This window comes from Photinus pyralis, unplaced genomic scaffold (assembly GCF_008802855.1).
Source record: "Photinus pyralis isolate 1611_PpyrPB1 unplaced genomic scaffold, Ppyr1.3 Ppyr1.4_LG7, whole genome shotgun sequence".
NCBI lineage: Eukaryota > Metazoa > Arthropoda > Insecta > Coleoptera > Lampyridae > Photinus > Photinus pyralis.
Window position 1 is genome coordinate 42,294,609 of NW_022170738.1, and position 141,522 is coordinate 42,436,130.

The 141,522-nt window shown below is 35.2% G+C and overlaps 3 protein-coding genes across 4 annotated transcripts; 1 reads left to right on the forward strand and 2 right to left on the reverse strand.

Annotated features, from left to right (window-relative positions):
- Positions 1–18,487: 18,487 nt before the first annotated feature.
- Positions 18,488–25,662, forward strand: LOC116176423 (hexosaminidase D-like). Its single transcript, XM_031494976.1, has 4 exons — positions 18,488–19,034; positions 19,119–19,654; positions 19,700–19,965; positions 22,058–25,662. Exons 2-4 carry the CDS (start codon positions 19,183–19,185, stop codon positions 23,171–23,173), a joined length of 1,854 nt encoding a protein of 617 aa, XP_031350836.1. The 5' UTR covers positions 18,488–19,034; positions 19,119–19,182; the 3' UTR covers positions 23,174–25,662.
- A 2,368-nt stretch (positions 25,663–28,030) lies between these two features.
- LOC116177064 (zinc finger protein 501-like) lies at positions 28,031–30,418 on the reverse strand. 2 transcript variants are annotated; one of them, XM_031495925.1, is made up of 7 exons: positions 30,180–30,418; positions 29,934–30,131; positions 29,626–29,887; positions 29,253–29,573; positions 28,896–29,201; positions 28,799–28,849; positions 28,568–28,743 (listed from the first exon to the last, which is right to left on the reverse strand). In XM_031495925.1, exons 1-7 carry the CDS (start codon positions 30,321–30,323, stop codon positions 28,706–28,708), a joined length of 1,320 nt encoding a protein of 439 aa, XP_031351785.1. In that variant the 5' UTR covers positions 30,324–30,418; the 3' UTR covers positions 28,568–28,705. The 2 variants fall into 2 exon arrangements, with proteins under 2 accessions (XP_031351784.1, XP_031351785.1); XM_031495924.1 differs by having other exon boundaries at positions 28,031–28,849.
- A 2,697-nt stretch (positions 30,419–33,115) lies between these two features.
- On the reverse strand, positions 33,116–74,828 carry LOC116176257 (growth hormone secretagogue receptor type 1-like). The gene is made up of 5 exons (XM_031494742.1): positions 74,825–74,828; positions 73,170–73,201; positions 73,021–73,096; positions 63,863–64,043; positions 33,116–37,868 (listed from the first exon to the last, which is right to left on the reverse strand). Exons 1-5 carry the CDS (start codon positions 74,826–74,828, stop codon positions 37,058–37,060), a joined length of 1,104 nt encoding a protein of 367 aa, XP_031350602.1. The 3' UTR covers positions 33,116–37,057.
- Positions 74,829–141,522: the final 66,694 nt, after the last annotated feature.

The following is a 141,522-nucleotide window of genomic DNA, read 5'->3' on the forward strand; positions in this document are numbered from 1 at the left end:
CAAAATTATAAATGATCTCTAGGATGGTTAATAAACGGCAAAAGTGTAAAATTATGGAACATGTTAAAAACGGTTTTTTGTTTTTTTTTCAATAACTTTTTTTGTAAGCGGTACAGAAAAAAATCCTTCCTTGGTACAAGACTCGACACCATAACGAACCAAATAGCGAAAAAAGTAGAACAATAGCTCTTAAGATAAAAAACTAGTAGCGTCGCAAAGTTAGCGGACGGACGGACGGACGGACGGACAAAGTGGCCACAATAGCGCATTTTTTTTTTATTTTTGTGGAAATGCGCTAAAAATAAAACACTCTGGATAGAAATATTCCCGTGTATGAATCGTCCTGGATGTGACATCAAGGGTATGAATAGTCACTTGGGAATCAACTGATACAATTTTCAAATTCTATCTTGGTGCACAGTATCTACGTACCTAATGTATTTCGAGAAACTACACTAAATTTGAAATTCATCAAATTATCACAGTAGCAGTCACAACATGACAATACGTCAAATGTATTGTTCGCTGAAAAAGGCGGAGGCTTATTTGAATACAATGTGAATACCCGCATTTCTTTTTCACGACATTCACTCTTTTCGTTCGTGCACAGTTCAATTCTTAAACAATTATGTGATGAAATTAATACTTAGTTATTGGATGTTGAGAAAATTAATATTACAAAAAAAAAGAATATTTGACAGAAATCAAAAAAGGATTAAACATTGTGTCAGTTCATTTTGAGGTAATGCAGGACTTATTTCGCAACATAAAGACAAAATTTTTCTTCCTCTTGCCCATACAATGCGGGAACAACACGTCGTAACTGTAGAAACAAAAGAGCAGTAACTTCGAAATGAGCACTAATTAATCACTAATTCCCTTTTTTCTACCACTTTTAGGAGTGCTATTTTAGTTTGCTAAGAAAACATACTGGATATTTTTTGAATTTCTAAGGATACTTTGCTTCTTTCGACAGGAAAAATTATAGGTACAAATTCGAGGCGATTAAAAAAAACGCAGCCACTTTTTCTCTCTGAATATATGGTAAATTGCTTTAGATACAAACCATAATTTGAACTTTGAGTATCTAATCAGGAAATTGCAAATCTCTTTGCAAAAAACTCGAGCACATGCACCGCTCGCACATGACATAAAAGTTATATCGTTAAAATAACGATTTAATTGCCGATTCCTTTTGTTATGGCACTCGCCGTTTTATTGCCGCATTCGTGCTTTTATATTTTTTTATAATGCACTTCTGTTAAATACGGTCGCAAATGTCAAAATTTGCATAAAATCTTACAGTGGAGGAATCGTTGCGTATCGCATTGAACGGATGTTATGTGCATAATTTCAGCCTATACCTGAACTTAAATCAACGTGAAAATTGAGTGCAATCAAACAATGATTAATATAACGCTACATTAGCAAAAAGCACCACAAAAGGTAAACACTTCCTTTCTAGATAAAGTTATAAGGAAACAAAAGCGGTGTTTACCTAATTTCAAAATTACCTCGACATGTATGTTTTACGTAAAAAGTGCGCACAACACTTTCTCTTGCCGTAGTCAACGTTCCCAATTACCCAGGAGGATAATCCGCTCAGTTCGTCTCGAAAGTTGATGTACAACATAAAAGGATTATGATTAGAAATAGAACATTAATAATTTAAACGGACAGTCGAGTTAATTGAACCCGAAACGTTAGTAAAAGTAACAACTTTCACCTGACGGCGTATTTCGCGTTTTCAAAATCATTTGACGGTAGCTAAAATCAATTTCCAGTTTTTCGAAGCGTGTAATTAAATTGTTGTAACGAAAGTTAAAATTCTATTTCGAAATACGCGGAAAGGAGTCCGCGTTCGATTCGGGGCACTAAAATTTAGTGGCTTATTTGTTATAAAATCCGGTACTAATTTGAAGTTGCAATAACACATCGTGGGCAGACGGTAGGTACACTACCGGACGGTAATAAAGTACAGTTCTCAATTTATTTGTGCGGGTGATTTGTTTCGTTTGAAAAAAAACCACTCTATTTTTAATGGAATAAGGTAATATGACTTTTTGGGCCTTGCATGGTTCTGCGAGATAACCGTCGGTAGGTTCTCAAACTGCAGTTCTCTTTTACGAACATTTGGATTTTTGAAGAACATATTTAGCTACCAATCGGAATGTAAATCGGTTTGGTCCCTAATAAAGTCTCACGCACTCCATTTCAAAAATGTTCTCCTTTAATTTTTCCTCATTAATCAATTAAACATAGATGCATACATTACATTCTTTTCTGATTTTAAGTAATATAGTAATAAGTTGCTGAACAATAATCCGAAAAGACATTTTAAATATCTTCAAAAGAATTATGAAAATATCACAAGAAAACGAACATTTCTGATTTTTTCCATAATAAACTAAGCGTAGGAACAAATTGGAAGCAGGATCATCTAATCCTCATTCTGTCTGTATTGCTGGGTGTCTATGTAAATCCTCTATTAAGTTTTAGGTCAGCAGCACCCTCAGTTTAAGCGACACGAAGGTGGCAACGAGGCGAAATCGACCAAGCCTTCCTCTGATTATATATACATTGTACTCAGCCAGACATCTGAATTTTCCAAATAGCTATCATACGGAAACCCCCCATTTAAAGAAAACGCTTTTTCGAAAATATCTGTTTGAAAACTACACCACATTCGATTTTACCTTTAAGACAACAACGTTTCGAGTTAAGTAAAGTGCGTTGAATCATTTTATTATCGTGACAATTTTCATGCTAAACCAACCACTTCGTAATTAATTGCTTACTACTAAAATTTGGAATTAATTACTCTGTGGTGCACTCACCATCGGGCTTTTTTAGGACGTAAAAATGTTTGGTGACGTTGGAGGAGGCTGACAACCTTTTAAATCGTTCTTTATAGCCTAAAAATGTATCCTTTTGGTCTGTTCGTCGTTGAATGATTCATATACTATTTAAATCCTGGAAAAGTCAAAAGATGTTAAAACGTTGTGTTAGCGAAGGAGTACAGAAATTTTCATGTAGGTATATGGGCGTTTTGTTTCGTTATTTTACATACAAATGTTCACACACTTCTCCCAACCGCGTTAAAATACAGCAAAGATTACAGTTAAGTAATGCAATGACGTCCTATGTATGTAAACCTACCTTCTCATGATTACTTTTTTTTAATTCTTACGTACATACATGATACCGCGTAAATAACATTATTATTACCATTTTCATTTTCCTTCAATTAGGTTAAAAATCTTTATACGATTAGTTTCCCAAATTTGCAAAGCAAATTATTTCAACATCAGACTAATTTCAAAACCATTCTTTCTGCGTAGGTACTTTCAATCAAATAAGACACATAAATTCACGCTTGTGAATCCCACATGTTTTTGCACTTTAATTACCTTTGATCTGTTTCAATTTCGTGGGTTTGTCTAAATGTTTCTACCGTTTCAGCTTGTAAGTATTACATTTCCATTACAAGACCCCAAGATTATGATTAATTTTGATTACACGTTTAGATTAGAATTTCAAGCAAACAAGTACAAGTATACAATGTTAAGTAGTGGTGACTGGTGATGTAATATGAATAACTGAAATCTGATATTATAATGTTTACTTCTAGAGCACGGGTACAGCAGAAGGTAATTTTTTCTGATGCTTAGCACCTTGATTTTGAAAACTCTTAGAAAAGTCCATGATAATGTTTTAATTCACAGTTCTACACCTACAAGAAAAACGTACCTACCTTACTTCTAAAAGCGCGATTTTGTCGTGTTTTGTGGCTTAGCATTAAAAAAACCATGTTCTCATTCTAGAATCCTTTGAATGACACGCGATTCATTTCACATTTCAAATCCTTTATTTCCACCTTATTACCTCACTAATAGATCTCAATCAGGGATAGTTACAAAATGAAACGTCAACATTCTTGCATACAATTACCAACACAATCGTGATCATAATAAAAATAGAACGTTTTTAAGTAATAAGGATAATATACTTAACGATAAAATAATAACACGTCCTTACGTAAACATAACTTACACAAGAAATAAGTAATGCAACTATATGTCTAGTGATGGAAACTGAAATAACAAAATAAATGCAATTTATAAGATTATACCTTAATTTTCGGTATAATAAATGGCCAATTTACACCTAGCAAATGTGATTGTTGCAAAAATGTTAACCTTGTAGCTTAATTAAACTTAAAGGTATAATGACTGCAGTTACTCATACAAGGCGACGTGCCTTATTTCAGATTGTGGGAAAAAGGTAGTTTAGTCACCCTGCTCGTTTCGTCATTTGTAAAATTCTGCATCGGTAATTCGCATTTATCAAATCTATGACGATTCAACGTGCTACCACCTCTTTGATGGCAGCATCACGAAAGCCACAATCTAGTACCTGCCTAATGGAAATTGGTACATGATCGTTCAGAATATTAATTGCTGAAGAAACTCCGAAAAAGTTATGTCACCTAATTGGAAGATATACGTTGTGTTCGTATAGCGAACGAACTTCGCAATTTTACGTTTGAGCTAAATTATAAAATTTACAACTAAAATTAAGATAACATGTTATTCAATTGTTTGACTAGAGACTAATCAACTATAAAGAAGATAATAAGTGGTTTAGTTCAAGGTAATACCTCGTATATATGAATGTTTGGCAAAAGATAGAAGCCCCATAGCAAAAAAAACTGAAAAAATTAAATTTAGTGAAATCACGTTTGCCTTAAATGGTGACCAATACAATAATCTGCAAGTTTAGGTCCACCAAAACAATACTCTTGGTCTAGTTCAATAAATGCCAAATCTACAAAAATTATGTATATGTTTCTCAAACATTTCAATCCGATGGGTGGAGATTTGTTTGGAAATCGATTACCTGCATAGAAGGGAATGAGTCTTGGATGAGATCATAAATAATAGATAAAAATTGAATCACTTTAAATGTAAGTTGCAATAAAAAAGATTTGAATTTACTTACTGACCGGTTCATAATTTCAATAGTCACAAAAGACATTTTGACAAAATTTTATTAAGTGCTGCGCCCCAAGAATATTGCCTGATGTTCTCGTTTTGTTAATTTACTCTGACGTCTTCCTTCACCAAATTGTCAAAACCCTTATCAGCTGATTACGTTTTAGCAGGTATCAGCATTTTTATCAGTTGCACAAATATGACTGTTGAAACATGCGATTTAGTTTTAGATTTACTCGGCTAGATAAAAAACATTGTACGTAGGTATAGCAATTCTCGGTTGCGGGAGTAGGTACTACTTTTACGCTTCAACAAATATTTTTGTTTCTTTGTTAGTTTACATGGCGATTTATAAACACAAATAAGATACCATCCTGTAGTTACGTAATTTTTTAGAAAAGTAACATGTGCAGGGTGTTTCAAATTCTTGGCTCACCATTGTGATCTCGGTAACGGCGAGAGATACTGTGTAGGTTAAATGGGGGCCAAGTTGCCCCATTTTGTAACTAAAAAAACGCATTTGAAATTTTTAAAAAATCTTTGAAAATCACCGAGATATCACCGATAAACCGAAAATATCAAATTTCGTTTTTATTTTCCCTAGCTGAAACAGTCAGAAATGGCCGGCACTTTTTTCGGAGATACCGAATCTGATATCAGAATTTCCATAGCACGACCTAAAGACTATACGGAAAGAACGGCGTGTACCGAACAGCAACGAATATCAACCGAGTCTTTTGGGCCAGATTTTAATAATAAAAATAATATAGGTATTGGCTTTGTAGGCTGTTTTAGCTTGTATGCCATTTTATATTGCCCAATAAGTGCTCACATCTTTTTCATCGACTGTGCCCGTTTTATTCCGGTCTAAGGAGTGAACGCATAAATGACAGTACTCACGACCTATTAACTACGAGAACGCGGACTGGTATTAGGGGTTGAAATGGACTGTGGTTCCTCTGCTATTTAAAATAATTTACTTCACTTTGCAACTTTCCTCGCACCATCTACCCACTTAACAAATTGTTAAATCGTCGAAAAAACTCTCACCTATCTGCTTCGGCGACATCACGTGCTTATCGTCAACTTAATTAGCCCACCCAGCAATACGGAAACCTAATCGCACTGACCAGATATGACATTTTTACGTTCCACGTTTAACACATAATTTCTTTACAATACATAAATAAAATACAAGCGATTATTTAAACAAAATTAACAGCATTAAATACTTCTGAAACAAAATCGCATTGACCTCGAATTCAAATGGTATTATTAACATTATGTTCAATCCCAAATAACAAGAAACATTTAAAGTTAAAAGTAATTGAAATAAAACGTCCGCAATATGGAACGATAACGTTCTTTTTAATTGACCTGTAAATTAACTGTTCAAATTTTAGGCTCAACAGTTGAGAATCGTGTGGATTATATTTAGCTCGGATTAAAGGCTCAAAAACGGTTCAAAATATTGAGACCTCCTATTACTTGGCCTAGTCCTCGTATGAATTGCTAAATTGCTTCTTTAAATGTGTATAATTCTTTGCCAATATTCCAGTTTGCCATTTCTTCGTCTATATACAATAATTAGTGATCATAAAAGGAATTATGCAACTCAGCACAGGTTGAGGATGTTTAACTAATTGCAAAGAATTGGGAAATATCGGCACACCATAAGCGAAACTGATGAAGTGTAATTTTCAGTCCGCTAGCATTATGCAATGGAAAAGGAAACACCTTTTCGTTCCACATTTCGTACAACTGCATCAGCCAACACTTTCAAACGAGCCTCGTCAATTACGCCAAAGTAATTCATCACGGCATTGACAAATGAAGGTGTTTAACCTTGTTGACATTTAACCTTATTCGGTTGAAAATAAAATGAACGCGTGCGGATTGAAGTGTAGTTAACGTATCCTTTTAAATTTCGTATTTTTCCCAATTTAAATTTATTAACCCCCAGACGCTCCTCTGTGCAGCTTTTTTATTGAATAAAATTGTGCTCATTAGCCTCTCTCGGTTCACAGCTGAAAACCTTTTCACTTTGCTGATTGAATTTAATCAATCATAGGCTTGTATACCGTTAATTGTCTATTCTGGTATGTAGAAGGATTAAACAAGGACAAGGTCGTGATTCATTTCCCATTTAAAAAACCGTTTAATTATTGGTATAAGGTGGCTATTTGAAGTGCGATTAGCTTATACTTATTCAAATTATCCTACCTCAAGTTCACAACATTGTTATGTAAATTTCTACCTATACCCCACCTTTAACGTGGTTTTCTAATAAAGGACACATAATTAAAACCTAATCAGTCGAGGAGATATTTCCCAGTAATTATTCTGCAACAACCGGCAATTACACAGACGATTGTAGATCAATTAAGATTTAGACCAATTTTCATTAATCCTTTCAGCCTTAATTGAACGAATCAACAGGTGGATCTAAATTAGATGCATTTGCAGCAATTATTGTGGCAAAAAAGCCGGATGCATGAGACGTGTCGTAAAACGCATAAATTGCAGCGTTCGAAATAAGGGTTGCTTCGACAAACTATAATACCGCTTTTAAGCGGAAGTTACGGTTACATTTTACAATTGTGTCAACAGCACACCCAATAAATTAACCTCAGACGTACTTGAGATGTAACGACATTATTGCGGTATCGGTTTTTTCCTTCTTTGCGTCCCGCGATGACCAATAACTCATCAACACAAAAAATCGGCACTACTAGTTATTAACAATAAGGTTGATAGTACGATTTATGGCTTCTAACTGTTAGATATATTGCGTTTGAAAGTGTCCGAGAAATCTAAATAGCCTAAAATTCGCAAATGTTTCCCTGAAGAGCAATACATTTTCCAAGGCGTTCGAATAATAGGTTCCCTTTTTTTATATAGGTATACGCTTTTCCCTTTTCCAAACATCTTCACATTGTAAATAATTCCGCAACGAATAACTGTAATTCTAAATTTTCCACACGGCTGGGAATAATTAAGCAAGAAAAATGCTTTTTCCTTCTCTGCTCTGCATGTTATGGTTACAGAATTGTATATGTATAATTGCTTGGTAAACCTTAATCATAGGCCTGTGTGGCTATTAATATGAAAATTACTTTCATTTGCATTTTTCCAGCACTTGTTAGGTGCAGGTTTATTGTAAAATTGTCTATCGCGATATATACACGCGTACTTTTTTTCACGATTATATCTCTAAATTAAGTGAGCTGTGAATAACAACAAATAATTAACCATTTAAATGTGCATATCCTTAATTAGAATCTAGTGCTCGGTTTTTTTTGATGTGGGATGTCAGTATGTGAACTTTAGCCATAAAAATGTTTATTGCAGTAATGGTGCTAGCATTTTAATTTCCAAAACTTAACGGGGGTACATGACGCTAATAACCCCCCCAGGCATGACCATGAAATTAATGAAAATTGATAGAGGACACCTTAAAAACACGTTTTGAATAAAAAAAATTGCGGAAGAAGCCCTAAAGTTTCCACAATCTTAATTAAAAGTTCACTTCTTGTAATTCTTAAGTTGGCGAAACTGAAAAATATTATGTGACAGCTTTCTTTATTCGAAGAAGAATGTCGTAGAGAGGGTTACATGTTGCATGTAGCAAAAATCGGCGTCTTTGTATCGATCACCAAGAGGGGAAACCCGGGCAATTCCTGCATATTTCATATACCAATTCGTTCGTATTGACTGCCGATTAATTTTGAACACTTTTACGTATAAATCGCTGCTTAGCATCCCCCGCCTTATACAGTCGAGAGGGGGTCACGTAAACCTTTGGTTCCCCATCTTAGTCTCTTGCCATTAAATGTCTAGAAGCCATACTCATAAGCTTCTAGACTTTTTGTTTTTAAAATTTACTTAAACAAGGGGGGAGCTGTTCAAAAGAAGTTTTTCCACTATTCTGTGCTCTGCAGACGAGTTATTAAAACTATAGGGTCACTAATTCCCAAATTCGGAAGGTATTGGCATGAGCTCGTGTCTTCCTTTGTTGATAGTGCTACTACTAGCTACAACTACCAGATTTGTTTATTCATTAAGCAATCATTCCAGGCTTTGGTTTGAACGCCGCGTGAAAAACGAGGGCTGTTAGAGGAAAATGAACCAGTTGCGGTGGGTGCCAAATTCGCGAAACGTAAACGCGGGCGGTAAGATATGGCTGAAGAGGTAATGACCGTTTCGTGGAGTAGAACGGTTCATCGGAAGGAGAATGAAGAAGGCGCAGACACCAAAAGTGACGGATGAACGTTATCCACAGCACTTAATTGAAGTTTTTCAACGAGTCGACAAATTGTTTCATTTAAATTGAATGAAGTTAGTGGAGAAAGTTTACAGTTATTTATCTCCAAATAATCGACGATGGATAGAAAAAATGTGCCCATTACACCCATTTTCCTTAGGCTGAATACGATATTTTCAAAAAAGTTTGCCTCTAAAATTTATATAAAATCGACTTGTCTTAGATCGTCTGAATTATAAATATTGCTGAAGGGTTATTGCCAGAAGGGTTGGCAGAAGTGAGAAAAATTACGCCATTATACGTACATTTCTGAAATTTTCCGAAATGTGGCGTCTACTAATCAAAAACCGAAATCTGTTTTTACGCTATTTTCAAAAATATTGAAGATATTTTAAATTCCCTTTCAAATTATTATTCAGCACTTTCTCAAAGATTTTTTACAGTCACATAAGAAAGCAGAAATTGAAAATAGGTACTAAAACAACCCAAATTGATATGTAATGCGAAAACGCCGTGATAAGTCTGAAAAGGTCCTTTAGTCAAACCTCCAACCCTCTACAAGAAAATTTCTTATACGTCTCAGGTGCAAAAGCAAAACTTTCCATACAGTTTTCTTATTATAAGTGTTTTTATTAGAGACCTAGTAGCTCAGGGGTTCGGAAACATTTTCCCGGAATATTATATGTTTTGTTACCACATGCAATATAAAGCGCCATGTTACAGTTACATTATCGGAGGATCTAAGATTGACCTAACAAAAACGCTTTTTCATGTTTAATAGAATTTTTAGCAGATGGAAATATAACTTTGTAAATTAAAAAACATAAATACATAACGTAGCTGGTTGAATGACCACTGGTTCAAGCCAAAAAAAAAAGGATTGACTAGGCGAAAGAAGTACAAAACGGAAATTATCCATAAAGGTTTTTTTAAATCGTGATTTTCGGTAGAATTGGCCACAATTTGTAAAATGCGAAAGTCGAGGCGAAAGTACTCTCAACGAACCATCATCAGCTGGATCTCTTACCAACATGGATAAGAGGAATTCTGTATAGCGAAGTAACGTTTCGTTTGGCACAGCATATATACCGAAGAGCCAAACAATTGCATAAGCCCATATGTGATTTCACGTTTAATTGAACCATTCGCAACCACTGCTCGTATAATAAAAAGAGAACATCAAATACAAAGCTCGTAAACGTTACTATGTCGTTATAATTGAACCTAATCGAAAATGAGCGAACTGAAATTAGTAAATGTAATACAATTTTCCCAAAAAGCGCCAGTTCCCATATTGGCCGTAATTTAAAATTTTCACGGATAAAAACACTTTAATTTAAAATCGGGGTCTAGACCGAATACTGCAGTTTCGGTGCCTTTGGCGTATAATTTTTTTCTCTCGCCTAATGATTAGAACACAGACAATTGACTATACCTGATTGATGAATGCGGGTTTGAGAATTTCTCGTCTTCCATAAGAAAAGAATGCTTATCGAATTAGTTTTGTAAGGATGCGAGAACAATACAGATGATCTAATTTGAAAAAAGAAGGTTAACGCGAATTGTCATCACAAAGGACTAATTTATATTAATTTAGGACACGCGGCTTTCATGCGAGTTATTAGACTACGAGATTTTGATTAAATTCTATTGCAATTTGCTACGGTTACTTCAAGTCTAGGCTTTAGAGGGTATGTGTTATGTAAAGTCGATATTCACGTCAAAGGGTATTTTACGTTAGTGCACATATCTCACGAGTATAATTCAATTTAGCTATATGTACTCGGTTATCCATCATGACTACGTTTTGACATTTTCAGATTAAACTGGTTTAAACTTGCGAAAGAGGTTTCGTCAAGTGTTCCTTAGTCAAAATAAAATATGAAGTGGAACCACTGCAACCCTGAACTCTCACCGAAACCCACTGTGTAATCCTATTCGTGTTCTCCATCCTAACTAATCTCCAAAGTTTAGAAACTTGTTAAAGTGTCTTGTGCTTCTTGCTACTACGACGTCAACGCCCAATTTGAGAAAAATACCAATAATTTCGAGACGCTGTACTCTTTTCAGCAAAACACAATTTTTGAACCCTATCCGTTGTTGCCTCTGCCTTACTCATGGTTTCAGAAGACTATGACGTCGACATCCTGAGTGAACATCTTCAAGGTTTAGCGATTCATTTGGGTTTATTAAAGTTTCTTGCCCTTTATGTTGAGGCGTCGACCCACCAGTGCCGTATTAAAAATTCATGAAGCCGGGGCCTACAGTAACTCCTGTTCTCGCTCACCAATAAAAAACAAGATAGTAATAAATGAAGACATTGACGTTGTATTGGTCCCCTATTTGAGGCTGTTCATCTAAAATATTTCCTATTTACTATCACTCACAACCAAAGTAACAACTTTAAATCGAATTGATTCATTGTTTTATTTGAGATTTTTCAACATTTTTGGTAAATATACTCCTTCACTAAGAAACTGTCTTCTATAAAACAAACCAGACATTATTTTTAGGATTTGCTTACCTAATACGTAAAAATACAAAAACTTTTTTAATGGACACTTTTTTTCCGTTCACCGATACATTCTACACTGAAAAATAAGCGTAATCTCTTATTACATCCCAATTTGTGGGGATTTATAGAAAGAAGACCGAAACCAAAATTTGTGGTATCTTTTTGGGCGCATTTTCCAACGAAGTGGAGTGCGGTATTGCAACCACTGTCTCTGTCTGTCCGTCCGAGGTCTAGTCCTAGAGGTTTCAATATACAGTGTGTAAAGCGATGGGGTATACAAGAGGGAATTTTTTTTTAAATATTGATTTATGAAAATAATTTGTTCTTCATGATATTTTTTGCTTGCTTTGAAAGTACCAATAAAGTTTCGATTGTTTGTGGTTTGATAGCAATACGCTATTTTGATTATAATGTAGAATAACTTTTAATAAAAAAAATTAATTTTATTATTTTTCCAGATTTCTATAAATAAATTTTAGATTATGGAAACGTTATAGGTACTTTCAAAACAAGCAAAAAATATCATGAAGAATAATTTTTTTTCATAAATCAACATTTAAAAAAAATCCCCTCTTGTATACCCCATCGCTTTACACACTGTATATAGTTCGTTCTTTTTGAATTCGCTAACTTATAGCTCTGGCATCTGGGTCAAGAAAATCTTGATTAATGTGCGGTTGCTCACGGTGCGCAATATCAACTTTCTTATTTATTAATATATTTTGTTCAAATTTTAACCACAGATGCTTCTAGTAAAAATACACATATCTCATATAGACAAAATCAGATGTGCACATGCGCAGACTGCGCAATGCGGACTTTGTTATTCATGGAGATATTTCTTTGAAATTTTAACCAAAGATGCTTAAAGGCTTAAAAGCGAACCTAGGCAAATAAAGGTCTGATGGAGTAAGTAAGATCTCCTCTCTGCTTGTGGCTCGCTCGGCACTGGTTTCAGAACTATCATTTTTGCATGGTTTCGACTCGTTCAGCATTAAAACAGGCCTTAACTTCCACGCAAAAGTAACAGTTTTAAAAGTAGTACCGAGCGAACCGCATGGTTTATTATCGTTTTATTATTAACAAAATTATGGAACCAACACGTGGGTGCAACCTACTCGGGCGAGTTGCAGTATTTTTATGGAAAATTTATTTTATTATGCACCCCTCGAATACGTAAACTACTACATGGCAAAAACACGAATTGGATAAAATAATCCATAGTTATATTGCGCAGGAGCAGAGGGACAGAAACACGAGACCATACTCGCTTTCATTTCATGGGTTGTTCCAGAAAGTAAATGTGGCCTTGTGTAGTTTTAGTAACATTGTCAACAGGAAACAATAAAAGTTATGAGTAACACAGATTACTTCAGTCAGATAGCGATCTACATAATATAAGTAACCTTTCCTACACATGGATGTTTTGTTATCTTTTTGATCATGGTTAATCATCAAATTTATTGTTTTTATGACAGAATAGCATTGGTTTCTGGATTAATCTGTTAAATCATACTTAAATAATCATTTGAAATGCTACACTAGCTTCACAAGTCTTTGTTTCTTTTCGATCCCTGCAAAAACATTTTAGTTACAGAGATTTAATTACAAACTCCCCCTGTTTACCCACTATACAATTCATTAGTGAACAGAAAAAAAGGAGGGGTCCATTAAAGCTGTTTTATAAGGCTTATGGAAAAATATCTACCGGTGGGATGCTGGGATCGTAGCAAGTGGCATTTTTGCAGACTACGACTACGAACAACTAGAAAAAATTATCAAAGTGCTCGTGTGATATTGAAGGGACTTTATCGCATTTTAGTGAGGCAGATCAGTAGGTATTCTACTAGCCAATTTTTCGCCCATCAGTAAGATCTTGTCCGGGGCTACCACATTCCCTTTGTCGGTATCCACTTCCGACGTCCAGTTTATCCGCAATTCGCGTTTAAAGTTTTGTTTGCCAATAGAGGTGCCACAACTTGTTGTTACATATGCCACATGTAACAACTCTATTGAAAATGGATCAAATCCAATGACCCCGTAGCTGTGTTGGTTTTTTAGTTCCCTTTTAGGTTTATTTGTGAACTAAGTCTCAACACATCCCACCCACCCGTTACGTCTGTTCTTTAGCCTTTTCCACAGCAGCCATAGTGCAACATAAAGGAATTAAGCAGTCTATTTGTTAACGTTGTCGAAAAAAAATTAAGGAAGAAACCGAGGAGGAAACGTAAACTTTGGGGTTCTGGAGGCGTCCCATACTAAGACTATCTATCCACTTTTTAATACAGTTCCAAATCAGCAATAATAAATAGAAACATAATTTAAACATCGGAATGATTAAATAAAACGATTTACAAGTTCTGAATCAACCTTAATCCACGACTACTGCAGGTTAAACTTTGCCTTGAATGTACCAACTTTTACTTCATACGATTTCAAGGATCGATTTTTGTTCAAAATCACGTGTTCTCCCAAGTTCAAAAACTGAACATCGTTTGGCTTTAATGGCCACATTAATGAAGGTAGGTATACAATTTTTAATCAAAGGCTACGCCTGTGTGCCAACAATTCCGATCAAGTGTACATGGTGCATTTGTTCTCGTTTTGTGTTGTTTTTTTCCGCTAACTCACATGTTGTGCATCAATATATTAACAGAGACGCGGATTTTTTTTTGGAGTTACAACTCCACCCTAAAAATGAAAGCTTTCCATTGTGACCAAAATGCTCTTCTCATTTTCACCCTTTTTATGCTGTTTGTGCACCAAGTTTCCCGGAATTTCAGTCCGATGAGGAACTAGCGTGCTACATTTATCGATGTTTTCCTTCCTGGTAGTTGATTAAAGGGGAGGAGAGGGAGGGGGTGCTCTTTACAGATAAAAATATAGAGACCGCTTGGAACACATTCAAAATGTACACTATATACTTACTGCAACAAGAATCAAGCCCTTAAATAAATTCTCACAATATTGCATTTTCCTTTTGTAAGTATCTTCCTACTACTCTTCATTTTCGAGGTTCACACTTAAGTATTCACATCGCCGGTAGATACGTGTCGCTCTTTGAGAGTACCCTCCTACTCCCGCTCTTCACATATTTGCACTGAAAGTTTTGACCACCAGTAGATGCGTCTCGTCCAGTCGTTCCACTTACGCTTTATAAGTAGGTATCCTCTTCGACACTTCGTTTTCGAGATATTCGCTCTTAAAGTTTTGACACCATCAATGGATTCGTAGTCGCCGAGGTTGTCGCATGTGTAAGATATGCACGTTTTACTTTCAGACACAGCATTTCGGAAAATAATTCATTGGGAACCCCATAATTTACATTAGAATTTAGAAGGTACAGAAATCTAAATTTGATAAATGTTAAAGCTGCGGAATTAGCGCTAAAGGTGGATGACACTGTGTTAGCGTAGCCGCAGACTAAGTTACAAAATGGATTTGTTTTTTGTATACATTTTACCTTGTAATATGAAAAATTGCTCTCTATTAGAAACTGCAAGACAAACGTTGATATCTACCTCGAGACCTACATCAAGAAGCGGGTCGGCACATTAGGGGTTGTTGCAGATCAGATTTATGATCTTTATCGGGAGCTCAACTGGGGTAAATTAAAGAACCATAATTCTTTTGCGGGTAAAATACTTAGATAAATTGTGCCAATATTTTACAATATTGTTGGCGTATATTTATGGATGCACAACAAAATGCAACTCTATTGCTGAAACGCTATTGCGAACTTCACACCCAGTAATGAACACAAATAGGTACCTACGAGAGAGAGGAACATGATTGACAATGGGGTGGTGGTGTGAAAATAAAAGAAATTAATATGACAATTGGCATATCTTAATATCCATACTTTCTACTTCCCCACAGAAGAGATCTACAAAGGGACATAATGGTGACACTGAAAATAGATGCACCTTGTTCTTGTTGCCAGTGTAAATTAGTTCAAGCATTTTCCAGCTAGGTACATAGAACTTGCGTTTCTCGGAAACCATTGGCGTATTATATTTTAAGCCTCATTAATTGCACTTAAAGCTTGTCTACTGTCGTAATTATATTTAAATTAAGCAACCTTAACCATGGGATTTTCTCGAATTTGCGTATGTTCCTTGACATTCAGTTGCGCCCGGTTGTTGCGTCTACTGAAAATGAAAATCGGGGTATCTTTGCTAGAGCTCATTTTCAATTTCCCATTAAGTTTGCAAGGTGTTCATCACTATTGTCAATTCTTGCGGACGCGCGTTTAAATGTAAAAATGCCTAAATTTGAATGAAAGTTAGTATGGTGTCGAGCTATTAAGCGTATTGAGGACAAAACAGAGCACAGAGCATCATCTGCATTATACGATTTATGCTGAGCACGTCTAAAAATTTGCTGACTATTTCCAGTTATTAAAATTCAGACCCTTTTCATAATAAAGGAGGAAATATCCTAAAAAAGCAACAGTGCGGCATCGTTAAAGTTCAAATGTTTCCAAATTTACTCTTCCAAACTTAGAAAAACTTGTAGTTTTCGATTTTTTTGGGAATAATTACTATTTTCATTTTATGAATTGATCCAACTCTCACAATTTATAGCCTAAACTCTTCTCGAACTTTCACTATTAATTGCAACGCGATTAAAGGGGAAAAAACCGGTAAAACTAAACCAACCAGGTCAAATATCCGTTGTTCAAAAGTACTTACCGTTGTAATTGTCGTATGCAGTTGGTATATATTCATGAGGAAACGTATCATTACTGTAAGAAACTGCCAAAGAAGTTTTTCCAACGGCCTTATCACCGACGAGCACACATTTTATTTTACATTTTTTATTTTCCTTTTCAACTTTTGTTTTTTTCTTTTTAAATAACATCGGAGTCGATTGTTCCTTTAATAAAGGCTGTTTGGTATAATTTAAAGTCGCCTGCGGTGTCATTTCAAAAACTCGTTCACAACTAACGCTCGTATTTGCCCGGCTTAAAAAATTCAAACAATGAAAGGATCAGCTGTTCTATTCGCGATCTGACTGGACGACGAACACCTAACTACTGTAATGGACAGACTCGTACTAAGATGAAAGCAAGGATACGAAAAGAAGATAAGAGAAATCGAGAGTATCTGATATATTACTATTTAAATGCCACGCTTACTGCCGCGACATCTACACTTCAGCAGGGGCAGTTTTGCAGAAATCTGGCATGCTGTATATAGTTGTACAGTATGCCCGGTTCTTGAGGTGATGGTAACTGTTTCTATTCTATTGGTTCGAATCGATTTTTCTCATACCAACTCGAGAAATGCCGCCAAATTTGATTAAGTAATGCATCTCATATATATGGTTATATTCAGTAGTACCTGTGAATTTCTGTAGGTAAATATTAGCGTTATTATTAGAACTTCTTTAAATAAGAAAAGTTACGTTAATTGTTCATTTTAGTCAACTTATTTTATTAGCGACAAGATATAAGTTGACAGTCTTTAAAATAAAAATGTTGCCTACGTTCTCATTTTCTACATAGCAATTCTGTTAAAAAAAATGATGATCTTTACAGAAGAATGTTGTGCTCCACCCTCCACCAGACCACCTTAAAGTAAATTTTAGATTTCTTCTCTCACAATTATTGTTAACCAATGTGCACCTATCTACAACTTGTTTCGTAGAATAAAAAGCTACCAGCCGAAGCTGAATGCAAACTCATATTTTGAGACCAATGCACAAACAAATTGACAACCAAACTGCATATCATTTGTTAATTACGGTACCATGACAGTTAATTTTTCAAGATCTACCACAGAACCCACAGAACTTACTCCGCCATTCGACATTTATTAAGAAATTTTTCCTTTAAGCTAAACTTAAATCCTGCTTACTTTGTTTTCATTTTCGTAATTTTTTGCGTAGTTATTTAATACCTATAGTATACTCGATTTTTATTCACTCCAATAACTTGCTGCACTCGTTATCTCAATATCGCTCGTGTCGCACACGTCAACCTCGTGACTAATAAGCGTCATAACATACTCGTATAATAATATACTATTCAATTCCAGAGATCATGGTGAAATTTTACAATAACCCATCAAACGCCTTTTTTGAGCTCCTTAACTTTTTCTTTTAGAGATTAACTTTCCTGTTTTCTTCTTCTCTTCTTTTTGCTGTTGCACTTGTTTCTCCTACATGTTCAGTGGATTCTTCCACCCCTTCTTACCTTGCATGGCGGCGCTGCAGAATCGAGCCGTGTGAAGGGGTCAATGGTCATGCTACCAGCCGCACGCCTTTGCGTAGCGTAAAAGTCCGCAACAAGTCGCACGTATGAAGCAGGCGTCCATCTCGGCGTCCATATAAAACAATGTTTCGATACCATACTCTGCAACGCTTCAAAAACGTCCTTTGGGTATCCATTTTTCCTTCTCTAACTCGAAATGGGGTGTAATGATAATCCACGTTTAAGAACTTAAAACCTTCCCCATACAATTCAATTGATTCAAAAATTATAATGTTGAAAAATAAGGCTAAGGCGACATGTTTCGGCTAACAAGCCATCATCAGGCCCTAAAAGTTCGGCTTGGTTCTTATAAAATTTGTTAATGCCGAACTTTTAGGGCCAGATGATGTCTTGTTAGCCGAAACATGTCGCCTTAGCCTTATTTTTCAACATTAAATTTTTGAATAAATTGAATTTTATGGGGAAGGTTTTAAGTTCTTAAACGTGAACTTCAAAAACGTGTCGTAAGAAAGGATTTAAAACTCACATATCCAGGTGATGTCCTTGACCATATTTTAGTTACAATTAACAGTCCATGTACTGTATGGTCTAAGGCTGAAATTCATGCCTCACCAAAGAAACGGTGAATAAAAGGCGTGCATCGATAGCAAAAATTCAGTTTACTTCTGTTCCTCATAGAGGAGAAGGCCCTAATACCTATTACTGCCTACTTACTAAACTTCAATATGTTGCCATTCAAAAAGACCACAAAACAATATTTATTCCTTCAGCAATTACATATTAAAACTGCGTTTAGATCCTGAAGATTGAATACCTATGCACCAAAACCGATTTCAGGCCATTTTCATTTCCTTTTGCGAATTCGTATCATGGGCGTCAGCAGAACGTTATCCCTGTTAGCCCTTCACTAGATACGCCCATGATCAGCGTATAATTTTGTTTGACATAACCTCAAAATTGAAAGGTCAATAACCCGTAATGGCGACATAATTGTAAACACTAACCAGTTCAAATTTAAATGGACAATTATCAGGATTACTTTGTGTAAGTTGCATAAATAATTGCTAAAATTCCTTGTTTCTGGGTCAATTAAATGGGTACGAATTCAACTTTCTAATTTGATTACAGGTTATAAAAAGCATCGAGGGGCCTTCAGATTGTGTGCCATAGCATTTTAAAAAATGAGGTGAAAATGAAAAACTATATTTACCATGTAGCATTAACAGTGTGGCGTAAAAAGACATCTATGCTTATAGTGGCTTGTCTACTGGTCTTGTTGATGCTAGGGTTGCAGTTTTCTCAGTCGGAACAGGAGAATGCCAGATTTAAAGATGATAAAGACCAAACGCGCGCAGGAGATTTGGGACAGTTTGCCAATGTGAAGTTCTTGGAGTCTTTGGCAAAGCAAAGAAATGCGGGTAAACTTACGTTCAGTGACTCTTCGAACAAAGAGTCTCGAAAGGGGCTGCCCGAAAACGATAGGTCACAGCAAGAGTTGGAAAAGATGTTGGGTATACCGTTCGTCAACTTAGATGTTAAGAACCCCTATATTCCCAAACAACGTATTATACATCTTGATTTAAAAGGTGCACCTCCGAAAGTCGCTTATTTGAGGAAGATTTTTCCATTACTGAAGACTTTGGGCGCAACCGGGTTACTAATAGGTATACTTTATATCGCTGGCCATTCATTAATCTTGATCCTTGTAGAATATGAAGACATGTTTCCCTACAGTGGCATTCTAAAGGAGGTTAAAGCGGGAAATGCGTATTCTGTTGAGGATATCAATCAACTGCTGACAGCGGCCGAGGAGTCAAAGTTGGAGGTAATTCCTTTGATACAAACATTTGGACATTTGGAATTTGCGCTGAAGCATAATAATTGGAGTAAATTGCGAGAGGTTTCTGATAGTCCTCAAGCGTTGTGTCCCAATCGAAATGGCACTATGGAGTTTATTATGGAGATGTTGAAGCAGGTGAGAAATACCTATGTTTCTGGAGGTTCCTATGGCCCTTTGGGCTATGATTTTTTGAAAAATTAAAAAAATGTTTACTGTGTTTAATGCTTACTGATTATCAAAATAAGTGAATGTGGGCAATTTCGTGAGGGTTCTATGATTATTTGTGTTGATTTTTTTTCAAAAGTGTTTCTTTTCTAGGTGTTTCTTAGTTTCTACTGATTTTCAAACAGATGTTTGAGGTTAAAACAATTTCTTTTCAGGTTACTTGTGTTCTTTATCTTCAAAAATTAAAGGTAAGTATTTCTCTTTGCTGCTATGGCCATTTGCGCTATATTCATTTTCAACAATTTATTAAGATATGTTTCTGGACTGTTTCTACTATCTTTTAAAAAATAGGGTCGTTTCAGAAATAAAAAAAATACTTCTTTAATATTTGTAACGCTTTACTGTTTTAAAAAAAATAAACATTACCACTGTAAACAATTTTTTTATGGTCCTATGATTTTCTTTTGTGCTATATTAAAAAAATTTCCCTGTGTCTTTATGGGTATTTGCGTTACGGTTATTTGTGATTTAATTTAAAAAAAAATTTTTAACTGTAGGTAGGTATCTATTTCGCCCTTGATTTTTTCAACAAGTATTGAACTTACGTATACTGTTAGGCAATTCCTTTGTGGTTCTATGGTTATGTATTTGCGCTACAGTTACTTTCAAAAATTAACAATTTCTTTATGATGTTATTTATGGTATTTTTATTTTCAGAAACGAAAAGAAATTATTTCTTTGTGCTTCAAAGGCTATTTGTGATATGCCCCTTTTTAATAATAAAAAAAAGTTTCAAGGAGAGCAGTTCACCTGTCCTCAACATGTGACATTTCAAGGTGAACCGCTCACCTTGTCCTCAACATGTGACAATCATTTTATTTTTGCTCCACTTCCAATACGAGACTTCTATGTGACAGACCTTAAGCGTCCATAGGTTGGCATAATCTGACTTTTTGCCTGTAATTATGTTTTAATGTAACTGACCACATGTAAACCACATTGACATGGTCTTTCCCTAGTGCGGGCTAGCAGACATTCCCTTCGGCGTCCTAGCTTGGCACCAACGATGTTTAATTTTTAATGATTTTTGTTTTGATAATGGCCTGTTCTTAACCAGACCGAAACATATGTCAGCCAACTGATTCTGCAACATTCGTAATTACTACAGCAGAAATATAAATTAATTGGGGAAGACAGCATCTTGTTTTATTAATATTTCAACCCAATTTGAGAGTACGGAATTCAGAACGTCTTTATAATAGGCTTTGCATTTGGATTTTGCAGGTACCAACTTTTTCTGCTTCTGTAACAAGCCACAGAATGAATGGACGAAGTCATTTTCTTTACAAAGATGGTGATTTTTATAACCAATCGTTAAGTAATATTTTCATGGCAATCATGGAATTACGAATAATCAGCCCAGTTAATTAGAAAAAAACCCATCGTGTCTTGAAACTCGTTGCGCGTGCTTTAAATACTTGATTATACACGTCTTGTTTCTTAATATACTATACTACAAATAAGATGTATGTTATTGTCCATTTTTACATGTAGCATAAACTAGTTCAACAGTATGTCCTAGTTTGAGCAACATCTTCAATTAATATTTACAAATGAGATCCCATTTGTTAAAACGAACTTTTTATACATTTCAATACAATAAAAGTAAACATTTTTTTCTTTTTAAACAAATGCACAATCTTCCTTCGCAATTTGTTTAAAATAAACAGGCACTTATCATTTGAGTGCCAAGCGAAGTTTAGGAACGCTTGCGAGTATCTTGGAAAGTGCTTATTTCAAGGTTCAGGAAAATTGACCAAACTTGGAGCATTTGGAGCTGATAACATTTGCAACGCCCTGAGTATCTTTCAATGCTGGAATATGTGACAAACTGCAAAAAATGATATGGTGGTGCTACTGTTTCTTCTTAGAAGTTGCAGCAATGTCTCAGAACTTTATAAAGTATTTTGTAAATTGTTAAAAACTCAAAAATCGCGAATCGTCGGGCACTTCGGAAAACCGCGCAAACAACCTAAAATGATACTTAATCTTCTTTTTATAGATGCTGGAACTACATCCTAAAATCAGCTACTTGCACATCGGATGCGATGAAGTGTTCCAAATGGGCGAATGCGAGATATGTCGGTTAGAGCTGCACGAGAATCTTTTTCTGAGGCACGTCTCGAATGTGGCGAATCTCGTCCGCAAACATTGGCCACACTTGAGACTGATAATATGGGACGACATGCTTCGTCACCTAAGCCAACAGAGCTTGCAAGATTTCGGGTTGGGGGAACTGGTAGAGCCAATGGTGTGGGTTTACGCTGAGGATATATACAGATTTGTGCAGTCGCCCGTATGGGACAAGTACGCGAGTGTCTTCAAAACCGCATGGACCGCATCAGCCTTCAAAGGTGCTTTCGGTGAAAGTTTATACGTACCTGACGCACGAAGGCATCTCGAAAATAATTTGAGATGGCTGGACGTGATGTCACAGCAAAATCAGCTGTTTAAGCAGGGTCTCTCGGGTATTATTTTGACAGGGTGGCAGAGGTATGATCACTTTGCCATACTTTGTGAGTTATTCCCCGCATCCCTTCCGTCGCTCTCTCTAAATTTGCTAGCAGTTTCCACTGGATACTTTAACTTGTCACTCAAAAATCGTTTACTATCCGCTTTAAGTTGTCCCGAGCACGGATCAGGTCGTCCCACTCCATTTATCGCGTTAGAAGCCGATCCCCATTTATGGGACAAAATGGGCAGGTGCATGTTTCCGGGCAGCCCAGTGTTTAGATTAATGTACCGCTTGCACAATACCGAAAATGAGGTGGTGGAATATTTGAAGGTCACACAGCAGCAGAAAGGTTGGCTAACTGCTTACAATGTAAGACGTAATTATAGCCTTCCTTTGCGCATTGACGAGTTGACCTCAGATTTACCACGAATATATCATAGTTTACTTGCGTTAAATCGAGCCGTCGTCGATAGCATGAATGATATATTTGATCATTATACTATCGGCGAGTGGATAGAGCAGAGAATATATCCTTATATAGTCGAGTTAGAAAAAATACAAAATCAAACTACCATTTTAAAAACTGTTAATTCTTGGCCTTCTAGACCATTACCGCCTTTAAAAGATTTACAGAGATTAGGAGTAACCTTACCCGAGAATTAGTAAGTATTACGTGTTTGAAGTCTGAAATGCTCTCTTTGTTGTTTGTGTGAATCCTTGTTATACATTATTATCGTTTACATCAAGCAAGAGCCAATGGAAATATCAAAATTGCTTATTTAAGTGCGCAGGCAGCTTCCGGTATTAATAACTATAACTTATGTGCCAACTTTTTTGATATTTCTGTGGATTATGTAAAGTATTATATGTGTATTTTCACAACAAAATTTAAAGGCTGATGTGGCTGTTTTTAGTTTTAATTTATTTATTTAGTTACCCTTATAGGGATTGCTCAGAAACCTCCGTAAGATGAGATAATATTATGATCTTGAACACTACTATAGCTTTGTATTTAGATTGTGATGCTTATCCTAGTTTTAGCAATACAATTGTTCCCTTAAATCGGTTTTCGAATTTGTACCCAACTTACTGTATTTTCCATGATTACAGCGAACTTTTGACAAACAAATTGGATTCCTTTCTTTTTTGATATCATAGCCAAAATTCCATTTTCAATACATCCAAAAACCAACCGCATTAACTGTGTGTATTTTTTTGTGATTATTCCTGTGACCCCACGTTGGGCGCCAATTAATACTGCTGGTTGCAATAGAATGCAGTCTAGTACACCACCCACAAAACACCTATCCAGCTAGCCCAAACAAATCAAAATTAAAACATAATTTATCCTTGTACACTTCCTGCATCTGCTACAAAAAATTCCAATATTGACTTAAAATTTCGATCAACTTTCGAAAATTACAAATATTTTATTACAGTAGAAGTATCAACACCTGAAATAAATCTACGCGAGAAGGTAAATCAGACATAAAAACTATCCGGGTCGCACATTGGGTTCGAATAAACAGACAATTAATTGGCAATGACAAAAATTTATTCCAAAACACATGAAATGAAAATTAAACAAAATTTCTGAAATAAAAAGAAGGTTGTTTGGACGAATTACCCCGCACATAGGCGGTCGACAAAAGAAATAAGAAAATCTTACAATTAGTTTTTCTTAATCTGATAATAATCGTAATAATCTGGTCTTTCAACGATTTGCGATAAACAAGACGCACTGTGCCTCTGAACCTCACTTTAATACGCAAACTTGATGGTAAACGAAGTGGCTTGTAGAATAACGATAAAAATTATTATTAAGGGCTGTACGAACGGTGTAACGTTATAACTTTTTAAACAGCAAAAGAACCTCAACAGACTGCCTCACTTAGTGCTGTGGGCTCCATGTTGTGTACTACCATATTTAATAATAATCCTACTTTCAAAACGATTACATATCAAAAGTACAAAATACAGGAATTTTGAGCTCTGAAATCGACTACCTTAATTAATTTTATAGCTTCCGTGACTTGAGGTTTCTGGGCATTCATTGTTGTACAATTGCTTTAAGTGATTACGAAAGATTCAGCGTTACTTCTGTAAACATTTTACGGGTTGGAACATTGCATGGAGCTAAACGAACAAACACTAAGCACTTATGGTTAATTTAGCCATTTCTTTTCCTAAATCTTAAGGTTGTAATAGACAGAAGCAGAGTGTAACGTTTTGCAACCTTATGAATCTTTCTAAAACATTTTTAGCAATACATAAATTTACACAAAATACTCTTCCCAGAAAAAGACAAAAGGACTGATTTTTCTAATACTTTTCTTCTTTTTCTTAAGTATAGTATCCATAGCTACATTATTTTTATGTTAATATTGTCCTATCAGTAATATTATGATGTAAGATAAGTTGTGTGTTAAATTGCAGTTTCTACAATTAGTTGTTACTGTTTTCATGATCTTCCTTCTGAATTGTCCCGCATAATTCTTCCGTAGTTTATATTGATAAGTACAGTACAGTGAGTAAACTTTCACTCGGAACTTACAAATCGCTCATGTTCAATTCTTAAATATACAAGATATGCAACAAATCTTTTCAATTTGTCAATAAACGCAAATATCTGAATTATTTATTAAATTAATAATTATATTCTCTAATTTTTGAGTAAGGTGGGTTGCATAACCGTCATTGACATGTATATTTTGTAATTGAACACTTCTAAGATTGAACATAAGAGTTAATACCTATGTATTCAGGAGATTTGTATGTTCAGAAAAATTTACACACTGTATATTATACTCTTTTGAAAGTGATGATTTTATAGTCATTGCCTTTTGTAAATTACACATAACACTCATCGTTGAGGCTCTGAGTAAATTTCCAGTGTTTTAAGTATTACCAAGTAAATAATACGTTATAGTCTAGTGTTATTTTTAGCCTTGTAAGTATTATTGTACAAGATCTGTGTTAAGATTGGTAGCTACGACTTTATGAAAGAAAAAAATAATAAATTTTAACAAAGAAAATATATAGGTAAATTATAATAATTAGCAATCTGTTTATGTATACTTGACAAAATTCTAATTCATTGCACATTTGTATTTCAACCTCATAGTGAGTAAAGAGTTTTAATAGACATATTGAGTGATTGAAACGTTACAATTTTGTATTAAAATAAACCTAATGACACGCTTCTCTTTTTTATTTCTTCACCTCTACATTTTTCTTAGTTTTAGTAACTTTTCTAATCGGTTTAAATTCTGGAATTAAGTATTTTTAATTTACTTAATTAATAATAATAATTTTATTAGAATACTAATGAGCGTCTCTCTCTCGCTTCCTTTCTTTCTTTCTCTACCTTCTCCTTTTATGTGTTCTGGCACGTGGTTGTGATATTGCAATTAATTGTTGGAAATATGTGCCCACTTCCACGATAAACGGCGGAAATAAATTAAGGTGTCAGTAATTGAAATATTTTTAATTGACATACATTTCCAGTTTAATGACTTTCCTTCCGTCCTTTCGCATGTAAGTTAGATATATGTAACGCTTAAAACTTCTTCTGGGGCATGGTCTGTTGGTGTACCAAATGCTACAATAATGATATGAGATGAGTATGATTTGTTTGATTTCGGTGGCACCGAGCTGGTGTGCCCCAGCACACGTCTAACTTTCGTGCGTAGCGTTGAATTCTTTTGTCTCGTTTTCCGCGCGTATTTATATACGTGACTTTGAATTGGCGCAGCGCCTGCAACACAATATGAAAGGTTCACAGATTTTTAAAGGGGGCATAAAAAACTATCCAAAACGAATTGTTAGATACAGGGTTAGATATAAATAATGTAAATTTATTAGGAAATATTAAAAGAAATTCAATAATAATAACGTCTTTATTAGCATGAACATAAAATAACTACAGTACAAAAAAAGAAACTAAACATCATAATTTAATATCAAATGCACATGCTAAAGGCGCAGTTCACAGGGCGCAATATGCATTCATTGCTTTGTAGGCCCACAGATACCTCTAATCATCAGTAAATGGTTGTTCCTCGATACGTGTTTAATAGACTGTGTCTGATAACAATAAATCGAGCAATAAATATAAGACAAATTATGTATTCGTTGTTACGCGCATCAATCTAATTTAATTATTAAACGAGCGGCGCAGTCGAGGGCGCAGTGCAACAGAAAAGTAAAAATTGTCATTGCAATTTGCAGTCATTTTCAAATTTTTTTTGCTCGGGCGCCAAAACGAACGACAATACTCGAGAAAATAGTTTTACGTTCTGCTTCTAGACCACTGAACGCATTCGCAAACTTGTCCAGTATCCAGAATTTTGACAATAAAGTCAACAACGGCCTTTCAGACTTCAAAAATAGAAGAATGTGTATTATGTACAGGGTGTAAATCGAAAAGTGGAACATAGGCGTTTAACATGGGAAATTACTTTTTCTTTGCGCAAACATTTCCTAATTATTTTACGCAAAAATACTTCAAATAAAAGTTATAGAGATATAAATTCTGCATCTAAATCATGTGAAACGATTATTCTACCTCTTCTTGTACGCGAAAAAATTAATTATAAAGATTCTGTTTTCACGAGTTTTTTGTCTGTAGCCACGGACTATGTTTTTCTTTTATCATAGTCCATGGCTATAGTAGGTAAGATTTTACTTGTGTCCAACCTCTTTCAATTTCAAAGAATAAAATGATTACTACCTGTAAACACTTTTTAAACACAACAAACTCTAGACCCGCCATTCTACTCCAACCGAATCCTGTTAATTGCTCACATTCCCCCCAAATTTCGTTATGAAAAATTCCCTGGTCTACGGCATCTGTTCAGAACGGTCGAATCGAAATAATTTTGATTCAGATTTAAAGGTGTGTTGCCTAACCATAGGGGTAGATTATCACAATATTGTTATGCAAACTACATGGAGGTGCCGTTTCTCTCCAAATTGAAACAATGCCGAAGATGAGAGAGAGGCAGCGAGCCACCTTGTAGAGTAGAAATACGTATTGCTAATGTTCGCCAAAATTATGGAAATGGTAATCGGAAGTCGGAACATCCTGTACATAGTGTATTTCATAGGATCTGGGTATTTTATTTAAAATGGACACAGAATGGGAAAATTTTGTCCTATGGTCATTTTAATGTTAGTTTTTCTTAAAGTAAATTTACTCGGTAATTGTTTGATTTAATTTTGAAGTAATTAATGGAGAAGAATTAATTAGTTTTGCAATGCCACGTAGGAGATAAGCAACGCAGGTGTTGATCAATTCAAGTGACGGAGCGGAGTTTCGAGTAGCGCCTGGGAAAAACGAGGTTGAATATATTAGTGAAAGTCGTTTCACTTTTATAGCTGGAATTAAGTGAATTGATATGTCAGAAATCACTGATACAAGTCCAAAAATTCCAGGGTAGAATACAAGGAAGCTGACATGGGGGGCATGGTAGTGGAAGAGAACTTCTCACCTAATTCAATTAAATTTTTAATTATTTTAATCTATATTTTTATTTCACCAAATAAAAAGATAATATATACAGACATAGTTCAATTTGAACTAGATTTGTTTTTGCACTATGTTCAACAGTATCTACAGTGAACTACAATATCTATTACTTTAATAAGAGCTCACACTTTACCATTAAAGTAAGCAATGCCAGAGAAATGAAAATTTGTCTTGGTAGCAAACCCTAACAGACTCGTGAAATATCCCATACAAAGACCTTAGGAAGTTAGTGTGGTAATCCGGGAACCATCATTACAATTGAATCTCTCTAATCTCATCTTTGCAAACGGACGGATGTGCAGTTAACTGAATTAATTCACTGTGATTGGTTGTTGTATCCAGAATTATGACATGCTGCTGTTTCAAGTCCATGCTAAACTGTTCAGATATTTTTATAGTACCATCAGATCCCAATTCGTTTGTAAATGGAATAAATTGCGTGCTATAAGTCTCCTTGGTCGAATCTGAATGAAGCAAAGGTATGAGCTGTGTGACAGTTGAAATGGTGGCTTGTTCGTCAACAACTTTGTTCCCATCAGGAGTCTGCGCTTGTTGTTTTAAGTGAATTTTGCGGTGTGCTGCCAATTGCCCGGATTGTGAGTAGCACTTATGGCACACTTTGCAAACGTAAGGTTTCTCGCCCGTATGAATTCTGATGTGACCTTTCAAAGTTCGTGCATCACCAAACGCTTTACTGCATATACTACAAATGTGATTTTTTATTCCTAAGTGAGTGCGTTTGTGAGCGGATAGATTACTTGACGTGTGGTAGCGTTTATTACATTGATCACAGCCGTATGGCTTCTCACCTGTGCAAATTTGTCAAAAAAATATCAACAATTGCAATACTAATACCTGTGTGCGATCGCAAATGAATATTTAAATCCGCCGCTCTAGCCACCTTTTTGCTGCAAATGTGACATTCAAATTTCTTTTCCCCTGTGTGTGTCATATTATGTGCAACAAGCGCACATCGACTAATGAAAGCCTTGGGGCAGGATTCGCAACTAAATGGCTTTTCGTGAGTGTGAGTCCTCTTGTGGATTGTCAAGTAGCTGCTTGTTGCATACGAAGCCCCACATATATTGCACTGGTATGGCTTTTCGCCTGTGTGAATGCGAGTGTGCGCAGTCAACACAAAAGAATGAGCAAACCGTTTACCTACAACACTTCAGCTTTGAAAATGAAATAGAATGCATTTGGTTTACAAACCACAAGTTTTACACTCGTATTTACGTTCTCCTGTATGAGTTTTGTTATGTGCAACTAAGCCATGGGGATCAGAAAAACGTTTCCCGCATACGTTACAAACAATTGGCTTTTCACCTGTGTGAATTCTCATGTGCACCTGTAAGTGATTCGGTTCGAAAAATCGGCGACCGCAAGTTGTACAAAGATGTCTCTTTTCGCCACCATGTATCCTCATGTGTTTTGTTAAATTTCCCGGAGCGGTAAATCCTTTGTCACACACTTTGCACACATGCGGCTTATAATCCTTATGTTGCCGTATATGCTCATTCAACTGCTTCATTACTAAAAATGAAAAGGTTTTATCAGGAAAATGGTACCAGACTTTGTGAGGTACGTCGAAATTTTTTTCCACACAGTTCACATTTCAGTTCATGTTTCATGAAATGAATTCGAAGTCCTCTGGAAGACTGAAACGTTCTCCTACACTTTTTACATGCATATTTCGTTTCCTTGTTCTCCTTCAGACCTTTTCCTTCATGCTTTTCTGACCAGTCCTTGTCTAAATTTTCGTCAATAAAAAGTTCGTCATCTGATGAAGGAATAGGAGATGACCAACGATTTCCTTCCTTTCTTTTTCGCCTCGATTTCCTCATTTTCTAAAGAGGATCTGTCTTTGAATCTAACATAAACATAAGAACTTACATAATTGCTCGCCACTACACTTTCAATTTGTCGTTCTTCTTTACTGGGCGCATCAGACTGTGACGGATTCGGATATACAAGAATCTGCCTTAACTTTTGTTCAGATAGCTTACATAATTCGAGAAAGTTGTTCGCATCATTTAGTTTGTCAATACAGCTTCGACATATAAAGTTTGGGAAACCGTCCATTTGCACTAGCTAAATAATAACATCAAAGTGCGTGTGTAAGAAGGTGAAACTGCTTACCTTGGTGTTGATTAAGCTTTCTATTAGGGTGTCGAAGGCATTTTCATATAAGTGACGAAGCTCCGCTGGTGGTTTTTCGTTGAAGCATATTCTACATATACTGTTTACATCTGCGAGAAAGGGAGCAGCATTTTCTTCCGCCATAATTTACAGTGTTATTAATATTTACAGTTCATAATAAGAGGTATATCAATCGCAAAAATAAATGATATAACCTCATTTTTAATTTAATAAATATGGGATCATTGGAACTACCTGTTGGGTACAAATAAACTATTGTCATCTTAGAAGCGGATATACCGGGTGGTGTTTACAGAGGGGCATGTAAAGCTGCGTTCTGACTTAGGACGAACGCAAATGAGGCATCAAGTGTGGACGCTGCACCGAGGCGCAGCCCGTAGCAATATGCTCAAACCATGCACCGAATAACCTCGAACCGATCTAAATGCTGGCGGTTACTCAAAGAATTCGTGCTCATGTATATCCACGAGGTATTCGATGCGGCCTCAGTTTGCCTCATTCGCATTCGTCTTCAAGTCAGTACGCAGCTTAATACCACCGTATAAGCACTGTTTTGAATAAACAATGGTCCTTAAGGTATATTATAATCGCACTGTACCAACAAGTTTGTTTTTATTTTGTACATGGTTTTTATCTATGATATAATGCTTTCTTCCACAATAGTTTCCATGCTGGTCTTGGTTTTCCTCTTCCTTATGCTATTTGTATCTTTGTTTGTTACACGTATTTTCCTGATTCGTTTCGTTTGGATTTCCATGGATTCTAATACTTTCACTCGTCGTAGGTATAAAGTATTTCACAGTCATGACCACATACTTCACTAGGTATCCCTGTTATCAGAAAACATTACCTTGAGATCCAGAAAGGTTCCTAGAGTCGGTAAGCAGCGATTTCAGTACCCAAGTTGAAAATTGACTCTGGACCGGCTCCGATTTGAATACTAGGGGACAGATCTATAGCAGTGTTACTGGCTCCTACACTTCGATGGATCAAACTGCAATGATTGTTTTGATATAAACGTCATCATCGAGTTTTATTTCAACTCGTTAGCCGAACCCATAGCTCGTCTTTTAAATCGTTTGTATTTCTTCAATTAAGTTTGTAGCTAATGGGTAATCCTTTTCAAGCAATTAGGTACACCAAATAATTTTCTTTGGTAATTAATAAGTACCTAGCTTCACTAACCAATTGATGCACGATCGAATTGATTTTGGTGCTGTGTAAATGTGAGCGCGTCTTCTCCTTTAGGGATTGCAACACGTTAATAAGCATCCAAACAGGGAACTTTCTTCTTATGCTCGCTATTTCTTCTTAAAGGTACAGTTAAGATTATTTTATGCTGGGATACTAGTACTCTCATTATCGGCGCCGTCAAGTATGTGATTGAAAAGACATTAAAGAACTAAACGGTCGCATTATACCAAACAAAATAGGGGCCAGAGTGTCCAAAAGAAGAGTTCTGGGGACTCTCCAGCGAACATGGTTACAGTCAGAGCGGGCAAGTGGATGAGCGAGGGGAAATGTATAGAGTGACAGTTAACATGGGGTAAAGGAGAATCATGGACTACTCTACTACCCGGATATGTATCTCAGTGGTAGAGCGTTGGGCTACACCGCCGGAAGGTCGGGTGTTCGAACCTGGGCTGAGGTACGATTTTTTCATTAGCGGCTTAGATCAGTTTCGAGCATTCTGCCGGCTACTCCCAATTAGGTTTTCCTGCAGTTTTCCTAATTGGTAAGGTAAATACCGGAGTAGTATAGAACAACTTAAGACCTGCACCTATAAAAGGCATTTATGCGGGCCATCCTATAACTGGGAACAAGCCAAGCCTGTAGAGGGCTCAAAACAAGAGAGGAAATATAAATAAATAAAAATAATTCCCTCATCCCGGAGACAATGCGGATGGGCCGGGGGCATGGGAATCCGTTTACGCAATTGCTAACGGGCGATGGGGAAAATGGGATGCATCTTCATAAGAGTGGGAAGCGTGAAAATGAAGACTGTGTGGACTACGTGACGACAAGGCACACACATTTTATCAATGCCCCAACGAATCACAGGGAGCGTGAGAAGCTAAACAAGGCCACTTGGTGGAGTAAACACCGCAAAACAGTGGGGCCAACTGAGAGGTTGATGTGCAAGGATAAGAGGACGTGGAATGCAATTGAAAAGTAGTGGTTGTGGGCGTTGTGGCCATCGGGGAAAGAGCTCAAGTGACAGGGTAATTGAAAGGAATCGAGTATCGACTACACAACGGGAAGACGCCATGGGCGATGACTGGTTTGTGGAGTGGAGCGTCATGGGGATTGGGAGAAGGGTTTAGTGGGTGCAATCACCACAATCTCCTTGCACCGGATTTTAACGTCAAGTGGGGGGGGGGGGGCGCGAAAGGCATTTCCCAATTCCCATATAATAAAAAAATAGGCGCGAGGGGGCAAATCTTACGCTGCTTTGGCAAATTCGCCACATTAACGGTTAGTTTTCCAAAGTGCTAGTTACTTACCTGATAGATAACGTACTATATGTGTAACTATCAATGCGATAAATGAAGTTCTCAATTTCTTTATGAGCCCGGACTGAATAATTGTAAATAGTTTCAGCCCGTGTTCATAATTTATTACATATTTACTTACCCCAAAAATTATAACTATCAAATTCAATGCTTCTATAGTTACCTCTATACCTATTCTGGTTAGTAGTTTAGTACCTACCTACCTATTACTTTTGCGTCTCGTACCGCAAAGGAAGTAATTGATCTGCAAAAGATTCAAGTGGAATTGGAGAGATAATTCACACAGATCAACTTAATAAAATTTATTGAAACAAAACATCTTTTAATAACGTATGTACATAATAAATTACATTAACTATGATAATAAATTACATAAACTAATTCATCAACGTTAGACTTATTTAGTAATTCTATACTGGACTAGAATGTTTCTTTTGTCATTAACATAGATCTTATAAGTGGATGGAATTAACTAGCTACTTAAGCAAGTGAATTGCTTATCAAATAAACGACTCTTATTACATAGTTTGATACTGATAAATACGTTAAGTCATCCATTATGCATGTGTTCTTCCGGTTGCTGGAGAAAGTTAGGTGACTATTGCTCTTAAAGAATCACGCGGTCATGACCAAATCTAAGAAAAGTAGTATCTATTTAAGGTTATTGTCGGTAGTCTTAAATCTTACAGTGAACATCTTTACAGTCTTTTTCTTTCTTCGCGATTGTGTATATGTATATATTTGTTACGTAATGCACATAGAGGTTGGAAAGGGTGTTGGGTTGCCATTACTCTTCTATAGGTGAGAAAGGGTCTTTTCGCTGTCATGGATGGAAGGGCCGGGGATCAGAAAGTTGTATATATTAAAGTCAATGGCGATCTACTGAATAGGTATAGAGTAGTGTAAAATACGAGTGGCAATGATACCTAATTGTTTCCAAGGACCAAGACTATTCATAGCTAATTAATCGATTATGTTGCTCGTGTTGCAGACGTACCGAAGTCATTAAACAGTAAAAGCAATTGCCTGCTCAGTCTAGAGTCGTATACATTACGTTAATTTCTAAGATATGTTCAGTGAGACGAACAGAATGGAAAAGCGTAAGGGCTGAATTGTCGACCTTGAACTTTGCGCAATTAAACTAAACTTTTAGCTATGCAACATGAAATGGCAACTCACTGAAACCGCGCCGGAAGTTCGAGGTTAACCGATTTTCCGACCTACGACTTTCATTGTGTACCTACCTACTAACAGAAGCAACAATCGTGAAGACGAGCTCACCCTACAAGGAAAAAGGTGGGCAAATCTGTAATGAACTATGGCGCAACCGAAATGAAAGATGAATGTAAGTTTAATTTATGGTGGAAAGATCAAAGCATAAATCGCGACGATCCGCATTAAATCTGACAAGTTTGTAAAGCTGTAAAGCGGGTCCTAAATTCGTGCAAGAAATAAGGTGGGGTGTAATATGCCAAATATTCTTAATAGGGGTAGATTCGGGTTAAGTAAATCTTTGAGAACATCCGTTTACGTGACATATCGACAACCTTCCATAGATAAATTTGACATCAAAACTTTGGCAATTAAGATTGATCTTTCGTAATATAGTCCACTATATACTGTTTGTCCTACATACAATATGAAAAATATTTACATCATCTCAACTCTCTCGTTTAACTAAAACAGGATAATGTTTCGGTATGGATAGGTACATGAAGAGGAATGGTACAAATAGGAACCTTTGATCCTTATATCTTTTATTGTCCTGACGAGTACTTTTAAAGTTCGTTTCTATAGCAATTTTGAAGTTGGTGCTTCTTCAATTCTTTCAGTATGCCACATTTTATTTAAATGACTGGTGAGCATTTAATTATTTGCCCATTTTTGTTTTTCCACTTCTTACATTGTATATTCAAATTTTATACGTAAATCAACCTGGGGTGAATAATAGACGTCCACAACCTCCGTTCCCCCATAAAAATGAATTATTTATGAATGGAGCAGCACATAGTTATAATAAAAAATATGGATAAACCTTTGGGTGGAACCTAAATCCGATTTTAAAAACGCCAGCAAATGCGGCCAATCCGAAGCCTGGGTAAAGCGTGAAGGAAAGTGAACGATAGTCCATCCTCAGTTCACTTCACAGACAGGACTAAGAAAGTTGATCGAATCATTTTTTTAATATTAACCAATCAAATTTCTTCATTCATTCAATTAACCGAACTGAGGTTAAACTATCGTGGCCCAAGTGGCTCAATAAAAAGAATTTGTATTTCTTTGTCCGTACCCATAATTTTGAACAAATAAAACGAGGTGTTACTGACTTGCCTCTGACGGCCTCTTCCTTAAAACACTTTCTTTACTAATTGAGAAGAAGGTTGACAGTAACGACTTTGTTAGGTCTTTTGGTAAATCCCATACCTAACGTTCTTACTGTAAGATTATGCCTACTGCATATAAATAATTACTACAAAATTTGTTAGCTACCTGGAATAGTTTAGTTTGTTTTAATTTGTCAAAAAAATCATTATATAAAATAAACACGTTCAATTTGCCTTGATCAATTTAATAATTAAAAGGAGCTTAGTTCAATCGTTTGCAACGTATTTGCGCAAAAAGATGATAAAATCAACATGGAAAAAAATCCTAAATTAGGAATTCCGAATACATTCTTCTTGACTAGACAAGGACACTGGTCAAAATTTCACGAAATTTGTCAGTTGAAGTTTTTATTTAAATTGTTGTTGATATTCTTGGCAATACTCACCCCCGTTTAGGGGTTTGCAATCTTGGAGAAAAATTAAAAAAAAACTTATTCGGAAAGATAGATCCTATCCAAAACGTAGGTCACCTAAACTATGTTATGGTTGCAGTTCTTTTGTTTATTATCCAAACAATGAAAAGGGTACCTTTGGTTGATTTTTAGCGTCATTTTCAATTTGTCTTGCGTAAATTCTGTCTGTCAAATTCTATCATTTGTGTTTTTATGTTATTCGCATCTTGTAAATGCTGTCGGGTTCATAAAGCCTTTTAGTTTACGGATTGCTTGTATATGCTTGTCTTTTTTGTACGAGCTACAGGTTTTAAACCACAAACATTTGAAAAATGATATATACCCGAACTACATACTAATATCATTGAATAATTTTTATTCAATGCTAATATAAAACAAAACGTCAATTAAAAAATATACTGAGAAATAAAATCTGATTGAAAGGAAATAAAAAATATCATCAACATCGCTGCTGAAACGCAGAGAGGAAGGATCCAGGAACAGAATAGGAATGCATGGCGAAACGTAGAGCAATAGTAGAAGAAATAGCAGGCGCCAGAAAGAAACCACTTAAAAAAATGAGTGTGGAAAGTAACAAGAAGTAGATACTATATAATGAAGCGAAATCACTAAAATAATAAGACGTGCAAAGCAAGAGTGGATCTAAGGTGGAAAAAATTAAAGCTGGAAACAAAAACTACAACTCAAAGTTTTATCAAAAAATAACAAAAAAAAATTTGGGGGTGACTGAAGTATGGGACCAAAAAATATTTTCTTTTCAAATAAAATGAGGGTCGCAAATACTTCGCTTGTAAGCACCTTTGCACAACCGTGATTTTCGACCGTACTTACCCTATAAGGTAAGAGCAATACTAGTCATCCAGGTATACATGCCGACAAGTGATCATGACGATGAAGAAATAGAAAAACAGTACGAAAAAATTAGTAAGGAAGCACAAGGATCCTGTTAGATTGGTACGGGCGATTGAAATACCAGTGCGGGACAGAGGGCGGTTGGGGGAGCAGTTGGAAAATACGGACGGAGAAAGGAATGAAAAAAGAGATTAGCTCAATGAATTTTACAAAGAAGTTGGTAGCACTTTTAAGTAAAGTTATCACAAATGTCTTGTAAATTCAAAAATCTAATAAAAAGTAGGGTATTCCATTTAAAAGAATTAAGTTGGGTAGCGCCACCTGGCGGTTAGGCATTTAATTAAACAAAATTTTATCAAAAACTATATGGCCCTGGCTTATGTTTATAAAAAGGTATGAGACTACGATTGAACGGAGAGTATCTGTAAAATGCACTAATATTAGCGTTATGTCCTCAGTTTTGCTCGTGCGTCCAGGCTGGATTTTACTCTCGTTAAAAAACAAGATTAGTAACGAATTTGAAGAAGCACCAAGTCAATCGAATTTGTTTTGCGCGCTGCTTGATTTCTGCAAACAATAGCAAACCTTATCAGTTATCACACAAATTTTGCTACTGAACACCATTATCTACAGCTGCATTAATTTACTTAGGCACGATCACATGACACTCACATACAAAAAAAGGATATGAAAAATTACACGTAACTTTCTCCGTTTATAATCTTTTTAACAGAATTATTTAAACTATTATTAGGTTGTAAAGGAATTCGTACATAACTATCCTTCGAGTTTTTGTTATTATTTTTCGAACACTCGGGATCGGTAAGCGTATCTTTGGCATCTTTCGAACTGGTAGAGTTCCTCGAGTAGTTCTTATGACTATATCGGCTCCAAAACGAATCGGATGTGTGCTGTGATGATGTTTGCGTTGAGGACGTAGTATTGAAAGTGTTTTTCCTATTGATGTCGGTTCGATTTATGTATCTTTTGCTAAAAATACGTATTCCGCACAGCCTAAAGAATCCGTTTCGAAATTTCGAGCTCATCAAGTTGTATAATATGGGATTAATTGCCGAATTTATATGGAACATGATTCTGGAGAAGTATAGTAGGTTGTAGTAGCCTTCAATGCCGATGTTCATTATAGATTCGGCGGGTACAACAATTATCCATAATGTTAACGCTCTAAATGGTAATAGACAGATAAAGAATGCTAAAACGACGGTACCTAACATAATAATTACTTGCTTACGATACTTTATGGCACTTTGTGATCCCAGTGCGTTGTTTTTACATGGTGCCATTACGTTTGGGTGGTCGATTAAGGTTTTGGCGATGAGGGCGTACAGAATTAATAATATTGCTAGAGGTAGAAAGAAGAATACAGATATGGAAAGGATGAAGAATAGGGACGGTAGCAACGTTTCCACTTTGCTGAAGCATACCGATACCACTGTGCCATCGTAGTACGTTTCCAATCCATACTGGGTGATTGCTAGGATGGGGCTGAAAATATAAGAAAAGCGGCATTAATATATCTTCAGTGTAATTATAAAGGGGTTGATTTATATTTTGAAAGGGATGACTACTTTCTACATATTTACTTCTAAGTGCAAATTTATTACAAGGCAACAAACATGATAAATAACATGACGGGAAAAATATTGAATGTAAAACTACTTACGTGCGCTGTAATCTGTAAAATATTGTTAAATGCAGAGTGCAATAAAGATGAAGTGGAATGTAACGGAAAAGGTGTTTATGTAAGGATTAACTTTTTTGCAAGAGACCTGTTGCGAAATAAAAGAGATTTATGTCAACATTTAACATGAATTTATTGACTATTCTATTTTAAGAAAAATTCTTTGGTGAACATAGTAACTGCATCGCAAATGCATTTCGAAAAACCTTATATTCTTAAACATCGTAAATACTAAAAGCTATTAAACAATTTCACGTAAAGAAACAACTTTACTTTCGATTAAAAAAAACTTGCTAATGCGCGTGTAAAGAGGTAGTTTGGAAATTTCAATGCCCATTAATTCGGTACCTTTTCACCATTCATTTGCATGCGAAAATTTTTCTGCAAAACACGCTCACAAATTACATTCTCGACTAAATTTCAGGTATTTGGTTACAAGATTCGTATCAGAATAAACTTTAATGAAACAGTTCCATGTAAATTAATAATTTTAGTGTCTCAATCGCATTTTCCCAATTTAATTAAGTTGTTCCAAGAATTGAGACTAATTTCAAATATAAGCGAAGAGGATAGGTACTATTTTTCGTCCCTTTTTAATTCACTGAATATATCGCATTAGGTAATTTTTTATAAACCCATCAGTTAATTTGTGTATGTTTATGACGTCCAGTCAATAGAGCTGCTAGAAGTTTGAACACGCGCAAGTAAATGCAGCAAAGTGACGAAAAGTGAATGTAAAGACAACGTTTGCTGTAAATTAGTGCCTGAAAGTACACCAGAATGGAAAGGCAGCGCTTATACCTATGCAGTGCTGGTGCGCGCTAGAAATAAAAGGATATGCTTTCATTGTAGTGCTTTGCGTAAGTGCTTTCATTTTCCGTCATTTTTAAATCATTTCCGTTGCCAAATTAAATATTTCTTACCAAGAAACACTTCAATCTCTATTATACTTGGGTAACACCATTTGTAATTAAAAATGGTTACTGTATATGTACCCTTCTGTGGAAATTTTACCATTTTCAGGAGACTGTTCCCTTGAGTTCCTTTAGTTACCAAGAGAACATTAGTTATTTTTTAATGCTAATACGTGATACTTCAGCGTCGTAGCACGTTTTCCAGTATAACCAGCATAAGTGATAAAACATCAAATGGCGCCCGTTTTAACCGACAGGTTTGGTAGGGGTTCAAATAGTCATAGGGATGTGCCACAGAAAATTCGCCCTCTTTAGAACCATGTGCATTTCGCCTTCCAAGTTATCGTCTATAGAACGGTCGCCCCCCCTGTCTAGCAGACGGTCAAAGTTCAGGCCCGTAGCCAGAATGAAGTAGCAGGGGTGGCCGATATTTTTCTAGGTGGTGGTGGGGCTTAAGGGGTTTTTGATAGATTTCCCCTGTAATTTTTGTAAAAGAACCATCAACCGTAATTTACAATGGAGGCAACGACCACGTTCTAGATGTGAGTCAGCCCCACCTGGCCACCCCCTGGCTACGGGCCTGGGTGAAACGAAAGATATTTGGGGCGCAAACGATCACAAGAGAAAAGAAAACGTAAAATTGGAAAAATGGAGGGACAGTATGGAATTTTGTATGTGAAATAACTGAAAAACGGGGCGCGCAAACTGAGGTATCGGGGTGCAAACATGCTCAATCCAAGCGTAATCGGTCGCTCTGTGAAAAAATATAGGTTTGTAAAATTGGGGAGCAGTTCAGAATTCCCCCTTTTGTCTTCACTGGAATATGTGCTTCCTACAACCACAGATCTACACATACACAGATTGCTAACCTTATGCATTTTTTGGGAAACAAATTTAGGTATACTTAAAAGCGCCCTCTATGGCGGAGCAGTATAGACATGTAACGTTTAAAACTGTAATATGACGCTTATGGATTTATGCGTTAGATGTCGTTGAAACAAAATTAATTAAACAATAACACACTGAAACATCTAGTCCGAAACAAATCACAAAATAAATTCACCGATTACAAATATCAAATGCTAAAAATAACGAGTAACGAATTCGAATTATGCACACTTTACCGCTTCAAATTTTTTGCAGCGACATCTAATGCATAAATCCATAAGCGTCATATTACAGTTTTAAACGGTACATGTTTATACTGCTCCGCAATAGAGGGCGCTTTTAAGTATACCTAAATTTGTTTCCCAAAAAATGCATAAGGTTAGCAATCTGTGTATGTGTAGATCTGTGCTACAACCTTGGTAAATAACTGTTACGTACTCAATCCTAATCAGATGAATTTTCTTTGGACGTCAGTTTCTCAGAGAGGCAAATTCACTTGGGGGGTTAGCTTTATAAGGGAATGTAACGGAGGCGTGTGATTTACTAGAGCCAATGAACATGCATTAAACTTTCTTGCGGCAACGAATTGTTCCTAGCCTAGGTCGAACTTTACGGTGTCAACTATTTTGAGGAGGAATATTCTGACGGAACCGGAATGGTCTTCCTTGTCGATGAATATTTAAGGATGAGTCGCGCAAAACTGGAAACATGGAAATTGTCTAGACAGCAAAAAAAAAAAAGAAAGAGCAAGATGTAATGTATGTTTGGAGGTTGTCTGTTTCAACATATTTAATGATGAATGATGACACTTAAAATGTAGGAAACGCACCACTCGACAACTTATGGAAGTAAGTGAGAGAAAAATCATCATAGCACATTCGCTTACGGAAATTCAGTATTCGTCTTCAAGAACATTTTTTTTTCAAAAAACCTAGTTCCATAAAAAATTCCCATTGAAAAAAAGCGCTAAATAAAAATTATCTCCGATAAAATCCCTTGGGAAATTTACTTATGAGAGCTCCATTTGCTGTCTTTCTGAAATATTTACCTCCTCCTCTCGCTTCGAAATTGCACCAAGCAAAATTCACGTGCACGAAAATCCGATCCTGGGAAATAAATCTCAAGGAAACTTTCCAATGTGACAGAGAAATGCCGCATTGGATTTGCTTGTGTGCGATTAATTAGCGACCGGATATCTCGCTCGCGGATAATTCGCATCCGAATTTGTTCCATTTCTCCCTTACCTCCTGACATTACAAGCTCTCGTTTGACTCCTATACGGCTTATATTTTTCAATTTTAATTGAAAAACATCAAAAATCTATAATTTCTTTAATTCTTAAAGAACGCGTTGAAACTTGAGGAGTTATATGTATAGGAATAATTTGGATGTTAATTTTCCGAGGGCGGCTTTTTCGGGTGCGATATGTGTCACACGTTGAAAAACGAATAGCTTTTATTTGAACCATTTTTCCATAAAGTGGAAACACTTTATAAAATAGGCGCTTACGAATGCACATATATTTTAAAAGCTTGCAAGGAACGAAACGCCTAGGTACACATTGTCTGGGCTGGGTGCAAAATGTCGGGGTGAGAATTACTCGGGCGCAATTTATCCTACAAGGGTATATTCGCAGTGAATCTTCTTTAAGTGCCGATTTGCCTGAGAGACCCAACGCAGTTCTTTTTTAGAAGTTCGTGGAAAACGTACGATATAATTGTCTTTAACAATTTGCAAGAAAATTCCAAGAAAGAACAGCGGTTCATTTTTTGAAACGTACCAATTGGGGTACAAAGTTATGTACAATAAATATTAGCAACGATTTGTAATAATTTTCAGTGTAGTGTCAAATCGGAATTTATAATAGTAATTAAGGTTCGTAGAAAAAACTTGACTTTAGCTTCCTTGGGGTCATAGAATAATGTGTATTAATTAATAATCTGCATTTAATTATACAGGGTAAGTATACAGTTCCGGAGCATTCGATTATCCCCGTTATTTATAAAGCAACTTTTTAAATAATTATTGGTGTGTTTATATAACAAATATTAATGCATTTAATCATTGTAATGTCTATCGACTTCCGGTTTTCAAAGGCATACGATTCCCTACAAGTGTTTTTTATTTTATGTCTTTATCATTTTTCGAATGAAACAAAAACCCTAGTATGTTATAACATTTCTTATGTGGTTTTTGTTCTGCGTTCGGTAAGAATAGGGTGTTAGAAACAAAAAGTTAAAGTCATTTTCGGCTAAACAGGAAGTTGAAAAAATGAGATATTACGATTATAAAATGCATTAATATTTGATTTACATGGCTGCGATTTAATAAAGGATACATTCAATAAAACATAAATGGAGGCGTGTTCGGAAATACGCTTGGACCCGTCAATATTATTTTTGGATTGCGCATATTTCGATACAAAATGTAGGCATACAAGGTGCCCTAAAACAAACGTGACAGAAAAACTATTTTTTCCTTAAATAGAAATTGACGAATAATATTCGGATTCTCCAGAAAATTCTATATATGTTTCGTGTAATTATCCTATACCTATCTGTACACGGAATATTTACGTGACGTAACTGCAGAGCTGTTAATGGGGGACATTTCCAAGATAAGTTAAAATAATGACACTTCTAATGTCTAGAATTTTCTGGAGAATCCGAAAATCATAATCTCCCTAATTTCTATTTAAGGAAAACATATTTTTTCTGTCACGCTTTAAATAAAAATAATAAAAATAATTTATTTGTGTTAATACATTGAATCAATGCTTACACTCGTCCGAAAATGGTATAAAACATAAACATAAAATACATTAAACATATAGAATAATATTACATAAATAATATGGAAATTCACTAAAAATATAAAACATAAACATAAAATACATTAAACATATAGAATAATATTACATAAATAATATGGAAATTCACTAAAAAACAAATAATTAAAAAATACAAACAACAAAAAATAATTTAAAGAGTTAAGGTCTTGAGGTCGTTATCTAGAAAGTCTTGTATGATTAGATATTAGATTATCGCGTAAAAAAGTTTAAAGTCTTTTTGAAAAAAATTGCTCATTTACCTAGAGCGTGGAAACAAGGAGGTAAACAGTTATACAATACAAGGCCCCAATAATTATGTGCCGCTTGCGACGTTTTTAATTTTAATGTTTATTAAAATTATATATTTGATTTTTGTTCCGAGTATTGTAAGAATGAACATTTTTATGAGTTATATAATTTGAACGAGCAAAACAGAGTCAAAAATGTATTGTGTGGAGCTGTGCTTTTTTGGGGAAACCTTGTATACCTTTTTTTTTTGCAAAAGTATACACAATTCTAAAACAAAATCTACGGGTCCGAGCGTTTTTCCAAACATGCCTTCATTTCATTTTTATTAAATTTATCCGTTATTAAATCACAACCCTGTATAAGCCCACCAATTATTTAAAAAAATACTTCATAAATAACGGAGATAAATAAGTGTTCCGAAACGTTATACTTACCCTGTATAATATTAAATACGAATCTAGTAGAAAAAAGTTGCAATGTCCTCAGATCTTGAGGGCCGAAACTCTTCCTGGGGCGATTATTCAGCTTAGAAATTGAGCGGGTTCCAATGCAACGAACAAATTTTTTTCGGGTTAAGTTTTCTTGGGTACGTATCTGGGGAGGGATGTAGCTCATGCAAGTACAAGGCATATGTCAAAATTAACAATGAAAAAGAGTTATGCAAGCAGGAAGACAAAAAGTGTCATCGGAAACCAAACTGCAAAATACAAACCTGGAATTCGACAAGTTTTTGACTAGCGCATATTTCGTTAATTGCATTAGGATACCCTATAGACAAGGGAAATTATAACGATTTTGCCATTTTTTCAAAATTGCATAAGGGTTGCAAAAAATATATTTTGCAAAATTATAAACTACTGGGGAGGTTTTTCGGTCGTGTTCAGTTCAGATTTGCTCTCAAAATTGTCCGGAGATGCAACAGGGGTGGTGATATGGGGGTGCCGGGAAGTACAGTAGGAGCAAAAATTATCGGTACCCAGAAATTGCTCGGAAATCGGAACTCGGGGTTTTTTGTGTGTATTATTTATTACAATTTACTTAACAGTCACCCCCGTATCGCCATTTCTGCACATTCTCGGGCAATTTTAAGGTCAGATCTCTACTCGGCGATCAAGAAAACCTCGGAGTAACGTATTACGATTTCGGTACGGTTGGTTTTGTAGCTGAAAAGAACTTATTAAATAATTCATATGTATCAATTTTAAAACCTTAGAGTTAATTGATTTAATTTCAAGTATAATAATCGAATCAGCTCGTGGTCGTCGTTTGATACTTGGCATAATGGGTTTGGACTTGGTTAGTTCCACCACAAATGTAGAATTTTACTTTGTGTAGGTACTACTATAATGAAAAAACTTGATTGAGCATAGAAAAATGAAAAATAAGTAAAAGTTGGAGGAATTCAGAGTATAGAAAATTTTAGTTCAAAATCTTCATATTCAAAAATAAAATTCAATCGGAAATACTCAGGGCTGGGCTGAACTAGAAAGCTCTATAACTATCCCATCTGAGTAATATAGGCAATACATTACAGTTTTATTATACCCAAGCATTTGTGATCTTTTTTAATCCCTACTCTCTAATCTCAACTAGTCGATATAATCAATAAAATAATAAAATGATTGATCAAAAGCTGGAATGGTGTTGGTAATTGTTTTTCTCCAAACAAAAAATTGCTAAACAATGTTTGAGGAGTAGGCGTACTATGGAGAACACATCGATCCTCTATTTTAAGAGCACATGTTTATAGGAGATCAAAATCATGCAGAAAATAAGAGTTTCACCATTTCAGAATATTCTCATGCTCATAAGATAATGGAAGATTTAGACTAAAGCTCCATGCAAGAGCTGACTAAACATGTACAGGTGGTGCAGTAATAGCGATTGTTTCTTTTTTGTAAATTTAAAGTTGGCAAAATGCTTGTAATCAACCTTCATGATTTCCGAACGGTACAATGGAAAAACACCCTCCACCCCCCAATGACTACTCTGAGTACACATGGTAGTAATATTATATGGAAGACATTAAGATGCATTTTTAAGTTGAGCAGCACATAGTTCCAGACTACCTCTTTACTACTTTGGATCACGAAGTGTAAACAAAAACAGAGCCATACGTGTCAAAGTTGTTGATAATATTCCAAAAAAGCGTACAATTCATGGTCCAATTTTGTACTTTATGCTTCTAGTAATAAGCTTACCGTTAATGTATACCTGTTAAATATCACAAATTGCTTGGGAAGCATTAACAAGTGCCTCCTGAATAAATCAAAAACGACACATTCAAACGTGGTTTTCTAATATTTTTGGAGGTACCGTAATACATACACATACACTAAACAATTATTACGTACATAAATTACTTAATTGGTTACATGTTGTCTAATGCAATCACAATTACACAAAACTTTCATCATTATTAATATTACTTTGTCTAACAAACCTTTCATGCAGTGAAATTACCTCAACTTCAGTGTTGAAACATATAGGAACATCGTGATCAAATAAGCGTTGTATGTTAGTGGTGTACGTGTTAGGCCCATCGGGTGACGATGAAGAACTATATTTACATTTTCTATCAACTTTATTATTACAGCACTCAGCGTTACCATCAACTGATCTCTTTTTGAAACTCGTCTTTAAACTCGGACTATCACTAAGAATTTTGGAATGGGAATCCCCGCTTCGATTGGAATCGGGCGATTCGCTGCAATTTTTGATGAAAACTGAATTATTTCGAGATCGAAAACAGACTTTGTAATTATCATGACTTCCTCTACTACTTCTACATGACGTGGCAGTCGTGCTTATAGTTCCGTTGCGGGAACGTCTAAAATAAAATTTCCGACGTTTCCTCGAACATCCCAAAAATCCGGTCCGAAATTTAGAACTCATCAAATTATACAGGATGGGATTTACAGCCGAGTTTAGGTAAACCATTATACGACAAAAATACAAAATGTTGTAGTATCTCTCGAAACCTAAACGCTGTATGTTTTCATCCGGTACAACAATTATCCACAAAATAAACACACGAAACGGAATCAGACAAAGAAAAAAACTTAATACTACCGTACCTAACATAAGTATAACTTGTTTCCGTGCGCGTATGGACGAAGTATCTAAATGCTTGTTTAAAACTAAACTTGCAGCGTTGGAGATCAAATTCTTAGCAATAATGAGGTAGAGGGTGATTAGGATTATTAGAGGAATAATGAAGAATAGGAATATACTGCTCAGGAAATAAAGAGCTGACCAAAATGTGTTAGCCAACGTGTGACAAACCGGTACTTCGGACCCGTCTTCCTCATCAACGTGGCGGTACTCGGCAATGCCGAGCATTGGGCTGGAAATTTAAAAATTCGTTACTGTTTTAAAATTGTTAAAAAAGTCTTCTTGTGCAATTTAAATTAGAACAGCAAAAAAAAAACAAAACTCAAACTCATCCAATTCCAACCCAAAACCCAGATCGAGTCAAAAATCTAAAATAAAACAGTGGGGTAAAGGGGATGACACAAAGTTGTTAGATACGATCACAAAACAACACACAAACAGAGGTTAAGGGGTAAATACATACACAGAGGAGTTAAAATGGGAACTTAAAGTTAGTGCCAAGAGGCAATCTACTCAGAATACCTATTCACACACTACCGATGAGTTTCTAAAGCTTCGCACTAATTAAATTTTACTGTGTTATATATGTGATAAGATCGAATACTGTCCCCTTAATATAATTCCTAAAGTTAAAATTCAATTCATCTAATAATCCGTCCGTTCGCAAAAAGCACAATTTGGTGCTGCACTTACACTGACTAATTTTGAGATTCCAAGTAGTGTTGGGAAGAAACTCGTCAAAAATCCTTTTCCTCGTTTTGCGCGACGAGTTTACTCTTGATGGACCGTGCCGTGTCTTCCGTTTTGATCTCTTCTTGATTTTACTATGTATCAGATTACTTCTTTTTTTTTTAACTTATGGCATTATTAACGTTCAGCAAAGTATTTCAGACATGGATCGTTACAACAAGGAATTTTTCGCTGAAGGCCTTGGCTATATTATTCAAGCTTGTCAAATCCAGTATTATACACATTCAAAGGCACCGGTACACTATAGCATAGCATAACGTAATTTGTAAGGGATGTAAAATCTTCATGGGTAATTCAACTGGATTGCAAACAACTTGAAATCTGTCATATAACTAACATTGACGTTGGCAGAAATAATGCTGCAAACTTTGCACAAAGTTGTCGCGGGATACTTAATCATATACCGAATTGGATTTTTGAATATGAGGTATTCATGAATGAAGTCCAAGTTCTTCAAAGGTAATAAATTTCAGATGTCCAACTTGGTAAAGTTAAGATTAATTAGTTAGTTTCTAAGTTCGAGTAACGCCTCAATAGAATGCAAGCTCCTTTAATGGCAATGCAGTCGGTTTAGTGGCAATCAATCTGATTTATTTCTTCATGTTCGAAATGTCCCGACGTTTTACTAGTAGTTGCTATAATTATGTATTTCTGCAAACCGCAGATGAATTACTTTCAATTATTCACAAATGAAAAGACTTAATTTTAGGCACAAGTGCGGAAAGTGTTCCGTGGGCCGTGATAGCCAATCCAAGCTAAAAGTTAAAATTAAATTTAAAGAATTCGCTCTTCTGATCATCCCTTTTATTTTAACGCGGTCGCGCTCGTTTTTTCGCCGACGTTGTCATCAAGGCACCACTCTTCTATAGCATTTAGTCGAAAAGTACAACAATGTACGGTAATACTCCACACGAGATCTTTACTGAAACAGTATGTCCCTCGGAAAACGGGCAATTGCATTACGAAATGAACAAGGTTCAAAAATCAAAAGGCGAATATTTGACTATACATTGTCCAGAGCTAAGTAGCATTCTTTATTTGAAATTTCCCGTTATTTATTACTGAAAAACAAGGGCTGTGGTCTCTTTTAAAACTGGCACTTATAAAAATAGCCAAAAGGCATTATGCCTAACTCAGGAAGATCTGATTTCGATATTTATGTCCAGTTTTGTAAGTGAATATCAAACAGGGGTACGCAATTTGTACTCTGGCACCTTAGTGAAAAAAATGTTTTTTAAATCGCGATTAGAGTTTGTATTTCAATTTTTCATTTTGATTTTCTCACCTCAACCTTTTTTTGCAGAAAATTTTTAGTGTGGGTCACATTCATGCTAAGAATATATTTCAGATTGATTAGCGACTTCAATTCTTTGTGCACGAATCTGCTTTTTTTTAATGTCTTTAACTGTCGCATCCGTACAGAGATAAATGCTGGAGTGTTAAAATTACTTAGCGCATCTCGTAATACAACTTCAGTCTAAGTTACCGTATCCAGGGCCTTCAGATACCTTCTGAACTGTAGAAGGTCCTTCTAATTAACAAAGTACATATTTCATGTACTTTATGTAAAAGACTTCGGAATGATCTTTTTCACAAATGGGACAAGAGTGGAGTTGCTTTTAGATCTATTTGAGATGGCTACTTTTGAGCATATCAGATTTTGATCAAAATTATTCAAATTCTAGAGTTAGATACTTCTCCGGAATGTTAATTTTTGTATATTGTAGATATTCATAGCCCTTCGTAAATAAAAAATTAGTCAGCATTTAATTTGCATTACGCTTTTTTACGAATGTAAAAAATACGTTTAGTAACGCAAAATATGTAAATAATTAATAAAAGCATAATAGTGAAGGAGTTCGAGAAATTTTCAATTTTTTCAGAATTTTTTATACAGCTTTTGTACATTTTTGCCAGGGCCCCTATTAAGGCGAGGCGCGTCCTCATTGCGTACCTTTGAGGCATTATAGTACGCCACCTGGTTGAAATACAGACACAAAGGCATATGGTGATAATTGGTTATATAGGATATATGTCAGGGTTGTTGGCGATATAGCTTCGGTTTTTAGCAATTAGGCACACATTAAAAATTCCCTATATCCCGATACAGGGTGTTACGAAATTCTCGCTCACGTACAACGGGGGCTTGATTCTGGTACAAAACTGAATAGAAATTTTCTTACATTTTTGCGATCCTCGTGTCTTGAAAAACATTGTCTGATCGCAAAAGTTTTTTTAAATCCAATTTTTCCCCAGAATTAAACTCCCATTGTCTGTCCGCGCAAAATTTACAACACCCTGTATATAAATTAAATATTACCTTTGTTAATATAATGCTCACAAAATGTAAAAGTGGATACGTACACAAAACACAATTCAGTTATGAACTTTGATTGCAATTCTACATAACCGTTCCGACCCGAAATTAGACAATGACGTCTTGCCGTTAATTTTGATGCAAATCAGTACAAAACGTTTGTATGCACCTGAAGTTACCGCACAAATCATCACAAAGCGATCATGGTTTTTCATGTGAAATTGGACTCGATTGGAAGTGTTGGATATACAGTGTGTTTCGTTTAAAGTGACAATATTAGCCTTATATCAGTAAATAGAAAAGATACGCTTATAAAAATTTACACACAAAGGTTCGCGACTATGAACTACTTTTTTTAAATACTTGGAGTTTTCTAACACTTCCAGTTATACCGGTTTATTTTTCACATTTTAAGCGAGCCGTTTGTAGGGTGTACAGGGTGTCAAATCACAAATAATTTAAATGGATTGAATTTTTACGTCAATGATTTAAACAAATTAAAAACAAGGTGCAAATGATTTAATCAATAAAAAGTTTTTTAACACCCTTTTTGACTCAATAGTGAATTTTTGTAGTGTTACATGTTTGAAAAGATAATTTAATATGTTATTTTTTTTAGCTTAAAATATACAAGGTATTCCATTTTTTTTAAATGAGGCTAGTCCCAATGACGTTTTTGTCTGACCCCTTATACTTTTTTGAAGTCAGATCATTACAAAAAACCATTTTTCTGTATCTCTCTTAACTAAGCAGATATAGGTTCATTTTGAAATTGGCATTATTTGAATTTTTCCCCCGTATCCCTTACGCCTGCAAAGATTTTCAGATTTTGATTATATCATTTTTTAGTTTGATCCAATAAGATCTACAACTACGGAGATATCCTACAAAAGTATCGAAAATGGGACACCCTGTACGTAGTCGCCAGTTACTACCGCTTCTAAATGCTAATCAAGCTGCTATTGGCGTTATACGAACCATTGAGAAACTAAGAGGAATTCCCTATAAACATCAAATTATAACAAAACGAAAAAAATTCGCTAACATTTTACTTCCACGGACTTAAAAAGGAAATAGAGACGTAAATTCAGCATAAGTTTCAATTTAATTTAAAAGGAACCAAGAAATAACGTAATAACAATGGCCATTCAATAACAGGAGGCGACTTCCCACACAGCTTTCATTTCCCTGAACCCTAAATGGATGACCCACTTGAGAAAACTCTCTCATATTGGTTTGTGTGCTTAGATCAAAGTTTACATTAGAAAATGCACGTATGTGGTTTAAATGCATGTCCGACAGCAGTATCAGTTACATAAGAAAATTTGTGAAATAAATATTAGTTTTCTAAAGTGCATAAGTTCATAGCGGCGTAAGATTAAAACAATGTTAGAATTTTACACTTGAGACGAAGTAATTGTGATATACTTGCTTGGTGGCCTCTGCATTACCTAATTTTCCTACCCAACCTCACCCTTGCAATACAACGTAAGAGGCTGCGAAATGAGCCCCTTAACTTTTTATATCGTGTAAATTGCGGTTCGTTGAAAATCTGTTTACTATGCTGTGGGTCGATATGGCTATAAACTAAGGGAATCAATTAGCTACTTTTTGTAGTACATCCCGCTTGGTCTTTGCCAAACTGTGAAAGGGTAACTTAGTTATATTTTACGAGATTCTCATCCCGCATAGGCTGGCAAATTGATCCTATAAAATTTTATTGGAGAACTATTTGGGATCTTCTAAAGGGTAGCATTTAAAATGTCCCACCACAATGTTTCACAGCTTTGATTGAGTATGCGGTTTTCTTTTAAGTAATTTAAGGGCTGACATGCAGATTTTAAAGGCGCCATTACACCATTCATTTTCTTGCACTAAAAGCGGCACAAAAACATTTCCCAGCGACACATTTCTCGTGCAAGAAATGAACAGATTAAATAGGCATCTCATCAGTCCGAGTTCCACGTTTAGGCATGTTACACCTACACGCGTAAGTGGTGTGAATTGTAAAAATTCTAAAAAATCAAAACGTTCGACGAGATAGAAGAATGCATAAAATTCGAACAATTTCAAGAATCTACTGAAAGATCAGAAAAATTTGATTATACGGAAGGAAGAAGGATTTTTATATATTAAAGTAAATCTCAACGAACCCCAAAAAATGGAGAATTACATTACAAATATCAAGAAACTAGAGTTATGTAGAATACTCCAGCAGCTAAAATACACCAAAAAACAACCAATTGTCAACATGTGCTTTTAAGAACTAAAAAATTTTATAAATTTTATAATTTGCATCCAAATAAGATGTAACCCTAGTCAAGATGTTTCCGATGTACCTATTGTCTTCGTTAATGTAATTTTAATACTTTTTATCCAATTTTATTCAACTCAATGTCGCTGCATTTATATAATTCAAATTGATGCATAGCCTGATGATGGGTGGTTAAACCCGAAATCGATCGCTTTAGAAACAATAAACAATTGTGGTTCATTTTTTTATATATTAAAGCAAATCTCAACGAACCCCAAAAAATGGAGAATTACATTACATATACGGAAGGATCCTAACTATTGAAGGGTCCGTTATCTTTAGAAAGTAACAAAAATTGTGTATATATTTTATGCCATAGGTATACCCGTGTAGGGGCGGGAAAGAATAACCCTACCGCAGGTACACTGCGTGTCGTAAAAGGCGACTAAACAACAGAGGAGCCGTCATTTTTTTGCAGGAATAGCCCTTTCCCCATATTGCACGATGAAGAAAGATGTTATGTAAATTTTGAGCTTTGTGGCTCAAAAACACCAATATAAGTGGTGGAAATGAATATTAGGTTCCCTCGGTAGGCCTTCCAGGTCAACAATCCATGTAACATTCTGGGGGTTTCCACATTCCAGTTTGATACTTTACTTGTGTAAATAGTACCTATAAAGAATGAAAAAAAGGCTTTCCATTCCAATGGTATTGCATTTAATTATTCTTATGTAGTTACGAAATGATAAACATAATCACAGAACAAGAATTAAATTATTTCATTATTTAAACACAAAACAAGAAAAGATAAGTAAGAGGGTTACCGATGGTTCCAAGGATTGGAAATTCGCTGTATATGTCGAAAGAAACAAGAACAAGTAACGTCATTTAAACTTAAGATTTAAGGTCTTACTAAAGTTGAACATCTAATAATGTCCTAGAATATGTCTCCACGTTTATTGCCTACATGAATTTCAATTTTAACATAGAATACGTTTCCATTTGTTGAGTCAAATAGTTCCATGGCGACTGTTGTATGCAATTTAAGGCCATTATTACGCTTCGAATTTTTCATTGTTATACATACGTAATACGACATAAACTGTCAGCACTACTAACCGTTTTATATTCAATTATTGGGAAAAGGGCGATTCGGAATCGCAAAACATGCGTACTTAATACATTTTAGTGCAGATTTAAGGCCATGAATGGCGGATTATTCATGAGACGTATTGTTGCGTGCATGCAACTAACTATTCATCAGACACATGTGCACCTGCCAATCAATGGAGCCCATGCTGTTATTCTCAAGTGGCACGGTAAATTATACACCTCGCCTATTATTCGCTAGTAGACGCAGCAACGTTTTGGAGGAATGGGTAACGTTCTCAATCCAACAATTGCAGCCTACCGAAAGCAACTGTTAAACAAGTATAAATTGTGCACAACTCTTGTGCATTTTTTAAAACCGAAATGGTAAATGGTACCGTTATAAGGTAGTAGCATCCTATATATTTATCGATGTTTTCTTCCTTGTTAGATGATTAATGGGGAGACTTCACGAGTAGACAAGTCTCGTCCAGACAATTCATATTGCCTTGGTTGGCACTTTCCTCCGACAAAGCGTTTTCGAGATATTCGCTCGTAAAGTTTTGACATCACCAATAGATATATTTCTTCCAGACATTCCAATCATCCTTTATGACTACCATCTTCCCACAATCTGTTGTTGAGATATAAGGAATTATTTATATCCGAGCACGATAAGGAGCTATGGTTGCTAGAAATTAATTCCTTTCGTTGAAACCTTTCATTAGAGTACCAAAGGTCCCCCCCCCCTCCTCTTTTGATAAGGAGTTATAAAGTAGGGCGGTAGAAAACAGTTTCTTTTTTTGAGCCCTTTAATTGGAATACCATAAAAAATAAAATTAATTTCTACACCTCTCTCTTCCCCCCCTCGCTCAGAAAAGTTATAGTTTGTACAAACCAATCCATTTCGATGAGATCTTTCATTAGAATATCATGAAGGGTAGAATGTGTGTTCATCCCCCACCCCTCCCCATTTTCAAAAATTTTACTACACCGTTAAAGGCATGCGCATGAACATTCTGAGATCAGTTGGTTGTCGCATGCAATGTGCGGTCGGCTTAAAGGTTATGCCCGTTTTTTACATTCAAAAACAGCATCTTAGGAAACAATTTACGGGAGGGGACTTGAGACAGCGTCTGGCACACCTTCAAAGGCTATATATTGCAAAAAATTCCAGGACTCTAGGAACATTCCCCTAAAAGTAGTTCAAAACCGCAGAAGTGGGTCGGACGGACGTACAAAACGCAAACAATACCACATTGTAACGAAGCACGCGTTTTCCGCCCCGAAGAGTTCAGCGCCGTTAATGAATTACATTTCCATAGTAAGCGAAATCCAGGATAGAAACGAGTTCCAAATCGAGTTGTTTACACGTTATAGTCTTGCAGACATTCCGGTGTGGACATAACAGCGCTAGTGCAATATCGCCGATGTTAATAAAATTCCAATTAACAATAGATATTAATTGGATTAAGGAGTTTTGATGATTGAACGCGACTAATTAGGGTAAGCATGCTTAATGAATAACGTCCTAATGAGTTGTAGAAAAAAACCGGCCCATGGCGTTTAAAGTTCTCTCAAAATGTGCGCGCTTAAAAAAGGAGTATGTTCGATGTCTATGTTATATTTTTCCGATAATATAGGCCGAGTAATTAATTGAAAACCGAATTAATTTGCATGGCTTTCGGAGCGAAGTTTGATCTTTTTTATTTTACTTGCCGTAAGTAAGTCTATTATCTTTTGCATTTTTACCGTCACTAGTATCTTTTGTACCTAAGTACCGCCGTTTTCCGTAACTTTCTTGGCTTTTTTTGAAATTAATTTCACCATATCGCTTTTGCGCTTACCAGTATTCATGGAAATTCGCTTTCAGAAATTTTTAATGAATTAACAAATTTTCAATTAATAGACCTGAAGCCGAGAGAGTTTTTGCATGTAACATAGACCCCACACCAAAGCTTTGGGGGCAGATAGACAACGTGATTTTCCTCTTTGAATTCCCGGTTTGGCACCCCTAAAATTTATTCACTGTGAACATGGATCATGGGCCCCGCGCTGTTTCGTGATCTTTGTTAACAATGCCACGTCTAATAAACCTGCTCCTACTCAAAAATTAAGACAAAACTAAAAGGTGTGGGCTTCCCATTGATTCTTTAGCGATTCTTCAAGTACGCAAGAACTATATCAATTACATTTAAAAGCAACGTCAGAGCTCTCTCTACAGATTCTCCGGAAATTTAAATAGTTTGACATCCGTCAGAGAAGGAACTATTACAGAACTTCTTTATTGAGTCTACAGGTGTACTCCTGAAGTTCTTGAGAGAATTTTCAGAAACTTTTGGGTATAATTAGCCCATTTTGTGATGTCGAAATGAAATTGTGTATCTTTGTAAATAATTAAGTATAAATTTTCAAAAACGGTAGAGGATATGAAGAATATTTCTACGTCACCCATTTCCATGTGATGGAAATGTTTAAAGCTTTTTTCTTTTCAACTTTTATATAATAGAGCTATCAGTTTTTAACGAAAATGGTCGACTTCGAGTTTCCGTATGCTAAATAATCCATTTGGAGAATATTTGCGCCCTTGGAAGGTAAAATCATTCAAGAATTCCTAGATGACATCCAAAAAGGTGGTAAAGCCAGCTAACACGCGCGAATGGCTAATACGTATTATCAATACATAATGTTCGGCACTTGCACCACTTATCTTTAATGTTGGCTATTTACACAAGAAATGTAAATTTTCTTAAATATAATTCGCGAAACACGATATTATAATAGCATGTGCAAACCTAACTCTTCAAAATTATACCTATTTGGATTTACTCTTTTTGGCAGTACCTGCTGTTGGCATTATTTATAAATATAAATAATGTGCCTACACAGAGATAGAGGGTTTTTTCAACAAAATGCATTTTACACGTTTATACTTAAAAAATGAAAAGCACACACGTTCTTCACACCCTCATCTGGACGGAAGGACGAAAGGGTGAAATTCAAAGGTATAACCGGTCTTTTCATGAAAATTCCACTAATCTTTGAGTTATCTCTGAAAAACTTCCGAAAATCCCCCATGAACTTCTGACGTAACAAGAAGCTTTGAAAAAGCTCCGATTTTCTATGAAAAATCTTTCAAGAATCAATAAATACTTAAAAATCTCAATGGTTTTAGTCTAAGAATATCTGAAAAACAGTTGTTTAAAATCTACTGGGATACATGGGAACATATTCTTCGATCTATGACTTTGTTTTTCAGTAGCCCGTGAGGGATTTGTATCATACGGCCAAAAGCAGCACAAAATTTGCCCAAAATCGGGGTGTGCGAACCTTTTTAATCTTACATGAGTCATAAATCATAATGAAAACGCGAATGACTCAAAAATTATGCGAGCGTAAAATTTGTCTCAATATAAAAGTCAAGTTGGAGCTCCATTCTAAGATATTCGCGGTTGAATTCAGTGGTGTAGTGAATTTCGACCAAACTAAAATTTGATAATTAGAGAAACAAAATCTCGTTCTTCTGTTTTATAGTTTCCTAGCGCCATAGTGTATTTCTATTCTTTACACTATGCTAGCGCGGATTATATGAAATTTATAGGATTTTCCCTTGGCTACATTTATATTAAAACTATGTACTATTACTTCACCCCTTTCATTCCATTTACGCGTTTTTAGCGCATTTTTGGAAAAAAATACGCTATTATATTCGTTGTGGCTGGCTGGCTGGCTATCCGGCTGAGATCTCAGCAATTATAATTGCTAGAGCACTAAAAGCTTCCTGTTATAGTGTCGATGTGCAGGCTCTAGTCTATTTTGAGTTAAATTACTGGTGAGATCGATAATTTTTAACTTTGCTAATGAAATACTGATGTGCATTACCAAAAATGAGCTTTCATCATGCATATGCTGATTTACAACTGGTTTAAATGAATAGTCAATATCTCCACTGAACCGGAGTAGATGAGTAGCATAAAATTTATTTTTTCAAGTAATCCAAGAAATTCTATTTTATTAGGCAAGTTTTTGTAACGATATTTTAAGAATTTTTACAATACAGTTGTCAGTGGCGACGACCAAAGCCTAGTTTCATCGAACTTCTACTGTAAGTAAACTAAACTGAAGGGCGGCATACATCAAACTACGAACTTGACTCGTCAAACCACATAAAAAGCACTCGCGGAAATAATTTGAGTCGGCTGCCTAAATGAAACACTTTCGGAAAGGCAAACAAACTAAAGTAAAGACAACCCACCTACATAGAGTTATAATTCCTTTCATACAAATATCAGCACTACTTGTTTTTCAAACGTATTATTCCTGCCGGAAAGAAACAAAGTGGAGTGGAAATAGAATTAGCACATTATGGAAAATTTCATTATATACCGTTATCGTGCTAGAAAAACAAGGCTGCTTTCGAATAAGACGCTAGCTGAGACGTATGGAAGTTTTCATTTTAATGGCATGACGAATTTGCGCTAATTTCGCATTAGTTAAATGAGAAAACTGTCACTGGGAAATATTTATCTTCTCAATCTTAAATGAAAGGTCAAGTACTCCATTTTTTCATGCTTTACCAATCTAAGCGTTTCAAAAATGTTAGGTGCGAATTTATTCTTACATAAATCCCAAAACCAATTTCCAATGCTACTACTGAAGTGTGAATTGGCAGTCTTCCAGCTATAGTAAATTTCACGTATGGATGACCGCTCGTTGATTGTCAATTTAGTGCAATTATCTACTCCAGTTTGTTCCCATCCTGCATTTATCGCAAATTTATTGTATCGTTATTTGCAAAGGCGGAAACGTGTTCAAAAACTGCAGCGTTAAGAAAACGGGAAGGCATGTAACCCTTGGGATTGATAACAGTTAGGGCTTGGAAGACATCGGAAAGAATGCGGCGGGACTAAATTCGGAACTTAGGCGCTGTAAAAAGTATTCTGGGTCAGTTGGTGGATTATACTTTTTACACGATTAGGAATACTAAAAAGTAAGCGTATGAAATACATTCTTAATTCTGCAGAAAACTATTCTCTATTTTTCATATCCAGTCTGCTGTAAAAGAAAATCGACAACCCTCGCAAATTATAAATATTTGAGATGCACGTATGTCCTAGATTTCCTGAAACGAATTTTCACAGTAACGAATCTAATGGAAATACGCTGTCACTTGCTGCAGATGAACTCCATGTACTTAATAAAGATATACGTGCAGAAAAATTGTCAAGTAATGGGAAGATGGGTTACGTGTACTTGTGTGTGATTATTAAATAATTACTTAGATGATCGTGTAAAAGCATTAATTATTTTAGTAATGTTTGTTGTTATAGAGGAGGAGATAAATACTTGTACTAATCATAGTGTTTTACTTTCAAGCCTGCTTAAGCTCTGAACGTGAGTGCAAATTAAATTAATTTTGTTTGTTGATTCGCAGCGTTTCTCTGGAGGTTTAGGTACTCCATATGACTTAATGCGTGTGGGTTTCGACCAAGTGCAATGGAATAAATAAATTATAAAACCAATCTAAAAGGACGAAGGCGACCTATCACCTTCATCGCCGGCTCAGGTCACCCAACAAACACAGGAATAACAAGAGTCAATTCAGATTTTAATTTAACATCACATCTAACAAGTTAATAAATATCTAAGATGAACACGGCCAATCTACAAATCATCCCCAAATGCTACCATAAATCCAGAGCAGAATTATAAAATTGAATAATTTTGTATTCTAAACATCTTTATGTGGAAATATATAACGGAAAGATAATCATTTGCTCCATGGTGAGCGCCTCGGCGAGGACTGTCGCGTCGCTTGATGAATTGCCCTGTCGGCACCTCTATTAAATATACAAATTCGAAAACGTTCTACAGAAATTTGAATTGGTTCGTCATATGGCATTTCGTCGTAAATTTCTTCGTTGTTTTCAAACCTTCTACATTTCGGTTCGGGTGTAATGCCCTCTTGTCTATTAAGTCCTCACTCGCATGATGTTATTGGGTTTATAGAGCCGTATTTAAAAATTTACAGCTGTCTTTTAAAGCTATTTTCGATGCCACAGTGTCTGCGAAGGCCCAGTTTGATGGTTATTTATTATTTTATTAGAAATACAGCTAGATCAAGCACATTTTGATACAGTATATTCTGATGCTCTTGCAGTGCGGTTTGCTATTTTTAAACCGGTTGCTCTAAAATTTAGATTTATCCTTTCGAATTTTTTTCAAACTTTTGAGATTTTAAAGGCTAGAGCCGTTTATGTCAGGATGTACAAATTTGAGGGGTCGAATTTTCCAATATAATTATATTTACTCGAATTGTAAACGCCCGTAAGTAGTTGGTGGAATGAAATGTATTATGAGCGACCTCAAATCGGCGTCGCCCCCGTGTGTCCAGGGTTCGGTTATCTGAATTAAGGGTACGAAATTAAAATTGAGCATTAGGTAATCTCCTGTCGCGGGATTTGTAACAGTTGTAGAAAATTCAGCGAGTGATAGATAGTATAGACTTCAGGGGGTATCATCGCAACTATGATTGGGCCAGAACAAAAAATGATTTATTTGATTACTAGAAAAAACCAGTTAATTAATCACTAATCTATTAAGTGGGGGATATTTCGGTACATTATAGATTCATTCGCATTTGAGTCACCGATGCGTGGTCCATAGTAAGCGCTTGAAATCATTCGGGCCCAGTCCTTTGATCGCGGGAGCATCAATCTGCACTTACAAAAAAAAGTTAAAAATCGTTTGGCTTTGGATAATGGGTTTGTCATCCGTGCAGTTAAAATTAAACAGAGATTCAGGCTCCGGATTAGCAAGAGCGATTACGATAGTTAACGCGAAAAAAACTTCTAGTGCGCATCCTCGAACTTTACCGCTTGGATAAGTTAATACAAAGAAGCGAGTTAATTCAATTTGTCAGTTTATTACACTAGAAGAAAGGATTATTCTATAATCGGACGAAATAAAATCTATCGTGAAATATACGCACGTTTTAGTAGCATAAATGAAACGACCGTATTTTGACCAAGGACAAACTAATTACCCGCGCCAGTGTTGTTAAAAAATTCAGTGTAGTTATTTCACTGCTAGTGAAACAAAATTGTGGACTGATCTGTGTAGTCGTTATACTCAAATTGTTCTACACATCTGTACAACAAAAAACATTCACGAACACGTAGGTACTTAATGTGTAAAATTTGGATTTCGTGAAAATTTCTTCTTTTGGTGGTGAACAGTTCATAGTAATTTATAAAACCCGTTAATAACAACTTTTAACATTCATCGTAAGAATTTTGCTTTGTTACAATCTCAACCAAGAAGTTCATCGTTCAAAGAAGCTACGCCAAGAGAACAATTGATTCGCCTGAGAATGTACTGCAGTCTTTTTCCGACGGAAACCTAGCTTGTTCCTTTGTCATCTATGACGGATTTTTTTTATATGAGGTACTGCCATTTTATTTATGCAGAAAGTTAAGGACTGTATCGTCCTGAGTTAAAATATTGATTGAAGTTTAAAATTGGATCTGTGTTTTCTTAAGTGACCCAGGAGCTCCTTTGCTATATTTGTTATAGACTTACAGACGGACAGGAGCTACTGAGTATATATTATAAATCCGGAGGTCCCTGGGCTGAGGTAAGAAGTTTTTTCATCTGTAACAGAGATGGGATAGAACAACTTAAGATCATCTGTAGAGGCACTTCTAAAAAGCATTCTGCTCTCTAATTGGGTGCAAGCCTGTTGAGGGCCCATAACAACAGAGGGATAATAAATAAATAATAAATTAATTAACTGCGGTTGAAATCTCGGCAATAACAATAGCTAGAGACCAAATTTTCACTAAAAGTTTTCTGCTATAGTGTAAATGTGCAGGCTCTAGTTTTGAGTTATGTAGATTACTCGTGAGATCGATAATTAAAAAAAATTATTTCAATATGGAGAAGTAAACAAATACTGCGCCAAGAAAATTTACTGTCACGGGAAAACAACGTATGACAAATATACTGGCACGAGAATATATTGAGATCTATGATTTGGCTCGAAACTTATTTGAAAAATATGTAGCAATATCATTTACAACAAATTATTATGCTATTATATGTGGCCCGACACTAGAACAACATTGGGAGTATGTATATATTTTACACTTTTTTCGAAATAAAATAACAAATTTTATTTAAATTTTATAAAGAAAGCTTTTAATAAAGGTTTGATTTGTCGTTTTGAACTTTTCTAATAAAATACTAATCTGTAATACCAAAAATGCGCTTAATCATCCATATACTGATTTACATCTGGTTTGTTAATTTGTAAGTTTGCCGGTATAGGGAATTTTAAAAGTACCGCTTCATAAGGAAAGAGAACGGAACTAATATGCTAGAAAATGAAGCGCGTTAAGATAAGAATAGTGTTGTAGTAGTCTTGACAGAGAATGAGAGACGGTGTTTCTGCTATACCTTCGATGTATAAAAGAGAGAGTGAATGCTTGGTTTTCATTGGGGTGTATGTGAGATACTGATGCTGTTCTTCATTTATGTTGATGTTAAATATGTTCAGTTCCAGGATTCCAGGGTTGACAAGTTGTGACAAATAGTGTGCAGTGCATTTTTCTGAGAATTTGGAAAAGTGTTTATTGTGTGTTTAGGTGAAGTGTGGTGGTGGGAATACGTTTCAGTGTGGGCCAAGGGGCATTGAGACAATTATAAAATGCCGGTGAACTATTTAAAGGGAAAACTTCGGTAGAGCTACTTGTTCAATGCCGCACAGTTTACACTAAGCGTCCAAAAACCCCTACTGCACCTGAAGAAGTGCAGGAACCAACTCGCTCATCGACCACGGGCTTCGACTTCAAGCCCCACTGCTTGTTCTGCGATCGATTGGTGGATATGTTTATCACCCAGACCGTATGCCTTTCTGCCAGGTGGGGTTTTTAGAAGTATTCGTGAGTCAAAATACATGATCAGTGAGGTGAGAAGGTCACCACAAAGTTATGCGCGATTTCAGACTTAGTGGCAGCTGAGGGTCGATGCCATAGGGAGTGCTACCATTATTTCAAGCGTGTTGGGTCATCCCTTCCAGACTCATCTAGTGCACAGGGCAGAACATCCGAAGCAGTAAAAAGTGCAGGTTTTGATAAATTGTGGTTGAAGAGGATTGTGATGATTGCCAGTATACTCATCCGACCCACGATCACTTACAGAGAAAAGCACCTTAAGTGACAGCTGGTACAGTAGCAAAAATGCGCACACTCAAAAGTGAGAGGCTGAGGATCACCTTGCAGCAGCTCGCTTTCTTCGTCAGAACATACTGTCTAAATCATATAGACATTTCAAGAGGTGGTCTCTTCAATATTATTTCTAGAGGAACTAAAAAAACTAAAAAACGCAGCAACAAAATTCGAATAGACAGAGAAACTCATTAGCCAGTGATAGTTTCTGCTCTTTGTCCGTGCTCTTTTCTTTCCCCGCTCTTATTTGGATGTTGATGTAGAAGTGTTATCAAAGTAGCTAATTCTGTAATTATTTTACGCTCGTTCCAGGTAAATTCCAGATGTACACCTGGTATCCCGAAACTGAAAATATTTAACATTCTAACATATTAAAAACAATAGAAAGTCGTTTAGTATTTAAAAATGGCATCCTGCCATCGCTTATCTCTTTCAAAAAAGGTGCCACGCGATCCCCCTTTTAATTTATAATGTTCGTGAGGATGCTAGAGGGAGTAATACTTATTGTTATAGTATAATAATGTCAAATTAAGAATATAAATTGAATTGTTCCATTTTTTTCCCAAACTAAGAAAATATGAAACTTCTGAATGATTTCTTTACATTGACAAAAAATACTATAAAAAACCCATTTGAATAAACCATTAAACACCCATTTCACAAGAAAATGTGCAAATACGTAATAAAACTGCGGTAAGTAGTAAATGGCTAAATAAGTCGTTTTTTCTAGGATCTGTTATAAAGGTAGACTTGTATGATACCATTAGTAGAGGTATTTATAGTAAGAAAATGTACGGAATGCTGTTTGCTCCCGGGAAGCACCATTTCCAAATGTGAGATGAGAAAATAATTGTGCGTAGTGTATACGATTTATTAAAGCGCTAGATTTGCAAAATAGGTTGTTTGCATTGAATAATTATTGAAAGACATGTATCCAATTCCAGAACAATTCTGCAGCGGCATTAAGAGACTTGCTGAGGGTAGTGCCAAAAGAAATCTCAATTGACAATTTTCATCAATTCCATACATTACAATGAACCGTTAAAGAACTCGCTCGCTCATCATTTCTCATTAATTCAAAACAGGTCCGTAAAATAGTAGCTTTACTGGCGTTTTTTGGGCAGATTTCGCAAAAATTCTTAAAAAACCCGCAAAAAGGGAAGAGTTGTACATAATCATGCCAGTATATAATTCCGTTGTGATGTCACATTCCGCGAATGTTAATTGACTCTACAAAAGGGTACGACGTCCAAAATTGCCATAGTGGAATTTTAATTCATTACTTTATTATGCTTCCTCTGAAGGTGCCCACATATTTACGAAAATGAAGTAATTTATTGCGCCTATCTCGCGTTACTCATCTAATTTTCCGTTCCCTGTGAGTTTATGCGAACCGCCAAGAAAGGAAGTCCCCGTAGAGCAGTAGAGAGAAGAAAAACTGTATGAATCAATAAATTTCCGAAGAGATAAATTTCAAAGGAAATATTTATACGCGTTATGGCGGTTATATAAAGTTGATTCAGTTTTAATTGGAATCTGGAGTGTTATTGACAACAAACGTAAAGCTCTCCCACAATCCAATAATACAATCTTTGCTTGACATCAACATACAGATACCGCAATATAATACGAAAGTATGGCCGCTACGTTTTAATTGATGTGAGACAATGAAGAGAACAATTTGATTTGTTGGGAATGTTGGTGAAAGACATAAAGTATCTTAGCTAAGGCTCAACAGGTTTAATTGAGCATTCTCATGGCTCTGAAGTTAATGAGAAGGGCGTTTTAAATTTTTTTGCTTTTCGGCTAAGGAAAATTTGTAATATTGTTTAATGTTCAATATACGAACAAAGGAAGATTTGTTCTGTACACAAACAAATATAGAATAATAAATCTTTGAGACGTTGGTTGAATTAAAATGAAATGGTGGAGATAAACATTAAGAAACGGGTAAAGTAATGAAATTGTAAGGGTAACTTTATTATCATTTGTGTATAAAAGCTACAAGACAACTACATATTTAACTGCATACACTACGGCATAAACTTTCCTCTAACACCAAAGCGTGGAATCAAATAAATCGTACAGCAAAATACACCCAAAAAAGGCATGCACGTGCTAGCTTTGTATCTAAACATCTTGGTTTTCTTGATGTGACACACTCACCTTGTGAAGACGGCGGCGATAAACCACGCAAGTAAGCAAATGAACGACGCTCTCGCCTTTGTGCATATGTAACCGGCCTTTAAAGGCTTGCAAATGGCGTAGTAGCGCTCGAAACTTATCGCTAATATGGTCAGTACAGATGCGTGAGCTACTGTCAACTCCACAAAAGGAACTGCTTTACCTGCAAACAAAAAGACATCGTTTAATTGACATGTTGATAAAGCATCGTGCAATTAATCTGCTAATCATCAATCGCCCTTTTGGCACTTTGACCATGATACTAGTCATTTTTGAGCATGCATAGTTGAAGGGGTAGCACTGACAACCAGAATTAGATGTGTTTATCATTTGGGCTACAGTGTCCCAAAATTAAAAGACGTGGAAATAATTAGAATAATTGGTCTATATTGGATTGGAAACCCCTTGCATGCGTATACCTTCCTAAAATGCGCGATCATGTTAGATGAGCAAATTTAAATTCAAATTTTCAAATAGAAAATCTCACCTGCGTGCACCTATGCTTTTTTTTTACAATTCAATCAAAGCAAGTCGCTAGGGGTAGTATCAGATTATAGGAATATAAATTTTGTAGAATTCATTTAATTACAATATACTTAAGGTATCTAATGCTTTTTATAGTGAAATGTCTTAATTTATAGATACGAAGTTCCATGCAAACTTATAGACGCCTGTTATTAAGCTTGACTCCGTAAACTCAATCCACGATTAGTTTAGAGATTGAAAAAAACTCAATTTGCCAATCCTATTTATTTTCTTACGATGGTAAAATTCTATTTTAGATTTTTGCTTAACATTTTTTATGACGTTTTGATTTAAATTTTCTCCTTATAGCCTAAACCAGTGGTTCTCAAAGTGGGTGCCGCGTTTTAAATACACAATTAACTTAAAATTACATAAATTAAAAAAATTATAAAAAATGAATTAAGTAGGTATTTATTTTTTATTACAATTTTATGTTTTAAGTTTCTATTTTGTATATTTCTATGGTTCATAATTCCTTAATCAATCGTACACTAGTATTGCATTCCGTCTCAGTTTCTCACTCTTATAATCTTGTTAAGTACGTTATCAGTGTTATCACCTTACGATTTTATTCCGAAACTATTAAATACGCTTTAAGTGCGTATATTAGTCAATTTCAAAGACACATCGACGATTTTAATGCCATATTTCGTTTCAAATGGACAAATTCGCTTAAAACAATTGTGGGCCAGGCGAGCGGATCGAACTCGCCTTCGGTTGCGGAGTTTTACGCATGAGATGATTTTACTCCCGTCCAAAACAAGTCACCTTAACAAACAAGAGAGAGTGATTGAGAATGAGATCAGGGCACGTCTTTCAAAAACACGACATAATAATTAAGGGAAAACATGCAAACCCCATCAGGAGCATAAGTTCACATTTGAAACAGTAATTTTTGTTTTAAATGTGTTTGTGTTTAGACATAGACATACCTTCAAAAATTATTTTTTAAAGACCTCATCCTTCATATCTGTACTAACTGTAAAAAAAATACTTAGGGGTGTCGAAAATTTTGTTTAATAATTTTAGTATGCCGCCAGGCAAAAAAGTTTGAGTAACACTGGCATAAACCATCAATTCTTTATTTTTATGGTGGGTTTATACAGACACAGTCATTATCATTAGTTCACTAAGCTCAGGATGGTTTCGTTGGTTAGCAACGCGCAATACACCTTTATTTCTATTGGCTATTTCATAATGATTTTTGATAGAGTGAACTAATGATAATGATTGTATCAACCCACCATTATGATAATTAAAAGAGTTAGTCGAAAATGGCTATAAACTTTACCTTGGTCCCAATTTAATTAAGATTGCATTTCATTGCTGTGTGAGAAAAATGGGCTTGCGCTACGTCTAATTCAAGTCAGAATTCAGGTAGTCCATATTTCTAACAAACGGTTTCCGAATAATAATTACCTACTTCATAAACTTTAGTAACTATACTCATATTTAGTTTGGTTGGCAACCATGGCGTTAGAGCTTATTTAGGAAGTCAGAGGTTTCATTTTTTATTCTATCGTTTTATTTCTTTTTAATCCATCGCCTATTTTTTTGTACGTTTGCGGTTTGTTTACCCGTGTAGGGCCGGGAAAGAATAGCCCTACTGCAGAGACACTGCATGTCGTAAAAGGCGACTAATCAACGGAGGATTGCCCAACGACGAATTGTTTAAAGCAGTTGGTGTAAATGTACTGGATGATAACTCATTGAGAGGGATTTGTTAGCTTCTCGATAATCTGTGATAGATTCTGGGGTTGCTGCTCCCAATGTTAAGTTCGACACTTTATTTGTGGTGTAGCGAGGGGTGAACGGCAATTATAAGATCATCTGGGGTTAAACCACAGTAGTGGTATAGTCGCTTGTGCAAGCTCGCTTTATTGTTAAAAAACGTCCCGGGTGGACTTTCGGGATATGTGCGAGTATAGTTTATTTTTGAAATGATTCCGTGATTCCATCTTTGTCGATGTAGATGAACGCTATCTACACCGACAAAGATGGAATTATCGAATTCTTCGATTCGTTTCGATCCATTTAAAAGTTTTTAAAAACCCTTTTTCATGTAACTGTAAAATGTTTCAACATCCCCTTTCGGCTGTTTGTGTTTAAAAATTGGGGAGCATGCAACCACCGCCGCCGGATTACATTCTGCATTGTCGATGTAGATAGCGTTCATCTACATCGACAAAGATCGAATTCTTTGTGTATTATTCTGAATGATACACTGGATGTGACGTACCCATACCCACTACCACAACGTATCAGCTCGCGGGTCAGAGGCTCCACTAGTCTCAAGCCTCCGAGGAACAAAAGGGCATTGCTGGACTGCCGAGTTTGGGAATTTCATTCCGACTATTTGGATACGTATAATTACCTGTATTAGCTGCACGACTAAAACCGTTCGATTGAGCGGAGCCTTCTCTTGAATTTTGACAGCGGTCTCGTATTTTTCCGATGTCGGAGAAAGGCGTAATTAATTAAACGTTGAACGTATCGAAGGTATAAGCGTAAGAGATGGGAAATCCAGTTTCTCCCTACTTGAAATGGCAGAATGTAAGGTAAACGCTTGATTTAGAGGGGAACGTATTTAAATCATTGATTTTTTGCATTTTAGCGTTTAACCGAAACGTAAAATCTTTCTCTTTTGCATCTTTTGCCTTTTGTGTTTCAACCGTATTAAATTTGGATATTTTCAGTAAATTTTGTTTTGCTTCAGATTTTGTTTTAGTTTTTCCGGAGTGACCGCCGCCATTTACTGAGCCTGTACGATTCCTAGAGTTACCGTTCACTCCAACAAGGTGCGAGGCCGTTCGCTTGGTGGCGCTCGAGTCCATCCTTCCGACCGCCCATCCCTTCGTTCCGCCGACAGAAAGAATAATTTGTACCTATATTGATTTATTTTTCTTTTAAACTAAATGGTAATTATTATTCCGGTAATACTTCGAATGCATATTTTGGAAATCACTTTCCTAACTGCATTGTAATTTACTAAACACCATTAGCACCTTTACATAACGGCATTTCACATAACTATTGCAAGGTGTGTTCTTCAAATGCATTTTGGGAAGGAAAAGTAAGGAAAATACGTGCCCCAGGCTATATTTCATCCAAAAGGTATTGGTAATCTCAAAAATATTTGAAAGCTGATGATTTTTAGCTGGAACAAATGATAGGTACGACAAATAGAAAAATCAAAACAATAGCCTGACGTAAAATTATAATCACAGCTTTTAAGGTTCGATGTCGCTGAAACTCGCTTGAGATTTTGATTCGGATTCACATATCTTCTCGCTAATTTATACCAAATTATGATTTTATTTTTTAAAAAGTCAACGGAATGACAATAAAATAGACTGGACACAAGAGCTTACAAAACCATACAAAACAAACAAAATTATTAGCAGTAATACCCATATGCACTGTTTATAAATAACTAGCACTTCTGTAAAGATGCGTTTTGCTATTTCAAAGGCAAAGCGGGGTCAAATTTAGCTACATATCCTTGCAACAGGCTGAACATTCTACAGGTTCTGTAGATTCAGAAGCCAAACCGATGAATCTACTATTTATACCCTCTAAATATGGGTGTACAATTATATATTTTGCCATTATGTTTGAGACTGGTAAAGCTTGCAGCATGTTAATGATAAAAATAACTGTTGCTAGGGTAAATGTTGCAGATTAGCAGTATTACGAAATGGAGAGTATTTTCAGTTTTCCTAGAATAGTCGAAAAATTTTGACTCTTATCTTTGACGCATATCAAAGTATATCAACTATCTAAAGGATTGAGCTTTCTTTGAGTTTATAACACTTCTTTATATATTGTGGCCATACCATTACGTAATCGTTATTGCTTCCTTATAAGTTTTAGAAAAGGTGTAGATGCGAATCAAAACAAATTACTAGCATTGTATTATGCTGACTCAGCAAAATAGGATTTTAAATGGGGCACAATTGAACATGTCCTCGTTTTGGACGCATTACACTGCAAATGAACCCTAAAATCTATAATTAAATTCAAGCGCATACTATTAAATTAATAACTGCAGAGCAATTACATTGATTTAACTTTAACATACAATTCGACGCTTTGATTATCTTTTATGAGCCTACAAATGCCGTTACGACTGAAGTTTAAATTAACCGATCAATGTGTTGCAAACATCGTCAATTTAAATTGAGATATGGCTATTACAGGGTAACACAACTTGGAATAGCGCGGCGGAGTTGTTCAACTGTATTGTAATTTCGTGAGAAAGGTTCTCTTTTACACACATTAGATATGTTAAAGACCGATAAAACGGACTCTCGCAAATTTGTCGCAATGGTCGAACAAGTGTGTGGAATTACAAATAAGAGCATGTACGGTAAAGATTTTACATTTACAGATCAGAAACCTCCTGCGAGCATTTTTAATCCAAAAAGGAGATTGCAAAGATGGCAACAAAGAACCTGCAAGAATAGCCTTAACTGCTTTATTACCCCGAATCGATAAATTCTAAACGCCATCAGCTTTTTAAGTTAACAATGAGACGTACTTCGTGGCCGTTTCTATGGGTATCACTAAAGATTCAATGTAACGTGTAAAAATAAGAATGCAACGCGATATCGTGGCTTATGATGCAGTGCAGCGACATTTGCATAAGTATTTATTCACGTGATTAGAAAGGAAGTCGTTTTATTCAATCGCTATAATATAAAACAACCAGGCGCCACTAGTGCGTACATTATAACGGGTTTAAATTCCATACATATCCCAAGTTTTTCATATGAAAGTTTAATATAAAAATAAAGCAAGAAAATAAAAGATGTCGCTCGGAAGATATAAGGTGGCGCAACTTGGCGCGCCCACGCAACGGCAGCATATGAGAACCCATATCAACAAAAAAGTTTTCGCATTTCGAATTTCGCGAATGTTTAACGTAGCCTGAAAATATTGAGAGGAATATTAAATGGTTTAAGAATTATAACAAGCACTTTAGGATATTTGTGTATTCGACCGCCTTGATTCTTCGAAATTATAGATTCTGGTTTGCGCCGTCCACTTCCGGTTTTATCTGAAATGCTAATTTAAACCCCGAAATTTATCTTTCGCGTTAATTTTAACGTTTCCGCTTTTGTTTGTTTCTGCGAAAACATGGGCGTCCTATGAAAGTCACGTTAATTTTGTACTCATCCTTATTCTATATTTCTACACATATGTGAAAGTAGAACAGAAAAAAGTACACCTTACATGTGAAACAGTTTTATTTATTATCGGGCAATTGTGGAAATGAAACTTTATCTAGTGATTCAAATGGTCAAATTCAAAGATACTAATGACTTTTTTTAATTACCGATGGAAATGTCATTTTAAAGCCCTTCACAATTTACAATTTTCGGTTAATAGGAGAAATTTCTCAACATTTCTCGAATCCCTTCCCATTTCGGATAAAACGCTGTATGATCAAGTCTGTCCAGAAAATTTCGAACGTATAGCAACGATTTTCTGGAGCGAGTACTAATTACTCATCTAATTACCCTAGTAATACATTTGTATTTGTGTCGAGTTGTTATTATTTCTGCTGGTTACTAAGAAAAGTTATTATAGGACTCCCTCGGAAAAGCTCTAAATAAAATATGGTTAAGTCGCTAATACAAAAAATTCACTTTTATGTTTTATGACTTATCCATCGTCACGCAGCTTTCTCACATACTGAAGCAAAAATAGAAACTGCGTGTAAGTACTTAAAAAAATATTTTTATCTGGATCAGGACGCTCGTAAAGATTGGTATAGTCTTCTAATGCCAAGGGCTGGAAGGTTTGGAAGTTCTTTCAAATATTGGTTCCGGTTCTATAGTTTTATTAAAATTTATTTTTATAGGTTCTGGTACCAGTTTCGGTTTGCCGGATACACTAATTTTCGATTCCGGTTCCAATTTTTTTTGGTTCCCAAAGGGCTCTGGGAGTAATAAAAATTAAAGTATTTAATTACTGCTCTGACCATCTTTTTACACACATCTTTTTGTTTCTTTTTTCGTGCTGTTTTTTAACGTCTTCTGTGTTTAGAGTACATGCTTCATCAACCGCCTATGATACACCTAAATTAGTTACCGAGCATTATTAGAGTGTTAGGACACTTGTTCATGTAATTCCCATATTTCTTGCATCGGAAACATTGTGCATTTGCAAATTTGTCTTTAGGCTCATCTCTCAAGGAGCCTTATCTGGACAAATGTGTGTATAAAACTGTTATCGGACAAATTAATTGGCCAGGTATGATAACAGGACCCCTGCATGATAAGCGCTACTTTTATGTGGTAATACATTTTTGTCAATTTGAAGTCCAATTGAAGATCCAGGTTCAATTCCAGAAATTGCAATTGAGACATTTTAAGAGGAGCTTAGGACGCATTTAAAAGGAAATTGTTGAAAGGCTGAGGGAAACATGAAGATCATTAAAAAACTTGAAAGGTACTCAAGCAGAAATTCAAAGGAGCTTGAGATGAACTTTAAGATAATCCAAAAGAAATTGATAGAAACGTACAGAAGCTTGAGAGGAAATGTGAAGGAGTTTACAAGAGCTTGAAGCACACAAATATCACCGAGAGACATAGTATAAACTTTGTACGCTTACATGTACCTATGTACCTACCTAAAATATTATTTATGTATATATGTTAAATGTAAAATAATTTTATCGTATAATGTATATTTATGTTGTATGTTACTTTGTATGTTACTTTTATATGTTATGCTTGACGTGCCACAAACACACCTACCAGACATGTAACGTGGTAAATAATAAATGAAATGAAATATTTTTGGGAAGGTGAATTTGACTTAAGAAGGATTTGAGAAGTTAACCTGATGTAATTTGAGGACAAATTGAGCGCAACCTGAAAAGAACTTTAGAAAAAGGAATTTGGGAGCAATTGAAAATATTTTTTAGGAACTTGAGAGGAGCTTAAATAGCTTGAGGTAATTTTGGTTTAAGAAGTAATTGGTAAGTGAACGTGAGAGCAATTTGATGGAACTGGATTTCACTAAAGAAGAATTTGATGGGAACTTTAAAATGTAAGTTGAACTTGAGAGATACTCAGAAGGAAATTTAAGGAAGCTTGAGGGGATTTTAGTATTAGGGAATGTAAGTGGAACTTGAGCCAATATCGTTTTTAATGAAACGACACGTATATTTTTAGATATTTTGAAAGAAAATGATGTTCTAGATAAAAATCTTCAATACATACATTAATTAATGACAGTGCTCTAAAGCATTCAATAAGAAATGGAAAAAATTAAATGGAAAAAATTCGGGTGTCACCACGATGTTTATTAAAAGGTTGGCAATAGTTATAGTATATTTAAAATGCCTGATTTATAATAACATGCATTCAGCCATAAGTTAGCTATACCTTTCTGCTTTTATTAATTCATCGTTTATTATGGGAGCACAAATTTGGAGCCTATGGATAAATATTACGGCTGACGGCAACTTGTGTCCCTTGTCTATAAAACTGTTTGTTACAAATTTTTGAAACCACTTAGTATCGTTGCTTTAATTTTTGAAAATAAATTGCACAAAACTATGTCTGATACGTTATGCGGATTTATTTTCTATAAAACCCAAATTGAGCGAAATTGGTAACATTAAAAAAAAAATTAAAACGCGTGCTTTGAAAAACCCGTGTACTTTATGGGCAATTAATGTAGTCTTCCGTAAGCTAATGGCATTTCAATTAATTGAAAAAAAGTTTTAGGTATCTCTTAATTATAAGAAGCAAGTAGGGAATCAGATAACAAATACCGCATAGCTATAATTGAGAAGCTAGGTTTGCGTTTCTAGAGCCGACAATCATTTTAAATGGAGATTTCCGATATTTTCCCATTCCCACTTTGAAAACGGCGGTGTAGGTAAGCACAATTAAACCGACATCTTTATATGATCGCATAAGTAATGTTACCCTGAATGGGTTAATGTGAATTTACCATTTTCATACAATCCTGCGTTAAAAACTTGCACGATTCCTTTTAAGCTTGAGGATACACGAAGATAATTTGTTCATTGAATTTGTCAGTCCCTTTTTTCGACGGCTCATACATTATTTGCAATTTCTTGTACGGTATACATAATGAAAAAGATTCAATAAATATGTTATAATAGAACTTCAACTTAACTTAACCTGTTCCCGTTTTGTACGACGTATTTGTACAGCTAGTCCAGTAATTTATAATAAATACATTTGTGATGAAAGGGTAATTATGTTATACAGATTTCGTCTTTGAACTATCGTTGGTTAGACGTCTTTGATCTGTGCGACATGTTTTCTTCATTAAATCGTTAATCATGGCAAAATACAATTACAATCGCCCAAGTTGAATAAACTTTGAAATAGTTAGTCTTGACCTTTGAGTCTGATGTTACTTAAAAGCTCTGGCAACGTGAGCAAGCAAAGGAAGGACATAAATTTCTCTTCCATTGACATAAAGGAAGTGTTTTTCAATATAATAGCTATGTTTTGTGTTAAAACACTCCAAAATCTCTTTGACATATATAGGTACTAGAAATCAACAATTTTTTTATTAAGGAAGACTCCGAAAAGCATAATAAATAGGGAGGTGAAAGTACTTACATTTATCTTCTCTAATATATCGTTTGGAAGACAGCCAACGAAGTAAAAGTTCAATGCTTATCCGACGCCAGATGAGCTGTATAAAAGAAAACCTAATAAAATTTTGCAAATGGCATATAATGCGAATTTCAGACGACAAAGTGCGTTACACCGCTAACTAATGGCGGACCACCAGCATAGGCTGCAAAGTAAATAAACTACTCAAACTGTTCAATAAAAATAGTTACCAATAAATCAAAAATCCAATGTCAGAGCGTTAAAATAGCATTAGCATTAAAATTGCTAATGAATTATTGATGCCCGTGGACGAGTAGCGTACTGTTTACCAAACGCGATGATAAATCGCAAACTATTACAAGCTAATAAAAATTTCTAATTATAACTGAAAGCCAATAGAATCGATTGAATTTATGAGGAGCTTATTGCATTTTTTCATAGTTCACTGCACTGACATGTCATATTCTAGTTAGTAGGTCTCTAAATATTCGATTCGTGCTTCGTGTTTCTCTTCCACTACTATAAAGTGTCACTATTCCTCCCGAAGGCATTAAAAGGCAATAAGAGACAGTAAACAATTTAAGAATGAGTGGTTACTTCAAATAAATATTCTTGTTTTTGTACCACATTTCATAGTCATTATACCGTTTCCCAAATATTTTTTTGGATTTAGAAAGCAGTAATTTCCACGTAACTTCTTCTGTGCGACTTTAAATTATCATTTCTGCGCAGTTGTCTTGTATAATAATCTTTAAATTAGACTAGCATTTAATTTTCTACCGTAACAATCGTAACATTTCAAAATATCTTTAATAAAATAAGGGGTTAGTACAGGCTTCGGAAATTACATCCCCGGAAGCAAAAGAATAGCGGATCCTGTTGACCTGTTGGTTGCATCCCTTATTCTTTAATCACAACACTACCATTCTTCGAGACTTTTCATACACGAGACAAATTGAAACACCTGATATCTTTCGTCCCTTCCACACTGTATTTTTTTAAAGGGTAGGGTAGGTTAGGTGCGATTTTAAAACAGTCAAGGTGGGCGAAACTTTTGCGTAATAACATTTTAATATTCAAATCAAAAATGACATAGAAAACGAGGAACATCTTCAAGGAAAACAGATGGGAAAGATCGACTGAAGATAACGCAGAAAACACTGTGTACGAAAGTCATAGAACTAGAAATAGGCATTTGATATGATCGAGTAGGTATATGCTTAGAATTTCCCCTGAAAGATTCTAAGCTAACTTTTCAGAAAGATATTGTTGGGAAAGTTTTTCTTCTTTAACTGTTACTTAAAAATATTCTTTAAAACCTCCGTTTCCATATCCGTTGAAGACCTTATGATTGGGATAATATGGAATTTATACGTGTTCCTATCAATTTTATACAAGACCTCTTCACACATCTTCTAGAAGATCTCTTTATAAACCATTTTGATGGGTTTTTGAAAATTGTAAGAATACTTTCTAAATCTCCTTAGAGATCCTCTTAGATATCTTCGGAATCTTTCTACAGACACATTTTACTATTTTTCGTGTTATGTCTTATGTAGGAACTATTTCAGAAATATTATAAAGAACCTTCTTCCCTTCCCCTAAAAGTGTCAGTAATATTCTAGAAATGTGTGTAAATCTTCTCGGAGATAAGGATATACGGAAACTCAGAAACTTCAGATATTGTCTGAATATCTTCTATAAACTGTGCAAACGTCGTTGAGATAAGGAAAACAGACATTTTTTTTAAAAACCTTCTTGGGAGTATCAGATTTTTTAAGGAATTTTCCTAGAAAAAGCTTCTTACCCATATTTCTTCCTTCAAGACACAAATTATAGCTTATTAGTAATCAAACCAGAACTTTTGTTGTAGTAAAAACGAAGTAGAAAATTTGACAAGGGAATATACAGAGCGTTACATCTAGGTATGTAAAAAAATGTGGCGATAGAGAGGATCAAACCAAGCACATTTTTCCAAATAAACCAGAACGTGTTTCGTTTGGGAAAAAAGTGGTGAAATTTGCATTTCTTCCTTAATTTTTCTCCAACCAAAAGAGTTAGAAAGACTTGTGGTACGTCGTTGAATAGGTTTTGGAGTATGCCCTTTTCTATCTTATTTAATAACAAACAATCGATCTTTTAATAAGCATTTTAAATTACGTTTAAGTTTAAGGTATGTATTTTAATCGACAAATCGATTTTTAGGGAAAAAAATCCTGTTATGTGAAGGTTTTGTCCGTCTGTTCCTCGTCTAACTCGTGAACGAAAAGAGACAGCGCCAATCGATTTCTACGAGTTCAATGATCTGTGCCATTGAATATGAGCCGAATTAAAAGTCTGGTTAGTGGTTTCCGAATGCGAGCTGAGTGACAAAAAGTTATAAAGTTCGCCTACTAAAAATAGTATGTGATTCTTCGTATCTTTTCTTAATATCATGTAGTGATCGTGATCATGGGTTTTGTAGATTTTGATAAGAATCTTACACGACCCACGATACGAAATCAGTAGACAACCCCTTATATAGGTATTACTAGAGAGTTTAAAAATTTTGCAAGAGGATTTCCAACAAAACCTTTAAAGGCATTTTCGCTAGCAGGTAATCTCTTCAGTTATTAAAGTGTTAGAGTTACGACGTTTTATATTAAGACCAAGTGGACTCATCCTTGGAGAGTTCTTTTTCCCAAAACTTGGGACTAATGCCAAAAATTAACACGAAAAAAGTTCCATTTCGTTTTCACTGTGTATAAATAATCCACAAAAGTATACTAATTCTACACTTTAGTACATTTTAGAGGGAAGTTTAGTATAGAGGTCGATTTTTTCTGCCAGTGGCTGAATTTTAAATTGTTCTTTTCTAGAAATATGTATCCACATGAAGAACGTTTATACGTTCAATAGTGACCGAAACTAATCGAATGTCAAATTGATAATGGCGTGTCTCACACACCTTGCAATTCTGATGATAAGAAACCCGGTTGCAGAGCCGTTGAATTACAATAATTGATTGAATGTTAGTTGTATTTACACCTACTTAGGCGTGGGTTTGTGCGTTTTATTGTGTACTGTTCAAATATAAATCATTTACAAGATGCAAAACGTGATATTAGTGTATTTTGTAGGTGTATAACCTAGACGTACAAGAGGTCATTCACACCTTCGGTATCTTCAGGAGTCGCAGATAAATCTGAGAAGACAAAGTGCTACGGAAATTGGAAAAACTGAAACTCATACAACGTGAAATAGGTAAGGTAAAATACCTCCAGTTTGCTATTCATTTCAAAGTATGTGTGATTTTGACTTGATTTTATCCAAAGATTGTGACTGACGCATCGAAAGTCACTGTCAGTGATTACTAACTAACTAAGATACGTATGGAGAAATACAATAAGGTATACTTTATACCTTTATCTCCTAATATTTCTCTAATAAGGAGAACTGTATCTACTACTATTACTTTACTTCCAAGAAATTTAGTCTCTCCCTCAGTAGGACTTTTCGGAAAACCTATGCTCATAAAGCCTTAGGTTACTTATTCAAAAACTTTGAGATGTAAACATACTGTGCCAATTTCAAAAATCGCCAGTGGGGATAAATCGAAAATGAAAAATATTACGAAATGGAGAAAACCCTTCAAGTTTTTTTTCGGCAAAAATTACGGAATGAACTATATTGCAACCTAAAAATAAAATCACTTCCCGTGTTAAAATTTCGTAATTTTTAAGAAAATCGTCTCTTCTATACAATTGCTGGGGTTCTAAATTTGGTGGTGCATCATGATGATTAGTTATGTTTAAAAAGGAACAACAAGCGACCGTCTAGTGGCCACCTGAAACCAAAATTCCTTACCGCCTTGAAATTTCGTAATATTTAAAGAAATTCGCTCTCGTTATACGTAACAAACTTCAATTGCGGGGGTTGTAAAGTTTTATGGTACTTTAAGTGTTTTCTTTTCCTTGGTCGGTTAATAATCTATAAGCAAGATACTTTCCCTCGCAACGGTAGCTTTCAATGTCGAATTAATTTTTTTATAGACAGTTAAAGTAGAAATTTTAATGGTTAGATCGGTTTAGACATTACATATCATAGGAAGTCCACAGAGTGCCAAAAATGAGAGGGTTACATTTTCCAATGAATTGTATGGCTGGGGAATTGTAAAAATCCATAAGTAATTTGTGGAATTAATGAAAGTCTTTTCTGCGTCATTTGATTTCTATAGTGCGTTGTCATCTTAATAGCTCTAGAAAGTCGCAGGTCATAAGGGGTAATATTAACTCAGCCGGGTTTTTGTTGCAAAAAGTAGCAATAAAATCACCTCCTATCTTGAAATTTCGTAATATTTAATAAAGTTGACTCTTATACACTGGGTGTATAAGGGTGTCTATCATGGGGATCTCCGAAACCTTAGAAGATGCGACGATGGTCAAATTAGAGAATATATGCGCAATTAAAAAAACTATCATCCTTAAAAAAAATACATAAAATTCCGATTACTTCCGAAGATATCCCAGAAAAACGGCAATTTGCCGGTTTCGTTTATATTTTGTCTGGTGATATTGGAACAGATACAAAAAATAAAAAATATTTAAAGAATCGGAGATATCCATGGTGTGATGAGACTCAAAATGGGATAGTGTATATTAGACACCGACAAAACACAAAACCTTCCCCATACTAATTTTAATAAACAAATTAATGAAGCAGCTTTCATTTTCAAGGCGTACTTTTTATAAGAATGGGTCTTATCACACCATGAATATCTCCGATTCATTCTACGCCCACCGAGCTAACCTTATCCATTCTTATAAACTTGGCCACCGTCTATTGCTACCTGCAAAAAATTTATTTCATATTTGAATTTTCGCAATTTTTCAGAAAAGTACGAGGAAAATTAGCTAAATTCGCTCTTGCATATATCAATTTATTGATTTGAAATCATCTGTGTTGTAGTCAAGAGTGGCAAATTTTACATCTTTACACGTATATTCCAGTAACCGCAAAAGACATTGCTATAATTTATACACATTGTAGATATTTTTATTCCCTTTCATTCTGTGTGACAGTAAATTATATCGTTCCTAGTTTTGAAGAAACCGGCAAACGTTTCAAATTTGGAGTGTAGCTATCAATCTTTAAAGCATTCCAAATTTTTGAAAAGCCACGAAGTAGAAAAGGTGAGTTTTTGACGACCACATTTAACCCTCTCCCCACCCCTTATTTTACAAGAGAGCATTATAATTTAAAATTCTCTAATTTGGGCATTTGGACTTTGCTACCTTTAAAAATTACCACAGACCCTACTTTGATTACTTTGTAAGATACAGCCTTATTTATTCACGAGGTACTTCACACAAGATATATAGGATATGAATTTTTCTAAAATGTATACATATGAATCATGTATTCTTTTAAAAACCCATGCATGCACTGATGACTATAGACAACCATCAACTCTATACGAAATAAAGCTCTGCAAAAGTCACGTGACGATTAGGTATAGCATAGCGCGCATTTTTCCAATTGCAAAAAATAGCTATTGTGGATACCGTCCGCCCATCCGTTTGTTTCAGTTAAAAAAAAGCACTGGCTGCCATTGAGTATGATGCGCTTTGGTGCATCATAGGTAACACTCCCTCTGATTAGACTTTATGGAGCGTGTAACAAATTAGTATTGAGTTACTACTGGATATTCTAAGAGGGAATAGTTAAATTGCCACTACTTGAATGCACAGCACGGTCTTTGCGGTTGGAGGAAAAACGAATCTGCACGTAGACCACCCACGGAACCTAACTTTAATTTGGTTCCCTTAACAGTGTATGAGGAATTGGCAGGCGTAATACGAGCGCAGCTTACAGTACAATAGGGACGAAACATATACAAATAAAGCCCATTCAATGTTTGACATATGTATACTCAACTCGTAAATTTTGTCACTCATCCAGGAAAGCATTGTGTTCGAGAAAAGCTTGATGCAGGAGGGCTCAATCAGTTTATGGACTACTTACTAAAATGTAGACTAATGGCAATCTTAAGCATTTACTGATCGCTTTATTACATTTAAAGCATCTGCCTTCAAGTAGGTTAAATATAATAGGAATCTAAAGAAGCAATGGTTCACTAACTCCGCTTAAAATTTAAATTAGAACGCAATAATTTGCATACTAAAGCAGCCCTGTGCATTGCGAGCTCTCGACACTGACGTACAAAATGCTTTTACTTACGTTGGAAAAGTGCATTCGTTATCTTTATTAACAAATTAGCGTCGGGCGTTAAATAAGCTACAATACAGTTGCCATTTTTATTTCTGTCATCAAAAGCCGAGCTTTCAAGCACTCGCGCCACTCACAATAAACTATTTCAAATGGCATCGTTTACATATCGCCTCACTAAGTGGATGTCTTAGAGTGGAATTAGTTGCTCGATCATTTTGCGCCGCGATTATTCGTGTCATCAATCATACGACAAAATTGATTTTCTTCCTTTAAATATGAGCTGCTTTAAAAGTACATGAAGATGGAATGCATAATGAGTTGTTCGGAGTATGTAGAGTACGCACAGATATCAGTGGTTTAAAGTTATGATGAGATTTATGATAAAATTCATGACCTACTACTTATAATTGCATAACTCTACACCGACGTGCGGATTCCCAGTTTCCTATTAAATTGAGGATTTATGTTTCGCAATGATAATATTAAAACCTGAGTTTATTCTGACTTTTGAAGCTGTAGAGTGCGCCTTTTCATAACTTGTCACTATATGTTATGTTAGTAATTATAAGCTCTCTTCCTTTACAGTAAACTTAATCGAAAAATTCCGTTGAGAAAATGGTAACAAGTCGGTTTGTTACTAAAACAAACGAAATGAGGATTAATGTTAGGGGTTGAAGGGACAGAAAGTCTCATCTCGACGCTCAGCGCTAGTTAACTGGGAAACTTTTACACGAAGCGCTCGAGGCTTTCCACCAATATATCATAGGGAAAAGGTGCACATTTTTGGGCTGCGCTCTTAATTATTCTGGATTTTAAGTGAAATATCCACAAATCCAATATGAGGTTCCCTACTTGTAGAAATATCTTTCTTTTCGCATTAAGTCTCGTGGCGGAAGACATTGACGAGCTTACTGTCGAATATGCATTAGAGTTATTAATAAACTGTGCAATGTTAAACTTAATCCTTTGGCTCTTTTTCCTCTCAAAACAATTATAATTTTTTAATTGCAATTACAGGAATTGACCATCCCGTCGTCAAGCTACGCTAATAACTCAAATCCCACGTACACATCAAATACGTCGATTTTGCTTATTCCACGCTACCATATGATCTCATACCGAGTTCGCAGTTGTAACCAATAGACCTAATTAAGATATCTGAATATGATCTAATTTTCCGACATCTGGAATACATTAAGAAAACAATGCTCAAGAGAAATCAAATGACGTAGAGAGGACGGGCTTCATTTCCACTACTGCTCGCTTGTTTTTTTTATAATTCCACTATCAACTTCATCACAAAAATTTAATAATAATGTATGTTGCCCAACAGTAAAACCCCATTGACAGAGCAAATAGATTACATGATAGCGTATAATAATGAAATATTATTAAGAAATTGTAGAATATTATATGGCGTTAAATGATTATATTTGAGTATGAATAGCGTCTAAGATTTTAGAAATTATGGAGTTAAAGAGATGACAACTATAAGATACTTTGTTGAAGCTGCTACACATAACATTCACTGATGATTTTATAATAAGATTTGTTTGAGTACTTTTATATTGGAAAAAACAATGTTGTGTGGAGGATTGCCTAGACACTAAAATGTCTTAAAGAAACTAAATCGGGACAGTGCACTTTTTCGGCGAATAACTTATATAAAATCACCACTGGTGCCCGATTGCGACGACTTTCAAGTGATCCCAAATCTTTGCAACAAAGGTGCAGTGCCCCCCCCTTAGTGGCTATTCACCATCGATCTTAAGGACAGATATTTTAAAAACTTCTTTTGAACTCTTTCAATAATGGAAATGTAATGCAAGTATATACCTAGGGCTCCATACCAAAGAAGCGTATTCTACCTTGAATCGAACGAAAGAGTAGGTAGTAAACAGTAGAGAGAGAAGCTTTGTTGTTAAAATTCATACAGTTCCTGATGATTAATCCATATGCTCTCTAAGTTTTCTTTATAATCTTGTTTATGTGGTAGTAAAAATCTAAATGCACACTGTTGCTCATAGAAAAATATGAAATTATACAGGCTGTTTTCTGCAAACTGTCACCTAAAAGTATTCAGGCTCTCATTGATAATTTGATACCGAAAATTTGCATACCAACATAGTTTTCCATGATCTAGATTTCGGAATAAAATATTATCATAACTGTTTCATTTCCTGTTTTACAGGATGTGGATAGCAACTTTCTTATTTTAGACAGAACACCCCGTATTTTATTACATTTTCCAAATCTAGATGAAAATATACGTTGTTTGATACCACATTTCCTTATACCTAGCATCAACGGTTTTCAAGTTATTCAAGTTTTTTAAAGTTTTGACGTTTGACTGGTTTTCTTTTCCTATAATTCTGTTGGCTTGAATTTCCAATATCAATAATACAGACTTGATGTTATATGCTAATGGTTTCAATTTTTTACAGCGTGTTTTAAAACTAATGATCAATTTTAAAATTTAAAAAGTTGATTTTTTCATAATGTTCGTAGGAGACCTTGAAATAAATGCGTTAGTAGACCTTTCAGACATATCTTTTTATGGTTATAATTGTTCTGTTATTAGTCATTGTTGATGGTAATTTATATTACTGAAGACATCTAGGAGGTCAACGTCACGGATTTCTGGGCCTAATGCACCTGTGTGATTACATAATAAACAGAAACAGGTAAATAATGACAAACAACACAATAAAAAACAAGTATCAATTGACGTTTTGTTTTACATAGCCACCGTTTTTTTCCAATACTCTCTGTCGAATTTGGGATACCCTGTACATGTAATAAAGCATAAGGGCTTATTGCACATATAATATTTTGTGACTTTCGATCGACAGGTGTTCGGGCTGAAAGCCCCCATTCCTTAATTTTTTACGGAAACCACATTTTTGTGTGCTGCAATAAGTTTACTAATTGTACACTTACAATTGTCACCTTCCAGGGTGATCCAAATGGAGAAGGATTGCTGGGGCGGGTAGTTTTTTATTCGGTTTTCATAGATATGAGGCTATGATTGAACAAAGCCTACTAGCAAAAGGTAATAAGTTTTACATTTTAAGCAAGTTAATTTTTTACTAGCTGTTTTACGTGTTTAATTAATAAATAATATAATAAGAAATCGTCTTCTTGACCATCTCAGAAGCAAATATTGCGAGAAGTGGATTTTTAAATGAGTAAAACATGTTTTTTTAAATAATATTGCAAATATAACTGATAATCCTGAATCCTGAAATCCTAAAAACTGCGCGTTCTGAATTAGACTTCCGTGTGAAGGAAAATGAGGAAAAGGTAATAAGGTGTATTTAAAATTGTTATCGTAAATGAAATTAGCCGAATTAATTTTGTAATTTCTTAACCTGGAGGGCGCTCACTCCAGTTTTAAAGATAATCAATTTTTAATTTGTGCAGATGGTTTAAGTGGTGTCACGAAGTCAATCAAAATATAACGACTCTAATTAACCCAGCACAACAATCACTCTATTTTATCAGTGCAGTTTGTTTTGGTAGATAACGACCTACTAACTGTAGTAAAGCCATTGTGTGTCGGAGATTGAGTAAAACTATACAAGTTAAGTGTATATTAAAAATAAGGTCGCCCTGATTTTCACGACGGAAACCTTCCACCCTTAAAGTCGAGAGCTTCCAATGAACACAACTCGTACATCAGTTTTGTTGATTTATACCATTCGTGTCAACTTAGAGCTTATGAAGTTGATTACGTAAGATTTAACAAATTTTTATTCAATCTGTAAGGGCTCTCGGATTATTTACCATCGAGGACACGCGCAAATTAAATTAGATTTCATGCAAGAGTGCGAAATCGTAATTGACTTACAGATTCGCAATACTAATCCCAAATGTAAACGCACTGTTGTGGCGAATGCAAATTCTGGCCTATATCTCGAAATAAGGGGATATGACATTTTTGATGCGCTTAAAATACTGAGCGACTGTTGTCAATTCCCAAGCTTTGGCGGAACGGAACAAATTGCTTTCATTGCATTCCACGTTCTTCTTTGCTGAAATTGGCAGGAATTGTACTCTCTACGTTTACGGGGGCTTAAAGTGAGATTTAATGGAAATGTAGGTTACTACAACGAAATTTTTCAAAAACCATTATTTTAACACGTACACTGAAAATTATGCGTGTGCGCCCACCAAACTTGCGAACATGTGAAACATTTTTTAAGTGAAAATATTGATGTCATCGTACGCACCATATTTTACTCGCACTAAATTATATGTATTTAAATTTAAATTTTTACGTCATGTACAGGTACTAAAAACAGCATGGAAATGCTTCGCGTTTGTGTTTATGAACTCATTCCATTAATTTTATGTGCATACCTTGTATGAAGAAGAACCCCAATTAACGTGATAAACTTTTTACAGCTCACACCTCTGTTGAGAGTGATTCCGGTGTTGCTTTAATGGAGTCTAGACGTAAATAAGCACCCTCTGTAATTCTTCAAAATGTAATAAACTGTTCATGAAACTGAGCTTAGGCAAGCCGAACCGTAATTCACTTGATCGTGTCCCTTTATTGTGTATCCAACCAAATTATTATGGCAGTTTCAACTCCCACACTTGGAAATCTGTGAAACTAAACGCCAAAAATGATCTTCTAAGAGCCTAAAGCACTTCGTTAACCGTCAGTGCGTAACTATAGAGAAGGTTGTAAATGAAGTCCTAATAGTTTTTTTAAACTATATCTGTGCATCATAATCCCGGTACAAGCAGCAAATATTCGTGCCAAACGCAACAAATTGAAAGATCCATCATACACTACCAAGTTAATTCGGCCCTCCATTTACAGAATTTTGCACAAACTCGAAATAAATGTTGAATGCAAGGGGGAAACTTCACTTAACCTCCCATTTATGGCAAAGGGGTTTCTTGGCAGGTTATTAGAAATATTTCTCGAAAAATCACTGCAAAACACCTTGCCATGTGCAATAGAAACATTTTTTTTTCACTACTATAGTTCGTTCACCCAACAGAAATAGTTAAGCCACTCCTACAAAATTTGGGCCAATGTAAGCAGCAACCAGTTTTACAACCACAAAATTATAAAAAGCGGAAAATTTGAAAAATCAAATTGAAATGTCACTTGTTCAAGACTAATTATGGCGCTATCTCTCTGAACAAAACTCGTGGCAAAAATAGTAAAACTTGCAAACTGTTAAATACATGTAAATATGCAACATAAAAACACTGTTTATATTGAGAAAAGTACAAAAAAGTATTATTACAGCAGCACAAAGTTTTGAAATTACAAGTGCACTTGAATATAAACAAAGGTACATAACAATTTAAATCCTGTATCGCTTCACTCGGATTCGGACTCCGTTGATGTCGAGTCATCTCCCACATGAATTACTAATGGCTCCACTACGATGTCCATTAAAATGTCAATTTGCCACATTTTTTCCTCTTCACTTTGAGCATGGCGAATTGCGTTCTTCCAATTTTCAGCAGTAACATGTTCCACTGCTTGTTGAAATAGTGGATGAAGGTCTTTCATTTTAAATGTGGTGTTGTTTCTGGCCACTTCACCTTTTATTTGCGCCCATATCAGTTCAATTGGATTCAATTCGCAGTGATATGGAGGCAATCGCAGCACGGTACGATTGTGTTCCTTTGCAATTTCATCAACTACATATTTTGGTGTAACAGCTGCCCGTTTCACAAGCTGTAGAAGTTCAGCTCTTACCATATCTTGAATGAAGTTCGTGTACCTCTGTATACTCCCGAAGAATCTTGTAGACACTCGGAATGCTTACACCTAAATTACACAATAATAAGTAAAAATGAATGTGCCTAAGATGAAAATTACCTGCTGCTTTAGCCGTAAACTCAACTTTATCCGTTTTAAATACCTCCGGGTTGTCTTCCGAATATGCCTTGAAGATATTTAAAATGCCAGTTTTGTCTTCAACTGAAAAGTGCTTGGCAGAACGTCTTTTCGGTGGAGAGAAAGCAGCACCGGCGACATTCATGTTTGCGTACAACTTTTCTTGATCGCGAATAATATAACCCTAAAAACAGGCATGTAAAAATCGTGTATAAAATTTTATAATTACTCACCTGACTATCTTTAGAATACACCGACGAGTCTTTATAAAGACTATTTTGTGTGAATAAAGGAGATTAATGGCAAATTGACGCAAGTAAAGATGTAAAAACGTAAAAACCGGCAAAAACGCAATAGGCAAGATGACAGATTACCCTACCCAATTCGGCCAATTCGCTTTACAAGTGTGATTGTGGCTTCAAAAATTACACCAATAACAATGTCGTATTCAAATGTGGCGGTAATTGTTGAGGAGGGGCTTACCTATTTCTGTTGGGTGAACGAACTATAGCGTCTGATGACATGATTATTAACCTTTTTTCCACTTGTAAAGTAGGCTTTCTCGGCATTTGTTCAAAGCGGTTAATAATCTGGACATTATTAACTTAGTAGTCAATAATGAGAACTGTCACGCTGTCACTTTTAGAAAACACAACCCGAAATTTCGCTCAATATAATAAACGTTTAGACAAGTTCTCTAAAACGAATAATTGCCAACATTCGCAATTTCCAGAGAAATTACATACCTAAAATTATCACATTTTGAAAAAATTCGAACGAAATTACTCTTTGAAAATATCTCAATGACGGAACAAAATACGGCCTGTTTGACTTGTACTTCTACACACTTGATTGACATGTTAAATTAATAAACAAAAAATTCTGCCCAACCGTTCATTTTCTTATCAATATAATATGTTAATTTAGAGGATTTCAAGTGCTAGTAGTGAAAAAAATAGTATATGTACCACGGTAGAGAAGTCTATTATTGTCTTCGCACCTTACACCCCTCGGTGCAAGCGCCTCGAGATGTAATCTTGGTGCTCAGGCAATAATACTGGACTTCTCTACCTTGATATATAATGTACTATTATTAGGTTTATACGTAGTATACGCTTATAATTTCATCATGCAAATCTGCTGTGAACCATATACACAAAACACCTTAAAACTTAACTAACTCTTTGATTAAATCTCTCAGAGTCTCAGAGTACACATCCGTATCCCGGCACAATAAAACAATGTAATTCTGACTTTAAATTCCAGATTCCAAGCAAACAATGGTAATAATCAAATTCCTTAAACCCCAAAAGGATCACCAAATTTTCAAGAAACTTGAAATGAACTTTGGGCACGGATCAACAAAATTAATCATAGTTTTAAGCATGATACTTCTATCTGAATCGTTAAGAAAGGGATCGAATAAACACACGATTTGCATGATTTCACATAAACAAAATTTATTCTACGACCACAAATGAAAATAAACATAAAATCCTACTTAAACAAAATTGAACTACAACAGCGTTCGAATCTTAGATTACATACAGGGTGATTCCTATAGTACCTGCCACCGTTTGGGAGCGTGTAGGTGGTGCGTAGGGGAGTATTTTGATATAGGACAGTTGGGGTCGGAAATCTAAAATAAGGGTGCCAGAGCCAAATTTACCTTCTGGAATTTCGCGCCTGTAGGTAGGCAACCCAACCGGCCGGCGGGGCACACGGAGCGATCTCAGGCGGCGATGTGTGGCTGACACTTGATCAGAATTTTGTTTAAACCCACGAAATCCCGTCTGCAACGACGCGTATCAAGTGAATAAGCACTATGGCAATAGTATAATAATAGTTGGCTAGATGTAGGAAGTGCATTGAGAACAACGGTGGCCACGTTGAACACTTGTAAACGTTATTGCTTTTGACTGTCGTTTTCCCTCCTTCCCTCCCATGTCGCTCCCTCGCGCTAACTCGCTCTGCATCGCTCCGCGCGAAACGTCGGTCGGTTGGGTTGCCTACATACAGGCGTGAAATTCCAGAAGATAAATTTGGTTCTGGCGCCCTTGTTTTAGATTTCCGACCCCAAGTGTCCTATATCAAAATACTCCCCTAGGCACCCCCTATACGCTCCCAAACGGTGGCAGGTACTATAGGAATCACCCTGTATAGTTTTCAGTTACAAATCCCAATATACATCATGACACATAAAACACTAATTGCGAAAAGAAACGACGCACTTAACCAAAACGTAATGCACTAAATTTTCTCTTCTTCGATCGATCGATCGTACCGATTAATCGATTAATCAAATAATCTGTTAACCAAGTACTTGATTAATCAAATAATCAATTAATCAGATAATAGATTAATCAAATAATCGATTAATCAAATAGCCGATTAAAAAAATCGATGAATCAAATGATAGGTTAATTAAATAATCGATTAATAAAATATTCTATTGCCAAATAAGCAATTAAGATTAACCGTATAATCAATTGTCACATACAAGGAGTAATGAAATATTTGTTTGTTCTCTTTAATACGTTCATTACCTAATAATTCTCTTTATCAAATCGTCCAAATAGGCAAATTAATCAATAATCATCTAACAGTAAATCATTAAGGATAGTGTTGATAGATAGGTCTTAATTAAATTACTTGAAAGTTTGATTTCTTTGTCAAAACTTATGTTAGTTTGGGTAGTGTTCAATTGAGTTCAATACACTTCTAGTGCTTTAAATAATTTTTTATTTATTCGTTGTGACTAAACAGTAAATTGTCTACATCTGTCACAGTTTATAATGATGATTTATTACTTGTTTCTAGTTAATTTTTTTTTAAGTTTTTCTTATATGTAATACCTACCTACCATTATGCACTTATTGCATTCGTCTCAGCATTCATGTCTTACGACCGCGATTTGGTAAAATAAATATCTCCTTTTGTTTATAATGTACCATAAAAATATATTGTTTATTGAATACACTTATTATTAGTCAATCGATGTAACGTAATCTGAATTACATGCGATACAAATTAATTGTTCTCCATGATCTGGAATAAGGCCAGTCCTATCGTCAGTTACAATAGAGCCTCCCTTACTAAAAACACGTTCTGACGATTAGGGGTGTGCGATTATACAGGTTTGAATTAATCAAATAATCGATTAATCAAAATAATCGATTAAGTAGATAATCGATTAATCAAACAATCGATTAATCAAATAATCGATTAATTTAAAAGAATAATCAAACCCGATTATCGATTATCATTTGATTATAATCGATTTCTTTGCCCAACGCTAGCTATGGACATAAGTACCAATTGCCTGAGTAAGAACTGACCAACAATCATATTCTTCATTATGATATTGAACAGGGAGCCACATTGTTAAAAATGGTAGATTATTCTACAAGTCAAGAAAAGTGACAATTTTCCAGTGAGTGAAAAGTTGTATTGTGTAACGGGGTTGAGGTCCTCGTTGGTACTAAATAAAATTGATCCCTTACGTGTACACCACTGGTCAATTATTTGGATAAAAAGCGTTTCGGTTCTGCACGTAAACGTGTTCGGTGTATCACAATTGAGTATTCAGGTCGAATTGTGTTCAAACTCCATTCGTGTATTACTAATAATATGATTCTTCCTTTGAAAATCCCGTAGTTTAAGGTTGATTTTAGTAAAACAAGGAAATTTTGGCGAAAATGTTTTGAAAAAATGATCTCAAAACTAAAAATATAATATCTAAAGTCGGAATTATTGGAACGGAAAGTGCCCATTTTGCGCACACCTTGATCCTCTTAGATAGAGACTGTTTAAGCCCGAAAACAGGCCTCTTACAATCTCGTTAAAATGTTGCAGCCTCTTAATCCCGTGGCATAGGATGTTAGTAAAAACAGAAATTCTAAATTTAAAAGAAAAACCGGCGGTTTCATATCAATTAGAATTTAATGCACTTGTAAACCTATTGTCCGAACGAAAAGCGCCCATTTCGTTTACTTTTTTACTTTCACTTTGGAGGCCTTTGAGTAGATTCTATTTTTTTATTGCGCACAAAATGCCAACCGAAACGTTGCAGGAGCTTTACCTCGAGCTTGGAGGGCCAACAGCCAAGGGTAGGGGAAGGGGTAAGAAGTTTTCTTACTATGAATCCCCGCATCACAAGTAAGTGACTTGCTTAATTTCGTCGTCTCACAACTTATAACGCGGATGTGGTTAGCGATTTCGGAATTTCGTGAAGGTAAAAAAATTCACCCCCTCGGCAGCCGGATGTCCTTTAACCTGACCGCGCACCTCCGACTACCCGGCTCGAACCGTGCACACTTCGCGATTTTCCTCCGAAAAACATTTTTGATTTTTGAAGTTCTCTTCTCAAGTTTCTCTAAGGTTATCAAATTCTCTTTGAAACCCCATACTAAGTTTTCTCCGAGCTCCTTTTACAACTTTCCTTTATCTTTCCCATAAAATTCTGTCAGTATTTTTCGAGGCCTCCCTCAAATTGACCTCAAATTTCATTCAAGTTGCTCTAAAGATTCCGATGACATAATTCTTCTCAGGTTCCTTGAGGCCAAGGAAAATATGTTTGGCGATTACAATTCGAAAAATATTTCTAAACTTGCCCTCAATCCATATTGCGTTTTCTTTGTAAACATTCTCATTTACGTCAATAACCAAGAAAATACGTAATTAGAAAAGTAAGTACCACTCATTGAGCCTTTATCATCACACGAGAACAGAAAATATTTATCTGAGAGTATCTGGAGCAAGTTAACCGCTAACCTTCAATACTATAATCTATAATATGATTTAACGCCTACCCCTTTGGTTCTCTAAATTCTTCTGGTTTGTGGACAATCCGCCTCAACTCAAATAGTTACTTTTTTTTCCATCTACCGCTCGTTTCTCTTAAAAATATCCGGACTTTTTTGATTAACACACCGTAAATTCCACAATCTAAAAATAGTGCCCGTGTATAATTTTACGAACCGAAAAACTATTTCAAGATCGCATTAAGATGTGCCGTCTTAACGATTTATATCTTTCCGTCCCATCCGAAACGGTTCAGCTTGTGGTATGCAAAATGTGGGCAGCAGGTAACATGTCCACTTCATGTTCGGACAAATTATTTTCTCCAAAAATCTGCGATAAAGAAGCGCGATATTCAAATGTAACGTATGGCGTATTTAGTTAATGTTGCCGCCAATGACTTTCCAGAGACTTTTAAGTGAATATTACACGGATTAATTAGGCAATTTTCTTAAATTACCGTAGGCTAAAGAATTATTATTACTGATTCATATCAAGATGTAATCGCTAAAATTATTATTTTCGTATCAACTCCAGTAGCATCACCGAGCTTTACACGAGTTTTGATTTGTTGATATGTTGTTTTTATGAATATTTTTCTTCTCAATACTGTGCTCGATTTAAGATCAGTTTCAAATATAAACATGCAACTATCGTGACACTCCATTTTTTGTAATGTGGTACGAAATCTAATTCTAAATTCTAGTTTGGCAGATGTCTGCAACTGGATGAAAAGAGAAACCTTTCTCCTGCGCACCGTCGAAACCCTCATCATTTTATTAAAGTTTCTTTAAGGCTTCCAGGGCTCTCATTTAGTCAATTATTCTTTTGAGCAATTTTGGAACACGCTATACATACTTAATACATAAATTGACATCTTTGCCATTTTGTGGTGCATTTCGTCGTTTCTCAAATGCTCAAATCTTAAATTATGAATTGACGGAATCAAAAATGTATTCTCGACAGCTAGGCGGTACAAACAGGATGATGCTTTCAGATTAAAGATTTTTTACCACATAATTACCCTAAATAGTATAAATAAGTCAATGTTTGTGGAATCCTATGATGCATACTGCAATGTTCTCTCACTATTATTCAACATTCCATTTTTTTAAGTCTCGCTGTACAAAATTAATAATTGTGGTTGCCACCCTATTACATAGGTAGATGATAAAATAAATTATTTTGAATGTACCACAACTACACCTGTTGAAAGATCTTAGATCTAAGTGAAAATTTACTACCCACACCAACCAAACGTTTATTTTTTCAACCACATTGTAAATATAGCTTTGCTTTCTCTAAGCACTTTATAAGTGTAATAAACCTACCTTTCCAGACCACGATCGTTAAAGAGATGGTGTTCATGTAATAAACGTTTAATTTACCGCTCAAAATTAGAAACAAATTTCCCGTAAAGCTAAACTTTACATACCTCGTTTGACAACCTCTATCGACGAAAGATAAAAATACACCCGCTACTTTTTATAAATAGTATCTACCAAAAATATTTTATCTCTTTTAATATATCTCGCACGGTACAGTTAATCCATCGGCAAATTAATTTCAACTACCATAAGTTTGAAAAATAACGGCGATTATATTAAAATATTAACTAAATCGTGGGCCAAATTTATGTGCGAAGATTTTTTAATATATTATATATCTCTTATTTAAAATTGTGACCTACCTGTACGACCAAGCTCTTTGCGAGTATCAAATTTTCAAAATTAGGCATTAGCATAACCCGCTTTGCGCAATGTAAATTTGCGGTTTTTAGATGGCAGATGGGAAATGGGAATTTTGTTTAAAAGAATAATTTCCTGTCTTAAAATGAACCGTTCTCTTTGGAATAGTGAAATCCATACTTCGAGGCACTTTATTAATGAAACAATAAGCGTCGGGGTGGTATAGCTTAAACTGTAGTTAGCGTAATATTGTGTTAGTGAAATTGTTATTTAATATCACACGGTCATACAACCCTACTCAAGCTTGTAATTCCGTCTCACTTGAAAATAAACACGGTCTCTTGAATTCTGAAATTTCTAAATTATGTTGTGCTGGACACTGTCTGAAACCATACCAACATATACCCCTCAAATATACTAAATAGTTAATGATTTTGAAGGAGCGTTTATTGCGGATATTGCTTTAGAATGCAAAATTTCTATTACAGCAACCACTGTGCATTTGTCTCGATATCAACATCACAATGAAATAGTTCTGAATTTAATTTAGAGCTCAAAAATAGTAAGCTTATGTGATGCTGTCGCGGTCGTTTCCATTCTCATATGTTCTGAACGTCATTTTATATCGTGCTCCGCATCCAATGACAGTTGTCATTAGAATGCACAATCATCTGTTTCACTTTATCTGCTCTTGCGGTTCAAGTGATCCCTTTGTCAACCCTTACGAGCCTCCTCATTCAAACCTATTACAATGTCAATCTGATGTAAAATAAAGTATCCAAGATGCAAAGCGTTATAATAGCTTTCAACATTTCTATAGCTATTAAGATAGCCATAGCGCAGGTGCCCCAGGTCTTATTCTTCATCAATAGCGTAGGATCGCCTTCATTCGTAGCTTGACATCAGCTGTCATATAAAAGTCGCTGACACGAATCTTCATGTTAACTTCACTTACTTGCCGTAACACCTCGTTCCCTAAGGGAAGAACCGCCAGACTAGTGACAGTTAGGTACATTAGAGCCTCAACCGCTTACTTAAAGTGTTAGGGCTAAACGGAAGGGCACCAAATCAAAAATGAAGAAGACAATGATAGCGCCGTGACGCAGGGTGGTAACGTTCGAGGAAAGAGGTGAAGAAAGCGAATTGGTAAAAGAATCTTGACAACGAGGATGAACACAAAATGAATGCAGGAAGAAAAAAGAGGGAAAGGGATATTGGTGTCGAAAAGAGGAGTAGGAGAAAGAATCGGAAATGAGCTGACAAAAAGGGACATGGAAGTAGTAGTTACAATGATCTAATAAGGAAGTGATTCCAAAATATTTATGGGAAGGAATAAAAATATTAATATAATGAAGAAATTCAGATGTGGAAATGAGGAGGGGGTGAAAAAGAAATGGAGACAAGAAAGAGAATGTAAGATACATGGAAAGGAAGACGAGAACATAGAACATATGTTATCCAATTGTGCAAGCAGGTGGAAAAGGAAGGGAGAAGCAGGAGTGAGATGCTGAAACAGGGGGTGGAGGTGAGAAGTGGATACTAAAGACGTTTTAGATTTGGGGATCATTTAAATTGTAAAGTTTTGGCATTTTCGCGTCTAATAAAGATTGATTGATAAATATTGAATAGATAGATTACGAAAAATCTATGTCTCGTCTAGTTAAAGCTGCAAGATACATTAAACTTCATGGAACATAAGCTTTGACATCCCTTCATTTTTCATAGCGTTTGAATTTCTTTCTTTTAGCAATTTATTTATATACTAAAATAATTCCCTTGGCCTAATGTATCAGTATATGAATACTGACACCGTTAGGCGTCTTATTCGCTAAACTCGCGACTTCGTGCAACATTTNACAACTACCCGTTGATAGTTTAACCGCGTGTGTAAAAAGATCATTCACGAAAAAGAGAATATTCTATAATCGATCAATTTTATTTTATTGACAAATTTCTATTAATTTCAAATCTGTTACATACATACTTGATTACTATAAATGCATCTTTCTTCAAAGATAGCCATAGCGCAGGTGCCCCAGGTCTTATTCTTCATCAATAGCGTAGGATCGCCTTCATTCGTAGCTTGACATCAGCTGTCATATAAAAGTCGCTGACACGAATCTTCATGTTAACTTCACTTACTTGCCGTAACACCTCGTTCCCTAAGGGAAGAACCGCCAGACTAGTGACAGTTAGGTACATTAGAGCCTCAACCGCTTACTTAAAGTGTTAGGGCTAAACGGAAGGGCACCAAATCAAAAATGAAGAAGACAATGATAGCGCCGTGACGCAGGGTGGTAAGGTTCGAGGAAAGAGGTGAAGAAAGCGAATTGGTAAAAGAATTCTTGACAACGAGGATGAACACAAAATGAATGAGGAAGAAAAAAGAGGGAAAGGGATATTGGTGTCGAAAAGAGGAGTAGGAGAAAGAATCGGAAATGAGCTGACAAAAAGGGACATGGAAGTAGTAGTTACAATGATCTAATAAGGAAGTGATTCCAAAATATTTATGGGAAGGAATAAAAATATTAATATAATGAAGAAATTCAGATGTGGAAATGAGGAGGGGGTGAAAAAGAAATGGAGACAAGAAAGAGAATGTAAGATACATGGAAAGGAAGACGAGAACATAGAACATATGTTATCCAATTGTGCAAGCAGGTGGAAAAGGAAGGGAGAAGCAGGAGTGAGATGCTGAAACAGGGGGTGGAGGTGAGAAGTGGATACTAAAGACGTTTTAGATTTGGGGATCATTTAAATTGTAAAGTTTTGGCATTTTCGCGTCTAATAAAGATTGATTGATAAATATTGAATAGATAGATTACGAAAAATCTATGTCTCGTCTAGTTAAAGCTGCAAGATACATTAAACTTCATGGAACATAAGCTTTGACATCCCTTCATTTTTCATAGCGTTTGAATTTCTTTCTTTTAGCAATTTATTTATATACTAAAATAATTCCCTTGGCCTAATGTATCAGTATATGAATACTGACACCGTTAGGCGTCTTATTCGCTAAACTCGCGACTTCGTGCAACATTTTTTATTTTGTCATTAGCTACATTATAATTATGACAAAAATGATTTAATTTTGAGTGTGTTGCCTCAGAAATGGCCTTTTAGTCCCTCATCTCTTCACTTTTAATAGCCGTAGAATCTCCGCTATCGCTTTTATTCGATAGATATAGGTCCCGCGCTAATGCATCATGAATTTTGCCACACAAAACATCAGGGTAGTTTCCATTTATTTAGGCATCAAGTTCGTGGAGAATACCGCAAAAAGTATATTTTGTGTTCTTCGTACTACGCCCTCTTTCTATTTCCCTATATTATCCACTGTCGTCGGAGGAACGGTGAAATATATTGCTTTGATAAATAGAAACTGAATTGTGTGCTTTTCCTATCATAATAACCTTTTTCAATTGTGCAAAAACTTAATTTATTCAGCACTTTAGTTGGGTACGCAACTATTTTACCCGGCGCTTCTTTGTTCTGCTATCTATAGCACCCTCTTCCTACGTTAAAAGTGACGAAAGGCTACCCTCGATATACTTTATCTGTAGATGCTATAGATAGGTCGATATATCAATAAATGTAACAAAAATATAAGGATGTCAGTAAAATTAAAATATCCCCAGAATTCATCAGAACATCGGTAGGGTATGATGTGTATAGTTTGGAGGAGGAATTGTTTAGCTGAGATGTGTCTATTTCTTCGCCTTCCCCTAACTTTTGGTTATTGGTTTAAGCGCCTTCTGTGCTATTTTATAATTGGTTAATTAATTCAGTTATTATAATTAAAATACCTTTACTTGTGGGATTCCGTACGTGTTTGACCCTTCATGTATATTCGGAATTAATAAATTGTGATTCATACCCCTAAAGTGAACCGGAGACTGTGATACGCGGACCAGTAAAAATAAGTTGTTAATTTGTGCCTGTCTAAAGGGTAAGGGTGCTTTTTAACTAAAGCTAGCACTTTTATAAGAAAATGATCTTGATGGCTGTTTAACAGGATCTTCTCCACGTGCATTCTTTTAACCTTACCGCATTAACACAAAAGAGAACTGTAGATAATGGCGGGATAGCTTCTTAGGAAATCCCGTTGCGTTAAGGGACAATATCTTTAATAAAGGAGATTATTATCCGCCCCTTTCAATCCATTACTTAAACGTCTCAGAAATTCATTATCGTTACGAAGTGCTTTTGATACCGAATGAAAGTAGCTTTAAAATTGAGTTCATGTACCTGTCGTAATTAATTTGTCACGTTTAATTAACCGAAAACATGGCAACCTGAATATTGCACGCACTTACACTGTTTACCTGAAGAAGTTTACTTTAGTAACTAAGTGACAGAGTAAATTTAGTTTATTATTTCATTTTTTGTGTAAAATTGATTACTCATCGGGGTTTTTTGACATCTTTATTAATGGTCCTTATAAGCTTCGTAAGGTTTTTGGTAAACGATTTAATGGAATGGAATTGAAAACTGCTCGCGATAAAATTAGTTTTGAAGGCAATTAATCTTTTAATTCTGCTTAATCGTAATTTTGCAAAAAAGCACTTTGACGATGAATTTGGTAAATCTACTACGAAACTACTCGTTCGTGTTTCGAAATTAATTCAGGTGCTGTGAAAATTTATACCCCCCATTTAGTGGTGTAATCGTTTTAAACGTACACTAAAAACATGCATTAGGGCTAGTGTAAATAAGTACCTACTCCAACTACTCGAGTCAATGCACGAACAAGTCTGTTAAATAACTACAGCGTTTGGAGCGCTCCCTTCTAAATGCTGGAGTGGAAAAGGATTGAAAGATCTAGTGAACGACTGCGAATAAAGAGTATTCATTATGAACGTCAATCTAAACTTTTCTTCTTTTTCTAAATGATTAAAAAAGGTTAGGACGGAAATCAAAGCGCCATTAATCTTATAATGAGTAAAAAGAGACATGGGAAAATTACTCCTTTTTTGTGACACGTTGAACAATAGAAAACGAAATAATTTATATCTCCAGTCACCTATTGACAGCTACGACTATGAAAGTTCGTGTAGTTTTCTCCCACGTTCATATATCGGATATCGACAGAGGGTGGAAAATGCGTAATCGTATAGTAATCCCTTACAACGAAGCAATTTTGAAAACCTTTCTTAAGCTGGAAGGGTCGATAAAGTCAATAGAGATTGAGATGTAAGTGTATAAAATTGTCGAACAATTCCATATCCACTTTGCAGGGACCGATTGGCGTTCCCGCCTGCTTTTAGCATTGAGCGTCTAATAAAGAACATATTGTGTTTGTACAAGGTGTTTCAGAGAGTCTTATTGTTTTATTTAAAATTTTGCGCAGATTTAATATTATTTGCGCTTATATATTTTCATAGGTTATCCCTTATCTAAATTGGTTGTGGATTTATCATTTTTCAATTACGATCATCATTTTCTATTAATAATGCTTCCGAAACACAGCAAATTGAAAAGCTACTTAAAACATTTAATTTGTATAATTCTGATATATTGGTCTAGCAAAGAATGTTTAGGCTTCTTCGGTCCACTATATTTTCCCTTTTAGGGGTTGAGTCTACCACATACACTGTTGTGTAAACTATGTCATGTAGACGTGTATTTAGTAGCATTTAAAATAACGATAGATCAATCTATATGATGAATTTCAATTGTTTTTTGGCGTAAATGTGGTTCTTTGTTTGAGATTGAACGCAATGTCGATCATATCATTTGAATTTGAAGTCAATGTGATTTGGTGCTTAATTTTGTTTAAATGCGCACAGTATTTGATTTTATTTTACTGTCCATTTAGAAAGTTAAAAAATATTAAAAAATAAAAAATTAAAAAGATAAGTGTGTAATATAATTCTTTGGAATTATGGCCTTGGTAAAGGCTACTGAGTTTTCTCAGATTGATCAAATTAACGTCCTGTTGAGTTTTTCACTACGTTTTTCTTAGTAGCGAATGCTGTACGTGCCCTGGAAAAATTATAATCATTCCGTATAAAAGATTTGGTGAGTACCTATGTTTTGTTGAGCTAGTTGGACAAGTGCTTGTGGGTGGTTTAGGGACCGTTTGCCGTTGATCATACAAATATGTTATGGTTATTGGATGGAATGTTTTATCAATATTGCTGTGGGATTTTACATTTGCCTTATTTGTAAAATTTTCGTGGGCCGAAATTATATCAACACCGCCACAAACACTGTTCACTAGGGCACATGAAATCAAGCTCATAATCTTCTTGTTCTTTTTATCGCCGTCTCTCAATTACCTCAACTTTTTCTCTTCTCCAAAAAGTACTTGGTGGACACTTTTGAACGGTTCTTCTTTCCAATTAATGAAATGCGGAACTCAAAGAAGAACGCATATCGTAATAATAAACGTAGAGCACATTGTGCCTGGAGCATTACACAGTGAAACGAACTATTACAGACTATTACAGACATGTTTTTTTAGATATTGAAAATGAACATTCATTTTATGACAAAAAACATGCTATACAAATAATGTCCATTTGAGATGCAATCTAAGCGGCCAAATTAGTTTGAGTATGGAAGTGGAACATAAAAAGTTGACCAAGGAGAACAAGCCTGAATATAACGCGCGAGGGGTCCTAATGCATTATTGCTTTTTACTATTAATGCGATTAATAAGCAATTAATATTCATTGGAAAACGCAAAAAAAATGTGACGAGGTGAAAATTATTTTGGGACGCAAAGTATTTCGGTCACGTAGTTCACGCATATTCGCGCAAGTGGTCAGAATCACGTATAATGCTTTACTACTGGTCACGTTGGCCCACGTGGCGCGTGGCTATTTTAAAGCTTCACTGAATTCGTATGAAAGCCAAATGCCGATTTTTCCAATGGAAATGTAACGGCCAATAAAACGTTGCAGATGAAAGTTATGCATAACATCTTAAAAAATCTAAAATAAAACCGAAAGCATAACAGTAGGGTATAGGGAATTGCATTAATCAATGTGGAATTTTTTGACATTTCGAAGTGCAAAAAAATATGGCACGTTTCGTTTGAAAAAATCAACTTTTTAAGGTTTGAAGTTGTTAAAGTTGACCATTAGTTTTAAAACACCCTGTACAGGGGCGATCCAAATTTAAATCATTTTCATGTATCATCAAATCAGTACTGTCGATTTTGGAATACTTTTGAAGAGTCATGGGTACAGGGTTCAAAATTTTGAAAAATCTTGAATAACTTGAGAATCTTTGATACTGGGTATAGGGAAATCTGGTATCAAACGACGAAGATTTTCCTGTAGATTTCAAAAATGTCCATAACATACAGGGCGTTCTATTTAAAATAAGAAAGGAACCGGAAGTAAAACGATTATGATAATATTTTCTTTTGATAGATCAAGAAAAACTATGTTGGTACGCTAATTTTCAGATTTAATTTTTCAATGAAAGCCTGAATACTTTTAGGTAACCATTTGCGTGAAACAGCCTGTATATTTGATAATATGACAGTTTTTATAGAAGTTTTCTTTCTCACTCAACCTAGACAAGTACTTTAGTGTTTTTACGCAGAAAATAAAATTTGATAAAAACTCCATTGCTGTACTGGGCAATTTATACCGCGCCTTTAATTTATTCGCCTCTTATGATTTATGTAGAGATCATATGTCCGCGATAATCCATCGAATTGAAAGAGTCTACGAACACAGACAAAAAACTAAAACAGATTAATTTCATATTTCAAGCTTCAGCGCACATTGAATTGATTGAATGGTTTTTTTACCGAGTGAACTTCCTAATACGGTTAAGAAGTGCGTAATAGAAAAAAGGTTTATATTGCGCCCATTTCAAGCGGAAACTAATAATATAAATTTAATGCACGAAGGAATGCTTGCCGTTTATCAATCGATGAGGAATTTAAAGCAATTATACGCTTTTCAGAAACATGTAGGCATTGTATCTTACTTTTAATTACTGGCCAATGTCAATGGCGAGTTGACTCACCAATTAGTATTACGAAATGGAACCAGTTCAGTAACATCCTCGCAGCTTCTTCGGTAGATTTATGAGTTACAATTGCAGTTTACTACAAATGAACGTATTGTGCACATTTATTACACCATAACGTTGGTACACGGTGATGATTTAGAGGCGACGAATCAAAATGAAAATCAGGAATTGCAGCATAAATTTTATTGTGGTGAAGTGGCATATCTGACCGAAGTTCAAAACTTCCTTTGAAATTCTTCCATATGAAAGCTTCACAAAGTTAAAATCTCGAAAAGTAGCATTTGAAATTTTGAAGAAAGAAAAATGCACAAAAATTATCTGTTTCGATTATAAAAGGAAAATTGAAACGAAATTAAGAACTCTAAATTTCAACTTGAAACCCTCAATTCCCAAATTTGGAATATGAAGAGTGTAGTACAAGTCATTCTAAGCTTCACATTTCAATTGAAACTCAAAAGAAGAAGGTGCTCAGTTATAAATTTTAATTTAGGAACCAAAGTTGAACGTATATAGCAAATTTCAAGGAAACTTCAAATTTCTATTTGGTGTTTAAAAAATATTTTGATGGCAATTTTGAAACGAAACTTCTAACGCTTAAAAGGCCGGGGAAGCTTTACGTTTGAACTAGCAACCCTGGTTTTTAAGATTTGTAGCATTAAGGGCGTAGAAGGAATAATTTCAAACAAGGATTGTAGTGATGATTTATACTTTCAATTGTTCAATTTATAAATTTGTCAACAAACATCTTTAGATCCAATCTCGTACCACAATTTAATCTACAATAACGGACAAGCTAGGCCAACCCCTTCAGAAGGAAGTGGTGTCCTCCAACAACGTTCGCGTCCACTAATTACATCTGAATCCCCAAATTATGAATCCAATCGCCAGAGATCAATATAATTATTCTGAAGATGGCAATTAGAATTCCATGCGTTCTACCTTACGCTTTCAGCTGTTTGTTTAATTGACGTGTACCGCGATACGTTTACGAAAGAAAGGACCCACAAAACAAGCGCTGGTAATCTGCCCGGCAAATTGTGTGGTCAAATTCCATCAATAGATGGAGCCATCTATTAAATTGCTGTAAATGTCTTTCGACAAGTAAAAAAAACCGTACACAATAATAATGCTTGGTAATGGAGAAAATAAATCGTTACAAGAACACGATCAGATTTGTCTTCTTTCCTTGAAGGACTTAAAAAATACAATCTTACTATTAACCAGAATAAAAGTGCCCCTTTTCAGAGAGTCATGGGTATGTTTTCGCATTATTCTAAGTGGATACCGCGATTTTCCGAGAAAATTAACAGAATTGCTAATACCAAAAGGTTTCCAATGCCAGAAGATGCAATTTCTGATTTCAACAAATTAAAGACTGAAATCGCTCAATCGGCTGTTACTGCAATTGATAATAATGTGTCTTTTGTTGCAGAGACCGATGCCTCCGTGCATTCAATAGCAGTAATTTTCAGTGAATCTGGAAGCCCTGTTTCTTTCTTCTCAAGCAAACGGTCACAAATTGAACAGAAGCATTCAACTGTAGAAAAGAGGCGTTAGCACTTAGCAATCGTTGAAGCCCTCAAGAAATGGTGTCATTGTTAGATTGGGAAACTTTTCAAATTAACAACGGATCAAAGGTCAGTATCTTCCATTTTTGATGATAAACATCGAAGTAAAATTAAAAACGAACAACGTCGGAGAGTGAACTCTCTTGTTACTCCTACGATATCATTTATCTAACCGGAGACACTTTCTCTCGAATTTGCGGTGCCACCTTCTTGAAATACATAACGCACTTTGTCACTGGAATAACTCGAATGTATCACTGGATACAATCACGAAATATGCCCAATACATATATGTTAAGAAAATTACAGCATCCTACTTGTAGAGAATTGAAACCAGAGTTTACTAAATATAGGGGTAGCTCAAAGATTAAATGTTGATTTTAAAGGGTGAATTACGACAAATACAAGAAATCGATATATTCTTACAATTACTCAAGATTCTCTTTTACATATTATACGCATGTCAGGACTTCTATTGAAGAGGCTTATCTATTAAAGACTAATCCAGAATATGCTGTTGTTCGTCTTCTTGATGGGAGAGATGATACGGTATCTCTATAAGACACTTAGCACCCCAAGCAAGTCTAACTGAAATACCTGACGCTTGTGATGGCCCATAAAGCATTAAAATCTTAAATTCTACTGAAAAAGATCAGGATCAACAAAATGAATTATCCCTTCTACTACTCATCGTGAAAATATACAAGACTCTGAACCTAGGAGGAATACTATTGATGAACACCTTCAGGAATTTAAAGAAGGCTTCTAAATAAAGTGTCTAAGTATATTTGACAGCAACTTTGAATTTAAACTTGAATTCTTTGAATTCGAAAGATGAAAACTTTACAAAATAGGAATTGGAAAGAAAATTAATTTCAACCTGCCACAATTTCAAAACTGGAGTACAAAAAATGTTTTTAGTTACGCACGATCCTGAAATGAAAATTGAAACTCTAAGTTTGGCAGTAATTCTAAATTTTAAACTTCATTTAGAAAGCCAACACTTAAGATTTGGTCATGAAGACTGCACATTAGAAGATAATTCCAAACTGAAATTTTAAAACGGGTATACTAACAGTAGGTAGGTCTTATGCCGAATATTCACAATTAATTAGCAAATTTCTGTCAAGCCATATCCTAGAGTTATCCTCAAATCTTTGAAGCACCTGAATTTATTTGTGAATAATAATTAAATTACGCTATCATAAATTAAGCTTTTAGCACCATTTCGTGTAGCTAATGCGTCAAGCTTTCGACACTTTCAAGCATACTGCACTAGAAGAAGCAATTTTGAATGAGCTAATTCATTCACATTAAACCATCAACGAAATGCAAATGGGCATGCTCAGTATAATCCTGAAAAGTAGACAAACAACATCGTTACGTTATACACTGAAGTTAAATTGCGATCAACACGATATGAAATAAAAAGATAATAATGTTATAGCCAAGTCGATCAAATTAAGAGGAGAAATGGACTCTAATATTTATTGCCCGCCTTTCGTTCGCCCACGTGCTCTCAGTCTCCTATTTCATATGTGTTATTGAACTTTTTTTCTTCTTGGCTAACAACGAAGTGGTGGCAAAATGATTTTTATCGCACCCGTTCAGCAGTGCCACTTTTAAAAATTGTGCGTCCTACATAAACTTTTACAAAGAAGAAAACGGTGAGCTTTTGCGTTTGATTTAATAAAAACTCTATAAATCTAAATTACATTTTGTCATCTTTTAACGTCATCCTGCCAGCAAGTTTTTAATTCTTTCCAGTTTACAACCTTTTTTTGAGGGTTTTATGACTCGATTGCGTTGAGACTTTTATATAAGGGAGTATTTTTCGCATCAATTCTGACCCCAAACTGCTCCAGTTATTTTTAGATGCCCCTTGTTTCGCACCACTTTAGAATATTATATATCTTTGCATGCGTACCTTCGTATAAGGGGATAACAGGACTCTATCGCGATAGTAATAGAGAAGGAGTACGAAAAGAAAATGAACCTGCTTTTTTAGGGTTGAAGTGTTTTTATATTCAAGGGGTTAAGGATGTCTATACTATAATCATTATTCGCTAAAATCGGGAAAGCAAGAGGAAAATTATGATGGAGCACTTATTTATTATTATACCAATTAATACAAATGCATGAAATATTTTGAAATTGAAAGAAGACAAGAGACGAAGAATCGCATACGATTTTCAGTAGGAGAATTTTTTGATACTAGGCTCGCATTCGAAAACGCGCCTTTTAATACGGCTCATACTCCATAGCATCAAAACTCGTATAAATCGGTTGGCTAAGGTTTGCCATCGCGGTCTCTTTTCGTTCTTGAAGTAGATGAAGAACATGCAGACGGACAAAACCATCACACATTTCTTTCAAAAAATTCCATTAAAAGAGGATTTTTACAGAAATGAACTTTTAAAATGATATGATTGAAAAAGTAAGAAACCAACTAAATTTCGAGGGTTTAAGGGGTGTTAAGGGGAAACACGAAAGGAGGGAGGTCAAAAATTCTTATCTACAATATATTATGACTGGCAAGAAAATAAAAACAACTGCTCATTTTGCAAGTTCCTCTATTCCATTCGGATATGGTACATGTCATGACACGAAATCCGTATTCTGTCGTGTTTTGACTATTCCGCAAAAAATGTAAGAATACATAGCGGTAAGACATTTTTTTCTAGATTTGCATGTGCCACAGCACTAGTTTTCACCTTCAGAATCATCGAACAAGAGAGGTATAATAAATTAAAATAAATAAATAAATAAATAAACAGAAACTCAAGCATTTTACCACAGACAAAATAAACCACTTTCACACTAATATCTTATTTAAAAACCGCCACGATTTTAAACGGAGCAAGCTGCGGGCGTAACGAAAACGAAATTGTTTCGCTTTAACATTTGTTAAAGTTAGTTTAGCTTAATGGTGCAAGTAAGTTAATTTCTAAAGCTTTTTTAGAACCTCGTTGGGTGCTGTGCACTTTTAATGAGGAGCAGAGATAGTGTAAAAAGTCCAAAACGATTTCAACGAAGCGCACCCTAAAGCTTCGGCAATACAATCTGGAATGTGGCAATCTCTAATATCGTCATAATGCAACATTTCAAACTCTGTTGCTGGATGTTGCATTCCAACATAGATTAAAATAGATAAATTATACTGCATATATTGGCGTTCCATTCTGCAGTACGATATTTAGAAGGCATTTTATGCTGAAATGCATACGACTAAGATATATTTGTATCCTGTAATCGATTACTTGTTTCTCAAGAGCCTGTTACGTGCATACGGCTAGGAAAATTCAAACCCTTGTTTCACATAATTAAACTTTTGATACAAACAAAACGATCTCTTTAGCATAGCTGGGAGTCATGGGCGAAATAGTCTAATCTGTACATTTTCCCGCTCCCGCGCTACAAAGCGCATTTTTTTTTATTTTCCTAGCCAAATGGGAATTTCCATTCTTCTGCAAAACGTTTTATTTCTCAACGGCATTAGAGAACTAAACGCAAGTTAATTAAATAGAGTTTATTTGAAATTGGATTGAAAATATAAAGGTCGATTTGCATCTTCACAGAATCTCGCGTAACGTTCGCAGTAAATTGGAAGTGAAACAAGTTTGTCTTCTCACCTCATAAATCGTTTTTGCACTTATCTAGTATCTAGCGGCTAGTTTTAAACTGGTTCAAAAACCCTATTAATTTCATAATCGCTGGAGCAAAAGAATTCTTAGATTTGAGGAAACTTTGTCGTTGGTGCGATTAAATTATGAAGTTCCACTTTAGCGTCTATCGTGTAGATGAAAATGCACCCAGTTCGTATTTTAGTCGCCGACTGTCCCACATATCAAATTAAAGGTTTCATCATGTAAATAAATGTTTACTTCAATTGAAGAGATGACTCCATCTAGACTCCTACTCGTAAACCTTTTCACAAAAAAATGCGAATGCATTTATTGCTTAAAGTACCGTTTGAGTACTACCTCAAAATAACAGAAAGCTGCATTGGAAACTACCCATCAATACACTGGATATCGATAACCAGCATATTAATATACAACAGTACCATTTAGTACTTCTAAATATATATGCAATCAGTTTTTGAGGATTTAACGATATGCTTGTAGTGGTTCCTGTCTAAATGACGCTAGCCAGTACACGGGAAATTGGTAACCAGACCAGATAAATAGACAACAGTACTATATAGTACTTATGTACTACTGATTTAATGTGAATTCACTTTTCTGTAAAAATTGTTGTATCCTTAATGGTACCGTAATGAAAGGTCTTGACGAAAGTAATGATCGAAAGGGTAATACATGTGCAAAATGATGTATCAAAAGAATACAAGACAATATCATTGATTATGGATTACTGTGTGCAATGGTATGCGGTCACTACACCACCCACAGTGGTCTTTTCTCGTACACACATCCTTCATCTGCTAGAAGCAAAATCCTACTATTGACTTAAAATTTCTCAAACTGAGAGACTCGCTGGCATGAAAACTCTATCTGGGTCGCGCTAGGGATTCGAATAAACACACAATTAATAGATTGACAATGACAAAAATTCATTCCGAAACACAATGAAACAGAATCTCTGAAAGAAGGAAAGCTTGTTTGGGCATATTATGCCGTAGCAGGCGGTCACAAATAAAATAAGAAATCTTAAAATTACTTATAGCTTTTTTACTAACTCGAATAATCTGGCCGTACAAGATAGCGATATAAGGCGCACTAACGTCACAACGCTGGCAGCTTTTTTTTTGTTGCATAACATTGATGAGTAAGGTGAACACATTTTCGGTGGTAGTTCACACGGTAAAAACTTTTAACTTTTAATAAGAAGAGAACCTTTACCAATGGCCCAGCTGTACAGTGTACACTGCTTCCTTTTTCAACTTTTTCCGTAATCGTCCTCAACAAAAAAATAGGGCAGTTTGCTCGTAATTTAGCGTAGAAAGATGTACACGTCCTTTCCAATTTTAATGTCCCGATGCTGAAAACTACCACATACTTTTTTTTTTTATTAATGTTCATACGGCCATAACGACAGAGGTTTTTTGGCCTGACTTGATTGTTTACAGGTTATAGATAATAGGTAGGTATATGTTATAACTTATAATAGTTCTGTTTCGGTGAGAAATCCTATCAGATCTTCTACTTGGTGCTCGAATATATCCTTTAGGTTATCCTTTAGATGATATTTATTTCTTTGTCTTGTATATTCTGAACACATCAGGAGTATATGTTCCACAGTCAGGTGTTCGTTGCATTTCTCGCATGATGGTTTTGGCTCTCTTCTCAATAAGTACGAGTGTGTGATTTTCGTATGGCCCAACCTTATACGAGTTAGTGTTGTTCTCATTCTCCGGCTGATATTCATAGGTGATTGCCATTTGGTAGGTTTTTCTTTTATGGTTCGTAGTTTGTTGTTTGTTATGTCATTCCACTCTATGAAACCTGTCAATTTATTTTATTTTTCGATTTTATTTTATATACTCTTTATTTATTCCACCAAATGATAACTCGTGCCTTGATGCGTATCAGTTTTGTATGTTCGTCCCATCATATGTCCTTTGTTTTTATATTACACCCTTGTGTCACATACCTATATGATAAGTGTAAGCGTAAGCTAAATTATTATTATTATTTTATGTAAATCAAAATTTTAATGTGTAGTGTACGTCCATATTTATATTTATTGAAAATGTGTAGTTATATCTCGAATGTTGCTGTTTTATATTTAGGTTATTTACATTGTGCATTATTGACATGTCAAAGCCACATTTGGTACTCTGACAATAAATGATTTGATTTGATTTGATGTTGCTCATAGGCATGTCAGGTTCTTCTTTCCTAGTGGCGGCTTTGGCTAGTTGGTCAGCTTCTTCGTTTTGTTTGATGTTGCAGTGTGAGGGAATTCATACAAATTGCACCGTCTGTTCAGTTTGATGAAGTTTATGTATCGAATTTCTTATTTTAACAACTTCTGGTTCTGTAGGGTAGATATTTGTCAGGCTTTTGAGTGCACTAAGTGAATCACTAAGTATTACAATGCTTTTAAGTTTCTTGTGACCGGCTACCATTAACGCTGAATTTATCGCGTATAATTCTGCTGTGTATATCGAACTGACTTTTGATAATTTGAATTGTTTGTTTTCGTCTTTATAGACATAAGCACACGCGGTGCCACTATGTGTTACTGATCCGTCAGTGTATATGTTTGATGAGTTCGGTATTGATTGCAGGATAGAGTTTAGGTGGCTCTGGTATAGTAGGGGAGGAGTACAGTTTTTAGGATGAGAGGTGAGCTCTACATTTATTTTAGGCGAGGTTATTAACCAGGGGGCTATCGTCGTTATTTCCTTTGCATTGATCGATGTGATAGGAATGTTTAATTCATTTACTATTTGTTTTGCTTTAATATTGAAAGGTATATGGTAGGACGGTTTGATTCTGTATATGTTTTGAAATCGAGGTGATGCGACTTTTTCGTGGTTTGGGTGTTGATCGTTTCCTAGCGTTGAGATGAGTAGTTTACTAATTGGCACATTCTCCTGTATTTTAACGGTAGTTGTCCACTTTCTGCGTAAATACTTATCACAGGGCTGGTTCGAAAAGCTCTTGTAGCATATCGGAGTCCATTATTATAGATGGCGTCTACAGTTTTCAGTATATTGTTGTTGGTTGATTGGTAAAGGAAGCTTCCGTAATCAATTTTTGATCTGACTAAGGTGTTCACTATAAACGTGAGGATGTCGTCGTCGGCTCCCCATTCTTGATGTGATAAAGCTTTTATGACGTTTAGGGTTTTTCTACATTTATCTCGTAAGGACTTGATGTGGGGTATCCATGTTAATTTAGAGTCTAACCACATTCCCAAATATTTAAATTTGTTTACATACGTTAGTGGTGTCTGTCCGATGAAGAGCGGTGGGTTATGTGAATTATATTTCTTCGTGAAGTTCATGCATTTGCTTTTCTCCGTAGAAAATGCTAGTCCATTCTGCGTTGACCATTCTTGCAAGGAGTTGATAGAGTTTTGTATAACATTTTGGATTTCTGTGATGTTTTTGTGGGCATAATATATTAAGAGGTCGTTTGCGAATAAAGCATACTTTATCGGGTGGTTCAGTTTTTCGCTGATGTTGTTGATCGCCACCAGGAAAAGTGTTACGCTAAGTACAGAGCCTTGCGGGATACCGTTTTCTTGCTTTTGCATTTCCGAGAAAGTGTTTCCTATTCTAACACAAAATTCTCGACTTTCAAGAAAATTATTTACAAAGTGTACCATGTGACCTTTGAATCCCCAGTTAAGCATTGTTTCTATGATTCTAGTTTTCCATGTAGTGTTATAAGCTCTTTTAATATCGAAAAATGTTGCTATTAAGTATTCCTGATTTATGAAGGCATTTTTAATGTCACATTCTAGTTGAGTTAATGGATCCATAGTTGATCGTGTTTTTCTGAAGCCATTTTGATATTTGGTAATTTTATTTTGTTTTTCAAGGCACCAGTTGAGTCTATTATTAATAATTCTTTCCATTATCTTACATAATGTGCAGGTTAGAGATATTGGCCTGTAACTATTTGGATCTGTGTCGCATTTGTTTGGTTTTAAGATTAGGATTATCACGGCTTTCCTCCAGGTCTGAGGAAGTGTATTTTTTATCCATATATGATTATATAGTTTTAGTATGTGTTCCTTAAACTCATTAGGAAGGTTTTTAATCATAAAGTAATGTACATCATCTATTCCCGGGCTCGAGTCTTTAGAAGATTTTAGCGCATGTTCTAATTCATCCATGTTAATTTGCACATTGTATTCTTCATTGTTTACGTTTGGTATCAGTGTTGTATACTTTTCTTGTTCAGTTTTGTATTTCAAAAATTTTTGGTCGTATTGGGTTGACGACGAATCTTCTGCGAAGGTTTGGGCCAGGATATTTGCTATGTCTTCCTGGGTAGTATGGATTATGTTGTTGGCTTTGAGGGCAGTTATGTGGAAATTCGATTGTGTTCCTTGCATATTTTTTATTTTCTTCCACATCTCTTTATTTCTAGTATTGTTATTTATTGTGTTTATATAGCTTGCCCATGTCTGTTGCTTGCTTGTTTTTACCGTTCTCCTTGCGATTGCTTTGTATTTCTTGTATTCTATCCAGTTTTCGATTGTTTTATGTTTTTGATATTGGTTGAAAGCCACAGTTTTATTTTTGATAGCGCTTTTGCAGCTGGGGTTCCACCATGGAACTTTGTATCCTTTTTTTGTGCATTCTGTGGAGGGTATGGTTTTGTTTGCTGCATCGATTATTGTTTTTGTTATTTTCTCCGAAAGTTGGTCTACGTTATCTGTTGGGTGAAGCGTGACTGTTGATAGGTTTAAAGTCGTCGCAAATAGTTCCCAGTTAGCTTTGGATATTTTCCATTTTTTATGATGGGAAGAGGGTTGTGTTGGTTTTTGGGTGTTGGCTATTATTATTGGGAAATGATCGCTACCCGCCAAATTGGAAAGTGTTGTCCATGCCCATTTTGATGCTATCTTTGCGTGGCAGATAGACAGGTCAATTGCTGAGAAGCTCTTGTTGGCACTGCTAAAGTGAGTAGGTTGTCCAGTGTTCAGTAGTGTCATATCCGATCTATCTAGAAGCTTTTCCATTATTTTACCTTTGTTGTTGTAGCTACTGCATCCCCATAGAGTACTGTGGGCATTGAAGTCCCCGACAATTATATATGGAATAGGTAGTAGTCTTAATTTCTCCGTTTTAGGGATTCACGATCTTTGGGTAGAAATTTGGAAACTAATTTTAACCCCACAGGATTCGCCATTTGCCCTCTACAATAATTCCGCCGATAATTTACATTTGCATATTAAGGGAGTTGCGTTTCTTTTCTTTGGAATAAGATTTCGACTTTCTAAGTGAACTTAAAAATTCTTTAGCAAAAGAATTAAATGACTTTTAGCTTATAAATCATTATAATGAACCCATGAGTTTACTGTATTTTGTACGTAAGATGTACGAGAAGATGTACCTACCTAGTAAATAGTACTGTTATCTATCTGTTTATGTGCCGAACATCAATAATCCCTGTACTGTACTTTTTTGCCATCGGATAGTACTCAAACTGTAATACAGAATATACTCTACCTTTTCATGTCAAAATATCAGTACAGGATTACAAATTTGACGACAAATTGACAATAAAATAAAGAGCATCTGCGCTCTTAATAAGAATTCGTAATTCTACGAAACTAGTCACATTTAAAGGTAAATAAGGTAAAGTTACGCAATAAATGTGAATAAACTCGGGAAATTTCCCTCCCGTATTTTACGCAAGACGTTTTCCCCGTTCCTCATTTAAAACATTTAGACGAATCCGCTAGAGTTTATTTTTGAGACTGCAACGAGGTTTTTAAGTCAATATTTTGACGGGCTGTAGTAAACATTAGAAATTACGTTAAAATCTCATTCTATATTATCCCCACGTCTGTGTGTTATTAAAAATGTATACGAAATCGCGTAACCGCAAGATTCTTTCATTATTGATGTTAACGTTTACGTTACAATTTGTTCCGTGTTTTTAAAAAAAAGTAAACCGTCACTAAGTTATTATTAAATTATTGCAAAAGATTATGACCGTAGCCAAAAAACACAAGCGGGCGGAATTAGACATTCCATTCGATTTTGTTGTTAAATGCCAACATAAATCCATACGTCTTAGTGTCACTTCTTAATCCTACAGTCGTGCTAACAAATTTACGGTATTACCTACAGCAAAGTTAATCAAATTTGAATTAAAAAAATTGGCAGAAAACGGTGCGATAAATTAGTATGTATCCTTGCACTCGAGCACAAATAAACTGTTGCAGAGATTCTTATGCAGAGACAAGCATAACGAACGGTGTAATGAAATATGAAATGTTTTCGAAATGATGTTCTCCAGAAGCTCTTTTATGAGAAACTTTCAAAAGTAGTTCTAAAACTGACGTTAACTTCCAACTTTAATTAAGCAAATCTGACAATTACGAAAAATCTTGCGCTTGATAGTTTTGAATTGAAAACAGTTTGCCTCTAGTTAAATCCTGAATATTAATTTGATGTTGAAAAATCGTATAGGTGGTAAACGTGCGCTGAATTTATATTATTTCAGCGTTAACTATGAATCGGTTGGGTTTCTCGCAATAAGCCCTAAGTGCTTTTCGCACTAATTAGCTTAGGTAACTGTATAAACAGACAAAGAAAAATGTCGGTGTTTACTCGGGATGAAAGAAATCTTAGGTAGGTTAATGCTTTTTCTTAAAGCATCCACTCACTACAAACTAGCGTTTTTGTTGGCCGACTTCCATCAATTTGTTATAGCTATCGGATTCATTTGTTCTTTTGTTATATTAAACCTTTCTCGTAAGCGAAGCCGTTCTCATCATTAACGACTTCATTTATATTGTTATTTGTGTAGTTAAATAAAAGGAATAGTTGTTTGGTGCTAAACTGTTTAATGAAATCATGGTTTCCTAGCTCGTAAACTTACACTTGCCCCATCAAGGCTGTTTCTGGTATTACGAAGTTTATACTTTTATTTACTCAATTTAACTCATGTAGTGTTTATATATGTATACATAATTCTTGAGAGCATCGACGCTTCCAAAGAAGCTTTTTCATTCAGTAAAACTGCGTTTTCCATGTTTTCCCAGAAAACCGTCACTCCACGTTAATTTTAAAGTGAAACTTTTTCCATCAGATCAACCTGAAAATGCTTTAAAAGTATTTCCCTTTGATTAAGAAAAAGTGTGCAAAAGTCAATTCATTTCGCCTTGTGCTAGCGTTTTCCTTCAAAAAATTTCTCCTACGCACATAAAAGAGAAAAAAATCTCTATTAAATGAGTCTAATGAAAAGGTGCACTACCATTTAAAAAAATTCAATTGTTTTTGGTTACCTACTCATTTGTTTTCTGGAATAAAAACAACTGAATGCTGCCTTATTATGGGAAATAAAAATGTTAGACAACTTTCATATAGAAAATTTTTGTATCAAATATGATACAATGATACAATATCGGTAAATATACCGAGATGTATAATATATTCCATACATAACGGGCACCCTGTATATCGTTGATGCATAGCAAAAACAATACATGACCAAGGGCGGTACCCTGTGTAACACCTTGATTAATAGTTACACAGAATGATATACCTTTAGATATGCTGATATACCTACTGTAATGAAGTAGAATGGCATGTCGCAGTCGAATGTCCTGCTCATGTCACTAAGTATCACATGTTTTCAAAAATTTGCCATGCACTTTAGTGCATATTTAGCTATTTTGCCATTTTACGGCACCTAGAAATTTGTTCTAAATAAACAAATACAATTTTCCTTAGAAGTGCTTGAATTCATTGACACATTTTTCCTTTCAGAATACGCTTCGTTTGGAGCAATTGTTGCACTTATATGGGTAGCTAAATAAATGGTTTAGTTGAGGATAAGACAAGAGAAAAGGCAAGTGGAGTATCCATTGGTGCCATTTTATGATTTTGCAGGTGAAATCTACTGTAGTGGTAATACACGTATCTTTTTTTGGCAATTTTATCGCCATATACGGCAAAATGCGGAAAAAGATTCGCGTATCATGACATGTACTTTATTTGCAAATTTAATTACAATACAACTTCGCCGCCAACATGTGCCGAAAGTAACAATTTACGCCATTTGCAACACAATCCTTTATACCACAACTGGGTTGAACTCATAACATAATCCCTATTATTAAACGAGGATACCCACCACCTAAATTTCAAGCGTCGTGCATCAATTTGAACAAATTCGAGAGTACAATTTGCATGATTTATTTAGCAATTAAAGCACGTCTAATATCAGGCGAAAAGACATTTTTACCTAAAATGTGACTGGGTGTGTCACAATGCGAAATATATTTCTTCGTTATGTCACAATTAACGTGCGTTTGCACTGTACTCATAAATATTCATTGCGTATAAAAGGAAATTAAGCATTTAACATTTTGACGCGTTTATTTATTTTCAATTTGAATTATTGAACCTTTTATAGAGGTACTAATGATTCACGATCTTGATTGTTTTCTATTATTTAAGGAACGAAGGTTAGAGGTTATACGTTTCTCTTATTGTTCAATGATAAATGACTTTCCACGCGAGAATATTGCATATGTAAATACTCAAAATCAAACTAAGAACCATTGCAAAAATGGCTCTTGTTCTATTTTTTATGCTAAACCGACACGATTTACCAGCTACGTGGGATTTATTTATCGCCATCTTGCAATAATAAATGTTGAGGACATAAATAGGTACCTAGCGCTTGTAAAAAGAAGCACGAACGTTTGGGAATGCAGTTCTAAAGTCTTTTACGCGCGCAAATTACCGGTAATTGATATTAATTTCTCATTCCGAATTTGGTATTATGCAAGTTAGGTAGATAAATTCCTCCTCATTAAGCTTCTTCTCTTCAGTAATGTCCCCATCATTGTCGAATGTGACAAAAAGGGGTTATAAACATAGATATGTTAAGACTTGATCATAGTGTGTACATTAATTTTTGAAAAAGTGACAGTAGCAGACGAGGATAGTACCTAATGGAACATGCTATTTCGATGGGATCTTATGAGCTCGAATTCCCCTTTGGCCACTTAAACTATCACCTGTAATTTTTTTTACTTTTACAACCTGCAACCTTTGAAAGTCGCTGACAGGATGCGGTCAGCTAAAGGTAAAATGCCCATTTTTCCTCACAAAGACAAAAACACTTTTTTCTACTTGGCTAAACTTGTATGAGAAAGTCATCTGTACCAACAAGATTTGTATCAAACCGTTTGACCCCTAGAGAGCCATTTTCAATTGTTTTGACGTTTCTGGTTTTTGTTATTTATGATTGCGCCAATTTCCTTTGACAACAAAACATTGTCATTGCCAAAATGAATGTTAGGAAGTGAACTTAAGGTATTGAGATTTTTTATATTAGTAAGGTCAGTCAACTCAGGCCCATGCTCCAGTGTGTTTTTGTTATTTTTCAAAGGCCATCACGTTTTCTTCGTTTAAAAAACAAAAAGGTGTATTGGAACAGGTGGACGCTTTAGGCTTTAAAGACCTTTTTGTTAAATTTACAAATTTGCTGATATAGGAAAGTTTACACGTGCACCGCTCCATAAGAAAGAACAACGGAACTAATATGCGACAAAACAAAGCGCGTTAAGATAAGAAACGAGTATTCAAGCAGATAATAGTGGAAACTCTACAGTGTTGCCGGTTCTAAATACCGAGCATTTTTAGATCGCTACTGAACACTTAACCGAAGATTGTGCCACCATTTCTGATGTCATGGGTAACTTGTACATTTAGGGCCGATTCTACAATGAAAGTATATACCGAGAATAAGCTATACCTAGAATAAATGTCGACGGTTGCGTTAGTTACCATTTTGTCAACCAATGGCATACATGTTGCTATGGCAGTTATTCCAAGAATATCTTATTCTCCGTAAAAGTGTAATTGTAAAACCGGCCCTTAGTGGAAGTAGCCCTTTCGAACAAAGTCAATAATAGTAGGCCTTTTTATGCAACAAAGGCGTCATGTAGTAATAATGGACGGCGGATTTATTTTCCACCGTGCCGTGCCAGTTACGTTAAAAAACAAGTTTATGTTCGACTCGATCATAATACGCTGAGTTATGACACTGTTTAGCGTCCATAATCTGCTACTTTATTGGACTAGTCCATAATGATAAAGTAATTTGGACTCCTGTCACTTGTCAATTTCTTTGGAAAATGCATTTTAAAATTACGATCTGTTTTAAAGAAGAAGTACACGGAACAGAATGCTATAATTTAAAGAACACATATCTATATTATACATTTCAATAATTATAGATAGGTACTCAATTAATGTTAATAACACAGTTGTTGGTAATGTTAATTCCCGATGTACCTTTTTGATGCAATATTTCGGTGGTGTCTACGGCTTTTAAATTTCTGAACGAAGAATTTGCCATAACGATTCCCGTTCCCAAAATTTTGCTGGCAACACTAATTTTTGAATTGTCAGATCTCTGTCAGAATCTCCTTTTCTTTTGAGGTAAGGAATTAGGCTGGGAAATTTGCTTATATCCACTCCCTCATTTAAATTAATTGTCGATCGTAACATCGAGTACTTACTCCATAAAGGAGAACTTTTATAGGAGACCAACTCACTAAAGTACGCCAATATACAGTCTTCCGTGGTGCAATTGATTTTCTTCCCCCAGTACCACCTTCTGTATTCCCTGTATGCCGCCTCGTATACAGTTTTTGATTTGCTTGGTAAAAGCATTTCTCTGGCATTGCAGGCTAATTGTTGTATACTGTTGGACCCATCAATTTCTTCTGGACTCATCTTGGGATTCATAATTAGGTACAGAGAATTAGTTAATACCCAACGAAATTGACACTAGGTACACATCAACAGATTTTTTTCCAAACAACACGTATCTATGACAACACAAAAGGCACACTATGTTATTTCTGGTTATTAAATAGTGAAATCTATACCAAGTTTCAGCAAATTTTCAATACATACATGAACTACATTTTCCGAGTCGAACATAAAGCTAAGTATGTTACTCGTACATAATCAGACTTTATTATCTCGTCTTTTTTATTGGCCTCGCGCGCAAGCGCGCTCTGCCAATAAATTCGACTCGTCCAATAAAGTCATAGATTATGTACTTGTAACATAAATAGCTATTATAAATCAAAACTGTGTACCTCTATTATGCATGCGGTGTGTTATTAGATTATTAAACAGCAACCGGTAAATAAGATTAAAGACAATTAATTCGTGCTTTTGTTGGCTGTCAAAACCCAAATGTTGACATTTCTATACTACGAAACGGGTGCGTTCTGGTGAACCAAACGTGTTTGCGCTTTGATTACGTTTGCAAACACAAACTGTTTAGGCGCAGGTGAACGATAGGGTGCGTTTGCCAGAACCAACTGTTTGCACACCGTTTGCGCTTTTTACATAAGTACGTTTACTAAACGCGTTGCTAGTTGTTAAACTGTTTGCAAGCGGACGCCATTTTTTGAATCGCCATTTAAAATCGCTGAAAATCACAAACATGTTTGTAATTTTGTAAGGCATGCATATTTGTTTAAACCATCGGCATATAGGTTTATGCGCGAAATTGGAGTAAATTACTAGTACCTACCTATACATCACGACCAAAAATTGGATAATTGCACATTGCACACAATGCGCTTTAAAGTTGTAAGAGATAAATCGAATAATTTAATTATGAATGAAGAAGGGAGCATTTCATGTATGCAGGCTTATTCAAATTCGAGGGTACCATGGGGATCTCGGGAACTGTAAGAAATAGAGGTTGGCAAAGTTGAGTAGTTTGATACTTAACAAAATGTCGTTTTGAAACTGAAAAAATTCCGACTACTTTCGGAGATATCCAGAAAAAAGATGACATTTTACAAAATCGTTTTTAGCGCATTTCCACAAAAATAAAAAAAAATGCGCTATTGTGGCCACTTTGTCCGTCCGTCCGTCCGTCCGCTCGTTTTGCGACGCTACTAGTTCTTTATCTTAAGAGCTATTGTTCTACTTTTTTCGCTATTTGGTTCGTTATGGTGTCGAGTCTTGTACCAAGGAAGGAATTTTTTCTGTACCGCTTACAAAAAAAGTTATTGTAAAAAAAACAAAAAACCGTTTTTTACATGTTCCATAATTTTACACTTTTGCCGTTTATTAACGATCCTAGAGATCGTTTATAATTTTGCATTGCTATCTGTCGTCTGCATGCTGGTCTGTCCGTCTGTTCCTTTGTCTGTCTGTCCATCTATCTGTCCGTGTGAACGATAACTTTGTTTAGAAATGTTCGATCGCTTTTACATCTCCGTTAGTTATGAACTGAATTGCATGAAATTCAATATGGGCATAGCTTTAGCCATATAATACGCAATGCCAAAAGTTGAATCGAATCGATTCAAAATTCACAGTGCCCTTTTCGCATCTCGACCATTTATAAACCGAATTGCAAACTTTTTTACTTATAAAAGTATTTGAATGAAATTTGATACATAGGCACTTGGAATAAAGGAAAATCAAACGCCAATTTCAAAATTTGGTTTTGCGCATGCGCAGTGCAAACTTTTTTATTTATGGAAGAATTTAAACGAAATTTGATACATAGGCACTTGGGATGAAGGAAAATCAAACGCCAGTTTCAAAATTTGGCTTTGCGCATGCCCAGTGCCAACTTTTTTATTTATGGAAGAATTTAAATGAAATGTGATACATAGGCACTTGGAATAAAGGATCATCGAGCGCCAGTCTCAAAATTTTCTTTTGCGCATGCCAACTTTTTTATCTATGGCACCATTTAAGTGAAATTTGATACTTAGGCGCTTGGAACAAAGGAAAATCTAGCATTAGTTTTAAAATTTAGGTTTGCGCATGCGCAGTTCCAACTTTCTTATTTAGAAAAGCATTCAAATGAAATTCTTCTCATAAACTGAAATTAAAGTAGCACGTCAAAAATGGATTGCCCATGTGCAACGCTATCTTTCATATTTGTGGCCGGATTTTTACGATTTTAACAGAAGTTGCATCTTATAAATGGGAAATGAATGCAAGTGGAAATGCGCTTTATGTAAATCGTTTACGATTACTTTTTAACTTGTTATTTGTTACCTAAGTTATTTAAAAAGATACTTCAAAATAAACGGCACATAATTGTGACCACTTTTTTCCATTACAAGATGCTAGTTTTAAATTTTTAGTCTGACGTTTCGTCTCCGGTTAACCATCATCAGCTTTGTTTTTTCTTATGGAAATCATTTTTACTTTTTGTGTCATTTGATAGAGCTTTTTCCTATCAATAAATGGTGCTGTTAATCCGTAAAAACGCAAGAAACTGCGAACGTACACTGCCCACGCCAAAGTTGCCAGACAAAAAAAGAAGATATTTTAACAGTATAACTTCAGCCTCCCTTTGACGAATGTCAAATTTGAAATACTCGGCGAGTAATAACTTTGTAGTGAAATCGTTCCACACCAAACTTCTCTTCGAATCTAATTAGGGTACATTATTCGTATACTAATAATTAACACAAGTATATCTCTACGAGTATAACCTATAACAGATACTGGCTGAGTGCTCTCGATTTCATTTGGACTTGTACTGACCTCTTCATATGCGGTTTATGAAGGCTCCAAAACGGCACGAACGATTTGCTCGTCTCCTAGTAGATTGTTGGCCATCAAACCCTGCCTTGCAACACTATAACCAGTGGCGTAGCTATCGGGGTAGTAGGGGTTGCAATTGCTACTCGGCGCCAAGTACCGAAAGGCGCCGCGGTTAGTATCGTTTATTGGTTTATTTATTATATCACTTACATTTACATCGCGGTTGGGATTAATCAGAGTAGCAAAAATTCAACAAAAATAATCTTACAAGATTTAAATTTAATTATCTAACTGTGATACAGTAACCTGTAAGCTTATGTATAAAAGAAAGACCTTTATTTAACATAAAGGCCTATTGTATCTCGAAACTTGAAAATATCACATTTCAACTAAATGAAGTCATGCGAGGTGCACGTGCAAGGATGCGATGCGAAGCATTGAACGTTATCATTATTGCCCTGCACCTGCATGTGTATGAGAGTTAAGGCGCATTAATTGTTTTGCTACCCGGCGCATCGTACTCTAGCGACGCCACTGACTATAACCACAGATATACGTCGTATATCTGTGCTATAACTATACGTTTTTCACCTATACAAATCTTAACTCTTTCCTTAAAATGACTATACTTATGTGGTGAGTTTATTAAATTTATTAAATGTAACAATCTGAAAATAAAAACTTCTCATAAAGCAGGTACAATTTATGGATAAAAAATATTTACTCAAGGATCCAGTGAATATGCATTTAATACTCCAATCTTGATTTTCTATAGGACAATTCAATTCATCTCGTATAGCAGGATGTATTTAAACTGTAGAAAGGTTGCCATATTTTTATTGAAATGTACAAAAAGAATACAAAACGGTTTTCTCAAAATTCACTCAAATTAAATTTGACGTGTGGTTTCCAGGCAAATTGCGCGCTTAGAACAAATGCGCATGCCCGATCAACATGTTTGTGATTTTCAGCGAGTTATGATTAAAAAAATGGCGACCGCTTGCAAACAGTTTGACAATTAGCAATGCGTTCAGTAAATATGCTTATATAAAAAGCGCAAACGGTTTGCAAACAGTTGGTTCTGGTGAACGCACCCATTGGTAACTATTCCAGTAAATAAATCAAATTGCAACTAATAAACTGCGTAAAATATGAAGCACTGTTTGTTCCGGATTAAAATTCGTCAACTATCTTTCGAGATTCAACGAGTAACCAAATTTTTATTGGCAATACAAAAGGTCCAATTATCTTGGACAAGGCGTTCCACCATCTAATTTTCCAAATTGCTGCTACCCGTCCAAAAAAGAATATCAACTGTTGACCGGAGACAATTTTGACTCATCGATAAACCTAAAATATTTTGAATTTTTTGGATTGTGTAACAATAGGAGTTCGGGGGGAATTTTGTATAAAAGATTTATGTTTAAACTCATTCTAATATTCCTGAAGAGGTCGATCAACGGGAATTTATTCCGTGGCCAAATTTATGCATCTATTACGAATGATAAGTGAACCCAAACTAGAGGCAAGGACAAAGGACAATCTTCAGTTCCGCAAATACTTTTAAATTCCACTGGGAATTGGGAAATTGACCCTCTCAGTTTCGACACCCCGTCCATTTTCTATGATGTACTGCCTAAAAATTTCAACCTTGCCTATCTCTATAAAATTTGAAGATCATTTGTAACGAATATAATTGGGTATCAAATAAACCAAACTACTGCTATGTAGTCATTTGATTAATACCGTTCCTCTTTGGCAGATAAAATCAATATTCGGTAGACAAAATATAAATTGTCCCTGGAAATACATTGACTTTTATCCGCTAGACGAGAAAGAAAATGAAAGTTCTATGCATTTTCTTACTGCATGTGTTATATATGCATATAGGGAGAGTTGTCACGGTAGATGCGCCTGACACCATTCCGTCTTCGTAGAAACCCACGTAACTTTGGAAAAAGAATATGAAATAGGTGGTAATCGTATGCAACTGCATTAGTATGTAAATACTGAATTAAGTAAACGGCAACTTATCTATTTTTATCACTTTTCAGTTAATTCAATGTACGCAAGTAATTACAGTGCGAATTCCCATTAGTCATTCACGTTCTGATTATCGCCGTGCATTTCATTTCGTTACATGGAAAAGGTGATTGCGGGTACCTAAATCGCAACCGTGCTATTGAAAGAACATCATCCTGATATCGGTGTCAATCAGTTTGTAGGGTGACATTCATTTTATGAGTATGAAGTATGAACAGCTTGGTTTGATTGACGCGGTTTATGTTACAATTTGACGTCATTTATGTAGGTGTAATATGACGTTATCGTTTACGTCTACACGTTCATTAAATAAAAGTAACCGAAATTTTTATGGTAGGTTCCTCTAATAAAAGCAAACAAAATGAAAATATTGTGCCGAATATAGACTGTCATATACCAAATATGCTGTTGTAGTTGATAGTCTTGCAAAAAAGGAACAACCCTGAGGTAGGCAAGAACCATTCAACAAAGTAGGTAGCTGTGAAGTTATTAACTCATTATCGAAAATTGGAAGGAATGCAATTGTCCCAGTTTCAAAAAGATTTACAAAAAAGAGTGGCTTGAAATTTAAATCCGAATTTTTGAGGTTCTAGAACTGCATTTTTCATGACAGCAGAAAATTAAATTTTAAAGCGTGCGGTACAACCTTCGAACGACGACCTCTTGGCATTTCTGAAAATCAAAGGTTGTCTTGTTAGTTCCATTCCTCTCAACAATCACGATAATAAAAAATCAGGTAAAAAATGTTTTCCAGATGCATCCATAATGTCTCTACAGTTCAATTCTGTAGAATTAAAAAAATTACATAGTGTAAGAGGTAATAAATACTATGTTCCTTGTACTGTAGTCTGTACCGTGTATCTAATTCTTTCAACTAAGTAAATGGCAATAAAAACTAAGTAAATGGCAATAAAATACATGTTGAACAGCTGTATAATTATTACGGGTCTAAGGTAAATTTCTCCATTTTCGGTAATGATGTGCTCCATTCACGGACACAATACACGTCAATATGTAATTTATGATCGTATAGCTTGGTTTATAGCCACATTTGAAAAGAAATACTTAAAATTTTAAAAACTAGATTGTGATTGTTCGTAATTTTACTCAAATTCGTCTAGAACCGAGTAGTAAAATTATTATGAGTGTAATAGAAATAGTCCAGTAGAATAGGGACAGGACCTCAAAGTGACCAGGAGAAAGATGGAAATCGTCCTAAAACCTAAAGGTAGTCTTGAAAACGAGAATTCTGGGTTTGTACCTCTCCATGGGTTGAGAATAACTTTTGTTACCCCAAAAACTTCGACATTTTCGGACTTTCCGTTTGACTTCAAAAAGTTTTCTGAATTCACGAGCGCAAGCGCCCTCTAACTTGTTGAAGCATCACGACCCTTCTCCACTACTTTTCTAAACTGCATTCTATAAGAAAACGTTTTCGCGAACCCCACCTCCACTTTCTCAAAACACCACACTAATTTCATCGAACTTTAAAACACTTCCCGTTCCTCCTCTTGGAATCCTATGCACTAAAATATTCGATCCAAGACAAGTCGATTAGAGGCACGTCTTTGATTTATTCTTTCTTACGCAGTAGGTTCGGGAAAGGATAAAATCGTGCAGTTTTTCTGGTTTTTCAATTATCTAGGTACCAGACCAACGAGAAGGAATCTAGCTACGATCTCTTTGCTGTCGATATTTGTGGAAAGCCACAACTCCAATTTGGGACACTTTTTGGCGCACTTGATGCGGTTTAATCGTTTAAAGAATTCATTGAGGACGAAAACCATCGTACTTTTCGCAACTTTTCCCATTCGAGGACTTAGTTAGCCATTGAACCCATTTTACCACTAATCACGGTAATTTTATAAAGTTTGTATTGTTACGAATTAATTGACAATTATGATCATTAATTATCTGATGAAATGTAGTGCCTCTAATTGAATTGTTTAATTTTGGTTCACACAGTCATTAATAAATAATAATCCACGCACACTATCGCGTTTGCTATATTTTGTGATAGTTTCTCTACTGTTACCTTTTAACATAATCATTGTAGCGTAATTTTCTAAATTTTCACATGCAAACACCTCCACCTTTACCTTCTCTTGATTTTAGTGGCTGAAAGTGTAAGTAACTTTTTCAGTTTCTTGAGACCCTGTCGTAGGCTCTTTACTTTCGGCCTTAACTTTTTGGAGTACTCACAAAATTTCACTATCGTAGGTAGCCCAAAGTATCTGTCCCTTTAGAATCTTTTTGGATTATTCCATTTTTTTAATTATTTCAAGATTGGCAACCCATTTGAAGATTTTTAGTTTTATTTAGTGTTTTAGTGTCGTAACGGGCTAGTCACATTGACAGAGATTGAAAACCCCACTTGCATAAAATAAAATTGAATCTCTACGGCACTGGCAGAAATTCTAATATTGATAGATTCTTATCTAAAGATTTTATTTTTTACTACATAAAGTGGTACCTTAACCTGTCTGAACTATACACACACATCTTCTCAATGCTAAACGGACCAATCAAAGGAATGGTCATACTGAAATTAAATGTAAATAAAATTCACAACTTACTGAAACAAATAACCCAAGTCCTTTACTTAGAGCTAATCCTTATCGATAAATAGAAATATGTTCATACAAATAGTTCTAATCGGTCGATTTCTTCAGGAATGTAAAAATAAAATGCAAATTCCTAAAAATAATCCACTAATTTATACAATGCAAAAAATTCTTACAGTAACTAATGTGGATGAAATAGGTACCTTTCAGGTTGCAATTGACCCTCTGTTTTTTTGTAAAAAATTCCGCTCCCCTTAACAATTTGGAAATAGACGCTGCAATGACTTTTAGTACCACCCTCGTAACGTTAACTTCGTAGTGAATAAGTATTTCGAAACCCAACAAATCAGATCCAATTTCGCGAAATTAATACACGATATTGTTATTATTATGCATTGGAATAAAACGTCAACGTGCCAATGTGTTAATATTTAAATTGGTGCCCAATTAATTCAGCTTTATGGTGTAAGTAAATACACCAATGCTGTAAGTTGATACCTTGATATGAAAACTTTTCCCTAGTCGTTTGCGTTATCGATACGAACGAAGAAAACACACTCTCTTTTCTTCACGAGTTTTTTTTAATAAAGTACAAGTCCAATTCGAAAATGTTCCCTCGCGTAAACTTTTCACTATTCGTAAATGAATGGTTTTGCTGCAAATTAGGCGAACTTCCAAATACAATGTAAAATGGTGCCTGTAAGTAACTCGCACTTGTTACGAAGAGTTTCTTAATGACGCATGTTTAATTACGCGATTGATTACCTAAATCGTAGCAACTTTCTTGGTTGGAAATTTCCACTCAAGATAAGAACCGTAACACGTTACCGCGACTTGGTTAAATTTACTTCAGTAAGAACAACTGCTCAACAGAAAATTAACTGCGAAAAGAAATATAACAACAAAACTTCTCATGGCAAAATATATATTGTGGAAAAGTTAACCTCGTCTGTCGTTTTAAATCCTCGCCTGCATAATTTAACCAACATTTGTCTCAAAAACTTTCACTCTTATCGTTGCTATCGTTCTTTATTTACAAACGTAATTTCTTTTCGGTTTGCTATGAAGTGGTACATGTGTAAATTTCCGTATGCTAAATAAAATATAAATTTGACTGGCTAAAGCGACAGTGTGTTACACTTTCGTTGACGTATAGCGTTTTCGAAGCTCCTAATGGTTTTGAAGTTTTTGGATTTTGTAGATATTTTCCTTTCGTTAGAGTCCCACTTTTGAAGTTACAAAAAACTCATCAATATAACTTCTCTAAAAATCAATCTCTCCTATGTTGAGATTAAGTGAAAAACTGTAAAAAGGTTTCAGCATCTTTGAAGGGTTATTTCATTAAATAATGTTAAAAATTTTCCAAAAATTCCTGATCCATATCTAACGGCAAAGGTTTAAAAATCCTTAGAGACGGCATTTTTTCCTAACATTTAAACTTTTCTATAACGATGGATAACAAAAAGTAAAAAATTGACGATGACCCATTTTCGTGTTGTAACCTCAATTTTATACTATTTACCAAAGATGGAAATTCAGATGTGAGAGATGGATCCATTCTCGTATTTAGGATTTAACGGCCAAGTTCATACAGAAAAAAGCACGACCAAGATTGGAATAAGAAATGATAAAGCCCTGTATTTTTTAACATCAGCTCAATTAAAGTGTAAGTGTTTGATATGTTCTGCCATAGGGACCTTTTTCCTGACTTGGGGCTGTAAAATAATAAACAGACACATATATTTTTAATTGTCATAACAAATGGTGTATTTTTACTGTACACAAATTTAATCTATCTGTTGTAAAATTTTCTTGTGTGCAGATGCAGATGTTAAACCGGAAAAGTGACCAAATCATCAAATAACGACTAAATCTTTGGATAGAGATTGATTTTAGTGCACTCCTTTAGTGCAAATTACGGCGAAAGAATTAAAATAAAACCCGACTGCAGCTTGTCAATTCAGTGTTCTTCCAAATTAAGCAATTTGAACAGTACTGCGTTTCCACTTCGATGTCAAAGCATTTCCGAAACAAACTCTATGTATTCAACTTGTAAACACACCATCCCTCGCAATTTCAGCTTTGCGGAGGTTTTCGAATGTATCCTTTATGAACACATAATGGAACACGCATACTCATTTAATTGGTGCTGCGATATGCTTATTAACTAAACAAGTATCTTGTTGATGGTTCAGACCGCGTTTAGCGTAAAATTTCGTATCTTGACGTTTACAAACATTTGTAAAACCTTAACGCGTGTGTGTGACGCTACGTATCAGATTTTGCAGTAAACAAACGGGATTTTATGTCACAAAAATGTTAGGGTTAGCTGCATTAATTTTGGTTTAAGGATGGACTTGTCCAATTTTCTGTGCGGAATAATAAAGATTTATTATTGTAATTACAAAATAAAACAAGACACTGAGCATATTTGGTTTCCCGGAATACAAACCGGAATGGTTTTGAGAAATCAAATAATAAGTTAGGGTTAGTTACGTGGAAAAAATTCTATCAGCGGAGAAAGGTTTTGCCCTGCTGATCAAGCGAATTTCATGCAAGTTTCTTGTACAAAAAGTAACGTATCTCTTGCACAAAGTTGGCAAGTCGACTTGTAAATTAATTTCTGGAAAAGCTGACATTTATATTCAATAATTCGAAATGAAGTCCACATTAGTCTTATGAATTTCTCCCTTAAATTTCGGTACTTATATAATATTGTTATGCAGTCTCGCCGTATTCTATTGCATAAAATAATAACCTATAGTAGTAATGGAGAGCGTTTTATTGCGAACGTAAAGGGCAGGCGTCAAACTGTAGGTTATCTCTACAAGATTCTTTCATTTTACTCAATCGTTCTTTATTTGCAGAAATCATTAGGTTCCCTAGAGAAATTATGGGGCGCTATCTAGTACATGTTCGAAGTTTAATTAATTCACTATTAATGGCTTGCGCTTATTAACGGAAAACTTATGGGTTCTGAGAGCAAGAACACGAACTTGTTGCACAAAACGAATTAGATCAAGATGACCTCGACACAAAAACTTGTCAAATTGGTGTACACAGATCTCACATTGGTAAGGGGAACACGAATGCCAATTTTATTACTGTTTGTACATGTTTCCAACGTAATTTTCATTTTGAGGGAGCAATTTGTAAGAGAGAATGGTGCTGTCATTCTCACTATTTGGTTCATTCCAGAACATAGCAAAACTATAAGACGTCATTTACTAATTACATTGCGAAAAGTGGGGTATGGAAAAGTTTCTTTACCTTTGCCATACTGTCGAATAAAAGAAAAGCTGGATGCGTACAATTAGTTTCTATTCTACTAGTGCTAGTCAGATCCTTTACTTTGTAAATTCGATGTTGATTATCATTAGGTAAACATACGCGACGATAACCCCTATCAAGGGCTAAAAGAAACTTGGCAAAGTTTAGGAAAGTTTTATGATTAAAATTCATGCCATCGTGTGGTTTGGAATGCCTACCGGGATTTATCTGGAGAATAAATTTATTGGAGGTTAGCTGTCTTGATTGTTTTCAGAATAATTAAAACGCAACGATTTATTTTACGTCCACAAATCCCTAAATCCATATTTATACCTACACAAGTAAGAGGCATTGAAAGAGACAAGATGCCAGAAAGATCATTTGCGTGTTAGTGAGAATAAAGTTTTGTTTTTCTTCATGGAAATTCTAAGTTGGCACCTGCGTCAATTGTGGCCATGGAAAGTGTTCATTGTGCAAGAGACGTGCGCCCTAATTTTTGGAGGGTTGATACTATGATATCTTCTATAAATTTGTGTATTATGTTGGTCTCTCATTAAGAAAAAGTCTGGAATTGAACTGTTGAGACGTGGCATATAATGATTGTCCATTTTATTTATAGTTTTTTTTATTAGATCGCCTCATTAGGATTTGTTTGAATGTCTCACAAAGTCTAAATGATTTAAGCTTCTTAAATTGTGGTGAAATTGCATGAATTCATTATATGCGAACACAATTTACTAATTAGGAGTAATTAATGTGAAACATCTCAGTACTCAATTCGTGAATTCCGTAGAAATCCGGTTGAACTTCTGAATTGTACCAAAATTATACTTTAGCCAGTATTATAGTTCCATTAATCTCCGGCAAATCCTTTCCAAATACTCAGAACTCAATTTCTTAATTGTGTCAGAAATTGTTAAATAGGATATGCCACAAAGCAGAATTTATTGCTGATTTCACTAAAGAAAATTCAGTTTATAGAAAAGAATGCCCCAAAGCAAGGTCGAAACGAAAGCTCTAACTGTTATATTGTGCCACCCCAATTTTAAAACCTGCAATAAAATTTGCCTATAGGGATAGTATGATCCCGAAGATTTGCTCTCAGACATTCGCTCAAGGAAGATTCTTAACGATTAATGTGCGCATGCGTAGACTAACTAAAATGATGAACTGTGTGTGGAATCAATCAAATCGGGCGGACAGCCCGAATAAATAGCGCAGAGACGTACACTCTTTTCTAACCGTCGTGAACCGACCAGTCTCACTTATTTAAGGGAGCACCATTTTCATCAAAGAGTAAACTCCGTCCTCCCAATTTTTTGGCGGACAAGAATTTTTCTTGGAGCAAAAATTGCAGGTGCGGTTACCATGTGCGTTCTATTTTGGTTGCGACTGCAGTGTATGAAAGCTGTTTTTAAAGACTCGCGGAAAGTTTTGTCAAGATGCATTTCAATGACCTCAATTATAGGTTCTTATTGTTGAAAAAGCTCAAAAAATTGCCATGGGCATTAATTAAGGAAGCCGAATCCGAATTCGTGATTTGACCAATCCATTTATGACATCTTAATCGCACCCTAATTTGTGGTTACCGTGATAAATTATGTAATAAATAAACTCTTGAAGTTGGTTTCATTCAATATAAAGTTTAAGGGGTTCCTTTTTGATTCCGAGAAAAATATGAACTAGGACTTGACACCAAATTCGGAGGGTTTTTTAATTGCAAAATACATTGAAAATACAAAATTGTACATTTATTTGAATCCTTGAAGATCTCTCATTTAGAATTTTTCGGTCTAAATATACAACAGATGATTATTATTTTTGACAATGGATCTCAAAGGTATCTTTATAAACTTGGCGAAGTAATCAAATACAACTAACCTTTATTTGTTATGAAGCTTTATTTAATTTGACGAAATATCCCGACCAATTTCCAGCGTGTAATTTAAAACCAATACCAATACCCCATTGATAAACGTGGGAAGATTACGAAAGCTCAGTATTATTCCAATCGACAAAACAAAATCTTGAACTTACCATGAGTAATGTTTGTTTGGGGGAATGGTCTTGAAACCATGACTCTTTGACAAGTTCACATGTCCATTAATCTATGCATCCGATTTTGGACGACTATTAAAGCTATAGAATAGAAATAACCCTGCAGAACATCACTTTTGAGATGAAGTTAGTTATGAATATAGTATTTAATTAGAAATCTGCGCTTTAACTTCTCACTACTTATTGAGTATTCGATTGGCATTATCTAAAAAATTGAATAAGAAAGTTATTTTATGATGTACTCCTTCGTAATTCCAGACATTAGCGATTATGAGTGTTCGTATATTGGTACGCCTAAACACAACTCCTATAAAATTTATAGCTTGTTGGGGTTAATCAATTTTACACAAAAGCCTTTCAGAGTCAATTTCGCAATATTCGATTTTAACTTCTCACTTTCTTTAGTACCATCTTAAATTTCCTTTAACGCTCCACTTATTGGTGTAATTGATCTGCCACCGATCAATTGTGCGCTAAACCAAAATGGATGACATAAAAATCCTCCTTGTTTAAGGATATTCCAATATTAAAATTGGTGTAATGCTGATAAATAAAATTAAATGGTGTGGAAGAGGCGAGAAATAAAACTAAGTATCTGCTAAAAGGTAGAACGTCTTATTGAATTAATTAATTGTTTTGTGAGGTGTTGTGAGAACACCAGTTCTTATTTAGCCAAATACATGATGTTAGTACACGAACGGAGGCTTTGTTGTGCATAATGCATAAGATGATTTCAAACATGTTCGTTCTATTTTACAAATGGCCGTGATCTGTACACGAGGTGCTGTGTACGGAATGGCAAAACGCTCTTTATATAAAAGGAAGTTGAACAATTAGCTACACTTGCATGATTTTTAAGTTTCATAGAACACTTTTTAAATTGCTACGCGAGCTTTGGGGATTCTCTACGCATCCAGATCGGATTAAATTGGTCATCTAACGAAAGGAGCCGCAACGTTATTGGTTTCTAATTTTAATTCGCCACAATGCGAGTAGTAAAGTTGCCCTGGATGGTTTCCAAAGTAATTAAATCGGGACGTAAGTGAAAAATCGCATTAATTTAATTATGTACGGCCACTCGCGACGAGACGTAGCTGGAATGAGGAAAGAAATCATTATTAGTAATAGTATTTTACAAATAGAAATAAACGTAGGTAACTTCGAGACGTTGACTGTAGGTTTCAGTGTTGTTTCCTGGGATAACGGAAAATAAAAGAAAGGCCTTCGATGACATTGCATTCTTAGGTCTTATATGGTTACAGCGCGTAATTGGAAATTAAATGATAGGCATACTAGACGGGAGTGTTTTACAGAACAATAGGATGCTTCCTGCCGGCTTAGTATAGGTGTTGCACAAGAATTATGAAATCGATATGCAGCTGCAATAGACACTGCGTTTGAGCAGTTGAATTTTAATCGAGAAGTAAATAAAGTAATAGAATTGTTAATCAATTACGACAAATCGATTTTCTGAAAGGGACCAGCTATGTAACCATATATGGAGTTAATTGAACTGTTGCCGTGGAGAAAATTTCCCATCGATTTTTCCGTAGACAAGGTCAGTCTCAAATCTCAATTTTATGTCATCGCTGCTGGAGAACGGATTATAACCGAGAAGTACATATATATTGACAATTTCAACTTGAACTAGACAACTAAATGGATTTCTATGACCTTGTTGGCACATGACTCCTATCCGGAAAATTCTAATAAAACTGAAACGATTGTTTCTAACATTAGAATAAATTAAGCTAGACGAAAAATAGGTTGTTTGAGGAATAGATTTCGCGCCGCTGTAGGTATATAATAAAAATTTTAAAAAACAACTGATAAACCTGACATCTCTTGCGCTTACGTGGGGTGTTAAAAAATACGATAAAAAATTCAGACGTAGCTAAATAGTTAATAACATACTGTAAACGTGATCATCATCAACCAAAATTAAGACTTAACTATAAATAATTACAATTATAACTTTACTCTAGCATTTTCCTTAGTTTCACAAAAAGAGGGTGAAGAGTTTCTCTGGGTGAGTTTGGGACCCAATGTTTCTTCATTCCATATTTAAAAACAATTAGATAAGACCACATTTTCTCAAGTATTATGCGGTAGGATAATTTACGATAATCTCTGAGCTCGCCATTCAAAGACTTTTACTTTTATTAAACATGTGCAAAATATGACATGAGAGTATGTACAGAACCTACCAAATTGTTAATATTGAGCACCCAGCCCTTTTATTCATTTGGTCAACGTGACAGAGTGTAGATGAATAAACCAATTTATAGACTTGCCGTTCCTTTACTTTAGCCCACTCAGCCGGTGTACGGAAATCTATGACAGGTTAAATCTACTTGATTCGTATTTGAGGATACGAATTTAAAATTGCTAATTTTTACGAGTTAAACACAATATTTTTTCCATGTAACGTACGAAAGAACGCACGATTTGCAAAGGTATCTTTTAAATAGCTCTGTCTTTATGGCAACTTGTAAAAATTCGAGGAAGGACGCGAGCCCTTTGGGGAGAATAGATCCCACGCGGGTAGGCATTACATTCATTGTAGCAACTTTATGCTTGAAAGATTTATCAAGCTAGAGAATTTAAGTAAAGGGTCCTCTGGATAATTTCGTGATATGTACCTAAGTTTGGAAAGCGGAGGCTTTCACGGATTTCAACCCATTTCACAGGTAATTTCTAAAAAAACTCTTCATTTATAAACGACACCGTTATCTCTGAAAAGTTGTTTCTTTTTCTTTTTAAATATTCATGTACTTTATAGCTAATATTCGTGGATGGATGGACAAAAGAAAACTTTACCCGAGATATATTCGCCCAGTGTCGTATTTGTTAAGATAGTTTACAGAAATTTAAACCGCAGGTAGTATACCAACACAAGTAAATGAAAAAATTATTAAACGATTAGCTCGAATTATGACCACTAATTTCCTTATACGTATGTCATTTTACTCTGCGAGTGTGTTTCACTACACTTTGCCAATATCGCACTTTAGCAAATGCCAATGTGACTTTAGAAATAACGATGGCATTATTGAAATGTGCATTAAGCTGTTCTCTTAAATTCAAGAACCGAAAAGTCCTTAAGACATTGATTGGTGCTCGTTTTATGCGAAATCTGTAGTTTTTTAATAGTATTTCATGCTGACTGTGGATGGTTACAATAGTAGTTGCAATTGTTACCCAATTTTCCAAAATAACTAAGTTTGTGTTATTGGAAAGTCTCTCATCTAAGTTACTACTAAAATCCCTATATAAAAGATTTCTCCCTTAATTGCAGAAAATGCGCATCTTAGGCTATGATAATAAATAATTTATGAAAGTGTACATCTGACCTAGTTATCCACATAAAACGACGGCGCATCTCGCATGGGACTCTGGTGTAAGTTATCAAAGGATGCTTTTCAATACTCCAGAATAAAAGGACCGAAAATTCCGGAACACATTAAAATGCACAAGCTTTGTGAGCAAACTACCACGTTTTTGTGCGTCAATATTATAATTGCATAATTTTGTATCGGATATGGTACTGATATTATTCACATTTTGCTAAAAGTTCCTTCACACGTCCTTTCGTCTCTCAGGTTTTTCCTTGGTTCCTTAGTTATTGTACCTATCCTATAGGTCCATGTCATCTTAGCTGCCGCTCTATGTCCTTCAATATTCTCCTGATATTTTATTGATCTCTCCCCTATCCCGTATACTGTTTGCTGCTAGTTTATGAAAGTCATATTTAACAATATTCCGTATTTATGTGGTAAACGGTTCACAAATGTAGCTGAAAACTCATGAAAACTCAAAAAATTTGCTGTGGCTAGCACAGATACCATCCGCACACCCTCGCATTCGCGATTCTGCCATTTTATGTCTAAGAATATGTGTACCAAATCTGCTTCCAATTGGTTCAGCAGCGCCGGAAATAAGAGTTTGACACACTTGCGCATGTGCGATTCTGCCCACAAGTTTCCTCTTCCTTTTATGTCGAGGAATGTGTACAAAATTTGGTTCCAATCGATTCAGTCGTTTAGCCGGAAATCAGAGTACAGACGGACCGACATCATCGAGAAGTACAAGTCAGAAAGTGGGGGGGGGGGTCATCTTTTACCCCAATGCAATACCTCCCTTGCTGACGTGTGGGTGGTAAAAATATAACGTTTGAAAATTCATGTATAATAAATGTTGTTATAGTCACATACAGTGTGTAACAGTTAAGTATGTTCCATTCCTTCCAAATGTACCAAATGTTCCAAAAGTGCCTTTTTTTCTTTAATATTCATCCCAGGAGCCATAGCAGAGATGAGGATCAAACTTTATTTAGGATTTGCATGAGAGTTTCAATATTAAAGGGATTTACCACCCCTTTATTTGTTTTAAATATTCTGAACTTTTTTTCTGGAAAGAAAATAATTGATCCCCTTTGAGTCTCGTCGTTGATTGACGGTAAATATATTGTGGGACTGCCGTTGGTCTCGTCAAGATGGGCGCCTAATGAAGTTTGATGCAATTACACAGGTATTGACTGGCTGTTCTTCTTATTGTCTACTGTCAGGAAGAATTCCGTCCCATTTATTTAATAGCCTAATCCAAATTAATACGGTCGCTGATTCTAATTGTTCCGAGAAAGGGAAAAGTTTAATTTTTCAAAAACTGCTACAGCAACTTTATATTGATTTATCTAAAATGGTCATTCGCGATTAAGTTGATTTTCTCTAACTGGTACTTTAATCCTTTCTACGTCATTTCATACCAAACATACAATGAGCTTATTCTTTACCCGCAATTAAATAACTTTTTAGCGTCGAGTTGTTAAGAGAGACGCTTATGCTTTCTTCCAATCGGACGATCGTTCAACCGCTCGCTCAGTCGATGGCTTCATGTCCATCGATTTAAAAGACAACGGATAGACCGATTACGATGAAATTTTTCAGGTGGATTCTTTATCAAAATTGTTGATCGGAGTTCAATGTAGGCCAAAAAATAAGGAAGGCTTTTTTGACATCTCCGCTAGTTATTAACCGAATTGCATGAAATTCAAACTGGGCATAGCTTAAGCGATATAATTCGCATTGCTAGAAGTTGGGCCTAATCGATTCAACATTTACAGTGTTTTTTTATCTATTATCTATATCTATTATCTATTTCCAAAACTCAAAAAAACACTTAAGAGGGTGCGGCTTTTTATCGAATGACGCCTGGAAAATGCTGTGGAGTCGTACCCTGCAGGATTAACACAAGATTTCGAACGCAACGGTATTAGAAAACCTTGGAATAACGTGTATTATATCATAGTGTAAGAATTCTTTACACTAACATTATATTGAAGAATGAAATTTTGTTACTCTTCTAACTCCTTCTGTTCATAGTTGGTAGATAACAGAAAAGACTCCCCTCGTACAACCTATCTACAATCTTCATATGTAAAATTATAATTTTCGATTGATTTTAACTGGTCGGTTATACTTATACTAATTGTAAACAATTATATTCAGTTATTCTTATTTGACTCTTCGTTAACGTTTTTGAATGCAGCACGGTTGGTCCTTTCTTCCTTCTCTTCTAGCATGATTCTGATCCCGAGGTTTATTTACCAAGATACTATGTACCTTCTTCGCTATTGTTTATCTATTAATTATTTTCCGACTACTGGGGACAAAGTGTTCATGAATACATTGCTATTGCCATGTTTAAAAATTGTATCATTTCTCCTTCTGTGTGACCTTTATCTAGTTCTGGTGATTCCACATTTCTCACTTCTAGCCGTTCTTTTAACTATTTTTAATAGACCTGCATTCGTTCACTGCACGCCATTTATTTATTCCTTCTTTGTTGCCCTTAGTTTCTAATCCATATTCAGGAGAAATTGACAGTCTTTCACATAGGCAGAACTCCTCCAAGTATATTCTTTTAGCGCATTTTCGTTCACGTCAAATTTCCAGAACTAAATCAACGGGTATAAATATTTGTAAATGTTTTTCCACCAATGCGTTAAGTTACGATTTTTCACATTCATTTCAGTGTGAAATGTGTTCGGTCAACTAGAAAGAACTTAAGTGTGTGTTACATTTCCGATGTCTTGGTGATTGATGTCGCTTCCATTTTTAGTTCAAATAGAAACAAAAATGACAAGCAATCAATTAGGCGCTTCGGCTTTGTTCTAAAGTAAGAAGTAGCATTACGGTTGGGTTGGATGAAATAGCTTATATTCAATTATAGCAAATATTTTGCGCTCTAAGTAGGTATGCATTACTGCATGATATTTATATCGCATATAACTCAATTTAATGTTCACACAATAATTATGAGGGTATAATACATTTCGTTAAATACTTTCGACAATAAAAGTCAGTTGCTGGCAACAACCAGTTAATAATTTAGGACATGTCGTAATGGTCGAAGTTTAAGATAGCATCTGCAAGTTTAACAGTTTCGATTACTAATTTAGTAGTTTTCCAATAGGTATCTGATTTCGGTATTGTACAGTTCATTCTTCTATTGGCCCACCCAAAAGGTTAGAAGGTTAACAAGTAACCAATACGTTCGTATCTTAAATCGTAAGTATAGCGGAACTGTCAGGATGAAATAAAAGAAAGGCCGACAATAAATATCCTTGGCATAGGATTGAGTAACTATAATATGCAAAGGTGTTAAACAAGCGATTAACGCTGTTTACTACACATTTTTTAAGTACATTCCTAAAATTTCTCGGAAACCTTCCAACCGTTATGCATTTTTTTCGTAGTTTTGCAACATGAATACCACAAATTATGCAAAACTGAAGATGTAATTAATTTCAAATCGACAAAGTTCTCAATTTTCGCCAGGAATGTAGAAAGTTTTCCAGTAACATCTGCAGCAGTTGTTCGTTCGCGGCTAAGTATTTAGTAAAAATTTCCGTAAAATCTCTGTTGCGTATATTATCAAAAAAGAATGGGACAGTCGAAAAAGCTGCTCTCATTAATGAAAACCCAACAGCAGGACCACTTTTGTCTGAAAATTTTGGAACAAAAAGATGTCTGGGTATTAAATTAAGTGCGCCGATTACGGGATCAATAAATACATTTTTGCTGACTTTCCATAAATTTTTACATTTCTGTCTTTGTTAATAAAATTTAATAGCGTGTATATACACCGTGTACATGGAGTTGTTTTAAGACATTCAATGAATTTTAAAAGCTTCATTTACTGAAATATATCCGTTTTTTCGTTGCATATCTCATAACAAGAATACAAAGTTGCAATTATGTGAATCTCAGAGGAAAAGAACAGTTTGAATTATTAACGTTTTAAAATTGCTTTTTTTTTGTTTATTTACGTGTTAAAAACCAAAATGCGACACAAAAGGGTTATGTTTCACTCTAGGAAGTGTTTTAAAATGTAAAACGTATCATTGCAGTACAGATAGCATGCAGTTTTTTGTCGCTTGATGTACTTCAGCATCGAGTTTAAATCCATTTCTCCTCAAACCATTTACTTTCCATTTCCTTGAGAAAAAAGACAGACCCTCCTTTTTAGCGCATTTTTGCAAATTTATATGTAAAAAGGTAGCTTTTAATATCACTTTGGCTGGCTGGCTGTCTGGCTGTCTGGCGAGCCAGTCCAAGAATGCTTGTAAAAAGACGAGGAGGCTACATGTATCTACCGGGACCGTTTAGTTAACAACTGTAGGGACGGGGCTACAAAAAGTGGGGTCGGCGACATCTGGGCGCCATCCCCGAGCGTGTTATACTAACCTGAAGATTTTTCTGTTCTTCTACACTTTTTCTTCGATTGTTTTCAAATAGGTGTCGTCGGAAAGATCTTGTCAACGCGCACAACTCTTGCGTGGCGGAATTTTGATCATTGAAATAGACGGTGTTACAATTAAATGTCAAACAAGTTGTAAATCAGCATATGCATGATTAAAGCGCATTTTTGGTAATGCAGGTCAGTATTTTATTAGCGAAGTTTAAAATTATCGATCTCACGAGTCATTTTGGCTGCGTTAAATAATTAATTTTATTTAATTTCAATTGACGGTACGTCTTCATTTTGTAAAACAAATCACAAAGTAAATAATAAGTTTTTATACTGGTAGCGCTATCTAACGGTAAAATTATAGCACCTCCGAAACCCATATCGAAATTATTTTCTTCAATTATCGATTTCACAAGTAATCTAACTCAAAATAGAGTAGTGCCTGCACATCTACACTATAGCAGAAAGCTTTTAGTGAAAATTTGAAGTCTCTAGCTATTGTAGTTGTGGAGATCTAACGCGGACAGCCGGCCTGCCAGCAATGACGAATATAATAGCGTATTTTTTTCAAAAATGCGCTAAAAATGTGGCACAGTGGGACAAAACGGAAATTTTTTCTTAAAATTGAAGGTTCAAAAAATTTCGTTTTGAATCTACCCCCTTAATTCTTTCGTAGGTACCCAGACTTTTCTTAGGTTTTTTGTATGCGCTTTCTGATTCTCTAAAAATTTTTTTCAAACACCACCTATACAACATTCAAATCTCAACAAAGTTTGTAATAAGGATGATCTTTCCCCATGAAGCTAACAAAACTAATCATATTATTTCGAAATTTCCTTGACGCTCAGAACATACCGTAGGTTTATATTATTATTGTTAATAATAATAATAATAATAATAATCATTTAATGTCCTACAGAAATACATTCCAATTACAGGACATATACCCGTTAATTACCTGGTCAATCAAATAAATTTGTAAACTAAAGATAACTAAACATAATAATAATGAGATTTAGAAAACATACCTTAAATTAGCACATGAACAAGGGAAAAAGAAACTAAAGATTGTTCATTATATTTATAATATCAACCAGTCTATGAAAATGGATGTCGCCGAGAAAAGATAAATTATTAAAAAGCCTAACCATATTAAACAAAGGAGAGTTGCGCAAAAGATCTGTACGAGCAGCGGGAGTGTAAAATGTTGTGGAGTTTCTGGAAGTGTAAGATGGAACATGAAAACACAACAAGGATAGAAAATCGGGACAGTCAACTAAATTGTGTAGAAGTTTATATAAAAAAGTTACAGTAGATTGATTTCGTCGATCCTCTGAATGAAAAGTTGAATCTGGCGCATAATAAACTCTGATCAAATCCTCTTGGAGGATAGTTATGGTCCAGTCTATATATCTATATTGTTATCAGTAAGAGTTTATTATTATATTATCGCTTTTAATGATTGAGATACAAACTAATCGTGCATCTTGTAAAATAGAAGTTCCTTTCAAGCTTTTTAAGTTTGCCCTTAGCTCCCGTAGAATTTTTCCCAAGCTCCTATCCCGGCTCTCAAGTTATCTTCGCGTTCCCTTAAAAGTTTTCTTAATGCGGTTAAAGTCTCAAGTTCCTCTCAATTTTCTCTTAAAATGCTACGAAATTTTTTAGATTTTAAACCTCTATCGAACACTTGTCTTTGCTCCAAGTTTATCTAGCTTTCCCATAGAATTATCTTGAAGTACATCTCAAGCTCTCACATTTACTGCATGTTATCGTCAAGCTTCACGCAATTTCTTTCTCTTTTCAATTGCCATCTGGTTCTTAAGTTCCTATCGCTTGGCATCAACCCCCTCTCCCATCGAATTTCCGCAAGTTCGTTTTAAGAGGGGGAGGGGGCAGTGTAGCGAACGTTCCAGAAATCTCGATAGACACCAAGGCGCCATGAAAGATCGGCGGACGTGACCGAGAAATATGACGTGTTTGTTCTAAAGCGTCCTTCAGCACTCGAGAACATTCTAGAAATAATGTTGTTTGCTATATAAGCAAACCGAATTGTGTTTGGAGCCAGTTTCTACATCCATGCGTTCTTGTTATGTTATAATTTTTTTTAAGTTGACAACATAAAATATTTGAACATTTAAAAAAGTTACAGATTTAGGAGAGGAGGAAAATTTCATCTAAAGCGATTGTAAAAGGCAAAGCACTTAAAAATGGATAAAAGCATTTCTTTTAGCAGAATTTTAGCATTTAAAAGAAAAAAGCGCTAAGGGATACACATTTTTAATCTCTTTTTATTTAAACTTTTATCATGAAAAAGTGAATTTCCCCGCATCAATCATCGGATACCTTCTGATTCAAAATAAATTATAAAAATTTACCATGCCGTGAGTAATATTAAAAAACAATTGATACTTTACTCTCATGATCACTCACTTGAAAAAAAAAGATCAAATTTTTAGAAAATTTACGATTTAATCAACTTCATTAATAACTGAGCAGTCTTTTTGAAGGTTAATAAGGTAGCGAACGAGGTAGCGAACTTGATTCGAACAAGAAGGTAACCTGTTACGTTATGACGCCTTGGCATAATAGCAAATCTATCAAATTCCATCATACACAAAATTGTAGAGCACTTGATTACTTGCTTGATTTCAAAGGAAACTAGATCCAAAAAAGGCCCCTCTTTCAAAATCAACGGATATTTTATCAAAAAAAATGTTTCCTAGGATTAATAACAGACATGTATAGGCTGTGTCAGATCTTATTATTCCCCTATAGAGAAATAATGATTACAGTAACTATAGGAATCATTAATTCTCCGATCAGTTTCAGTCCACCAGTAAATCGAATTCAATAGCGTTACCAATTTCGTCTCTTGCCATTAAACACTATTATTAAATCCACGACAACGCGCAATTTCAACACGGAGTTAAACTGTCTTGCAAATGGAGGCGATTAAATTATGTTAAAAACAGTCACCCTCGAAATTCTCTCTTTAACAATGTGGAAGTTATGTTCGCGTCGTAAAAGTAAAAATCACTTCCATTTCATGCTTGGTGCAATAAACGCGATGTGCGCGTGGACAACAATTGAAAAGAAGAGATTTGCCATTATGACAGCAATTAGGAAACGAAAATATGGCGTCCGCGCAATAAAATGTGGTTATTAATTTCCGGAAACGATTTTTATTGCCAGATTTATACAGCTGATGGATTTCATGTTAAAAGGTAACATTATATGAAGTTTTCTAAACAAATAATTGACTCAATCGAAGCGTAAATAAGTACGAAATTGCTTTATGCAGCATAGGATAATTTGGATAGGAGCCATCTCAAATACTTTCAAGTTGAATGTATATGTAAAGAATGGCGGAGACAAGTCAATTAATTTTTACATACTGTGTGTCATGGTGTGAAATTGATGTCAGCGCCACCACGTCTTGAAAGTTAACTTTAAAAATTATGACGAATGCGTTTTATTTTGACATTCAATCAATTTATGAGTGATAGGCGATGATCTCCGAAATAGAAATTGATATACTTTCTTAACGACACTTTCCGAAGGAAGTAATTTCCCTTTGACTTTACAAGAGGCACTTTTGCTTTTAATACCAAGAATGGGGGTTAATAAAACTGAATGCTTAATATCGGGATAGTTGTAAACATAACCATTACGTTCCACTCGGAAGTTAATTGTTATTTTATATCCGTTTCTAATATTAATGGTATTTCGAGAGGGGTCGGCAGGCCAGAAACTTAGTTGCCTTCTTCAAGCTGTCATTTGCATTAACTAAGAAAATAATTTTATCTTTGTTCGTCCGTCTCTTGGTCCTTCAATGCTCGGAATACTTTTTACTGTGATGTATGATCCGAAATATTGCTTTTTAAAGAGAAGTAACGAATTCCTCCATACCGCTTTGCTAAGAACTGCCAAAACTGCCCAGAAATTTTCATAACAAAAATGTATAGGACTTAATCCAGGTATATATACCGAAAAAATGTGTCATTCAAGTCGGAAAAGTAAAATATTGACAAGGTGCAATACTTAAAAACACCCCAAAACAAAAAAAGCATAAATGCCGCTTCTTGCATATTAATTGAGATGTAAAAAATTAGAGATCTATTTTTGTGAAATACACAATACTGTTGCATGCTTAAAGCTCAAAATCTAAAACATGAGTTTGTTTGTGAATGACTTCTCAACTAATTCTTGATCTGATGCTGTAGAAATCAATAGGGTTTACTTCCAAATTTTTCCATGCAGTTAAGAAATGCGTGTAACAGATAAATATAAAACATACTTCTTCCAAACAAAGCAAGACTCCCCTGCAAGCCTCCAAAACATATAAGAAAAAGAGAACGGCATTACCTAGGTGTTTCGCTACGCCTTTTTCGATTTTTGTAAAAAAGATTTGTACATCAAGATAGTGTCATCTCGATGACGCGATGAACTCAACTGCAAATCTTGGCCCCGCAACTAGGAAGTGTATAACTTTTTTCCCAAAAATCCCTTTTTAAAAGCACTTATTCCTCACGGACCTTTGTGCCCAAAATCGAATTTCATATGCGTTATAGGAGCAAATTCTTTCTACCACGGTTGGCAAGAAGTAAATCGAATTAACAATGCTATAGTAATTTTGTTATTATTTATAGGTAATATCTTCTTTGTCGGGATTTGCGCGTTGACTAAATATTTATAAGATTACTTTAACTCTTAATCTAAGGATTAGCCAAGTGGTTCTGATTTACGTAAAATTTTATTTAAATTTCTTCGTATGTGATTGCTCACTGATTTGCCACTACATAATTTAAATTAACCCTGAAGCAACTTTTTTAAATTATCGATTGGAATTATTCTCACACAATGGCATTTTAATAATACCTTTCAACGTATTGTAGAAAATGACCCCAATGATAAAATTCATTTTACAAAAATGCCTAAAAAAGCTTATTTGACTTTATAATGCGATACCTTTGCGTACCTACTATCCTAGACATAATTTGCATTAATAAATAAATATTAACCTGCACCTAACGGAATTAGCACAACGCCTTAACAAATTTGCTATTAGGTCGGTAGCTATTTTAGAATGTGCAAAGATAACCTTTTATTATTTATTTATAATAGGTAGCAGAGAAGGAAAAATATGTTCGCTCGCTAGATGGGGAAGCATTTAAAAAGAACTTTTTCTATTATTTGGCACCTTAAACAAGCGACAGTTGGTGTTTGTACGGCCACACACACACACACACATGTTACATTAAATTTACGCGTCCATTATTTTTGGATGTGACCCAGTAAATCAATTTAGATTAGATAAAGACGAGTTCCGTTCATAACAAGGTTTTGTTACTTTATAGTTCAGCCACTTTCAGGAAAAATAAGGTTAAAATCGGCCTACTTCCTAAGCTAATGCAATCTTAACGGCGATGTGCACTTAAGGCGATGCCATCTCTTCGCAAAATATGTATTGCTCCCT

What these genes read in the sequence shown, in the direction of transcription:
- LOC116176423 (XM_031494976.1), top strand. Translation starts at nt 19,183, where the DNA reads ATGAAAAACTATATTTACCATGTAGCATTAACAGTGTGGCGTAAAAAG. An exon ending in CGCAACCGGGTTACTAATAG is followed by an intron (nt 19,655 to 19,699) that starts GTATACTTTATA and finishes TGATCCTTGTAG; the next exon opens with AATATGAAGACATGTTTCCC. An exon ending in TTATGGAGATGTTGAAGCAG is followed by an intron (nt 19,966 to 22,057) that starts GTGAGAAATACC and finishes TTCTTTTTATAG; the next exon opens with ATGCTGGAACTACATCCTAA.
- LOC116177064 (XM_031495924.1), bottom strand. Translation starts at nt 30,323, where the DNA reads ATGGCGGAAGAAAATGCTGCTCCCTTTCTCGCAGATGTAAACAGTATA. An exon ending in AAAGCTTAATCAACACCAAG is followed by an intron (nt 30,132 to 30,179) that starts GTAAGCAGTTTC and finishes GTTATTATTTAG; the next exon opens with CTAGTGCAAATGGACGGTTT. An exon ending in TCATTTGCGATCGCACACAG is followed by an intron (nt 28,850 to 28,895) that starts GTATTAGTATTG and finishes AAATTTGCACAG; the next exon opens with GTGAGAAGCCATACGGCTGT.
- LOC116176257 (XM_031494742.1), bottom strand. An exon ending in GTCCGCCATTAGTTAGCGGT is followed by an intron (nt 73,097 to 73,169) that starts GTAACGCACTTT and finishes TCTTTTATACAG; the next exon opens with CTCATCTGGCGTCGGATAAG. An exon ending in ATCGCCGCCGTCTTCACAAG is followed by an intron (nt 37,869 to 63,862) that starts GTGAGTGTGTCA and finishes TTATATTTTCAG; the next exon opens with CCCCATCCTAGCAATCACCC.